The following is a 134743-nucleotide window of genomic DNA, read 5'->3' as shown; positions in this document are numbered from 1 at the left end:
ATTATACTCTCCTCGTCAAATATAAACATTTTAATATTTAATACTGCTTAGCATTAAAAAATGCACAAAAAACTAGAGGATGGAAGAAAAAGAAAAGCATTGGATCACATATTGAATCTCATTTTCAAGCCACGTTACTCTTTAGATATTAGTTGAGAGTAAAAAATATTAAAAAAAAATTACAATCAAGTTTTAGAGAATAAATTTAAATACAATCAGGTCTTATAAAATAGAGAAATTATTCTACGGTCCTTTAGTCCTTTGGTATGAATAATTTTATAAATAAAATTACGCATTTGTCCTGACTAATTCAAAAGAAAAGAATGAAGAAAAACAAGCCATTTTTGCGTAGTAGAGATAACGAGCTGAGCTCTCACAGTCATCTTCAAAAAAAATGTGCTAGATAGGATTATTTTGTAGCTAAAATGCAAATCCATTGTTATCCTCCCGTCCCATATTATTGCATCTTCGATCTTCTAAGTGTGTTTAACTTTTGCGACTATAATGGTTTGTTGAGGAAGAAAAGCCCAACTTTGACCTTCAATTTTAATGCTAGTGTGACCATACCAAACAAAGGAAATGATGAGATCGACTTGCATGTGTTCTTTGCTAGTCATTTAGTTCAGTCTTTTATTATTTGTTGGTCGAATAAAGCCACGTGAGTTGTCTCTTTCTCTCTCTATGAGTATATTAGTTTGGGTGGTCTATCTTTCCCTCTTTATGTGGTATATTTGTGATAAGCAATCATAAGCCTTACATTTATAATAGTGTATTCAAGATTATAGTGATATTTGGTTGAGTTGATAAATTTGTTATCAAATGGCAAGATGTGTTTTTGATAGCTTAAGCGTAGGTTGTCAGTATGTTATAAGTAGGTGTCAATATGTTCTATGTGATTCAGGTTGAGCTGATAAATCTGTTATAAAAAAGCAAGTTGAGCTAATAAGTCTATTATGAAATGGCAAGATGTATTATTAATAGTCTAAACATAAGTTGTTAATATGTTATAAATAATTGTCAATATATTCTATGTGGTTCAGATTGAACTGATAAACCTGTTATGAAATGGCAAGATATGTTATTAATAGCCTAAGTGTAAATTATCAATATATTATAAGTAACTGTTAACATGTTATGCGGTGTAGATTGAGTTGATAAATCTATTGCTTACTCACTTTTTTAAGGCCACAATTTATTTTTTGATTTGTTTATGCAGGATGACCTCAAAAAGAAGAAAGTTGAATGTATGTGGTGGCTTTTCAATCATTGCAACCATGAAAATGAACCCACCATCATGTCTATGTTATCAAGATCGGACCAAAGCAAAAAGATAAGCTAGAAGTGTTATCTAAGTTGTGCATATCATTTTATGATAGAACTTTTTTTCACTTTATGTACTTACCTTGTTACACAGTATTTTGAAATTTTTTATTTTATCTATTTTGCTTTGTAAATGCTTATATCAAGGATGAATATTGGTTTTAATTTCAACCAAAACGGTCATTACATGTTTCTTACCAATATATAATTGTTGAACAGGACAAGTTTCTCACAATTATTGTCAAAAGGTCTTTACATTATTTATTACATAATATACAATTAATCAATATGTTGTAACAACTTTATTACAGACTAACCATTTACAACTAAGATAAGGAAAAAATTGACAAGGCAAGGGAGAATGACAATGGGGAAAAGGGCATTAATAATTGATATATTTTTAAGTGTAACAAGCTAATGATAAAATGCACAAGTATTGCAAGCCAATCATTTACAATTAGGCTAAAGGAAATAACAACAGGGCAGGGAAAAATGACAACAAAGGGCATTGATAACTGATATAATTTTTAAGTGTAACAAGCTCGATAAAATGCACAAGTTTTGCAAACCAACCATTTACAACTAGGCTAAGGAAAATAACAAGAAGGCAAGGAAAAATGACAATAGGGCAAAGGGTATTGATAACTGATATTTTTTTAAATATAACAAATTACTGATAAAATCCACAAGTATTGCAGATCAACCATTTACAATTGCGCATAAAGGAATAACAATAGGGTAAAGGAGAATGACAATGAGGCAAAGGGCATTAAACATTGATATATTTTTAAGTGTAACAAGCTACTGATAAAATGTACAAATATTACAGACCATCATTTACAATGAGGCAAAGAGGAACAACAATAGGGCAAGGAGGAATAATAATTGGGTGAAAGGCATTCACAACTTATCTAGTTTTTAGTGTAACAAGATACTGATAAAATACAAATGAGTGTTATAGACCAACAATTTACAATTAAGGAAAGGGTGATAACAATAAGGCAAGGAAAAATTACTACTTCATGTTCATTTATTGACAAAAAAAAAAGGGAATAAGGCTTACATCATTATTCATAAGTTCATGTACAAGATATAATATAACTCTAAAGGCATTTTCCATATCATTACATAATATTGACAACCCATTCAAAAAAAAAACATAGGTTGCATGGATATTTACTCTCTCTATTTGAATCTATTAACATTTATACAAAATATCATATGCATTTACAAAAAAATAACAGATACATAAACAATCAAATGCATGTCTCTAACATTAATTAGCACAGATTTAGGTTCTCCAAGTCTTGAAAGTATAACCGACCTCATGACATCTTTTACAATGATCAACCTTCTTGTTTTGAAATTGATATTCATGTCCCAAGCCTTCTAGTATTCGGTGGTTGCAAAAATGTTTGGATTAACATATTTGTGACGATAAATGCACCAAGACGTAGATATCAAGTGTGAATACTAGCCTCATGTATTGTCCACTTTATTCACTTGCTTTCATATCTCATAATTAATGATAATATTCTTCTTAACTCTTCATTTGTTATCCATTCCTTTATTATTCTTGTTATTACACTCCTCCTATATATTTCATAATAGATTTATCAGTTTAACCTGCACTACACATTACATATTAGCAACTACTTATAACATATTGACAACTTATGCTAAGGCTATTAACAACATATCTTACCATTTCATAACAGATTTATTAGCTCAATCTGAACATATAACATATTAACAACTACTTATGACATATTGATAATTTACGTTTAAGCTATTAATAACATATCTTGCCAGTTCATAATAGATTTTTCAACATAGTCTATTTCTTATAACAAATTTATTAGCTTAACTTGAATCACACAGAACATATTGACAACTACGCATAATATATTAACAATTTACGCTTAGGCTACTACCAACAAATCTTGCTATTTGATAACAAATTTATCAACTCAACCAAGTAACACTATAATCTCAAATACACCATTACAAATGCGAGGTCTATAACTGCTCATCACAGATATACCACATAAAGAGAGAAAGAGAAACCATCCAAACTAATATACTCATAAATAGAGAAAGAGACAACTCACGTGGTTTTATTCGACCAACAAATAATAAATGACTGAATTAAATTATTAGTAAAGAACACACGCAAGTTGATCTCATCATTTATCTTGTTCGGTGTGGTCACGATAATATTAAAACTAAAGGTTGAAGCTAGGCTTTTCTTCCTCAACGAACTCCCACAGTCACAAACATCAAACGCACTTAGAAGATCGAAGATGTAGCAATATAGGATGGGAGGATAATAGTGGATCTGCAATTTAGCTATAAAAATGATCCTACCTGGCTCACTTTTTCAAAAATGACTGCGACAGCTCATCTCGTTTCCTCTACTATGCAAAAATGGCTTCTCTTTCATTGTTCTTTCCTTTTAATTCAACAAGGGCAAATGAGTAATTTTACTTATAGAATTATGCACACCAAAGGATCAAGGGACTTCCTAATAATCTCTCTATTTCATTAGACTTAATTGTATTTAAGTTTTTTCTGTGGGACTTGATTGTAATTTTTTCAAAATATTATCCGATGAGTATATAAAATAGCTATGCACCTGTTAAAGAGAAGAAACTTAGAAGGTAGTATTTGATTCCCCTACCTCCCTCAAGATCTAGTTTCCTTGCTCATCATGTGATCATCCTATGATAAATTTGGATGGTTTAGATTTAAAGTATTATTATATATTATTTTATATTTATTAAAAAATTTATTTATAAAAAGTATAAAATATTTTTAATAATTTTTTTATTTTTATCTGATATAGCTTTAATTTAGAAGGTTTAATTTAATATTAAAATTTTTATAATTGTTATATATTAACTATTAAGAAGTACTTGCATAGTCCAAATTTAATCTAATGTTAATCTGGGCTATGTAGAGTACATATAAATAATTAATATACATTAATTATCAAAATTTTAATATTAAATCAAACTCTTCAAATTAAATCTAGATCATATTAAAAATAAAAAATTTATTAAAATTATTTCATAATTTTTATAAATTTTTATTTCAATAAACATAATATATAATAATATTTGAATTTGGACTAAAATTTAGATGATCCAGATCTTCTCATTCCTACGATGAGCAGGAAATTAGTTCTCCCCTCTTAGATTGACTGTTTAATGTCGTTAATTAAACTCCCCATCTCATCTTTTTTTTTTTGTTTTAAACTTCCATTGAAATTACTGTTGAAAATACTGTTCTTTCTACGGTAAAAAAATTATTTAATGTTTTGCTATATATTTTTTAATAATTGTGACACAAAAAACTCACAATTGTGTAGATTATGAAATACTCCACCATCCCAATTTATAAAATACATTTCAGTGAGGTTTGACACTTTATAAAATATAAATACTTTAATAAAATAAAGTTTTATTAATAATAGATTTTTAATTTTACTCTTATGATACTTTCTCTCTCTGTTTAATTTTCTCTTATAAATAGAGCATTAAATTAGTAATATTTTTAAAATTTTATATTTTTATCTTAAAAAATAAAATAGTAAAGTATATTTAATAAACTTTATTGATATATAATATTTTATTTAAAAATATCTTATAAATTGAGACCAGAGAGTATTTAGAAAAATTACAAATCCATCTTTTATTTTATTATTTTTTTAATTGTTTAAAGGTATATTTTTTTTAAAGATAATTCTATTCAAAACATAATTAGATATTAAATATAAACAATAATAAAATTCTAATTTTGGCTCGCCATGTAGTCCAAGATATGCTTGACTCAACCTCCTTTGAATTTATCCTATTATTTTAATTATTTACGTGGTTACTGTAGCATTAACAGTAGTTATACTGTAAAATTACAAATATATCCTTTGCCCTTATTTTACTTCTCTCTCTTTTCATATTCATTTTAACTGAAGCTGAGCTATAACTTAACAGTAGTTACACAATAAAATTACATTTCCATCCCTTTTCCCATCGATCTACATTCCTCCATCCATGTTTTGACTCTATCAGCCATAAAGTTTTAAACAGATGAGGAAATTATGAAAAGTTTTATAAAATTTTATACTGTAAAAATACAAATCTATCCTTTGCCCTTATTATACTTTTCTTTCTCTTTTTTCCTATTCACTTTTGCTGAAGCTGAGCTATAACTTAACAGTGGTTACACAATAAAATTACATTTTCATCCTTTTTCCCATCAATCTACATTTCTCTATCCATGTTTTGACTCTATCAGCCATAAAGTTTTACACAGAGGAGGAAATTATGAATTATAATATTTTTGGTAAAGTTTAACATATTATAAACTCTTCAAATCAGTACAATCTATATTTATATTTAATAATAAAAATTTTATAATTTTATAAATTGATTACTCAGATATAATGACAATCCAAATTTAATATTTATTTTTTAAGAAAATTTGTATAAACTTTTATTCCAATAAACATAATTTTAAAAATAGTTAAAATTAATTTATAATAAATGGCACGGATCATTTCAAAATAAAATTGAAAGTTAGCCCCATTGACTTATGATCACCGAATACAAACTCCACAATTTTTGGGGGGGAAAAAAAAGAAAAAGATGAATATGGGAGATTTTCTAGTTATTCATTTATTTGACGAATAAAAAAGTAGTTTCTCGTAGTTATTACACAAGCATGACGTTGGCAACATGTTATTCACGGTACATGGGTACAAGCAAAGGTCGCTCTCTGTATGACGCAAATAACAAAAAATTGCGAAGACATAAACACTTAAAACCCGAGGATTGGCTAAATATTTGTTCCTTCCCACCTGGCTACAACGTTAAAAAGTCAAAAGAACGAATCATTCTATAAGCAAGCAACACGCTGAACGAATCTTGGAGTTTCAAACCAAAACAAAAAAATAAGATGAGTATGACAACTTCTAGCTTGCTCGTAATCAAAAAAGAAATATTCAATTCTGATAATTTACCTATGTTATGGAAAGTTGTTTCGATTTACAGTAGAGATATATCGTCAACAGACTAGTTGTCGGGCTAATTGTATGCCTCTCTTGAAAGGGATTGCTCGAAGGAAAGAGAGCACGTATAACTGATTCTATAATTACAGTTCAGATCTACAGTAAAAAAATAGAAACAAAATCAGTTTATAAAATATTTTTTAAATTACAATTTTGAACTGTTTATGTCAAATTTTAACCGTTTAAAGTTATTTATTTAGTTATTATTTGATATTATAATAGTAATTTTATAATATATTAAATCTTAGCCATTTGAGGAAGCTAAGTCCTGGATGAATAAAAAATAAGGGGAAGGAAAGAAGATTCACCAGGAATCTAGGAACTCCATCCTGTATTAGCAGTAAGCAGGTCCTTTCACATATAAACTTTTCCATCACAAAATTCCCTTTTCCTTTCTCTACGATTACTCAGCACACCGAAATGATCTCCTGGACAACAACAGCTCATGTGCTCAGGCTCTCATTTCTTTCTACATCGAATCCAAGCACCAACACCTATAGTCTGATTTGGACATGGCAAAGAGCTCATCTGCTGTAGAGTTCTCAAGTTCCTTGGATTTCCAATAATCAGAATTGCCAGTGACGTTACTTGAAGTAAATGTTCCGAGGTTTTCCTCGGTATGAACTTGGCTTCGGATTCTCTTGTACAGCCTCATCACGGAAACACAGTCTTCATAGGGGTCATGTGTGCCTGTCTGGATGTCATAACTGTGAAGCCAAAAACACAATCATATCCTTAAAAGTTATACAGACAGGAGTTGCATTTAATAACAATTGTTGGCAATACCATGCCAAGTAATGCCTTTGAGTTGCACAGAGCAGGAGAGAAGGATAATGTAGATTTAATTAAAAATTTTCAAAATTAGAAGCAAGTTTAAGACGGGGAAAAGAGAAGTGGAGAGGCAGGGAGTTGACTTGCCCTAAATACGTTCGAGTAAGGTACTTGAGCGAATGGCTGACCAAGTTTGTTTTCATCAACGGACGATACTTTGCAGTGTCCCTGCATGGCAAAATATAAGCATAGCACAAATAAAATTCCAGTCTTTAGATCCAATCTCGGATCATAAATTTGCCAGTGAAAGCCAACTCGTAATCAACCCAGTGAAACACAATATAAAAGGAACACAATCAATTAAATGGAACGAACCAGGAAATTATCCATATTCAAAGAAAGCCACAAACTATGAAAACAAAGTTATTCAGTGAAAGCAGCCAAAGAGGGAATTTTGGTGAAAGAAGATCAAATTTTATTAAATAGAGCTGGGACATATATCAGCGTTGAGGCAACAGGCCTGCCTCACTCGGCTCGGTATCTAGTGAAAACTAATTAGATGTACCATCTAATCTAATGACAGAATCCTAAAAGCTAAACCTTATTCAGTCAAATCCCTAAAATAAACAAGGTAACTAGATAATAGAACATATTCACATAATATGCCAAAACATTGAAAGAAAAGTGATAAGCACGTGACTTCCAACAATAAGCATAATCAATGAAATATTAAATGTAGGACCAGGAAAGGAAACGCAGAATTTCAGACCCAAAGGCCTCCGAGGCTAACTCAGATGGCAAGGGTGTGGTTGGATGTGGGTAGAGACCCAAATGCTACCTGAATTAAGTATTCCACAATGCCACCCTATAATAACAGACACGCCAGGTTTTTAGCACAAGATTTAAAAACATTAATTTATAAAAGGACTAGAGGAATGTATTATATGGTGAAGGACAAGACAAAGTTGAAAAATAAATCCAATTTCTCCTTACCAGGTACACCGAATGAGGAATTATTGAGTTAATAAACAAGCAGAGCAAGAACAAACACAGCAAACATAACAGAAGCATTTTCTGACCATCATGAATTGTATATTGCATGTTAGGAACAGCATGGCATAACCAGCCTAAATTTTGCGGTAGACTATACTATAGGCACCCCAAGTGATAAGCCCAAGTTAAGAGATGCTGTATCAAATGACCCAAAATTTAACACAAAATAGAGATTCTCAGTTCTTACATGGCAGAAGGCTTTGCTTCTCAATAAGAAAATAAAATATATTGAGATGGTACAGACAGAGGCAAGGTACTGTAATGAGGAAAAAAGAGACATGGTTTTCGTGAAAATCTTTAAAACTATATAATCAATAATATATAGCTCAAGAATGTCCCCTCTACCTCAACATATGATCAGGATAATTCAATTTTAGGCAGTCCAAATCATGTTCTAGGTCATGCCCCACAAGAAGCTTGGCCTTTCCTCCATCCAATCTAACTTTGCCAATTGATTCTCCATTGTACAGAATTTGCAATACCTTGTCTTGAACTTCCTTAAGTGGCATGGCATCTCTAAGATGCTCTTCTGTCAACCCAGTTATATCATATCTGAAAATTTCAAGCACAGCCAACCCCAACAATAGTACTTTTTATTACTTGTTCACTTTGATAATAATAAGACAAAACACACGGCTCAAAAGTACCTATAGTTAGTAACCGGGATTTGAGGCTGTACATAGGTGTGGAAAATTAAATTCTCATCTTCATCAACCATGCATACTCTAGCACAAAGGTCTAATGATCCATCACTTCCACCACCAACCATTTCACAATCAATGGCAATTGCTCCAGGGCGCCTTCCAGTGTGGTTTTCATGAGGAGAATTTGGACGAAGTATTGGGGATCTTATATAGGCCAATGCCTCTGTTCCCTGCATCATTTCCCAGCAAAATTCAAAACTTCCATAAAAAATCAAATATAGAAGACTAGAAAAACTGATTGAATGCAGTTTCTTCAGTTGACCAGATCAAATATATAGAGGTAAATTATGGCCTACATAAAATATAAAATTAAAAAGGGCATATAACCAACTTACGTAGCCACTAATAAAGTAACCAACTTACCAGAGGAGTTGGTGCAGATAGATAACATGTTTCTTTATGCTCGATAAGAGCTGCGGGGCTATCAAATAATTTTAAGCAAAGTTGACAACCATGTTGAGAGAAAAAATTGGAACAATTTCCTTTCGGCAATGGACCTAATAAATGGAGCCAAGGTCATAAGTGAGCATAAAAAGATGATTGCTGAGTTAATCCAAGCAATATTACCAACATCAGATTGAATATGGAATGATAACCCACCAGTAAGGTGTTCCCTCAGAGATTCAAAAGATTTGCAGTGCTTTTGACAGACCCCACATTTAGGCTGATGGACTGAGTGGTATGAGATCTTCATGTGCTCAATAAGATGTTCCTTTTTCTTGTATTGCCTATAGCATGCTGAGCACTTGTGCCTGTAAAGAGTCAACTACCAGGTATTAAAGCACTAGAAACTCTAAGATATGGCTTAGGTGAGAAGTCCTAAAGAGCACACGCCTTAAGCAACCAAGATGTTAAAGTAAGAAAAAATATACTATATAGGGTTAATGAGCGAATAAGACCCTGAACTCTTGCTCGAAAATTGCCCTGAACCCTGAACTCTTAAAATATGTAAAATAAATCCTAAACTTTTAAATTCATAACAAAATAAACGCTGACCGCTAACTTTTTTAATACCGTTACTGTCCACGTGGGTACTAAAACAGTCAGGGTTAAATTCGTAGGAAAAAAAACCCTAAATAGTGCCTACGTGAACAATACCGGTGTTAAAAAGTTAGCGGTCAGTGTTTATTCTGCTACGAATTTAAAAGTTCAAGGTTTATTTTACATATTTTAATAGTTCAGGATTCAGGATAATTTTCAAGCAATAGTTCAAAGACCTATTTGCTCATTAACCCTACATAAACCAGAAAAAATAAAGTAATTGGGAATAATATATAACATAAATTCTGAAAAAAAAATTGACATAAGAGCCAAAAATAGATAAACATTGTGGTCATGACAGTCTAGGCCATTAACCAAATAACAAAACATCGAATGCACTGCTCAAGCAAAGAGGAAAACAAATGCATATTATTTAAAAAAAAAAAACTCCGACGAGGTGAGGCTGCAAGTATTGTTGGGCTACATGGTAAAATGTCTATTACGACGACCACAACAAAAGTCTTTTTCCCAACAAGTAGGGTTCATTACATGGATTGCATGAAGCCATGGTCCAACTCTTCTACTACATTGAGTCTATTTTTATAACCGTCCCTTATAAGTTTATTGGTTTGAGTGACAAAAGATAAAATATTAACAAGATTTCATTTTTATGACTTTCCCTTATTTCCAATACAAATCTGAGCAAGAGAAAATCTATTTGCCGTGGAAATTGCTCATCTAATGAACTCAAACAATCCATAAGAGGTCTTTCTGTAGATGTCCATTGTCCATTTAAGAATAAACTCATTTCCCAGCTCAAACAAACTATAATAGCTGGAATTTTCCTACATTACTTGGCTGGCTAGATTGCAACAGAATTTTCAGAAAGCAAACATGATGATCATCCTGGGAAATAAAATGTAAAAAAGGACATAAAATTGACCTTTTGGCTGGCGTTTCAGGAGGGTCTGCTTGAGTGTCCATCCCGTTCAAAGCAAATGCGTGCAAATAACTCCGACCGAAGTAAACAGACTGTCGAGAAAGTGAAGTATTCTCACTAATCGATGGCTGTACTACAAATAACGGAAGAAAAATAAGCTGAAACGGGAGTGAGTAGACAGGAAAACCAACTGCAACTCTGTGAACCTTAACTTGACCTACCTGATGGGTGAGCAGAGCACAATGATGATGATGATGGAAGAAGACGCACCAGGCTGCATGTTTTGGGTCCAACTTCAAAAGTTAAAAATAAGGGTTTTCTAAGAAAAAATTACCCTGAAATTTTAATTTGAGAATCTTTGATAATTATAAAATTTTAATTTTAGATATATTATGATATCATTACAGTAATTATATTGATTATATTAATACTTGCATGTATTATTAAATTAATTTTTTTTAAAACTTAAAAATTAATTAATATAATAATTTAAGAAATCAAATCCATTAAAATTAAATTTAAAGAATAAAATTGATAATTGAAATAAATTTAATAGATAAAAAATTATATTATTTCAAATATTTAAAATAAATCATAAATTAATTAAAAAAATAAATCCACTGTTTGAGAAGCTCATTGTCTCGATGAAAGATGATTATGAATAAAGCCATAAAGGCCACATTTATGGCATTATGTTTCCAATTGTATTTAAAAAAAAAAAAAAGATGATTGTGGGTAGATGATAATTGATGGGGAAGACTTCTATCATTGTTCCTGTTGGCTGTAAAACAGTCACAAATCCACCATTCCACCGAATAATGCCAAACAGCAAACTTTGATAATTCAATGTTGCTAAAATTAGCGTGTCAATAATGTAAGCCATAGAAATGCTGCAAGTTATCTTATTTTTACAATTTTTTACTCATTTTGTTTAAATCGAATTTTATTCCAATAACATAATTACTTATTTTTAAATTAATCACATCTTTCTATATTTACCTCTATATAATAGAGTATTTTAATTTAAAATAAATATAAAATAATTTATTCAATAAGATACTTTAAAGTAATGATTATATTTTAAAAGATTAAAAATATTTTATATTTTTAAATATTCAATCCTTAAGAAAATGTACTTCATTTTTTGACTGAGAGAATAAATCATATTCCATTCATTTTCCTATTATAACTTATAAAACACCTCTAATTATTTTATGGGAACTAAAAAAATATGATTAAATCATTATTTTTATCTGAAAACAAAATAAATTTTTAATATTATTCAATTTTGAACGAGAAATTTTCAGTCTTGCATTATGTTGAGCCCATTCATTTAAAATTTAAAAAAAATTAAGTGACTTTGAGATAACTTAAAGATTTTATAAAAAGAAAATTTATTTTACAGAGATTTTATAAAAAAAAAAAAGACATTCGCCCATTTGTTTTAACTTATTTTATGAAAAATTATTTTTTTTAAAAAAAGCTATTTTGCAAAATTTTATGATGCTTGTTTAAATTTTAGAAAATAATCTGAATTTTTTTAAAAAATACATTTCTCATTATTTTAATAAGTTATTTTGAATAACTTTTAAAAATAATCTCTACAAAATGAGAAATATGTGATGATATTATAAAATTTTAAAATAATTAAATAATAAATTATTTTATAAAATACAAATTAAAGAAGATATCATAAAATTTTAAAATAATTAATTAATAATAATATTTTATGATTGTAATCAAATATAAAATAATGTTTTTTTTATTAAATCTTCACAAAATAAATCACATATTATTTTATGTTTGATTATAATAATAAAAATGATTATTACTTAGTTATTTTTTAATTTCATGATATATTTCTTTAATTTTTTATAAAAATTCATCATTTAATTATTTTAAAATTTTTTGATATCTTCATGTAGCACTTTTTAAAATAGAGAAAATGTGGTGTATGAGAGAGATAAAAGTAACTTCTTAAAATAATTTAAAAACTGCTTTTTTCAAATTTTAATTATTTTTAAAAATTTATACAAATATCATAAAAAATTATAAAATAATTTTTTAAAAAAGTAATATTTTCATAAAATAAGTTGAAACATATGGGCCAATTTTCTTTCATAATTAATGATTTTAAAATGGAACAATATTAAAAAAATATAATACACATTAAAATGCCCTATATTAAGGATCAAAAAATTCTTCTAGAAGTACTTTATAATAGGGATAGGAGTATATAATATACAAAAGCCAACATCTTTAATATTTAATTAATTATTTCTTGTTCTGTATTTCCTTTTCCTTTTCATATTTCTTCAATTTTCCACACTTTTCAACAAAATTAAAATAATAAAAATATTTACAGTTTATAAAAAAAGTAATTTATATTACCATATTCTTTTTTGAATTTATGATAACTTTTGTTTATAACCCAAAAAAAAAAAAATATTCTTAGAACCCACCTCTAAAATGGAACCATTTTTCCTTGTTTTTAATTCTGGTTACTAGTTCCAGTATGTTTCTTCACGATTTGTGCTATTTTGATGTTTTAAATTTAACTTAACACCAACGACTTTCTTGAGTTTTACTACTAAATTGTTTCGGCTGTTGAAAGCCAACATCTTAGCCTTCACTCGAGCATGATCAAAGCCATTAAGCGTATCTTAAAGAGACTTCCTCACCAGCCTCACGACCTCACTCTCAACGACTTAACCAGCCTCCAACTGGACTCTTTCATTTTCCTGTTTTAGTTTAGGCATCTGTAGTTGCTTCTGAGGTTTTAGTTCTCGTATGTCGAAGCAGTTGTTCTTTGAATTTAATAATGTTAAAAAAAAAAATTCCTGACGATTCTCACAAAAGACACTGATGGTGTTGCCTGCCACGCCCCTGTTTTGGTTATGGGTCTGCCATAACTTGTGTGTGTATTTCCTTTAAAAAAGGATAATGCTGCGAATTGAACTGACTTAAACAACATAGAACTCGACAAGCCCCAACGGTGAGTAAAAGCTGAATGTTAAAAATTCTGTTACAGTAAAATTGAACCGTGCTAAAGAGTCGTATGAATATCTCTCCCTCAGCCAAAAGTCCCCTCACTATTGTGGATTATATCCCAATCATGTAGTCATGAAATATTCATTAGAAGACATTGACTAACTGAATCAGCCACCACGAGCTTCTCTCCTTGTGGCATCATGCAAAAGTTCAACGTCCACTCCTTCCGGAGGTAACTGCACATATCTTACCACCGACCCCCTGATGAAGCAGTTCCTTACAGAAAGCTGCGATCAAACATGATGTTATATGTACACCCAACACAGTCGTATGCATGCCAATCAATGGAATCTGATGCGGAAACATGAAATATTTTCTTAGGAGAATGTAGATAAGGACGGAATAGTTCAAGCTTCCAGATCAAACAAATGTAATCAATCATCCAGATCAAATATCAAATCGAATAACCTCACCAATTATTTGCTCCTATTGTGTCCAGTAAAACACATAATTATTGGTAAATCTCTATTAATAATTCAACCAATTTTTTTCTAGCACTCAACACATGATCATTGAGAGACATGATGTGTAAAAAAAGTTCAATCGTAGAGCAGCAAAGATCAGTTTATCAAAATAAAACACAGACACGCTAAATTGAACATAACTTGCATGAACTTTAGTTATATGCGAATAACCACTTTGACATTCAAAACTTAATAATTAATCTCTCTAAACATTTCAACGCGCAAACACAAACTTACTGCCATTAATAGAACCATTATTTCGCTAAAGAAAAATGTTGGACGGTTTATCTACACCAAACCTATAAAGTATAGTTAGGTTGTCTCAACATAGCCCCAAATTGAAGAGGTTAACTGCATAAAAAATAAAGGGCAATAAAATGAATTGTCAATAACATATCCTGTTTCGTAAGTAATGGACTAATTAGGAATCATCTGCACAAATTTTAAAGGTTCATTATCAAGTTTTAACAATCAAGAAAGTTTAAAGGGGTTCTTAGTTTTTCTCTTTTCTGAGTGAAAACATACTACTCTATTTGTTATAACATAAGCATGATACTGTAGTCCTTTAAAGTCTTAAGTTCAACAAGTAATTAAATAGAACAGAAAGGAAGAAAAATGGCTTAGCAAATGAGAAATGCCTCTAGCACCATTGGATTATTCATAATTTAGGACATGTTTGGTGAAAATGTTTTCTATTTTCACTTCCTAAAATCTAAACTTCAAAAATATGTTTGGTCAAGTATTTTTCTTTTTCAAATTTTATTTTCATTTTTCCAAATAATGGAGGAAAAATAAACATAAAATAACCCATAGAATTCCCAGTGTGGAATAAGAGGCATCATAAATTTGCAACAATCAATGGTAAATCAGAAGCTTTAGTTTATTTGTTTATTCTGACCTCATTTTCTATGAAAAAAGAATTTATTGATGGGAAGTATTACAAGAAAGCACAAAGAAGAACCCAGGCTTGAACTCAAGTGCCCCTCCCAATTGGATACCCCTCAAAAGAAACCATTTGTTAACAACCAGAAAGAAGCCATCGTAAGAATAATTCTCTCCCAAAGAAGTTGCGTAAGGAATTGCTCATTGAACACTAGCACCCCATTTTAACCAAATACACTACAGATCCGCAAAGATTAAAAAATATATTCCAAATATGCCAAGCCATTTCACAATGGAAGTATAAAAGATTATGTGTTTCTGAACTTCTGAAAAATACAACAACAACAACAACAAGCCTTTATCCCACTAAGTAGTGGGGTCGGCTACATGGATTGCAAGACGCCATTGTGCTCTATCATTTATCAAGCTTTTAGAAATATTATTAATTAAGAAATCACGTTCAACAACTTCCAAGAGTGTTCTCTTAGGCCTTCCTCTACCTCTCTTAATCGGACTCAAAGTTATATGTTCACTCTTCTCACTGGTGCCTCCCTTGGTCTTCTTTGTACATGCCCAAACCATCTCAACCGATTTTCTACCATTGTTTCCTCAATAAGTGCCACCCTCACTTTTTCACGTATGTGCTCATTTCGAATTTTATCTTTACGTGTATGTCCGCACATCCATCGTAACATTCTCATCTCTGCTACTCCAACTTTATGCTCTTGCTGTCTCGTTAGAGCCCAGCATTCACTACTATATAACATTGCCGGTCTGATAGCAGTACGATAAAACTTTCCTTTAAGTTTATTAGGCACCTTACAGTCACAAATAACTCCTTTAGCTTTTCTCCAATTAAACCACCCAGCTTGAATTCTATGTGAAATATCTCCACTGATTTCGCCATCATTTTGAATAATGGCTCCCAAATATCTAAACTTTTTCACTTGAGGTATAATTTGATCTCCCAATTTCACTTCCAAATTATTTTCGAATAGTCCTTTACCAAATTTACAATATAAACATTCCGTCTTACTTCTACTCAGACAAAAACCTTTCGACTCCAATGTCCTCCTCCATAACTCAAGTTTGCAATTAACCTCTTCTCTTGTCTCTGCTATAAGAACTATATCATCCGCGAAGAGCATACATTTCAGGATTTCCTCTTGAATATGTTCCGTCAAAACATTTAAAATCAAGTTGAACAAATAAGGACTCAGAGATGATCCCTGATGTAGTCCAATTTTTATAGGAAAATCCTTTGTTTGACCACTAGGCGTTCTTCTACTAGTTTTTATCCCCACATACATATCTTGTATGGCTTTAATATAAGCAATCCGTACTCCCTTTTTTTCCAACGCTTTCCAAAGCACTTCTCTTGGTATATGGTCATAAGCTTTTTCCAAATCAATAAAAACCATGTGTAGATCTTTATCTTTACAACGATACTTTTCCATTAATCCCCTTAATAGATAAATCGCCTCTGTAGTTGATCTACCTGGCATAAAACCAAATTAATTCTCAGAAATACTTGTCTCCAATCTCAACCTGTGCTCAATTACTTTCTCCCACAATTTCATTGTGTGGCTCATGAGTTTAATCCCTCTATAGTTAGTACACATAAATTCACATAAATTCAGTAATAAAGTTATTTATGGAGGACATTAGACATGGAAAGTCACATGGAGAAATTGGATTCAGGGTAGCAAATTAAGTTATGGACATTAGACAAAGAAAGCTGACTTTTAACCTATAAATCATGGATACACTAAAATGGACGCCGTGTCCGTGTAGGATACGTATCCGACACGAACACACGTCCTGGACACGGATGTGGCGTGTCCTTTTTTTTTTTTTGTGAAACAGGCGGACATAGGCTACTGCCGACGGACACAAGCAAGTCGTGAAATACAGCGTTTTGGGCGTTTTTTTCCCCTTAGCACAAATGCTCTACTTCATGAGACGTTGACTGATCCCTCTCACTCCCACGTCCCTCGCCTAACTCACATTGCTTTGCCTTTGACCCAATGATCTTGCATTGTTGCCCACTGCCGTCCTTCCTTCCTCCGCTATCAAGCTTGAGCAAGGTAATATTCTCCTCCATCGCTCCATCTCTTCGAGCCACTGTCGCTTTGTCACTCTCTATGTCCGCCTCTTTGGTCACTATTTCGGTGCCTTCCTTAGTCATTGCATTGGATTCTATCTCCCCTCCTCAGTCACGACTTAGCGAGGTAATACTCTCGAGCTTGGTTGTTGTTCTTTGTTATTATGTGGACAGAGCTGATTGGAGAGCTAATAAAAAAGAGTTTGGTTTCCCCTTTCATCCATTGACTTTAATTTTGCCCTCTATCATGATACTATTTCAAAAAAGTTTGGTTTTCTTATGTTGTACGCATTTTGTAGTTTTTGCTCCAATTTCCCTCTCTTCTATTTCTTGTTTGCTAGTACATTGGTTGATGGATACTGAATAGTCTTTGTAGTTACAATTATGGCAAAGCTTGAATTTAGATAATTTTTATTTGTTTGTTTTAAATTTTTGTTAGCTCTCCTCAGATTAAAGTATGCAGAAAATTGTTTATAATTTTTCATTCTTTATTAATTTAAGTTGATCATTATTTTTTGCCACTTGATAGTACTTAATTATTTAAGTATTTGTACATGTGTATCTAAATATTTAATATTTAATTATTTCTATAGCTGTACCCGTATCCTAAAATTTTTAAAAATTGCCGTATCCATGTATCATGCCGTATCATATCCAATACCCATACCCGTATCAATGTTTCATAGCTTTTAACATAAACTTTCCAAAAATCCAGCTTAAAGTCAATCCCTTTCACTTTCCATGTCTAATGTCCTCCACATCTTCATTTGCTACCAGCACTCCAACAGCATCCAAGATTTGCCTTCTTGCCACAAAAGCACTTTGCTTTACAGAGATATTACCTCTAAGAACCTACCCTAATCTCAAAAAAAGACCTTAGTAATGTCTGTAAAACACTCAATCCCAGGTTTATAGGTCCAAATCCATGCACCTTAATAGGTCAATCCTCCTTATTGACAAGAGTGATGAAAGTAGAATTTATTCCAGTAGTCAACCTTCCACTATAGAAATTAGAAACTCAATAAAAACCTTCATCAGGACATCCATCCTTCATAAAAACCAACAAGCCCGGAAGAAGGCCATATTGAATCTTTCTGGACTAGGAGACTTACCTTATGTTATGAGAAATAAAAAGGAGTATTATTCATTCATTAGACACCTTATACAATACCATATCTCCCTATTTATGAGAGTCATGTAACTAATCTCAGCTTCCCAACTAACTCTTAATCCCACATGACGCCTTATCAATCTTCCAAATCCCACTCCTAACCTCCTCCTCATAAGATCTCTTTCCAAGCAACTGTAAAACCCACTATAGAAGGCCAACATAACCCTCAAGAAAAGGCCTCTCTCTGACCTCTTTAGTATAAGGCTCTTCATAAAATCAAGAGATTCCATGCTTATTGAGACATTATGCCTAACAATTCCCGCTCTATCTGTCTCATACTTCTCCAAACTTCTTCCTCCTCAAAAAGGCCTCCCTAGCCAAGCAATTGTAGAGACTATAGTAGATGACCAATCTAACCCCACAAGCATAAACCTCTTTAAAATCAAGTGACTTCCACTGCTGTTGAGACTTTACCCCTAAAAATTCTCACTCCATCTACCTCATACTTCTGCCACTGTCATTGAAACCTTGTTTATACCTTGAAGGAAGTCCCTCCTTTCAATCCTAGTGTCTCCCCTCCCTATCCCAAATTCTAAATTTCTACTTCACAAACTTCAGCTTCTTTAAAAACTTATACCCTCAGACTGGTGAATGACAAGCCCAGAGATACAATGATTATAGCCAATAACTTTGCCAGGTATTCTTAACATCCACAAAAGCATAATTGCAAGAACTACATCCCTAAGCTAAAGAATGATAAATGCAGCCACTGTGGCAAAGAATAATTGATTTTGGAGTTATCAGCCTTATCTGTAAGGCAACCCATGGGAACTTTAAGTAATAATGATCTCAATGTCATCCTCTTCATCTTCTCATAAGGAGGCAAGTGATAAGTGATAACTGATAAGTGATAAGAGGACCACTCTTTAGTACGATAGATTCCAGTGAATGAGTAGAAAATCAAATTCTCAATCGGAAATAGTAGAGCCCAGAGACAGGGAAAGGCATACAACTGAGCAATTGAACCAACATTGGAACTTACTAGTGAAAATACGATTCACAGCACTGAAACTAACCAGGAAACTAACCAGGAAGATATGCTACTCCACTGATACATTAATCCATAGCAGGGTATACATCAGAAACATGACATAGAGTTGCCCACCTTTTATTACATGTCAATTGCAGTTCAAGATTATTTAACTCTCTTGAAATATTATTTTGATCAAAGGGAAGCGTGCAAATTGATTGGCTAAATCAGCTCATGTAAACTTTTGGTCGTTCATAAACCTCCTATTGAATGTCAGGTTTACGCATCCTATTGAATCCTAAAGCACCATAAGAAACTTCAACACTGTTCATCCACCCAAAAACCTAGTATTAGTCTACAACGGCATTAGCCACCAACACAGGAAAGAGCGAGAAGTAAATCTTAACAAATAAAAACCTTGTAACAGAATTCAAATGTCCGAGAAGACTCCGAAGTTTTGAACCATAAAAATGAATACAACTGTACAGGGCAAAAAAAAGAAAGAAAGAAAGGAATGGCAAAGCATAAATTGACAGCAAATACTTCTTTCTATCTTGATAAAAAAGATTGAACTTAAAAACCTAAAACAGAAAGGCATACCATGTGAGGGTATTTGTCTTGGTCAACGACGCGAGTGTTCTCGAGCTTGATGTTAAGGTATTGGTCCACTGAGTGCAATGTTCCTCTAATAGCCAAATCGTTCTTGAGCTCCACCGTTACTTCTCTGCCCACCAAGTCCTTGAAATAGGAGAAGAACAACTAGACCAAAGCAACGCCTATCACAATCAGAAAGGATGAAGGAATCCCAGAAAAATACAGCACGGAGAAAATTTTAGGGAGGGGGAAAGGGGAAAACCTAGTTAATCTAAAAATTCAGGGTGAAAATTACCATTTTTCAAGAGCTGTAAAACGACGCAGAACAGGGGAACGCGAAGAGGAGAGGTTGAGTTGTTTCTCCACGGATTGAGGGCAAGGCGCTACTTATGACTAGCGATCGTGACTTGACTCCACTGTACGTCTCTAGTCTCTACGGCATACAGCCCTGCATAGTGCATACCTATTCGTAATTTGTTGTCGACTAGATTGCCCTCGAAGTCATATTATTCGGGTATTCGCAATTCTCAATGCCAGCGAAGGGACGATATTTTTTTTTCCCTTTTAATGAAAACTAAAATGCATTACTAAACAACAAAATACAAGCAACGACAAAAAAAAAAAAAAACCAAGGGCAAGACAAATTGATCCATTTTTATCATCTTCACTCGTAAATTCAGATACGAATGATGATTAAGGAGGCAAAAGTTAATATTTAAAGAGTAAAATAAATTTGTTTGGAAATCAACAATTCCATTACAACCTTTGTGCATGCGATTAAATTCAATTTGATTCTTCATGAAGAGGGACCTACTTTGAGCAACAATATCCTTTATAGATATAAAAGAGTGAATTTAAGAATGTAAGAATGACAAATAATTTTTTTAAAATAAAAATAATAATAATTTGATATCACAGAAAGGTTTTAAGGAATTTTTTTATATTAAATTTTTAGATAAAATTATTTTAGCATCCATTTGTAACTAATTTTTTTTTCAAACAAGGAAAGGCAAAACACAAATAAAACAACGCAACAAACTAAAAGCTAAGGAGGTCTAAGATACTCCAAAAAACTGGGCACACCCAATGCAAGATGGTAAATTCCAAGACAGTGGTCCGATTTGAGGGAAAAAAAAAAAAAGGAAGGTTGATGACCTTAGCATTATGGAACTTCCACGAGTGCTTGTCGTTGACCAACACTCAATCCAACCTACTCTGACGATTCTTCCTGCGCCGAGTATAGAAAGGACCCAAACAGCCAAAGTTAGTCAAATTAAACTCATTAACCCAATTTCTAAAATCACTGTCTATGGAGTTGCTAGAACTATGAGAAGACTAGTACTCATGAGCATAAAAGGTACTGTGGACAATGGCGGACCCACGTACATTTGCCACACACCCTCACATGGAGAAAATTGTATATATAGTATGAAAAATTTACAACCTTACACCCTATATTTTTAACTTTTTAAACTCTCCAAACTCAATAAAAAATATTTGGGAATTTAAATTTAAACTCCATATCAACCTTCTCAACATATTTTTGATAAAAAAATCTTAATATATTTTGCTCAAGTAAAAATATGAATAATTTTACTTATAGTATTATATTTTTACCTAATGTAATTAATTTTAAAAATTAAAATATTATTTTTTTTAATTATTTATTTTTAATTTGTATTGTTCTGCATCTCTGACTCAAGGACTTAGCTCCGCCGTTGACTGTGGAACAACCCCACCTCCCCCAACAAAAAGAAATGCAGCAAGGGCCATTAATGGAAAGGCCAAGTCTTTTCAGCTCTTGCTAAACCACTCAACGATTAGCAAGTAGCCAGCTTGCATGAATAGCGGGAATGAAGTAACTCTCTATACCCAAGACAAGTCAGAGATGTATGAACTGATGATGATTCTCAATGACTTCAAGATTCCAAGCTTCCTTGTTCCAAAGCACCCACAACCCTCCCACTGAACCCCCTTGCGTCAACCACATGAAACTTATTAAAACCCATCGATATAGCCAATGTGATAGCTTTTGGTCCATTGACACGTGTTTTTAAGATAGCAACAAAATTCAGCTCATGCTTTTTGGTGAGTTCTCGGAGAAGATTAGGTAAGGATCGAACCATAGTGCCTCTCGTGTTCCGGAAGAGCAAATTCATTAACACAATGTTGGGAATTGGTGGGTTATAAGGCCCTTAACCTTCTCGTTCCCTATCCTTCTACACATCTTGGTTTGCTACCGAGTCATCAAGGCCCATTGTCATATTTTGGTCTTCCAACAATAAATGACAATTTTACATATTAATTTTTTATTTATTATTATATTGTTGTGAGTATAAAAAAAATATAAACATTTAAATAAAACTTGTAAATCATCTATTTTCAATAAAAAATAATTTAATAATTTATATAAATTTATTAATGACAAAAAATTTTTTAAAAATTTTGAAGAAATTATGACATTTTAAAAGATTAAATTATTATTTATACATTTCAAAAAGATTTTATCATCATTTTTTCTAAATTATTCTCATTTAATTATTAAACATGTCAAGTAATTAATATACTTTACACATTAGATTAACTTAAAAGTTATTTTGTATTTTAAAACTTAAAGAATTAGCATAACAATTTTAAAAAAATGTGAGTAATTAAATTAATAAAAATTAAATTTAAGAGACTAAATTCAATAATGAGTTTAATTTAAGAAACTAAAAATTTCTTTACCCCAGTTGTACAAATGAAGACCACAGGTTTTTTCCATCCCTTTCCCAAAAATACGAAAAAATGGAGGAAGCAAGTGTTCAGGAATTTGCCAGTGGATCATAGCAATTAGGTTTGAAAATTGAAAGTTTGACACCCATTCATGAGAGAAAATTGCAAAAAATAATTTTTTTTAAAAAAAATCATTTTGAGCAACTTTTCCTCCTAATTTTCTTTCCCGTTTATTTTCTTCTCACTTTTATCTACATCTAAACCAAACATTAGCAAAAATGTCACCATGTAATCAGTCAGCAATCAATTTAATCTATATTCTTTCTCCAGCATCCATGTGCACGTGTCCGTAATTCCGCATACTTCTTGTTAACCAACGTCTCATAAAATTTAAAAAAGTGCTTTATAAGATATTTTTTAAAAAGACAAGCAAGAAAAACTTGGTTGAACAAACATTGACGACCCAGAGGAAAAGACACAAAGATATAACAGTAATCTAATAACAGAGTTGGCCCCAATAAAAGAAAATAATAACAGACAAATGTTAAGAGTAGAAAGAAAACTACATATTACAAATGAAACATGCCAACCGAAGCACCAAAACAAGCTACATTTACATCTAGACATTAAAAAGCAAAGGGGAAAAAAATAGACCCAGAAAAAAAAATTAAAAATTGCCCCTAATCCTATTATCATATCTCTCTCTCGTTCTCTCTCTTTTATAGGAGGAGAGGGTATACAGATATATATTTAGTGTTCACAGCCCTACTATAGTCTTTGCTTCACCCGTCGACCATTTATGTCACTGCCATCAAGAATTCCTCCACTCCTATGCTTGCACATGAAGTCTGAATGCTCAGTAAATCTAGCCACGTACTCCAATAGCTCGGTCAGAACAGATGGGCAACTTTCCTTCAAGTACTCAAAGCCGTCAGTTTGCATCACAGCTGCGAAACAACAAATGAATATGCTTTAGTTCATTAATCATTAATATGAGGAATGAAGTCACATGAACATATTACTGCAACAATAAACTTGGACTATATCAATCTTATAAACAAAAATCATTGTTGTAATGAATTTAGCAACCAAAACTCCTTTGTGGTTAAGGTGTGAATCGCGTTTATTGTCCAAATGACTGTCGCTGCCGAGGCTATATACAGTTGCGGCCAGATAGGCTACCAAATCAACTCGTGAGTCATGAAGATCACTCAATTATCCTCTCTTGTACCTCCTTAAATAAAACCTTCAAATGTCAAGATTCACATCCCCTGCCACTTCTCTTCGGAGTTAGCAAAATATAAATATTCAGGGGAATTAAAAAGCACCTCTGAGATTTTCAGGCATTGCAATGAATTTGAGACAGACTGCTTTCAGCTGGAAACAATGGTGATGCTCTGCCAAAGCTAGAGTTGTAGCCACAGTGTTTATTGCAACATCTTCACACAGGCTAGCTTCACACATCAGCCTAAGCCTCTCTAAACCATACCGATCAGCGGCTGCAAGCAGATGCTGAGACATCAATGTAGTTGCCCATTTTGAGTTCATGCCAGTAAGCTCTTGCAGGTCAGGCAGCGAGTCCCAGTATATGAAATGAAGTAATGCCTACAAAGGAGTAACATGATAGGATGCAACAGACTAGTTATTTCCACAAAAACTTTCTCCAATTAAATTGCCAAAGCTGATAAATGGCAGTCTTCATTATACAAAAAACTCATGTCATAATTGTACAGATACTGCATCTCTAAGAAAGCATCACTGAAAAACCAAAAACAAAAAACAATGCAAAGCAAAGCAAAACAGTCAAAAACTTGAGCTTGAAAGGGTGCATATCTGCTATGCAATAAAAAATTCAATTCAAAATGTTCACATAAATTCCCTTAATGCATTAAAAATAGCACAAATAGAATGCTTCGTTCTCAGACAAAAATATTAGAATGAAACGCCACTGAAAAACAAAAACGCTCACTTGTTATTTGTTTTCTTTGCATATTTAAGCTGGTCAGTACTGACTAATTCGCCCGAAACATCCTATCATATTTATAGACCTCAACTTAAAAAACAAATTGGCATCACTAAGCACCTAGGAAATGGAATTAATTAACTTCCATGAATTCATAACACCAAATCAAATAACTTCTTCCCATGATTAAAGAGCCTGATGATAAATAAGAGGTGCTCTTACAGAACCTCACTTCATGCTTTCTGCTGATAAAGCAAATAAAATGGCCTTACCGAGCATTATAAGTCTTTAATCGTATTGTGCAAACAATTAATCAGCCAGCCGCTACTTTTCTCCAATAAGACCCTCATATAGTTTAATTTCCTCCCATTAAATACAGTATCATACGGCTACAAAGATGGGTCAGCTAGAAAAACTTATCGAAATAGAACCAATGCACTAAGTAACTAAGCATTAGAATCCTATATCTATGCTCAACTAGCATCATATTCATAACTGATCAAAGTAATATTTTTCTAATCATTTTGTTAAAGAGGCTCGTATGCTCTTGGTGGGTCTGCAATGCAATCTTATAAAATACAACACAATATTGTTTAGTATGAATAAAGGATGTGCCAAAAGTGAAGAAAATAAATGGAAACAGAACTTTGAGCATCAAAATGTCACCCCAAGTGTTCATTATTTTCTGAAGAAAAGTATGTTAATATGAAATCTGTGTTCATTTTTCAAAAGATAAAAGCTCATCAAAGAAAAACGTTCATCAAGAAAAATACAAGCACATCTCCACAAGAATAATAAATAAGGAAATTACATAAATATAAAAAGGAAGCACAAAACCATGGAGCCTATCAACAAAAGTAGCAGGAAAAAAATTACAAATCCCATATTAAGGCAAGCACAAACTGCACTTGTAAGATGTAAATAATTACCCTATTGCAATACCTATAGTAGAAAGTCAGTTTTTCCTCTCAAGTAATTTCATAATATAGAAGTAATGTTACATCTATCAGAGTGAAGTATGCTGAATCCAACCCATGACCCACAAAGTCAAGCAATATGCTCAAGTAATGTTACATCTATAATGTCAAAACAGAGAATTAGGGGCTGTTTGGAGTTGTTTTTATTTTATTATTATGAGAACTAGTGTTCTGTAAAACATGTTCTAAGAACAAAAAAAATAATCAAAATAGGTGTTTTTTTTATTTTCTCTTGTTTTCCAGAACAATAATCACAGAACACTTAAAAGTTATTTTCATTTTTCTGTTCTCCAGAACAATATTTTGTTTTTTTGTTCTCCAAAACACTTTTTGAAAACATGTTACCAAATGGATTTTTTTGTTCTTTTGTTCTGGAGAACAGAAAACTGTTCCCAGAACAGGTTTCCAAACAGGCCCTTAATTTCCACTAAAACTAAAACAAGTACCTCTAGCAGCATTAGACCACTTCATCTCGATATAAGATGACTCTATCTCATTCTGCTTAAAATAGAACACTTAACTAATTTTAGATCCACACGAACACAAAAAATAATTAAAAATAAGTAATCATTAATTAAAATAACGCAGATAAAATAACCAAACAATAACTTAAAACGTCAATAAGTTCTAAACAAAAGGAAACGCACAAGAGCATTTCATCAAACCTTGAAAACTGGAGCCTCCATGTCTTCAACTTTTATACACTGAGTATTTTGATCTTTCATAGGACCAAAAAGCTGGGCTCTGAATACAGGTGACCGAGCTGCTAGTACCAATTTATGAGCAGCAAAAACTTCTCCATTAACTTCAAAACTCACATCACTTCCTTTTCCATGTTCTAGTAGCTGCCCAAATTGCTGTCCAATGTTAGAAGGTGGTATTTCTATGGAGTAGATCTTCGGACCCTCCGTGTGTGACCTCACTACACCAACACTACAGTTAACACAGAGGCAATCATCTTTAAGGTAGTCTGACGTCTCAAGAGCTGTTCTCTTAAAAAACCGCTTGTACCCCCTGAATCACCCAATATCAATAAATTAATATTTACCAACTATTATCTTCCCATAAACTCTCTCTCTCTCTCTCTCTCACAGACACACACATCATCGAGTATTTAGTCAAGTTGAATCAAAATCCAATCATTGACGTATCCTCTCAAATATCCACAAACACATTCAGGAAAGGAAGAGAAATAGTGCAAGCAAGATATTTCAATTCAAAAAATCTGGAGTATAAAAATTTTTCTTCCCACATGAACCGAGGGAAGCAGACTAAAAGCAAACCAACTTACACTTAATCTGGAGGCTTTAAACTAAGTTTCGTCTTAATGGCACATGTGAGAAAACAAAGAGGGGTCTTTCTAAAGTAAAAGACACTTCTCAAACCACATTAAACCCCCTCCCTGCTCTTTCCCAACAATAATAACAGGAAGCCTACAACGCAGTGAAATTATTATCGCTTTTATCGCTGATTTACAGCATTCCAGAAACACAACTACACTTGTCTAGAGTATGGGATAAAACGAGATATCTCCCCTCGGACTTTGCATTATCCCAAAAGTCCTGGTCCATTATCCACGTAACACAACAGAATCATACAGATACTCCATTCTGAATATAAAGTTTTTCATATCAAAAGTTAATTGATGACAAAAACTGAATAGTAACAGCTGCATTCGGGAGGTGAAAGGCGCATGGATAACTCGCATGGGCTTTAAAACGCATTTCCCTTGACACCTAATTATTTATTTCTATAAGTAACCTTGGTTCATGCTTTACAGTCATGGTATGAAGCGAAGAATTCAAAGTATTATCAGTTTAAATGGTATCACGATCTTTTTTTTCCCCTTGTTGGTTTGTTGAGAGGTTGGGGGGAAACACACCGCCGGGGGGATTCCCACTGACATGCTCAGCTTAGTGCCAGTACCTGCTTCATATTAAAGAGACTAAACGTTCACTGTTTAAGATTTTCAACATCATCACTCCAACGGCTCTTCAATTTTCTCTTATAAACAACGCATTCCACAGTCAGAGACAGATCAGAACTCAGTTAATTACTCTCCATGCAGATCAAGAACTTGGCCTATATATAGATATATACTATCTATTGATGGCCTAAATCAAGAAAAGGGGGAACGGTCAAAAATAAAAATCAAGAAATGGGGAAGGGCAGGAGAAAAAAGGAGAACTCACAGGAAGCCAACTTACCACATGCTACCACGGTATTTTAAGGTGTAAGGCCCACTTTCGAGCGTTCTCTCAAAATGACTATGTACCTTATGCCTCTCTTTCCCGCTCTGATCTAAAAGGGTCAACTCAAAAAGAGCCCTAACGTCTGTACCTTCACTAGCAAGCGCGATAAACAGCGATACATAGGTAGCATTGTCTTCCACGCTCTTCCCATCCGGATAAAAGTAGATCGCCCACTCATACCCACCGACCGAAAACGTGTCAGATGCTATGTATTTCCCAATCCCAATTCCTTTTGACAACGAATAGCCCGTGATCTTAAACTGATGAGAACCCCTTACAGTCTCGGTGATCGACGTCGATGAGGTCGTTGCAGGTGGCGAAGACGGAGATGGGGATGATGAATTGGAGGATGGCTTCGAGGTTTCTCGGAGAACCTTACCCATGCGCAAGCCACGATAATTGAAACAACAATGTTTTAATTTCCGAAGGAAAATTCCAGATAAGAAACCCGATCAGAGGTTACGAAAATTAGAGAGGAATTGTGGTCACGATCTAGGATTTATACGCAAAATCGGGTGAGAACTGAACACGAGGACTTAGAAGCTAGAATTGGGGTCAACTTTTTGAGCAACAGACAAGAAAAGTGAGAGCTTCACGAGAAAATCTGGGGTTCCTTTAAGGAAGCTTGAGAATGATAGCGATCAAATTCTAGGGTTTCGAATCAGATCGGAAGGAAGGAAAGATAAAGAACGGAGGTGAGTTGACAGGAGACGACTTTAAATGGGGCTTAAATAACTTTTTTGGGACGAAGGAATTATTGGCGTGCGGGGTTGCCGATGTATCTGCCATTCAAGACACGTGTCAATTTAAGCTATGCTCAAAATTACGTTACTGAAACAGTAACTTCATGAAAAAAAAAAGAAGAAGAAGAAGAAATGAGAAAAACGGCAACTTCATGTCAGCTTTGGCTGCCCTCCGACTTAAAAAATGCAGGGATTTAGTTAACGTTTTGAAATCCAAACCGGAGAGAATAATGGATTGTAATTCTTATACTTCAATCAGTTATATTAATATTTGAATCAGTTTCATAAAGATTAAATAAAATAATATTTATATATATAAATATATAAATAAAATATTAATTTATAAAAAATATAATATACCAAGCAACATCAAAGATTTAGATTTGATGGTACTTAATACAAACACTAACTACCTGAATTATCTAAACTACTAAAAATAATCATGAGCTAGTGAGGCCCAAAAAGCAATGTCTCTCTTAAATTAATTAAATTTGAGCAATGCCAATTATAAACATTCATTAATTAGAGAGAGCTAATGAAAAGTATTTTTTATACCGGTGGCATTCTATTTATATCCTTTCTAGCATCTAAAATTCATGAAAAAACATTTATTTGTATCATGATATTCTCCACAAATATTCTAATGAGTTATAAATTACAGATTGAGAAGAAGTTCAATTTTTGTGATAATTTTCTTTAGCGACAATTATGACAATCATTGAAGTATAAGTTCATATTGACAACATTAAAAGAGGAGCTTTTAATCCAACCAAAAGCATATAACTAACATTTACAGGGTAAAAAGGTCTCTTCTTAGTTCTTATCATCTTGAGTGGATCACTCTATAAAATTAACTATCATAAATACATATATTCTCTCATATGTATTATAAACAAAAAGGCCTATACATAGACCATCATAAAGTGGTCACCCAAAAATCAATTTAACAATTGGAATGCCAAAGTTTAGTTAAAATTCTGACATAATTCAATGTTAACTAGAGAGATAATAAAAAGTGGATTTCACTAGTTACAGTTAACGAATATTTATATTTTTAAATGAAAAGAGCAACATTGTCCATCTAATAACAGTTTAGGGGCAAAAGTATACCTTAACTTATAAAAACTGAGTCCTACTAACTACAATAATAAATGTTTAATTAGTTTAGAGGCAACACTGATACGATGAATAATTTAGAGGCAACATGATTCCTCTGAGAATGGTTTGAAATCAAAATTGCACCTTAACTTCTTCTTGAAAAACAAACATAAAACTAAAAACATTAAATCATCAGTTAAAACATCAATCAAAGATTTACAGCTGTAAGTCATCAATCCATATTTAAAAAAACAAAATCAAAGATAGCTGCTGGCAGTTTTCTTTTCTGGTCGGTCAAGGAAATGAGATCAGACATCAAACATCAAAGAATCAATATAATTATCAGTTTCTTTTGGTGCCGTCGGACACATACCCGCCAAAACCCCATGGGTGGAGATCAAAGGCGGTGGGGCAAAGTCACCGTGGAAATCGAAGCCAGAAGTGGAACCTGTCGCTTACTGCCGTAAGTGCTCAATGCTATGCTTGACCCAGACAAGATCAATCGGTACATTTTCAGATGCTCCGGGTCTGTCACTGTAATCCATTAGATGCTTTGCTCTTCGCTCCCTGATTTTTCATTCTTCCTCGTTCTTTGGAGGACTTTATATGGTTCATGCACAAGTATGTCAAGGATACTGTTGAGAAAGGAGGATTCATTTCGATCAAGTTCTCTTCTCGAATCCAAAGGGCCTTAATTGCTACATTTTTCAAATGCTCCAAGTCTGTCAGTATAAAATATGCATTGCTCAACAGTCAGTGCCTGTCAGCTTCCAGGTCTCTCTTCCTCTCTAACCCTGTAGCCTATGAGTTATTTTCATATTTTATTTCATAATCTTGCCATTTTTCAACTTTTCGAATTGTTTATCTTTTGTTTTTGAATGATTAATGTCTTCCATTATCATTGACGTTACAAGGAACTTAAATACATGTATGTGTTTTCACTATGGAATTTGTTATCAGCTTCGAGTGGCGCTTATAATTATTAATAGGAGTGTTTACATATGATTAAAGCATAATGTTTCCTCCCATGTTCTTGGGTTGATGCTAGGTTTACAATTCAATGTGAAAAAAATGGTAACTCATATCATACGACCTTGCTTCAAAAGGTTGAGGTTGAAGTGGAATTGTCTTCTCTTTGGACATATCCAGCTGGTCTTCTTTTTCTGTAAAGACAATTAATGATTCAATCTGACTTTTGATCTTGGGAGAATGATAAATAAAAATTTTGTAAGAAAATTAATGTTAAATTAAGATTTTTTAATACTGACATTTTTAAATTTCAATATTTCTTCTATCATGTTTCAGTGCTAAAATTTTTAATTTGATATTAATTTTTTACAAAGTCCTTAATTAATATTCTCTTTTTAATCTTTACTCATATGCAATTTCTTAATCTAGTAGTAGTCATTCTCCTCTCCAATGTCCCTCTAATTTGAGTGCCATAGCCCATGATAAATTACACGTGGCATACCTAAGTGATGATTGAAATAAGATTTATGTAAACTTATTTATTTAGTATTTTTTAAAAACTGAGTATATATGTTGGTTAAAAAATATGGATAAAAGAGTAAATTGATTTTTAAATTACAGGTTAAAAGTGTCTAAAATCCTCAATTTATTTTTTTACAGTATTTTTTTAACTTTTGAAAATTATGCAATGATCAACAAGAGTCAACTTTTACAATTAATTGACAAGAAAAAAACCTTAAAAGTTATAAAAAATGATGAAAAAAATTTATTGGTCATTTTCTAAATTTTTTTATCATTATCTATAATTTTTTAATCATTTATTGTAAGTTTTGGTCTTCTCTATAATTTTTATGTCTTTTTTGGTCATTTTCTAATAAATTAATAGTTAAAGTTAATTTTTATTAATTATAGGAGTCAAATCACATATTTTTAAAAGTTGAAGAAAAATATTGTATAAAAAATCAATTAAAAATCTCAAATGCTCCTAATTATATAGTTTAGGGTTTGATTTGCTTTTTACACAAATAATATTTTAAGCATGTGGGTAAAAAAGAACTCAGGAAGAATAACATCTAAGTTCCAAAAGGTTAAATTAATAATAACAATAGGCCTGACAAATTTTTTTAAAAAATAAATTATAAATATCAATTTAAATAATATAAAAAAATTCTTCTTACACATTTAATATTTAAATATTTATTTACAATCAAAACTCTTGAATTTATAATTATTTTGATCGATATTTTCAACTTACTTAAAAGAATTTAAGGATTTAACTGTCATTAATTTAATGGTATGGGACTTAACTATCATTGTTCAAAGAACTTAATGCAATATAAATTTATATAAATGAAATTAAATTAGTCAATATAAGTTATGTCTATTTTATAAAAAAATATAATTTTAATACAATATTTTAAAATTATTTATTTAAATATTGTTATATTTAATTACTTAAAGTTCTTTAATCGGGGAGAGAAAGTAAACAATTAAATTATAAGGGCAAGTTAATTTTTCTAAATTTTTAATATAATTACCAATAAAAAATAAATATTTTAGAATCATTTTTAATGAAATAATTTTAGAATCAGCAACAAATGTTTCTTTAATAAAAATAAAAACCCCAGATTTACAATGCAATTATACAAAAATAAATAAGAAAAAAAAATATCTATATATATATATAAAAGAGGTACTATTAAGGTAACAATATTATAATTTTCATTGTTATCCACTTCCATGAAAATATAATAGAAATGATTAGAGACACAAAAATTATTATTCCGTTTTTTTTTTTTTGGGGGGGGGAATATCCTAGCTAACTTTTCCCTCAAAGGGGGAAGATCCCACATGCATGCATTTCACGCACACCTATGCAACATACACAACACACCGATCCCGCTACACGTGCGCAAGATTTTTGGTCTCCCTCTAACCACATGACAGTTTAATCCTTTAACATCTTGCATTAAGAGATTCTCCCTCCGTCTTTATAAAAATTAATTATTTAATTAAAAATATAGTAATATTTTAAATTTATTCTTAATTATTGTAAATAAAAACTAAATTTATTTTTTTAAAGTAAATTAACAAGAGTATTGATTTTTTATTTTTTTAACTAATAAGAATATGATGGTTCATTTATTAAAAAAATATACTAACACTCTTTTATATTTAAAAATAAAATAATTTTAAAAAATTTTTTATATATAGAAATAAAAAGAATGTGATTATAAGAATCAGTGCCACTGGACCAAAGGGTCATTGGCTTATCATCCATCTCACTTGCTAATCTCCACTAATACAAAATAACTCTTTAACGATACTACTTTGTTCAATAGTAACTATAGTTATAACATCAAAAATAAATATTATAATATTATTATGACAGGTTTTTAATAAAACTGTTATTGTTATTTATATCTTGACAAATAATTAATTATATTATCATTAGTATTATTAATATAAATAAATAATATTAATAAAATAACATTTCAAATTTAAATTTATAACATCTAACGATAGATTAATATCAAAATTAACTTAATATTTTAGCTTTCAAGCATATCAAGCATATAAAATATATATATATAATATTAATTAATATTATAATTTATAATATATTTTGACCTGTCATTAATATTTTGGAAACCCTCAGCTTTTGAGCATATAAAATATTATATTATATATATATATATATAAATATTAAATATTATAATTTTAATTATATTATATGATTTTTTAATATGTAATGACAATTTTAACAGCACATGTCGTGATTATGATCATAGTAATTAATAAATTAAGTTGTCATTGATTTATTGTGTTAATATATTAATCTATTAAAGAAGAATATTAATGGAAAGATCAATTTAATATCATATATTAAATAATATAAATATATTATACATAATATTTTTATTTATTGTAATATAAATAATATTAATAGTAATATCTTATTAGTATTAAAAATATTAACAATAGATATATATTATAATAATTAATTATAATTATATTAATATACACACACATAATTTTATAATAAAAAGACAAATAAAAAAAGAGTATCTATCAAGGCATTAGTTGTCGTGATATATAATAACAAATAGAAAAATAAATCAATACTCATAAATAATAACTAGTATTAATATAAATAATAATTTTATTAATTGTAATATAAATAATAGGATTAATGAGCAAATAGGACCTTGAATTATTGCTCAAAAATCATCCTTAACCCTTAACTCTTAAAATATATAAAATAAATCCTAAACTTTTAAATTCATAACAAAATAAACTTTAACCGCTAACTTTTTAACATCGTTACTATCCACACAGATACTGTTTAGGGTTTTTTTTTCTATGAATTTAACCTTGACTATTACAATACCTGCATGGACAATAACAGTGTTAAAGAAGTTAATGGTCATGGTTTATTTTACTATAAATTTAAAAGTGTATAATTTATTTTGTATATTTTAAGAGTTCAGGGTTCAAGATGATTTTCGAGCAAGAGTTCAAGATCTTATTTACTTATTAACCCTAAATAATATTAATAATATTAACATTAGGTAAATGTTATAATATTTAATGACATATATTATTATAAATTTGTATTTAATAAAATAATATTATTTAAATAATAAATACAAAATGGGAACCCTGTGTTTGTCAACTCGGTCATGGCAAATAATAAATATATACTTAATAATATCACCTAGTTTTGTGAAGTCAAAGGCACGAAAGGCAAGTCTAATGACAGTGCATAATAACTATCATTAGATTAACACATCAATAATATAATGACACTCATTAATTAACCACAATATAACGACACTTATACCTATTAACTATCATTATACGTCCGCTCTTTTTACCCAACTTACCCCATAACCTATTTTCAATTTTCACTATCTTAAACTCAGTATCGTGCCTTCCCTCCAACTCTGCTGTCCTCTCCCTCCACCTTCAACTGCTCCCATTGTCCTATTTTAGCTATTTTCTATCCACCCTCAGCTCCTGCTCTTGCCTTTAGCTTCTCCTCTCCATCGTTAGTTCACCCAACTGTCATTTCTCTTTCTTAGGCCTCCAACTCTACACATTAGTCTAAGTAAGTTCATTCAGCTTTGTCGTGTTTTGATTTTTTTTTAAGTTTTTCTCCAAATGCATGTTAAGCTTTGTTTTCTTATTTTTTTATGAGATTAATTATTTATTTTAATATAATAAAATTTTTAGGAATAATTTTTAACACTTATTATGCATGTTCAGCTCTCTTTGTATCAAATTAATTATTTATTTTAGTATAAATTTGATATAAAATTTTTGTTTATAATTTTTAACACCCATTATGGATATTCAACTTTCTTTTCTTTTTTTTATCAAATTTATTATTTATTTTTAATATAAATTTCATATAAAATTTATGGGCATAATTCATATTTTAATTAATAGCTTCAATTAGTTGCGGTTTCTGTCTATAATTGTCAATTATATACCCATTTAGATTTGTTGAAATTGGACAGATAAGGGTTTAATGCTTAAGGAATGCTAATTTATATAAATAGTTGTTCATATTTTAATTTGACAATTATATGATAGATTGAATGTGTAAAAAAACTTGAATTGGTTGTTGATTAGAGTTATAATTGTTGATTATCTATTGACATTAGTTGAAATTGGTTAAATGAGGGTTTTGTGCTTAGGCAGTGTCAATTTATAAGTCGTTATGTTATCAATTTTTAAGTTTTAAAATATAAAATAGTTTTTATATTTTAATTAAGTAATCATGAACCATAGTTAGATAGATGTTTTATGGACAAGCAATGAATATGAGAGGGGGTAAACTAATTTTTGAAATTTGCAAAAAATAATGTTCCTAATAATAACGAATTATTCTATTACCCTTGTGTTAAATGCTTAAATGGGCTGCAAAGAAATTCTGTGGAAATAAAGGATCACCTAATTTATTTCAATTTTTACAAAGCATGTACACAATAGGTGTTGCATGAAGAATCTAAAAAATGTAGTGTAGTGCCATAGGATGAGGATGATGATGATATGAATTTGTTTGATTGAATAGAGGATATGCTAAGTGATATTAGTGTTGAAGACGTTAAGAAAGTACACAAATATGATAGCTTGTGCAATAATTTGGAAAAGCCTTTTGTATCTAAGGTGCACAAAATATACACAATTAATATCTGTGTTGAATTTGTTTAACTTAAAAGCAAAATATGGGTAGAGTAATAAAAGTTTTATAAGGTTGATTAGACTATTAAAAGAGATGCTTCTAAAGGGTAATAGACTTTCAAGTAGTTATTATGAGGCAAAAGAATATTGTGTCTAATGGGTTTAGGGTATCAAAAGATACATGCTTGTCCCAATAACTGTATATTAAACAAGAATGATTTTGAAGGGTTGAATGTGTGTCCAGTCTGTAGGGCATTATGTTATAAAGTAAAAAAATGAATGGTAATGGTAATGGTAATGATTTGATTACTAAGAGGCCTCCGACAAAGGTGTTGTAGTATTTTTCAACAATGCCAAGATTTAAACATCTATTCTCTAATGAAAATGAGACAAAGAACTTGAGATGGCATGATGATAAGAGAAAAATTGATGGCATGTTACGACATCCAGTAGATTCTCTATAATGAAAAGAAATTGATCAATTATTTCCTGAATTTAGTAATGAGTCTAGAAATCTTAGCCTTGAATTTTGTACATATGAGATGAATCCTTATGGTAATCCTAGCAGTCAATATTACTCACAGCCTATTCTACTAGTGATTTATAATCTCCCTCCTTAGTTGTGCATGAAACGTAAAAGTATTATGTTGTCCTTGATGATTTCAGGCCCCAAACAATCAGGAAATGACATAGATTTCGCTTGGTTCCATTGATTGAAGATTAAAAATGATGTAGAAAGTTGGTGTGGATGTGTTAGATTCATACAAGAATGAGTTTTTTAAATTATGAGCTATAATTTTTTGCATGATAAATGATTTCTCTGTATATGAAAATATGTTTGGATACAGTGTTAAGTGGCATAAAGCATGCCCTATTTGTGAAGAGAACATATCTCATCAACAAAACATGGGAAGAAGAAATATATCTTAGTCACTGAAGATTCTTAATACGAGACCACGCTTATCATAGACAGAAGAAGAAATTCAATGGCTCTCAAGAGTATAATGAACCTTTAAAGCCATTAACTGCAAGCTTGGTATATCAATGAGTGAAAGATATCAATATGGTATTTGTTAAGAGCTAGAAGAAACAATCTCAAAATAATTTATGGAAGAAGAGGTCCATCTTTTTTGATCTCCCCTATTAGAGTAGCCTTGAGATGAGGCACAATTCTAATATGATGCATGTAGAAAAAATGTTTGTGATAGTCTAATTGGAACACTATTAGACATAAAGGGAAATACTAAGGATGGAGTCAAAGCAATATTGAACTTGCTCGACATAAGAATACGAACAAACTTGGATCTAAAAATAAAAGGAAAGAGGACTTACATAAGTGTAGCCCCTCACATTTTGTCTAAAAGAGAGAGAAAAAAGTTTTTGTGAGTATCTACATGGTATTAAGGTGCCATAAAGATATTCTTTAAATGTCAAGGATTTTGTATCGATGAAAGATTTAAAATTATTAGTTATGAAGTCTTATGATTACTATGTAGTAATGCAATAATTGATACAAGTAGCAATTCAAGATATATTGGAGGAAAAGGTGAAAAAGTCAATTATTAGATTATGTGTCTTCTTCAATGCAATTTGTAGCAAAGTTATTGATCCTGAGAAATTAAATAACTTATACAATGATATTGTTATCTCCTTATATCAACTTGAAATGTATTTTGTTCCATCATTTTTTGACATAATGGTATACTTAATTGTACATTCGGTTAGAAAAATAAAGTTATGTGACCCCATCTATATATGTTGGATGTATTTGTTTAAGTGATATATGAAAATTCTTAAAGGATATGTGAAGAATCCTTATAATCCAAAAGCCTCTATTGTTGAAAGATATATTGCTGAAAAGGTTGTTGAGTTTTATATCAATTATTTATCAGAAGTAAAATATGTTGGAGTTCTTAGGTCTCACCACGAGGGTATATGAATTAAAGGGTAAGGGACACGAGAGATGAAAGTAAAGCCTGTGACATATAAGGAAGTGTAACAAGCAAATCTGTACATCTTAAATAACACTAATGAAGTTTGGGATTACTTAATCACACATCAAGAGGAATTAAAGGTTTATAATCCTAAAAAGATCGAGAAATAGTTGCTAAGTGAGCGTAACAAACGTTTCCTACTCTGGTATAGGGCAAAGGTAAAGGAGGATTGTGGAAAGTCTAATGTTTCTAACACATTAAGATGGTTAGCTAGTGGTCATAACTTTAATGTCAAAACTTGAAGTGGATATGATATTAAAAGGTATCATTATATATAAAAGTCAAGATAACAATAACACTATGCAAAATAATGGGGTGACGGTAATAGTTGAAGCAACATATTTTTCTAGTTCGAAAGATAAAATCTAACATTAGCATCTAGGTCATACCTTGGAGTCATTGAAGAAATATAAAAAGTTGACTACTTCAAATTTAAGGTGCCCATTTTCAAGTGTAGGTGAATTGATAGGAAATATGTTCAAACAGACAAATTGAGTTTTACTTTGGTAGACCTTAATAAGGCAAGTTATAATGAGGAACCTTTTATTATGGCTATTCATGTAAGATAAATTTTTTATGTCACTGATCCAATAAATAAAAGGTTGTTGGTGGTTCTATCAAGGAAAAGTCTCCTTACTTATTGTGAGAATGATGAATTAAGTTTTGACATTGATGAAATTTCACCTTTTATGCTGGCCAAGCCTATGTTAGATATTGAAGATAAAGAAAATAATGTATATGATGTGAAAATTGATCATGATGAAGGTTTATGGGAGAATTAAAATATGATTATAATGGTAATTAATTTTATAATATTATAATAGTATTTTCTCTCTTGATGCTTTTATTTTTACAGTAGTTTAATTAAATTTATTATATTATACTAACCTCATTATCTTATTTGTTTCAGGAGTAATGTCAAGAATGTATCTAGTATTTGCATTGACAAAGACAAGCCCAAAAAAGTAGAAGAGGAATCATACGACTTACTAAGTTGGCTTAAATTGATGGAAAGATTCACCTTAATTTAATAAGATAGGCGATCCAATTGATAGAAAAAAGGAAAATATTTTTAAAAGTTATGTCAAACTTGTAGCGCGTCAAAAAATTAGCATCCTAAAAGATGAATGGGATAATGTAAAAGAAAGTGAAAGAGATAAAGTTTGGGACACTATACATGTATATCTCTAATTGTTAGTAAATTCATATCTACTTTTCAAAGTTATTATTTTCATATCATATCTATTTTTTGTTGTATTTAATTATCAATTGTTACTAAATTCATTATTGACATTTATTATTTTACAAATTACTTATGACATACCTAACACTTTTAAGCATAAGTGGCTTTCATATGTTGTGAGTCGATGGAAGGATTTTAAATCCAAACATACTAGAGATTATGTGTTTCCTAAAGTTGACAGTAAAAATAAAGATGGTAATGACAATGATAGCAACAAACAACAATCATGAGATAAGTATTCTCTCATTGATTATAAAACATAGATAAAATTTTTTTGAAAATAGATATGATCCTAAATTTTTGGTAAGTGAAAGAAAAATAAATATTCAATTGTTGTTATTAAATTCTTATTTTTAATAAATATTTTTTATTGTGTTTTTTAATAGGAAAAAAGTAAAAAGGCTTAAGAGCATCGAAAGAAAAACTTATACAATCATACCATATCTCGAGGAGGATATAAACATGTTTATGATATAATGCTTTCAGAGAAGTGGGAAGTTAAAAAACAAGCAACAGAGATTGATGATATTAGAGGCATTTCCTCTCCATCTCCTATTAGTCGTGCTAAAGTGTGGAAGAGAGGGCGAATGAATAAAAGGGAGAGTTTATTACTATTGAGACTAAAGAAGTGGCTGCAAAGATTATAAGTATTTTAATAGTTAAAATTTAAATTATAAAATTTAAATATACTAATTACATTAGTTGCTTGCATGTTCTAGGATTCTTTTATAGAAACAGCCTCTCAAGAGACCTTTACATCTACTAGAAGGAAGGATATATTGACCACAATCTTGGAGAGTGAAGAATATCCTAACCGTGTTAAGGGAGTTTCAAAAGGGGTGGGTATAAAATAATATTTTAGATCACCACTCTCTAACAATGTACTGATACAACAAGTGGAAAATATGATAATGGAATATAAATCAAGCTTGATGATGGAAATGTAATCAATGATCAATTCCATGCATGTGCAATCTTAACAAGCACAAAAATATGGCGGTGTTTCGTAGCCAAAGAATGATCCTAACCTTTAAGATCAAGGATTGCCATGCATAATTTATTTGAAAGATCATGTAAAATGTATAGTTGTATATGAAAAAGTGTATAACTATTAAAATATAGTCTATTGCCAACAGTTAGAATATAATCAAGTAAAGATCATTGTTAAATTGGTCATGGATGCCAATGCTCTTGCGCTATTTTCTATTGAGGAGGTGCAAACAATAGGACAAGCTCAACAGACTTTTATTATTTAGTTAAGAATGCTTGTTCAACAAGTTCTGAAGAAGTATGAAAACTTTATAATTTTGAATATTTCTTAATTAATATGGTAGATATTTCTAATTTTAATTATATATTAATAAGAAACTTCAACAATCAAAAGAATCATTAGGTTTCAATCCTTAACGATGTGAGATGACTTGAAACAATTAGCTTTCGTGATTATTGACTTGAATGAATTTACTGATAAAATACAAGTAAGTGAGAACATTGTTAGAGAGGATATTACTTTTCAAGTCGCCATAAAAGATATTAATGATCTCGTTATTATGAAGTGGTTGGACGTATCAATAATGTAAGTTTTTTATCATGTAAGTGTTTATTTTTATTTCTAATTTAATATTCATTATTTTTATTTATTGTTAATATTTTTTTATTATCAATGGTTCCTCCACAAAATGTGCAACCAACTTGATGTTAGTCATTATTATGGATTCTTATCCCTACTCTTAACATTAGTTAAAAAACCAAATCAAAAAACATTTTACATTGGAAATGCTATGGATAAATTAAAGAAGAGGTGTTTTTTTGCACCAATTGTTGAAAGGTATTAAACATCTAATTCATCTTTCTATTTATAAAATATTTGCATAATTATGTAATATTAATATAACATAATATTTTGTAGTAATAATTGAATGCTTCCTATCATTTATCCATTTGAAAATACTATGTATTGGTTATGTTTATAACAATAGAAAGTAAGTGACGAAATGAAAGCATCGTTTGAATAGTAAGTTTTTTGAATAATTATTTTTTGTAATATTATTAGCATCTTTTAATATATTCTGAGTATGTATATTTGATAAATAGATCTTTACTTAATTATTGGAGGATAAGGGATATAGTTGACAAGAAAAAAAAATCAAGTGGTTGTGTATGCAAGTAAGTATTTTTAAATACTTTCCTAAATCAAAATAAGATTATAATATTGATTTGATTAATTGAATTGGTTTTAATTTTTTCAATAGTGTGCTTGACAACCAGAAAGTGTAGAGTGTGGTTATTATATGATGATTTTCATGTATGAAATCATCACTTGAGGCATTATCCACTCATTTCAGAAGGTAATAATTTGTTTAAAAACAATTTACATTGTAAACTTTGCCCTATACTTGAATTAATATTAATGCATATATTTTTATTAATATGCAGCATTTTAACAATTTAGAGCCATTTTTCAAACAAGAGCTGAGATATATATGGAATATGTGATTTACTTACTTTCTAAAATTGATAAGTTAGAGTATATAATTAGATAGATATTTGTATTAGATATGTAGAAATTTTAATGGATATGTCTGTAATTATCTGTAAAATTGCTATTTGTGTATAAATGCAAGCTTTTGTAAGTAAGGAATTTAAAGCATATGAAATATGCATTCTTTAGAATAAAGACACATACCACGACAACTGTGTATCAAACTGTGGTAAAATATATCTTTTCACAACAATTATAATCAAAATTGTCTTGAAAAGTATCCTTAGAATTGTTGTTTGCAGATCGTTTTTCACAACAGTTGTTATTATAATTGTCACAAAAAGTTAAGGTTACAATGACAATTATATCAATAATTATCATTGTATGTTTTATATTTTCGCCACAGTCCCTCAGGAGATTGTCGCAAAAGGTGTCAACTTACAACTACACATGTTTCTATTACACTACTTCTTGTGTCACGAAAGGTGATTTTCAACTGTCGCGAAATATGCTTTTTGTACTAGTACTCACAAGTTGTAATATTAAAATACTCCCTTTTTTTTAAATATAAGGCAATGTATCACCATAAAAGAAAAGATATTCAAGTCATTTCATAAATCATATAATCTGTGTATTTACTATTTAGATGGTGGCTCCTCAAAAATTATAGTATCAAAACTATCATTGGAAGCTTGTTAGGCAAGCTAATCCACACATCTTTTAGCTTTTTTATACGTATGCTTGAATGTGACCATGCCAATATCCTTGATCTTGTTGACTGTATTAACAACGGGATTGTGTGTGGCAAGGTTACTTTAAATGAGTGCGAGAGCTTCAAGAGAATCCAAGTAGTTTTTGACTTTGGAGAAACCGTACATCCAACATAAGTTGACACTCTTGAGGATATCTAAAAGTTTAGTGTTAATACAAGTATAACAACCAATATATCTAGATTTTTAATCTATGGTTAACTTTACATTTATGTGATCCAAAAAATTATATTGCAAATGTAACAATAAATGAACAAACCTTAACCAGTCGAATGGTCACCTCGAAGAAAAAAGTAATTTGATTCAATCATTTAACCTATTATAGTTGTTGACTTAGGTTAGTTTGTCGTGACTCGTGGAGCCTTTGAAAACTCGATAAAAATCCAAAACTTAGAATTATTAAATCATTTTTCCTTGTTATTATTATTTCAATAATAATTTTTTTATTCAAATTTAAAATATTAATGTCGATTTACTTATGGGTTATTATAGTAAAATCTGGAGTGTATAACTTTTTTATTGACATTATATTAATGAAAGTAGAGAGAAAATTTAAAACTTATTTGCTTTTAAAAGAACAAATAAAGTAAATAAAAAGATACACATATGAAAAATAAAAAATTAAAATTAATATGTTATAACTAAATAACTCTAAATTGAGATTGATATTATCAATATTTTAAATATTTTATCAATAAACATGCACATAAATATTATTTTTTATTTAATTATAATGTTACTGGCTCAATCACAGGTACAATCAATTAAATAATGAAAATTGAGACTCACTAACCATTCTAGTTTGTCATCTAGCTTGATTTTGAAAACATTATTACTAGCTCAAATTATTTTTTTGTCAATTAGTTAAATTTGATATTAATATGAGTATTGAAAATGATACAAAAAATTATTTATTTAAAATTAAAAGGATTAATTTTTAAATAACATAAAAATTTATAAGATGAGATTTTTTTTGAGATTGTATGAATAGGAAAAACTTATATAATTAAGGTGCTTGTTTTTAACTAAATCAAAACATGCAAATTTTTTATATATATTATATTTTATAACAAAATCTTGTCATTAATTCTAAAAACATATTAAAATTTATTTGGTTTGATTCAATTGAATAAAATTATATTAAATATGTAAGGTTAAATACTTAAGTCTTATTTCTATTATTTTTTTGTCGATACTATTTATAAAAATAATTTATTATTTAGTTATTTTATTTTTGTATATCTTTACATTTTAAAAAATATACACAGTATTGAGAATTTTTTAATCCACAGGTTTTGTGGGCCCCGCGGACAGATTTTTGTGGAAGTGGATGGTTCCTGTGGGGCGCAGGGTTAAACTCTTCTGTCCCTGACTATCACAATACCAACGGAGGGTCCACAACTAATAGGATTTTCGGTTTACACGGTTGGAGATGAGCTTGAGAGCCTCAAACAGAAAAGCGGGGCATGGCACACCCTATTAGAACCCGATACCCAGAAAAGTCCAAGAGTGAAGGCTGACTTTTGACTGCGCCAAGCAAGCAGGGATGTTCGTCCTTTCCGGGGCTCCATCCTGGATTTTCAAGTCCGTTTTCATAAATTTTATTTATTCTCAGAACTTTCTGGATTAAACAAATGGATGGCAGAAAATCCGATTTTTCAGATTTTCATTGCCACCCAAAATCCCATTTGCGGAAAATCAAAATGTCGAGGATTTGAGGTCCAGGGAAGGATAAGTCCATGGTGGCGTGACGGAAACACGAAGGGAGGGGAATTTTGGTTTCAGTAACTCCTTCTCCAATACGGGTAGCTCTGAGCCATGGTGCTCAAACTTTGCTTAATGGCCTCTCATGGTTACCCTCCAGGGCTTGTCTTACAGCATGAGCTAGGCTTGGGCTGCACTTTGAAGGTAAAATCTGGTTTATGGGTCGAATCTTTGATAAATTGACTTTTCGTTGGCCTGTTGTCGATGAATTTTAGAGTCAGACAGAGTATAATAATTTTTTCATCTGAATCAACTTAGTTCAGTTGATTTTTCTACTTCTTGTAGGCGGTAAGGCCATCTAACTGAGTAGTTTGGACATTCGCGTATGCGTCATGTTCTGATTAATTTTATTTGGTTTGATGTTGCTTAAAACAGGGTTTTCAGCCATTACTGCCCTCACCCAAGGCAAAACCAGAAATTATCAGATGTCCTTCTCCTGCACTAAAGCCAAATCCATGTGAGGAATCACGGAAATCCCAAAGTGAATGTTTCAATTCCAATCAGTTTGTTAATACTGACTTAGCAGCTCAAAAGCCCATGCTTAACGATGTCCAAGGTGTGCAGATGATTAAGTTGTGTATTTGATCCTACCGTTACATGGCATATATTTACAGAAGATTATTTGATTGCATCCATATCTTGGCCGAGCACTCGGAAAGTATGTGGAATATACCTACACGCGCTTTTTAAATTTGAGCGCTCTTCTCTGTTTCCTTTCGCTTGATGACTTCTAAAATCACCAAGATTCTGTAACTTCTCCCCACTCTTGCGCTGGATGCTGTCTGTGTTTCTCTTTTTTATGGCCTTTTCATCATTCCATCACAAGTTAAATCAATCATGATGTGTCAAAATGTTCCATTCAATTGCTAAAATACGAGAGTAATGTCCCTTCGGGGACATCTGATAAAATTGGAATGATGCGGAGAAGATTGGCGTGGCCCTGCTTAAGGATGACACGCACAAATTGAGAAATACGAGAGTAATCAGCATATGTTGATTTGTTCTAATAGATGTCTTTGGTTTACTGCTATCATGATGCAGAAAACCACAGAATAAGAGATGACAATCTGGTCTATCAATTTTACCATGCTTGCTTCTTGTCGTTGAATAGAATCTTCAGTATGACTCGTACTGTTTAATTCATTTTGCTTTTGCATGTTATGTGTCTTGTTCTGTACAATCTCACTTATCTTTGCTTGCAGCAACCTGCCCAGACGCAGTACTTTTTGGCTTTGGAATCGTTGAAAAATGCACTAAGCATGACAAAATAGTGCAGTTCCTTAAGTCTGGTGCTTCTGAAGCAGAGATAAGAGATGAGTGTATATCTTTGATGTCTGATTCAATGGATTTTCAACTGCTGGGAACTCATGTGCCTCAACAATCATTTTCAACTTCTCTTATCTACCCAAATAGCCAAATCGATATCCGGAGGTTTTTGTTAGATTTTATTGGAGACTCTGCCTTTTTGTCAAACATTTTAATTCATCCTGATGGTCTTGTCTCATTCTTGGGTACTGGGAGTGAGATGAAGGATTTTCTTTCTGTAGTTGCTGAATCATGCCTGTCAAAAAGCTCATGCAGGGGAGAAAAGCATTCTCTGCTTGTTCCACATCTCAGTAGGTATGAATACACAAACCTGTTGAACCTTTGATCAATATGGCATGAATTCCTGTCTGTTCAGGCTTCCAAAGAACTATTTGACTTACTGAGCATTTCTTTTTCTTAGTAACTTCATCATTCTTTGTGCATAATGATGGTTTACTTTTCTTTTTTAACTTCGTAGATCTTTGGATTGGCATAATCTTAATTAGATTTGTCATTATTCATCCCTGAACCAGTTATTTTTTCATGTTAGGATTTTTTATGTGATTAAACTTATAGGACAATTAATTATTTGGTTCTTATAGATTTTCTTAGATTCCAATTTGGTCCTTATATTTTTTGGCCCAAAATCCACCACTACATTTTCTGAACCTCAGGAGTTGGTCCACAAACTTTGATTTGTTGATCACTTTGTTTGGTCCTTGCTAAGGTAGTTGATAGAAAGTAGACATGGCAGATGAAGTGGACATCATTTGCCAATCTGTAGGTTCATGAGTACCCAAGTAGGATAACCTTCTACTAGAAGTTAGCCATTTAAGCGAAAGAACTAATTCACCTGAGCATGCAATAGATGAACTAATGCTATTCAATGTGCAATTAGGCATCCTCTATTATTTTGGTCTCTATCAATTGATTGTCCTTGGAGAGCTGATTTACTGACTGCTGCATTTTATTATACACTTCACTTGACTTCTTTACTAGTGAGAATCCTAAGCAAACAGCCATCCTTGATTCCAAATTTTGGAGCTATTGAGGTGAGAGGACCAATCTACTTAAATACTTAATAGAGCAGCCTATGTTACTACAATTAGGCATCCACATACTATCACTATCACTGATTAACTAAATACGGTAAGAATTAACCTAAGCATGCTCTGTGCAGCCTAGAGCCACCAACAAACAAGGACCATACACGTTTACAAGATGCCCAAACCTGTGAAATTTCAAGATCACCGTTTCAGTCAAATCAGAATCTTTTGCTAGAATTTTGGCAGTGTACCTTTGTGATAAGATTGAAGCTGCTGACAGTCACTGATCCAAAATATGCTAGTAATCCATCTCGACTCCTGAAACTTATCTAAACAGAACGCGGCCAGATTCCAGAATGGTGCCATGATCAGCAACTACCAATAGCTTGAGATCATTATGATAGTTTTGCATTGTCTTTCTGAGCAACCTTTGCCTCATATAAGGGTTAGAATTTCTTTTCCCCATCACCTCAAGAGATCCATTAGTAATTTCCATGCTCTCCATACCACAGACCGTTCTGCTTTAGGAATATCATTGGTCATCTGATCAATTTCTCCAACCTCCATCTGCCCACTTGTATGTAGAGCTAGCAATCCCTAAAGGAATGCATCATGGGCTTTTCTCACTACTAATTTACATTTTTCACATCATGTATGCAGGCAGAATGGCTGCCTCGGAGATAGGGAGATTTTGTCAAGATCTTAATCAACTGCTAGAGTTTTCACTAAGGGACCCCTGTCAAACTGGTATTAACCCTTCTGAGCTAGATGTCTAGTTACATTAGCATAAACGAGTAGGAGAACAAACAATGCTATTTTGGTGGAAGAATAATCCAAGAGCATCCAACATTGCCTAGCAACATCTCCACCAATGTGTCCTCTCACAGGAACGGCTTAGGAAGCTGAAATGCATTTCTCTGTAACTTCATCAGCCCCATGTTTTTCCATGTAGCAGATCTTTAGTCTTTGATTCTTACATGGTGTGTGTCTCGAACTTGGCAAGTGATACTTACCTTTTGTCCCATGTCAACTTTCTATCAACAGCTTCAGCAAGGATCAAGTAAAGTTGTCTCGCAATGAAACGTTAGATACCCTATCTCTTAAGGTTTGGAATATACAGCAACAAATTTGGAAATAGCAATGTAGGGGCCAAATTGAAACTGAATAAACTACATGACCAAATGATTAATGTAGACATTTTCTAATGCAAATTGGTTTAAACAATTGCTCGAGTCTACACATTTACACATTTCTTTAATTTGATTTTTCCTGTAACTTTTCGTTTTAGCATTGAGTAAATTACTAACATATCATTTACATGTTTAAATTCCCAGATAGCGCTCTGTTGTTAGTTTTGAAACAAAAAACTAACTTCAACTGGGATTTCTATATTGACAGGCTGGTTATCAATGAAGCAGAGGTCAGAACTCATTCCTCCCTGTTGAAGACTCAATCTACATTGGCTGCTCCTTTGAAGAGGTATGCAAGATAAACTCCTTAAATAGCTATCCTATTTCCCAAGTTTGGGATATGATATTCTGATTCACAGCGTCATGATTTATCTTATTCTTCATTTATGTTTGCATTAAAGTCCGTTGGCATTAGTCAGGTATGATTAAAAGTTAATTCAGAAAGCCAAACAAATGTACTTATTGCAAAAGGATTTAGGCTATATTTGTTTCAACATTTTGTACCTCCAAAACTTGCGTTTTCCCAAAGGCAATAAATTGTTGCTTTTGGGAAATTATACATTTTGGGGCACCGAAACAGAAAAGCAAACATGCTATTAGACGACATTTGAATGCAACAAGGGAATAGTCGTAGATGATTTTCAAAAAGAAGAGAAAGGCTAACTGATATCTTGTTCTGGTTAACCAAAATTGTAACGGAAAGAAAAAGAAAATCAGTTGCTAAATTTCCATATGTCCTTTTACTGTAATCCAAGCCCCCAAAGTCCAAGCCCCCCCGTCTTCCAAAAGACAAATGCTGTGTTTAGAAGTTGAAAAATCTAAGTTGGTGATATAATTTCTTTTCAATGCCAAGATGTTTGCATAGGTATGGAAAATGAATGGTCTTTCAATATGATGATGTTGAGGTGTCACGGTCAATCACATAATCAGCTGCGCTATTACTTTCATTTGTGTTGAATGTATCTTCTCCTGATAAGAGCAAGTCTCATTTACCGAGTATATCATGTCCATAGTAATTTCTTGTTCAAGAAACATTTTGTATATATAATATAATGCGTTGCCACTTTCATACCAGTCCTGAGAAACTTAAGGTGAGGCCATCACCTAAGAAGAAGAAGAAAGTAGGGAGGGAAAGGGATCTCTACAAAAGAAATTATTTGCATGCATGTGAGAGTCTTCTGTCTTTAATAATGGACACAAAGCACCGCCAAAAAACAGCAATTCATTCGCTGAAGAAATCTGGCCCTGAACTTCCTGAGCTCCTTGCTCAATTTAGTGCGGGCATTGCTGGGACTGGCCTAGCAGTACTCCTATCTGTCGTATGGAAGGTAACGTGTGGAGGGGTACCCTTCTGTGCATCTAAGCTTTTCACCACTGGTTTTGGATTTGGACTTGTGTGGCTTTCATGGGCTGTCAATAAGCTAAGAGACACAATTGCCGGCCTCAGCAAAAACACAGGAAAATTGGGTTTGAAAGAATCATCGAATTCAAAAGATGAGGAGATTATTCGGAAGCTGGATAAGAACATAAGAGACATCTACTTCAGAAGTGCATCATTGCTAGCTGTGGCAGTGCTAAGCCTTGCTTGAGCATCATTTCCATTGGTGAAGTTACAATTTGCTTGAACAGAAGATAGCGCGATGCCATTCACTGGGGAGTGCTTGGAACCACCTTCGGGGTCTGCAACTCTATCTTATCATGATCTTCATATGCATGTTAATTATGTAGTTTTGGTTATTCTAGACCGTAGCATAAGGATTTGGTGTGCTGCTGGTAAGTAACACTGTACAGCGTAATGTAGGCAGTTGCAATGGAATCAAATGACGGATTTGTTGAAAACCTTATGGTTTTTGCCATTCCACATGCCAATTTTTGAGTCTGGATCCCTTGGTTTGAGTGAAAATATAATTTGTTCGGACCTGACACAATCCATAGGGCGTGGTTTAGTTTACCCCACTGCATGATGCAGAAAAATTTTAAACTTGAGTTGAAGTTCTGGAAATAAACAAGCAGGTTGTAGAATCCAGAGGCTGCGTGCAAACATTCCTGGGTTTCTCTTCTAAGAATTTATCTTTGTAATTTTCTTATAGACGTACTCTCGTCTGGGATTGTTGTCTCACCGGCAACTATTTGTCGGCCGTAGTTTTTTAATCAATAATGAAAGACTTAGTGCGTTAGATATGCACTGAGATTTGTTTGTAAAACAGTACATGAAGAGAGCGGGCTTGTGAACATATGCAATGATGAAGACGACAAATTCTGCCCTACAAAAATGACAATGTAGACTCAATGTCATCCGTCGCAGCCGCTAAGCATTTAAATTTAATTATCAAACTGTTTGCACCTTTGCATCTAAAAGGTATTTCCTTCCTTAAAAATATAAAATATTTTTAATTAAATTTTATCTTTTAATAAATTATTTATTTCTCTTTAAATTAATTATATCTTTTATATTTATTTGTATTTAATAAAGTGTTTTACACTCTAAAATAAACAAAAAATAATTTAATCAATAGAGATATTTGAAAAAATAATAATAAATTACACATTGAAAGATATATTTTTTAATATTTAATCTTTAAAAAAATATCTTATGGGAGTAATAGTTGGATGTCAACTCTCAAGCCTCCAATTCCTTTCCAGATGTGTTGACTAAAGCTGAATAAAACGTTACCATCTCAGCTTCGGCACTTTTGACACCACACCTCCACCAACAGTTTTCTGCCTCCTTCTCTCAAGGCTAACCTTTATCCTGTAAAATTAAACGGCAAACAGAAAAGCATTTGGGATATTCAAAGCAGCAATAACATTACGTTACAAGACTAGACCAGTAATGTACCGTGAGGAATTAGCAGAAATTATTCTAGCTGTTTTGTTAAGCAAAACAAGATCAAACATAATGACCAAGAGGTGAAATCAGTTCAAGTTCAAATTCTGTAGTAACGTTGTCCTGGGCATAATCATCTCAACATTATCTGGCAATACAACTTTGCCGGTGGTATCACCAAAAAGCGGTGTGTCGCCCATCTCCATCTTTTAGACATAAATTTCTGCCCCCCATTTCTTGCAAGTTTTCCAAGAACCATGCCTAAGACTAAATGATGATCATAATCCCAATGAATTTAGAAGCAAAACATACTATTTGGTAGACTAAACAAGAAAGTAAATTGGTTAGTCTTTCTATACATGAAAATAACAGCTATGTCAAGACAAAGCATCCTAGCTTCCTTTGTTATATCTTGAGAAGGGTGACATCTGTTATCACTCCTTTTGACTAAGTTTATGGCCACCGTACAGTAGGGGAAAACTTATATTCTCTTCATCCTTTGCCTCAGAGCTTGAGTCCTTAAATGATTCCCTTGATTTCTGTGATGGCTGGTGGAAGGGCGTCTAATTTAGCATTGAAACCCACAATCCAATCTGTTTCATTATCCCTTGCCACTCCTCCACGCGTACAAGAAATCAAAAAACGAATCGCAGTTCCTTACAAAAAAAGAAAAAGAAGGAGAAGAAGAAAAAGAATTTAAGTTGTAAATGTAACTTTTTCCAGATAATTATTATATACGACATTGTTATATGTTTATGAGAATGAAAAAAAAAAATGACATGTTCAAATCTGAAAATGTTTGAGCTCTCATGGCAAATTTTTGCAATTTACATTTCTAATGACCACTAATTTTAGTTGTAGTTTTATGTTTAAGAAGCAATGGAAGCTATGCACATGGCTAATATATGCATGTAAGATGCTTTCAATCAAAAATATTCTGAAATCTTTTCTTATGAAATTCTGGATAGCATACAATGGTACCGTTTAGTCCATGTAGACAACTCAATCTAGTGAAATAAGGTTTATTATTACTTTCTTAAGTATAAGAAGTGATACTTGGAGGGCTATGAACATGGCTGATGCATGTAAAATGGTTTTAATTAATCTGAATTGCTTTCCTTGTGGCTTGTACACATGTTCTCTTGGACTTTCATGTTGGAATGAAGCTTCAGGTTGGCAGCAGGATTTTTGTGGATAATAGTAAGCCAGCTCTCGAACTTAAATTTCAAGGCCTTACACTTACCTGCCTCTAGAATGCAGTATTTAATATTCTCGCTTGTCTTTTAGGGTGTGTTTGGTTCCTCCCCTCCCCTTCTTTGGTTAGGAGGAGGGAAGGGGAAATTTTTAAAATTTTTCCTCCCCTCCCCTCCAAATTGGGGGGAGCTCCCCTTCCTCTCCTTCCCCTCCCCCCCTCCCCTTCCCTCCCCTCCTTTTCCCTTAAATCAAACACATTCTTATTTTTTGGTTTACTGTATACGGTAAACATTGATATTTGAATATCTTGGAAAGCCAATTAATTCCATACATAGGGCTCGAATTTGCTTGAGAGAAAACAACTATTAAGTAAACATTGGAGAGGAATACAATGGGTAAGGAACATGATTCTTGTAATCTTGTGGATGGCTGACTAATATTGCTATTGCCATTTTTTGAATTGAATGGGCTAGCTAGCTGTTTTTCTGAAGATGAAAATTGAGACCATCCACATGTACACATGTAATGAAGCTTTCATATTCACGTTTCATGCTGCCAATTCTCACCATTCTGTCATATTCTCATGATCTCATCTCCACATCCTTTCCTTACGCATAGTGTCACTACGTAAGCATGGATTTGTTGGTGTTCACGTATAGGACCATATATCACTGGTGTGTGAAGCTTAATTACTCCAAATTTGAATATGATCGTGAAAATAATGTAGAAGTTTGAAGCGAACACGATGAAAAGATTAAAAACACTAACAGTAAAAAGGCCTGAGAATTCACAGGTTGTAAGTGTGAACGTGAGGAAAATGAATTAGAAGAACAGCTGGAGTCAACAGACGCTGCATACAAGTGATTGGAATATATTCCTCTTGTCTTGTCCCCTAGGGATGTTACCGAAAAACATTGATTTAGATTTTATATATACATATATCTATATATATATATATATGTATATGTTCATTACACAATATAATGGTTGGTCAGGTGAAAATGACTAGATGGTTGCCTCTTTCTGAACACGATGGTTAAGTGGAAGCACCTCTCTCTGTGAGAGAGAGAGAGAGAGAGAGAGAGAGAGATGCTACAGTAAAATTCCGATGCTAACGAGTAGGAATACTGTTGAATTCATTGGAATATTGTTATTATATATCGAATGCAAAGTGGAAAGAATTCGAAACGTGATTCTTAGGAATTAAACAGCAGATTATGGACCAATTCTACTATCATAAGCTTGTTCACATTCTTCCCGAACAGAAAATGGCCAATGGGGCACAAATAACACTACTAATTACAATATGAGTTCAGCATCATTGTATTCCACCACCCCATCCAGAAAGCTATTATATATATATATATATATTATTCTCATGTGAGGTTTTTTTTTGGTCAGTTCTCATGTGAGGTTTGATTATTCATACACCTGTGCTGTGGGAATTCAACTAAGTAAGGTTGCTGAATCTGATACCACCTACTTGAAGAAATACATGAGCACCTCGTGGCTATAATTCTCAGTGGACGACACAGTTTACTTACCCAGGGCTGCTATGTACAGTTAAATCCTCATTATGTGATAGTTTTGATTATTGTAAGCAATTTTTTAATGAAAATTAAATGAGAACTAAAATGGGGGACAGCAAGCAACGATGGAATCGATGCCCTTCCAATCAGTCCCATCGCATCTTATAGCAGAAAGAAAAGGTGCCAAAGGTTCTATATCTCCGTGTATCATCCTCGTTCCTTGCCCTGGTTGTTAAGAATCTTATCTTGGTAGTGATTATTTCTACAATCACAATCCATTCCCACAAGGATCATATTTCAAGGAAAGGTGGATTTATATATATGTATGTATGTATGTAAGTATGTATGTGTGATTATTCTCTTCTATAGTATAGGGTTTTGTCCTAAAACCAACGAATATTGGAGTGTTGAGTAAAGCTGTCCATCCATAACGTTGAAAAAATATAACGTATTTAGCAAGTTCAAGCCAACCCATGCGGGACCTATAACACTTTCCTAAATGTACAGAAGAAACTAGCAATGTGTAAAAAAGATATCGATATATAGCAAATAATAAAATTAAAGTGATTCCATGCTTTTGTGCAGAGCTCAAAATATTTACCCTATTTCTCAAGAACGTGGACTAAATCAACACATGAATCTTCTCTATATCTTTCCTTTTTCATACCGAGATGGTGAAGGCAATTGAGGTCTATAAAACTCTCAGGTGTGACACGCTGCTTGTATACTTGAAGTTGGCCCCTTAATTAATAGTGCTGTGAAGGATCTCAGCATCAGAAGAAGAAGCTCTACTTCATCTCTTCCATGGAAAGAAACAACGGCTCTTCCTCAAAGTATTTCACGTGCAAGAAAATGCGACAAGCACTCTCAACATTTCCTTCTTTTCGAGGCATCAACAATCGCCTCTCGCAGCATCGCCAGCACTCCAAAACTGTGGCCATTGATTCAAACTCTCCACCATCTTCCCCTGTGAGAACGATTCATATTCAAACCAAACCCACCACCTCATCAAAGCTTCATCAACCTCCCAGACTACTTAACCCAGAAGAATCATCAGAAGCTATACCTATCAAGTTCGATTACTCAACCCAGCAACAGTTGAAAAGAAGGACATGAATAAATTGTTCGAAGACTTCATACAAAGAACGAAAGACAACTTCAAGACGGTGTCGAATGCTGGTAGGGGTCAGGGCGAAGCCGTAGCAGATGACAAGGATAATAAGGATCATGGTGTCAAGAAGAAGGACAACCACAGAGAGCATTTCTCCAATTTCATACATGTTGCTAGGAATAAGCTCAGAACTACTTCAGGTATCAGAAGAGAGTGATTCCGACGTGAACTAGAAGATCTATTTGATTAATAAAGTTGCTGCATCTGTCTACGTTGTTAGGTCTAGTGCATGACGAGTTGTCGAGTTCGTTTTCTGGGTTTTGATTATAGTTTCTTTCGAACTGGTTGTTTAAAGCATCATATGTAAGAGTTTAATTTACGAATGAAGGCAAATAAAATAGGATGATGATTTCCAAAGGATGTTTGTGCGGAATGTTTCTAGGTCCCTCTTCATATTTTAGTTTGGTTCCCCGCCTGTGGTTTCTCTTGAATTTAGCCTAATAATACATCATAAAGATCATTCCATTAATCTATTTTGCTGTGGCAAGTTGAAAATTAGATGAAGAGTAACAACCCTAATGGTGAACTGCTGAAGCAACTTCATCTCTTCGATCGATCTTATAAATTATTGTGATGAGTAATGAGTTTTATTCATAGTATCTAAATTGATAATATTATAGAATATTATGGGTATTTATAATATATATTATCTTTTTAAAATATTTTTGTTTTTATGATTATTTAATACTATTTAGTATTGCTTTTATTTTTGTTTTATTATATCTAGAGGAATAACCAAAATTTAGACGTGATAGGATGAGATTTTAAAACATGTATAGTACAAAGTTTTGTATAAATTTTGAAAGGTGTTGGATATATATATATATATATATATAAAAGCTATATAAAACAAAAATAAAAGCTCGAGGGGAGCAACCATGCCCCCCGGCCAATCCTCCCTCACTCCACCACTGATAACATCAAACACATACACGTATATAATCTATTAAAAGTTGCAATATTTGATAAATATGAGTAATATAATTTATCTTAAACTTCATAAGGTACATGGATCAAATAAAATAATATGTGTGAAGTTTCAATCAAATATTTATATATTTTTCTATAACTATAATTTAATTCACAGCCATGTCAATAAGAGCTGTCACAAGTGGTTAAAAGGCCATAGGCATGAATTTAAATTATGTTGACACCGTCCAAAATCCTTTAATTTTTTATGCGCATGAGTCTTGAAGGAAATCCTTCAGTGCCCAGTACAAGTAAAATAGTTGCAATTTGCATAAATTATTTGTGATTTAAAAAGAGAGAAAAGGAAAAGGTTATTTGTGATTTGAGCTAGTACAATAATCACTTTGGGGGTAATTTGCTAGTCTTGCCATGATGTTATTGGTCACTTTCTAAATTGAGCCATGTTGAGGATGGTTGCATTTTGATTGAAACAAGAAAGGAAAGAAAAAGTTGTATGTCCAGATGAAACAAAAGCAAATGACCATGAAAGTGGAAGCTTGACTCACGTTCCAAAGTTGTTGCTGTCAAATTCTAAATCTCCACTTATTACCTAACTTTCTAGATCTCACCAAAGAGGGAGGAGATCCAACAACACTTCAATTTCATTTTCCAGCTTTATTTATTTGTAATTATAAAAAGAAGCGTTAAGTCCTAAATAATAATGGGAAAATTACTCTAAAATCTCACATAAGTGATCTTAATATAAAAAAGTTCCATAAAATTATAAAATTACTTTAAAATCTCATTCTCTTTATTGAAAATGCTTTCCAACATTGACTATTAAAGAATTTAACAATAAAAAAAGTTTTATTTTAATTATTTTAAGAGCAAAATTATTTTGATCAATAGTTTAAAATGTTGGGTGTTATTCAGAGAATATTTCACAAATAAAAATGTATATTTACCCTTTAATATATCAAAGCTGTCAATTCTTACCAGAGATTTATTAATAGAATTTTTATTGACAACTAAAGAGTGATTATTGATGACTTCAGTAAAAGATATAACATTTCAAAATAATTCCGTAATTTCATAAAAAGCTTTTTGTATTTAAATTTCGTATGTAGAGTTTTAGTGGAGATATGTTTTGGGCCATTTCAATGAATTGAAAACTGATGTTGTCGCTGACGGATGGGCCTTGACTCCTCCTAATTCCTACATGGGCCAGACTTGGGTTGGTAGTCTCTGTTTTCTCTCACCTAATGTCACTTTTCCTTGTCGGGCCCCAAAAGAAACATCAAGTACTCACCAACCCTAGTACACCAACCCCTCACCCCCAAACCAAAGGGTGAATACCTTCAGGCGTCGAGTCATTTTTTACAAGCTTACAATTAATTATTTTAAATTTTATTTTATATGCACATATTTTTTTTATTTGAAATTTTAAGTTATGTATGTATGTCATGTTTGTGTAAACAGTCTCTTCCCCCCCCCCCCGGTCAGATACAATCCCTTCATGCGTCAGTAACACTGTTCTCTTTCATGACAAAAATCTCTTGTACTTGGTCTCAGATTAGACTACGTATTGCCAGGTCGATCGAGAGAGAGAGAGAGAGAGGAGAGATTTGACTAGCAATTGTCAAATTTTAAATATCATTTTGATGCATAATTCATAGCAGTTTTGAAAAAATTGCAAAATCTTCCAATTTTTTAAAATAGAATATGTATGTATGTATGTATATATCATCAATACATACAATAAAGTTTTGAAGCCCGAGTGATTAGATAGATATTAAATAATCAACTGCATAGCATGAGCTTAAGATTTAATTATGGCTAGAATCCACGATCGAATCGTGTAAAACTCGGGATCTATACCAGTGTTGAGTTAATATTATTATTATATTAATTAACATGTGACTACAATCAGGATCATTATGAGTATCAAATGGAACTTTATTTATTTTAAATTTAAATTGCAGCAGCCACTAATCCAGACAATTCACCTCATAAACAAGAGTTCCAAGCTTTGAGCGAGCAATGAGAAGCTTAAAAGTTGCAAATTTAAAACAATTCATAGCTTTATTGTTCGTTTGTTTGAAAATAAAATAACATATAGCTCATTTGGCAAGAGATCGTGCTAGTTTAACTAATGATTATAAATTTAATTTGAACTTTAGAACAATTGTATTAAATACTCGTTGAAACGAATGTTGTTATGTTTAAAGTAAAGTTTGGCTTAATTTTGCTATCTTTATTTTAAATTTTGGGTATATGAGATGCGGAGAGGGTGTGTGTTTATATTATGATAAGTAAAGTCAACATTAGGCGGCGTCGTTCGTAATAAATACGAAAAGACACATGGGCGAAGCCGGAGGAGCCATTATTGAACTTCCAAGAGTTGGAAGTGTACGTTATAATACATTAATATTAATAAAGCAGACAAAACAAAGCTTGCTTAATGTTTTTTTTTAATCATTAAAAATTTAGATAAATTAGGTTCTGAAAATTTAAATATGTTTTTAAATTCAAATAATACTTATAAAAATATTTACAGTTCATCTACAATAATATTCTTACATTAATAATAATATTTAATCTCATGTTGTGAATTATAAATCAAATTTTTATATATTTTATTGAATCTCTAGACTCTGGTTTTTTCCCCTTTCCTTCCCCATAAAAAAGAGCCACAGAAGTAGATTTGCTTCCCTGTCCACCAAACGAATATTCCCCGCCAGGTGACGGATGATATAAAAAAAAATACACATTTGATATCAAAACATAAAAAGGTTAAACTATACATTATAATAATAATAATAAAAGAAACTCTGCACCAGCCCCACTTGATCAGGTCATATCTTTCTTTTGAATATTAGTTTAGTCGCGATTATTAGTTTAGTCGCGATGCGAAAGAAATGATGCATCAACCATGTCAGCACCGAACAAATTCATGAGAAAAGCGATTAAAATTCTCTTCTCAAACGACGGGGAAAAACATGGCTCCATGAAATACAGTTCTGACCGGAAAATATTTTTTTAATACAAAAATTCAAGTGACTTAAATCCCTTAAAATTAAAATATATCTTCGAGTTCAAAAAATATTTATAACTTAACTATTAACAAAATATTTACATTGACAACAACAATTGATCTTGCAACTCCAGTTATCAATCAAATCATTATCAATTAGATTAACATTCATTAGTTTTAACTGGAAAATACTTACCAAATATTGACTGAAGTTTTGGTAAATAATGTCAACAAAGGCAGGTATAGTTAATAAGGACTTAACTTATAATCCTTAAGCTCATACGTTTATATACCACACCTTATTAATATGTAATATTTAATAAATATTCTCGTGAGTTCTTTTTGAACCCATGGAGACATACCATAATTAACCCTAACAATATAGACTTTTTTTGATATAACAATATGGGTAAATAAAGAACTTTTGTCAATTAAATAAATAGCGTGGGAATCAATTACCAGTCTGAGTATTGAACTAATCTAATTGATACAACTGTACTATTTATCTAGACACGTTGAACATATTATTATTCTTTTGTTGTCGACGGGTGATGCTTTTATAACTATTTTTGTTTCTGGAAGCATGTTTTGATGTAGCATGAATAATTAGAAGAAAATAGGAAGGAAGAGAGAGAAGGGTGGCTTTTGATGAATGGAGGGGAAGGATAATGAATGCAAATGGGATGAATGGTTGTCAAGAAAGAGGGGCACGTTCACAAAAAAAATGGAAGACAAGTGTGTGGTCATGTACCTATCTTGTTTGGAGGGCCCATCCATGATTGCGCACAATACAGGGTTTCCTCAACCTCTCTTCTTGAAACCAATAATACAAGTTAATTTAATTCATAAAACTTGTGTAAGTTTCAATTTTGCTCTCAACATGGGAATCTTATTGATAAATAATTTATAAATATTTTTTAACTTTAGAAATATATAATCTTCACGAGTTTTGAAACTCAACTCATATATAAACTTTTTTTGCTTGATTCTTCTTCTTCATGACATACTTAAAGAGCAAAAGAAGATGTAAATATTTTTATAAATACATTTTGACTCTAAAAATATATAATCTTAATGAGTTTGAAACCCAACTCATATATAAACCTTTTTGCTTGATTCTTCTTCTTCATGACATACTTCCTGAAGAGCAAAAGAAGATGGTGGCCCAGATGAGCACTTTTAAAAAAGTGATGACTCATTCGTGTCTTTTATTGTGGCCCACCACCATAGTTTCGCAAAGTTTATAGTGCCTTTTTAGTCTTAGTGGAGTAAGGTTGACATTGAAACACCCTCATGGCTTCACCTTTTGTCATTCCTGATTCGTAATTGTCCATTCGTTTTATGCATTGATCGTATTTTATGTTACTACGTAAGCCTCTTCCGTTTGATAAATTACATAAGCTGAAACTCAGAAACTTAACATGTGTCCATCAATCAATAAGATTCTCGCATGAGTAACAAGATTTAAATCCATGTTTTTAATGTATAAATCACATTCTTACTAATTTGTAATTTCGCTTACATTTGTTACCGCTCATGTAACTTTTATTGCATAGATTTTCCTATTTTGGTTATAAAAAAAAACAAACAAAGAAAGAAAGATTTCGTCTTGTATTTTTTTTAAGACTAAAAAATTGAAATCGAAATCATTATATATAGACATATTCAAATCAACAGAGGATGTCGCTCTGCGGAGCGGATCTTATGGGGTCATGAAGCAGCACCGCAGTGATGATACTATTTTCATTAGATTTCCATATTCTTTTTTGGGCAAAGTGGTAATTCACTGACTCATTCAAAAAACTCAAAACAGAACCAACATACATTAATTATAGTGAAAATGGTTATCACCCTTTAAGCATAAGGCTTGGAATTTGAATTTATGTAAATGTAAAAAAAGGTTTTAAAAAAAGTTACTTTTAATTAGACGGATAATGCTTGAATATAACACACTCGAATAGTCATATACAAAAACTCAACAGGAAAGACACGAGAGGCAATGCAAAAATAAAGCCATGAGCCAATCAATCTAAATTTTTACTCTTCCATTAATTTTCAAACGCCATACTGCATTGTGTTTAAATCTAATCAAGCATGCATGCACTTTTTTTTTTTAATTAGACGTAAAACTTGTTTGAAAATTGAAATCCAAGATGCAATTAAAAAAACAAATGGGAAAAATATAAATTCAGAGACTGAAGAATACAGGTAGAAAATAAATTGGTAAACAAATTAGTTATGATAATGTTAAGATCTCGAACAGAGACAGATGAGGAAGTGACCCGCAATATAATGGAAGAGACTTGGGAAGATGGAGAGAGTACAAAGGAACCCTGAAAGGTATATGGTTGGTGATCATAATGAGAGGGGACACAAACGTCAAATAAAAATTAATAACTGGGGAAAAAGCACCATAAAATTTTGCTTCTTTAAATGTCAAAATTGACTTTTGATGAAATTGGTATGTGATGTGGGTCTTCTGTTTGCACGTCTTGTGGTTGCGCTCATTATATTGCAACGAAAACGATGGGCATGCCTCTTTATAAAGCTGGAACACTCATCACCCTCTCATGACTAATGTTTCGCAGGTGCCTTTCAATTTATCTTGTTGGGGAATAGTGGGTCCACACTTTAATTTAAGCCTTTTTATCTCATTGGGATGTTTAATATCCATCAAAATTAATCTAATCGAATCGAAAATAACTTTAAAAATAACAAATCATATCTGTTCGGCTGGGAGAAGAGTCAGAATGGTTGAAATTCTGGGTTTGAATTAACGTTCTTCCTATCGTTAATCAGCAGCAAGTTTTTTTTTTTTTAAAGAAAAAAGAAAGTTCTTAATTTTTGGACCGTCAATTTAGATTTTAGAGGCTTCGAGAGTTTTGATGCAACATTCGCGTAAGACCTTACATAATACATAGGCATGCTTTGTCAGCTTCTTCGTGGACATTCACGCAGCTTTGCATCCCATCCAATTTGGCTGTCCCGTGAGTCTGGTCTCACTTTTTTCATGAGCGTCGAGTTTGTCCTCCCTTTTTCATCGATGTGGATTCAAAAATAGATAATTAAAATCTTTTTTTATCATTCCGATGATAATCAAATGAATAGTAGTTTATATGTTGCAATTAAAAAACTCTAAATAATAATCATTGAATGCTTAGTTCAATTCTAAAAGAATATACTAATGTAGCCTGATGATAGATATCTCAATTTCAAATATTGAAAATATATATATAATATATATATTTATGTTTTGATTCATTTGATTTGAATTAACCTGACTCTTGTTGAGCCTTCTAAGCGTTGTGTGGAGTATGTCTAAGATACTAGATACTCATCAAAAGAAATGAAACAAAATTAATTACAAGGATTGAGAGAGAGGCTATTCATATAATGAGGTCTGTGTTTGGGTTGTGTGTGTACATTTGAAATAATGCTGGATTAATCTCCTAGGGATAAAATAATCTACGGTTGTGCTTGAATAGGTGAATTTGAGTTGGTAATTTAGATTTAAAATCTCACATTGAAAATTTATAGATTCTAAATTTTTTATTTAGATAATATAAAAAATTATAAATTATAATATTAAAATTCTTTATTTAAATCTCAAATAAAATTTCAAAATTTAAATTCTATGTTTAAATTTAAAAGTAACTCAGACAATGTTGGTGGTCTGGACGACCAACTTTCATTGAGACCGAACTGCCAGTGTCTACTAGGATCGAATGGCAACCTTCCACTAAAACCATACTACTGACAACAATTGGGATCAGACGGCCGACTTTCACAAGATAGGACCGTCAACATTGACTAAGGCTTGATTACTAGCACCAACTGGGACAGGACTACCGACGCTGATAAGGATTATAGTGTAGGCAATGATTGAGACTGGACGGTCAACTTTAATTGGGATCGAATCATAGGTATTGATTGAGACAAGACCGCTAGCGCTGACCAAGATAGGATCGTCAGTGCCAACCTGAAAAGATTGGTCAATACTAGTTTTGATGGAAGTCGATGCCAGAGGTCAAGTTTGGTCCTGGCTAAGGTCACTAGTGTGATCTTGGTCGACACTGGTGGTTAGGTCTTAGTGGAAGTCAGCTGTTCAATTCCGATCATCACCTACACTCCAATTTGGTAGGATCCTGGTCGAGGTCACTGGTCTTGTCTTGGTTGAAGTCATCAGTCTTTGTTGGTATGATCTCATTTAGGTAGCATGTGGCTATCTAGTCCAGGTTGGTGTTGGCAATCCCATCTTGATTGGTGCCAATGGTCTTGTCTTGGTCGGTACTGGTAGTCCGATATTAATGGAAGTCAGCTATGCGGTCCCAATCATCATCTGCACTCTGGTCTTGGTTGGCGTTGGCGGTTTAGTTTTGGTAGGCCGTTCAATCCTAGTTTATGTGATGGTTCGGTCTCACATTTCAAAAAAACTAGGTAGGATTTGAACTGATAAGGTTTTAAAAAGGATTTTAAATTATAAAAAGATCAATGTAGAACTTGGATTTGAATTTAAGTCAAATCCAAATTCATACATTTTTTATTACTCAAACAATAAATTTGACTCAAATTTAAAATCCTTATACATCCTAAGTATAGCATAGCAAATTATTTTAAAGAGTAAAATTATCCTTTCATTGAAAACCCGTCATCTTCTTTATTATCTGATGATGTGGAATAGTTGTAGAACCCATGTTCAGTGATAGCAAAGCATTCTGACCCATTTTGTAGTTGTTTCATTGTTAAAATTAGACTCAATTCATGCCACTATCACTATACTTCTAACTCCTATTGCTTATGTCAGATAGTTAAAATGGGTCTAAATACTTTGTTGTCACTGTGGGTGAGTCTCACAATTATTTCACACATAAGATAATTAAAAAGATGATAGTTCTTCGATAGAAGGGCAATCTTGCTCATAAAAAAATTGTTTAGGAGAGATAGTACCTTACTTTTTAATATAAGGTACCTAACATTTTTAAAAATATTAGATAAAAAAAAGATCTTTAATCCTAAATTTAAAATTTGGCTATTTTTTAGTATTAAATTGAAAATTTCTTAACAGTCGGTCACTTGTATTAAATAATTATGATCATATTACATGATATTTTTATGGAATAAAAGAATATAGGTCACTCATTTCATCCAAATTCAAGAAAGAAGGCTTAAAGAGAGAAAGAAAAGTTGGGTTTGAATTAGGATTCGCCCAAAAGAGCAAGGGTCCCACCAACTTCCAGGCTTTAGTGAATCAATTGATAACACGGGAGTATACACTCTTTTGCTTTCAAGAAAATGCCATATTGCCATCCCAAACCCAGCCTCGATCATCTCATCCTATGGTTCCTTCCACTCAAAGGCTACAAAAATGACAGTCGTTGCCAACTTGCCATATGTCTGGTGGGACCCGGCAGTAAAACATGAATAGGCACACGTGGGCATGCGATTAGGTCAGGGGTCAAATTATTGGCCGCCAGCTGCGATTTTCTCAACCCTACCCTATTTTCTAGAAATTCATAAAAAGTTCATTGACATAAATTTTTACATTCACTCTCATCCACTTGTTCCGAAACACAAATATAAGCTTACTCAAGATTGTTTGAAAATCTATTTTGAGTATAATTTTTTATTTTTAAAATAAGAAATAAAAAAATATGTTTGATAATATATTTTTAAAAATATTTTAAAAATAAAAAATAATTTATTGTTCTGAAAAATGAAAAAAATGAAAATAACTTTTAGGATTCTGTGATTGTTGTGAAAAATAAGTAAGAATGAAAAAATATCTATTTTTATTATTTTTTATTTTTAAAACATGTTTTACAAAACACCAGTTTTTTTAAGAATAAAATAAAAAAAGTTTCAAACAATTCCTTAATTTTTTTATTTTATTATTTTAAGAACTAATATTTTATAAAATATGTTTTGAAAATAAAAATAAAAATATGTATTTTTTATTTTCAAAAAACAACCCAAAATATTTTTAAAACATTTTTATTTTTTTATTTTTTAAAATAATTTTTTTTTTTAAAAATACGTTGTGAAATACTTTTTTTATTTTTATTTTAAAAAATAAAAAATTTTTTTAAAATAAGTTGCCTGCCCATAATCAAACAATGTTGCCGTGCAGTATCACGGTTATGAACTTACGGTTACAACATGTCCACCACATGATGTATGGTTTTTTGTGAAAGTGTTTTTAAATAAGAGAGAGAACTAACATGATAAATTTAACACGTCCATCATTCACATTTCCTTGCTAAAAGTCTTATAAATGGGTTCTTTTTGCCCATATATATAACATTGACTAAATGTGGATTTTTGTTATTGAAATATTTTTAAGAGTATTAATATTTTAAATTATTTATTATTAATTTTGTCATAAGTAATTAAAATAGAACATTTTTATATTTTTCAATAAATTTTCTAATAGGTAATGTTAGAGTTCTAGTTAATATTTCTAACTATTAATATTGAAAATTTGATGGAAAGAAAAAAATGTTCCGTATTAATTACTTAAATGTAAAATTATTTTGACTAATATTTTTTTTGACTAATAGTTTAAGATGTTAAGTGCTTTTTAAATAATATTTCAAAAGCAAAAATGTAATTTTGCTCTATTATGATTTTTAACTGCTATGTAGACAGGTGCTGTATAATTTAGGAGCAACTATATAGTATTTTTCAATCTCAATATATGTAACATCATGAATTTTAATAAGAAACTAGTTGCTAATTAAGGAATAAATTAGTAATTAGTAGATTGAGTATGGTTAAGATGTTGGATTGATATTTTGTGTGATTGGTTGATATGTTAATAGAAATGGTGGAATAGCAAGTCAGGATGAAATGCGAGAGCATAAGTGAGATTAACTTTACTATGCCAGGTGCAGCTGCAGATGCTGTATGCACATAGCGCATTGCACGAAAATTATTTAAAGCTAACGTGAACAATTTGTGAAATCAAAAGGGAGAAGTGAGAAAAACACATCAGGAGAGGTGAAGAAGCTTGACTCTGTTAGGGCTTGCATAATTTGGCTATTGGGAGTTTGCTTCAGTTAGTGACTTGTTGGGTAAGTATCATATAGCCACATTTCTACCCAAATTTTTTTTTAGGTTTAATCAATAGAGAAATTGAATTATGTAGTTTTAAGCAATTAGAATTTAAAAGAAAGGTTTAAAAGGGGCTTTCTAATGTGAAACTATAGTTTTGTAATTGTTCTTGAGTTAAATGGTTGAATCTTAAGAGTTTAGCTCAAATTAGCTTAAAGAATTAGTTAAAATGGAGAACTTGGTTGGTTAAATGAGTTAAGAGAGTGTTATGATCATTTAAATAGCTTATAGGGCTAATGACTATAAAGTAAGGATTATATAAACTCAAAGAGCCTTAATTGAGTTGTTATGTGTATTGAGAAATTTCGCTTAGCCAAATTAGTGCACATGCTATATGTTGAAAATTGACTAAAGGACATTGCATTGTGTAAATTGAACATTTGTGATGTTGTTTGTGAGAATTTATACTCTTGAGAGCTTAATATGATTGGTATCCTTAGTAAGACGGGTAAAAAGGTAACTGGAGTAACCTTGTACTTGTTTGTTTATGAAATTATTTACAAGTATGTTATATAACTATGTGCATTGTGATTTATGAACTGATAGATAGCAATATTGTTAAAGGAATACACATGTGGGTGTGTGAGTAATGCATGGAATGTATGAAATGAGACATGTGCATTTGCATCAGCGAGTATACCTCAGAATAGGGCAAAGGGTCATGGCCTGCTTTATGTAAAGCTAGGAAATCTTAAAAGTCTTGAGTGTAAAGCTTGACTCCACCAAGAAGGACTTAGGAGATCTTAATATTCTTAAGTATAGAGTTTGACTCTGTTAGGAAGGACATAGGAGAATGATCCATAAGTATACCCTTGATTAGGATAGGGAGTAGTGGTCTTACTCTGTATAAGGCTAAGAAGTCCTCACAGTCCAAGTGTTAAGAATACTCCGCTAGGTGGGACTCAAAAGACTACCATACTAATGATTTGCAGATTGAGATAGTAGTTTAGTAAGCCCTGTTTCATATAAGGTTAGAAATCCTAGTTCAAGCATAGAGCTTGCTTTGCTAGGGGGAATAGGGAGTGTATATGTAACATCCTGAATTTCAATCCAAACAAACTAGTTGCTAATCAGGGGTAAATTAATAATTAGTGAATTGATTAAGGTTTTGAAAGATGGACTAATGTATAATGTTAGTCAGTTGGTATGGTTATAGGATCAGATGGTATAGTGGCGACTTGAAACATAATACACGAGTAGCAGTAAGAGTTGTCTCATTGTGCCACGAGTTACAGCTTATGCTACATGCACTGCAAATGCATGGCACAAAATTAACTTAAACCAGATGTCTTCAACTTGTGAAATTAGAAGAGGAAAGAAGGAAAGATGCATATGAGGGGAGAGAAGGAGGTTTTTGTGCTAAGGCATCGATTATTCTAGGTTTAGTTGGTAAAGAAACTGAATCAATAAATTTTAAAGAATTAAAATCTAAATAAAAGGTTTAAAAGGGGCTTTTGAATGTGAAATGAAGATTTTATAATTACTCTGGAGTTAAATGGTTGAACCTTAAGGATTTAGGCTCTAATTAGCCTAAAGAACTAGGTTAAAAAGGGGTAAATTGTTAAATGAATGAGTTAGGAGGTTGTTTTAGGTTATTTGAATAACCTATAGGATTGATGACTAGAGTAAGGACTGTATGAACTCAAAGAATGTTGATTGAGTTATTTTGCGCATTAAGAGATTTGGCTTAGCTAAATTAACAATTATGTAATTGTTGGAAATTGATTAAGAAATGTTTCTCATATGGAGTTAGTATTGAGCAATTGCTTGTGGGAATCTACACCTCTGACAGTAGACTATGAGAACGGTAACCCTTATTAAGAAAGGTAAAAAGGCAACTGAAGTAACCTTTTTACTTATTCGTTTATGAAATTATTTATAAGTATTTTATAAAACTGTATACATCGTGATTTGTGAATTGATAAAGTAGCAATATTGTGAAAGGAATATGCATTCAGGTGTGTGAGTTATGTATGAAACGAATGTGAAGAGATATATGCATAGACATGTGCATTGCATCTATGAGTATATCCTAGACTAAGGTAGGGGGTCATGACCCTACTCTATGCAAGATTAGGAAGTCCTGAAGGTCTTGAGCATAAAGCTTGACTCCGTCAGGAAGGATATAAGAGATCCTGAAGGTCTTAAGTGTGGAGCTTGACTCTACCAGAAAGGACATAGGATAATAATCCATGAATGTATCCTAAATTAAGGTAAGGGATTGTGGTCATACTCTGCATAAGGCTAGGAAGTCCTAATAGTTCAAGTGTTGAGAATGCTCTGTTAGGCAAAACTTAAGAGACCACCCATATGCGAAGAGGATACCTACTTTGAGATAGAGGTTTAGTGGGCCTTGTTTCATGTAAGACTAAAAGTCCTAGTTTGAATGTAAAGCTTACTCCGTTAAGGAGAACCAGGAGTACATGAGCATGAGCATGATGGATGATGTGTATGGATTTATATATATGCATATTATATTATTTTTATTAAAATACATGCTACTTTACCTCTTGTTATGATTTTACTTACTAATCAATATTTGGGTTATATCCGAGTTACTGGGACATATATCTTACTCCATTACTTTTGCACATAGGCGAAGAGAGCACGAGAAGGTCGAAAAAAGAAGCAAGAAAAGAGTAGCTTCATTTGATAGTGGTATAACTACTATTGTAAATAATGAATGTATAATACGTTGTTAGAGTTTGAATTGCCAACTAAAATGTATAAGTGTATGTAAATATGAATATGTGAATGTGTGTATGTTTTGTGGTTAAAAACTTTCTTGTGTACTTTAAATTGCACCTCGTCGAGGGTACCACAGCAGTAGGTATGTGGGTAGGCTTATATGTCAATCAAGTAAGCGTATATTATTGTGTAACTTGTTTCACTTGTATTGAATGTGATATTGTTATATGACATTATGTGTGTATGTGAGAACTTCACCTAAATGGTGATGCTTGACCACATTTACAGGAGTCAAGTATATTTGTGATTCTCAACCATATGGTAAGGCTTAGTCCCATATGAGAAAGTTGAATGATTGAAGTAGAACAAATATATATGTGTGTGTAGTTATATGTATGATGTCTCATATAAGCCCACAAGTGTGTAATGTGACATTGAAAAGTCAAAATGAGTAATTGATATGATATATGTGATTTGATGTGTTAAGCAAGTGTATGTGATCCTTTTTGACTTAGTTTAAGGCCTAAAGCGGTCTGATGGGACAAGAAATAAGAATTGAACACTTAAGATACAAGTTTTGAAAAAAAAAGTATCTTTTTACACTGAAGTGTCCAATTTTAAATTGGACGATTGGATCATGTCTAAATTTGTCTTGTTAGATAAAATATGTTGAAAGCTTCGTGTAGGAGCTTGAATTACTCCAATCGGACGTCAGATGTGGAATAGGCACGTGGTAAAAGTTTGCATTGCAAACGTCATGTGACAATAGAGTTTGTTGTCATATGCTTCGCAGTGCATGGCACAGAGAGAAATAGGGCACATTACTCTGTACCATATGCCATTATGCATGGTGGTACGAGCCATGATGCATGACACATTTTCCAAAAAATAGTTGTGCCTTCCTGAGTCTTAAGGTTTATGTTTACATTTCCATTAACCCTTTTATTTGAACATGCTTTTGACAAAGTTGGAATCTCGCATTTTAAAAATAAATTGAGGACTATTACTCTGATATTGTATTGTATTGTGTGTGAATATGATGGTAAAGTCTAGACTAAGTAAGAGACTTTACAATATAGTTAAGCTCTATATAACGGTTATTTATACAAAAAACACTTAATAGATTTTTCTAGTTTTGATTTCAATGAACTATTTAAGTAAACTATACAGCTGTTACTTTAAAATAACAATTAAATAGTTGTACAATATTTAACAGTTATTTCTAAAAAAATCATTAAATAGTTTGTCAAGTTTTAGTTATTTTTCACTTGGTTGCTTAAAATTACTTAATGGTTATTTCAAAATAACCATTAAATAGTTTGGCTATATAGTATTTATTATAAATAATCATTAGATATATTAAACTATATAGCAATTATTTTATATAGTTCATCTTTTTTTTTAAATAAAGGGTTAGATTTTGAGCAACCCCCTCAAAACAAATTACACAAACATGCCAAAAATGCAACAATAATAAAATTATCTACTTTAAACCAAAATTTGCAATTATATTGAATCCACAATTATTCAAACATATAGTAACTTCTAAAATTTATTTAAAAGTACTTCAAATTTCTTAAAAAATGTCTATACACTAAAGTAATTACAAGGAAAAAATTGCCAATTAAAACCTATTGCAAGTTTAAAGGTCAAAGTTAACCAAAAAAACTAAAATTAGCCAAAGCAAGCTTATTTAGCCTAAGTATAAAAATCTATAATACTAAAACAAAATTGAGCAAGTTAAAATGGTTGTGACTGTTTGTTTTGTACCTATTACTTAAGTAAACTCTCTACCAACTCTTTGAAGACCTTTTCAATTCAAGTTGAACTATATTCCTTTAACATAAATCATGGAAGTATTGTTAAGCTGCAAACAACATAAATCAAGTTTAAGTATGTGATATGTGTAATATAATGTAAATTATTAAAATTAAGGAAGTACAATGATGAGAACTGTTCAATAAATTTACCTTTTTTTTTATTCTAGAACTCATAGTAGATTAGCAGGTTAGGCCACAAAACTACCAATGCTTCTTGTATAATTTTTGCATCTAGTGTAGATATAAGCAGGGCATAATTGGGTTCATAAGCAACCAACAACTAGCGCTCTACATGATCAATAGGGAGGGACACATTGTGAATCACAATGCTCCTTACAATAATGTGCATTAGTCCAATTGCAACCACAAACAAGTGTGAGACTTCAGCCAAGCATTCCATCTTAACCTCTCCCCAAGCAAAAGAAGGAAAACATTATACCACTTGAGAGAAAAGTAAGAAATAAATAAAATGAGCAAGAGTAAGGCATTTAATAACATTACCTTAAGGTAATTTTAGAGAGGCAATACTAGGGCAGCTTTCTTTCACATCACGGGGCTAAACTTTATTGTAAGATTCATCAACACACGCCAGTTAAGCAACATTTTGATGTACTTATTTTATTGCTCAATGACTACTTGGGTCTTCTGAAGCCCTTGCCACAATAATCCCACCTCTGCAATATTGGCAATCTTCTTAGGTTTCCTAGAGCCTGCTCTAAAACATCCTCACTAGGAGATAGAGTGCTTAATTTTACCTATTAAGACAGGGCCACCTGTGAATTACACAAGAAAAGAAAGCAAACAAGAATGAATAAAGAACATATTACGCAGCAGAAGAAAGTAAATGCTATTTACAATTTTGTCGATAAGCTCCCTCATATAAGTGCCTTAAATGTTTTCCTGAATATCTGTTTAGGCTAAAGCCCAAAACTTGCCATGGGATATAGAACCCTCTGTTCCTTGCTACTTCAAATAGTTTTTCTCAACTGTAGCATAATTCTTGTGTCCTTTTGATGTAAAGGTATTCGTTCTTCTTTGCCCTTGCCTTGTTTATAGCACTGAATTCTTATAAAAATAAAAAAAATATTTGATTTAATGTGCATATATAAGCAATAAAAAACTAACATTGAGAAAGAAATATTACTTTGAACTCTTTATGGTGATGGGAGTCAATAAAATTAGCCAACAGACTTCTATACCCATCTTCTAAAGTAACTTCAAATCTTCAATCAATGGAGCCAAGCACATGTCTATGTCATTTCTAAGTTACTTGGGCCCTAATATTAATATTGTCAACATCATGTACTTATGCTTCATATTTAAGGTATTTATAATCAATTTTTTTCTACTCAGAAGCATCAATAAGATGCCAAAACAAGCTATTGTTGATTTGCTCATCTACATATCATGTTAAATTTTTCACCTATTTCAGTATGCTATACAAGAGTATGAATCTTGCTATGATGGAAAAATACCAAATTGCTTTCCTTGGACTCTCCCCATTTTTCTTATAAAGTGGTGCCATACACTTAAGGCAATGGGTTAACGATTCATGTTCTTTTTTAAACAAAATGCAATTATTGATGCAAGCATGTGTCTTCTCAGAGCTTAGGCCAACAGAGCACAATGCCTATTTTGCATTACATGATTGACTTTGAAACTTGTTGAGCTTTACTATTATTCCTTTTATGATAGAGAGATTTTTTGTAAAGCTTGTATCACTTCGCCCATATTTTGCTTTTAAATTGTAGAATCTCAATATTATAGATAATATTACAATTCTCATACAAAGGCATATCTACATTACTCTTTAATCTCTCTAACATTTGTGAAAAATCCTTGAGTACCTCTTCTATGGCATCTTCCAACTTTTCAAGATTATTGGCCACATATCCATTTGTGCTAGAATTAAGGGAATGTCAACTTTCACTGTGCCACCGGCTATAATTAATCTTATCTAATATCTTCATATGTAGTATCCAATACTCATGACTCTAATCGATTCCAAATTTCACTGCAAACAAGGATAAATAATTCTTTTTTAGAGAAGCATGCCTCACAGACTTACACTTCAAATGGGGACAAATAATTCTTTTGGAATCTTTAGCATGCTTTCTTGAAAACTCAGTGAACTCTTGAACTCTATCCCAGTATTCTTGAGATGTACGTCTAGTAGACATCCATATTTTGTTCATAATATCAATCTAGTATTAGTCATGCGGAAAGAAAATGTGATTAGCAACTCAACGCTAATCAGGATAGTTAAAGCAAGAAAAAATTAATGCTAGAGTCATGTGCTTTCACATATTATCCTTGTTTAGTTATAGAATCAACACTAATACATTAAACATGATTTTAATCTTGTCCCATTACACTTGAAATTTTTTTTGCAACATGAGGACTTAAAATCATCATATCTTAAGCCTTATGCCTTCTCTTCGTACTATTAAAAAAGCCAAACACTTCAAACCTATGCAGGGCCAATAATTTTAACAAAAATTTGGTAATATAATAGCATAAAGATGAATTTTTTCAAGCATAATAAAGCCATGTTTTTCAAAACAAATACAGAGTAATATCACAATACCATTTTCAAATTAGTTTGTTCTATCATATATGTTAATACTTTCACATCATATGTATTTAGCCAAGCATTGTGAAAAGCAAATAAATTCAACGTATAAATAGAGAAAATTTAATAAAACTAACGTTAAAATTATTAAATATATCGTTTATATACAAAAAATGAACAAAGAAATAGAGCAACACAATGGAGGAAGACAATCACATATACACTATATATATAAATATATATATTTTCAAACAACAAATCAAAACGAAGTAAAAGTGATAATAGATGGATATTAAGGATTAAAAATTACTACCCTTAGTCTCAAGGATTGAAGAACAAAGAGAAGACGATGGAGGAAGGCATGAAAACACTAGAAAATTGATTCAAAAACCCACGAAGGAGTATGGCAACATAAATTAATTTTTGAGGGTAATATGAGTGGTTTATTGGGGAACAAGAGGGGTTAAATAGAGGAAGAGATAGTTTTATGATTCTAAAACGTTAACGCCTGCAAAAATTTGGAAAACTAAAAAGATTGTAAATAAAACTATTTAGCAATTATTTAAAAATAACCACTAAATAGTCTCTAGGTTAAAAAAGTTAAAAAAGATTATGTAATGGTTACTGGAATAAAGTTTCAAAAATTATTTAAAGAACTGTTAAACAGTTTCACAGGTGGGAAAAAAAAACATAGAGATCTATCATGAGTTTTTATTTTAACCACCGTATAGATTCAAAAATTATTTAGTGGTTACTCTATACAACCGTTAATCTGTTATGTTATATAATCCCTAAAATCAAATCCTACCTCATTTATATTATGATTATTGAAATAATCGCTATGTAGAGGACGCTATATATATTTCTATATCTCAATAGTGTATATTCCAATTAGTTGGATGATGGCCGCCCAAAAAAAAAAATTCAATTTATTATGGGTGAGTTAAAATAGTTTCTCTCATGTAATATTTTAAAACATTTTCAAAATTTAAATATCTCTAATAAAAAAATTAATTCAAGATTATCAAGTGTGGCTTTTGCACAATATTTTTTAGAAGGTTGATTTGATTTCTTTTTTGGCCACCAAAGTTGATTTGATTAAGGGAGAATATTAATGAAGGACCTAGCAAATAATTTTATATCAATTTCTAACAAATATATATTAGGTTAAAATGTACAAAATTTTTTAAATTTTGAGACACTTGTATATGACCCCTTCATCTTTAAATGTTTAAAATTAACTCTCATAATTTTTAATTTTATTTTTCAAAGTACCTCCTGTTAATTAACTCTATTATGTTATTAATAAAGTTTATTATGTCATATTAGTGAAATACACATGGCATATGATATGAAAAAAAAATATTTTTATTTATTTTTAAAACAATTTAAGGAGGGAGCAAAACTATAAGTTTTACTATTAACACGCATTATGATTCTATCATTTTTCCAGTTGAGTAACATTATTCTCATTATTCACTATTAACATAATTTAAAAAAAAATTATAATTTATTATCTTTCATCAATTAAAATAGTATTTTATATTAAACAAATGAAAAAAAATCTCAAAGTTGTTGTTGATAAAAATTATATAAATAAAAATTTATCCTTTAAAATTCACAAAAAAAATCCTTTAATAGAAAAACTATGCACAATTGATAACAAAAAATAAATAAATAATATAATTTTTATATATTTATTATTTTCTTAAATAAAATACCATGTAAGCTTTTATGTAGCTTTTTTTTTTAATTTGACAACACAAATTCTATTAATAACTTTACAGAGTAATTAATGATGGGGGCTTTAAAAAATAAAATTAAAAGTGATGTGATTAATTTTAAATGTTTAAATGTAAAGGAGGTTATATGTAACTACCTCAAAATTTAAAAAATTTTATATATTTTAACCTAAATATTAACAATTAACAAGTGAAGTTTACATTTTAATAAATATCTAATCTATCTAAATCCTTATCTAATATTAAATGATTTCAGTGGTCTTTGATATTCTACCTTTGATGAATATAAATTCAACAATAGAAAATGTAATAAAAAGCATATGAAGAAGAATGCTGGCTCAAAGCAAGCCAGTTTAGACTAAAACAGTTTTATTAATTAATAAAATATACTCCATCTGTTTTTATATAAAAAATTTATATCACATAATTTAAAAAAATTAATTAATCATAATAATTATATTTAAAAATAAAAAAATTAGACTAAAACATCTTCTATTAATTAATATAAGTATGTATTAATTATTTTTTATTAATATAAATTATAAGAAATGATTTAAAAATTATATAATAAATATTTATTAAAATATATGATTTTATTTATATAAAAAATGAGTAAAAAATAATAGGTTTTTTTTATAAATAAATAAAAAGAGAATAATACTTACAACCAGCAGCTGTTAATCCTGTGGAACCCACAGTCACCTTCCTTTCTCGTCCTTGGTTCGTGGGGGGCGTGAGTGCTCGCGCTGTACTCACCGGCAGTACAGCCTCCCCAGTGGGACCCGCCCAACTCCGGCCATTGCTCTTGAATCGTCTCTTTCCCCGCTGGACCCCACATTGGGCTTACCAACTTTCCTGCTGCCTACAAAATCCCAATATTGCCATCATCCTGTAATTTTATTCCCCAAGGATATTGAGCTTTAATTTTTTTTATATTGCAAATTCAACATTATTTGAAGTTTGCTTTCGTAAACTATGGCGTTAATAAAACCCTTCATTTATCTTCTTTTGTTTGGTGGATCCTCCTTCGTTTCTTTGAGACGAGGGACAATCCAATGAACAAACGGCATCTCTTTTCTGAATTGTTCGCGATAATGTTTTTCCAACCATTGCTGCTTATGCATGTTCAAGGTAGAATTTTTAAAACAACGAGGGCATATAATTGAATATAATTATTTATTTTTATTATGCAATGGCCAGGAAAATACAGTTTTTTTGCGTTAAGTAAAAGGCATGGCTACCGCCAAAAGAAGAACAAAACAACCTACAAACTCTTATTACGGGCTTGACCTAATCGGTTCTGATTTGTGATCTGTCAATTCAATTATTGACATCATGCCAAGGTTTGAATTTCTGTCAAAGAGGAGTGTCTACATTTCTTACTTTATAATATTCTGAATAAAATTGTCTTTAATAAAAATAAAGAAAAAAAAATCAATTATTAACAATTTTAATATTATTTTTCAAATAGATTATATTACCGATCGCTGTTTCATATTACCAAGAAAAATTGGATATTAACACAATCACAGGAACTTTTTTCCTCTTATGTTTGACTCAAGATCACATGTACTGGCATTTTTCAATAATTTATTAAGCCCTTTAGCACGGTTTTTCAAAATTGGATAAATTATTGACAATTTTAATATTGTTTTTCAAATAGACCCTGTTACAGATCGCTATTTCATATTACCAAGAAATATTGGATATCAACATAATCACAGTAATTTTTTTCCTCTTATGTTTGACCCAAGATCACGTGTACTGGCATTTTTCAATATTGTATTAAGCCCTTTTATCTAATAAGTAAACTGTACTCATTAAGTAACATAATCATGCAATTAATAGCCAGAAGTTTTCATTCTACTAGCACGCTGCATTAATAGTAGAGCAATAAAATCAGAGACATTCATCGTGTTAATTTTAAAATGTTGGAAGTTTAAATTTACAACTGACTGACTGACTGTCACTAATGACTATTCTGTCTTGACTATAGTTATAATATAGAGCATTTTTTAAGAGTTTTATTTGATTCAAAATGTAGAGAATTTGGTAACTTTTATGATTGGTAAATTTTAATTATTATCATTATGAAAGCACTTTTATAGAGTATTTAATGAAGATAAATTAAGAAGATATATATTATTTTAAGGCTAAACTGTATAAAAAACTCTTGAATTTTGAAATAGTCGTATATAACTTCTCTTGCTTTTAAAAATTTAAAATTAACTTCTCTAACTGTTAATTTTATTTTTCAAAACCTCTTATTATTAAGTATGTTATTTTTTTATGAGAATTAAATTATTATTCAACTAAAAAATGTTATTAAATAAAATATCATATTGTAAAATTATGGCTAATTAATTTTTTATATTTTTTAAATAATTGAGGCATTGATAATAGTCAAAACAAATGTTATCATCATCATATAAAATTTTAAATATTTACTTTTGTATTAGTTTTATCTTTTTTTATTATCAATGGTGCATAATTTTTTAGTATTAAAAAATAAATTAATCTAACATGATAATATTTAAAATTTTAAATATTTTAGCCACGTGCATTATATTAATCTAGGATGAAAATATAAATAAAAATTTATATTTTAAAATAATAAAATCATACACCGTTAATAACAAAAAATAGACAAAACTAATATAAATATAAATATTTAAAATTTTATATAGTGATAATAATATTTTTTTTATTATCAATACCTCAACTATCCAAAAAATATGAGAAATTTATTATAAATAGTTATACAATATCATATTTTTATTTAATAATATTTTTTAATTGAATGACATTTTAACCCTAATAAAAAATAATATAATTAATAATATGGGGGTTTTGAAAACAAAATTAAAGGTTATGAGGGTTAATTTTAAACTTTTAAAAGAGATGAAGGTTATATGCAACTATGTCAAAATTCAAAAATTTTTATACATTTAGCCTTATTTTAAAAAATTAAATTTTCGATTGGTATTTTTTAAAAGCAGTAAATTAATTACCAATACTCTATGTTTTGGTCTGAAGGGAGTAATTATTATTAGAACCAAAACCTCAAGTGAGAAAAATGTAAGTTACTCCCTCTATTCAATATTATATATCACTTTTAATTAAATTGCACATCAAATAAGTTAGTTTTTAAAAGTAAACACTATTTTCTTATTGACTTTTATTTAATAGAGTTTTTTAATTATAAAATATTATTGATTATATCTCTAATTAAAAATATTTTATATTTTAATACTCAAGACTCAAAAGAGTTAAGTTTTATTAATTAAAATAAAAGGCATGATTCCAATAGATATAGTTTTTAAGCTATTCTAATTTTATATTTTATGCATAGTTCATCATTAGTATTTAATTTTAATGATTTTAATATTTAATATAATTCAATAAAAATTTATAATTAATTTATTAACCATGTTAATATATCATATGCACAAATTTTGCCTCCACTAACTAAATTTTTTAAGTCTGTGATTGTTGATGATAACAATCGTCTTTTGATAGTTGTAGTCAAAGTTATCAACAATGGCAACCAGTGATGATGATGATTGATAATATCAACAAAAGCAATGGCAGTTGATCAGTGGCGGCGATGATCGATGGTTAATTGCAGCTAGTGGTTGTGGCAAAAAGCAATGATAGACGATGGTGGTTGATTGAGATTGACAATGATTGTGTAATTGAGAATAGAAGTTAACTGAATGGTGATGTCAAGCCAAATAAATTCTAACTATTAAAAGTTAAAGTACAAAAAATCTCTTCAAATTATGAGGCAAATGTATATAACTCTTTTTATCTTTTAATGTTTAAAATTAAACCCCCTAACTTTTAATCTTCTTTTCCAAAAGCCCCTACCTTTAATTAATTATTATTTTATTAATACAGTTATTGCTATGCCATACTAATGTAATACAAATGTCATGTGACATAGAAAAAATATTTTTTATTATTTTTTAGCACAATTTAAGAAGGGGTAAATGATGCTATTATTTTTTTAGTTGAGTAACATTATTCTTATTATTTATGGGCAATTCAATTTTGAGAAAAAATATAAATTTATTATTCTTTATTAATTAAAATAGCTTTTTATATTAAACAAATTAAAAAAATATCTAAAAACTGTTATCGATAAAAGTCATATAGATTTCATTATTTTATTCATTTATATTTTTTAAAATATTATTTGTTTGCAGCTATTATTTTCTTATTTGAATAAAGGTTTTTTATTATTTAAATAAAAATATATATTACTAGTATATTGCAAATGAAATGTGTATTGCTTTAGAATAAGATATTTTTTTCTATTGGTAATTTGTATCGATTTTGTAAAAATAACTTATAAAATGTGATAATTTTATTATATTAAAGGATACATTTTTATTTATAAAATTCTTATCAAGAAGAGTTTTTAAATTTTTTTATTTAATATAAAAGACTGTTTTAATTGATAGAAAATAATAAAATTATAATTTTTTATTAAATTATGTTACCCATAAATAGTGAGACCAATGTTACTTAACTAAAAAAAATGAGAACATCATCATGTGTATTAAAAGTAAAAATTATAATTTTACTGCTCTTTAAATTACATTAAAAATAATAAAAATATTTTTTCATGTTATATGCCACGCGTGTTGCATTGATCTGATATAGCAATAATTATATTAATAAAATAATAGTTAATGAATAGTAGGGGTTTTGACTTTTGAAAAACAAAATCAATAATTAGGAGGTTAATTTTAAATGTTTAAATGTGAGAGAGTCATATGTAATTATTTCAAAATTTAGATAAATTTTATACATTTTAACCATAATTAAATATATTATATTTTAAAAATAAGAAAAATTAAAAAAACAATTTTAGAAAACGTTCAAATTCATAACAATTACTTGAGAAATTTATCATTTTTAAAAATTGAAATCAAATTTCTAGTTTTTTAAGTAAATTTTTTTGTTTCATTTTATATTTTCTTTTATAAGTTCAAAACAAAATCATTTATTAAATTTTTAGATAAGTTTAGCAATATAATCAAAATTTCTACGCGTTAATTACATGTCTTAATCTGTTTGTGGACACCTTAGAAAACCTATCTCTATATTTTAAAATGAAGGGAGGATTTTTTTTCCCTTTAAGTGGTGTTATTTATCATAATGATAATAAAACTTCAAAATATAGTTTGTCTGAGATTTTTATAATAAAATATTTTTTAAAGTTACAATATGCATTTTCATACAACATATCATTCTATCAAGGAGACATATATATAAAATATGCTCCTTTCATCATAAATTAAAAGATACTTTAAGAGAGATTTGGAGTTTCAAAATATAAAATATCTTTATAAAAATAAAATTTTATTAATGATATGATTTCAGTTATATCATTTTCATTATATTCTCTTTCTTTACTATTCTTTTATAAATGGAGTATTAAATATAAGGTATTTTAAAAATTTATATTTTTATTTAAAAAATTAATTTATAAAGTGCATTTAATAAATTTTATTGACACCATAATTTTCACTAAAAAAATTTTACTCCCTTCGTTCAAAAATATATTCACCCATATAAAGTAGTTACTTACTTTTAAATTAATTATATTTTTTTATATTTATTACTATTAAATAATTTATAATAAATATAAATTCATTATCAATGGGGGCACTTAAAAAAAAAAGACAATGATTATATCTTAAAATAATTATATTTTTAAACACCCAACTTTTAAAAAATATTTTATATTTTTAAACTGAACGAGTATAATTTAAGATAAATAATAATCTATAGACTCTATACTTTATAAAATGGGTAATGGGATCACGGGAATATATAATACAAAAATTATATTAATTAAAATGTGTGCGTTTGTGCGTATAATATTCCACTTGAAATTTTTCTTGAGAAACAAAACTAACCGCATCGGAAGCCTTTGGTCCTAACCATCCTTGGGTTGCGAGATGACAAACTTTGACAATCACGGGTCCTTAGATAGAGCCACGTCATCTGCAGATGGAATTGTTACCGCACCGTAGCATCTCCCCTCGTATTCGTATATTTCTCTCCTTGGATCTCTCCTTAAACCCTCTCCATATGAAAGCCATCACCAAACCTCTCTCTGTTCTTTCTGTTCCAATTCCATCTAGTTTTACGGGCCCCTTCTCTGCAAATTAAGCTAATTAACCTGTCTATTACCTTTTCATTCATAGTCATCGTTATCATCACCATCAACCTGTGCTGTTCTAGCTGTAATTGCTTTGATTGATGCCGATTGCTAGCGCCCCTGTATCGCCGCCGATCGATCACGTTCTTTCGGCGGGGTCGACAATGCTGCCGATGCAACCACCGCCTATATGTGTTTCTGACTCCTTCGCCAAAGACGCATTCATTTCTTGGATTCGGACCGAGTTTGCGGCTGCAAACGCCATCATCGACACTCTATGTAGTCATCTAGCTCTGCTAGCTAAGCTAGCGGACGCTTCTTCTGACTATGACTCCGTGTTCGATGCAATTCATCGTCGTCGTCATACCTGGGTCCCAATACTGCAGATGCAGAAATATGACTCCATTGCTGACGTGACGTGGGAGCTCCGCAAAGTGGCAGGGAAGAAAACTGGGACTAAGGAAATCGGAGAAGGTGAAAGGAGGAATGAGGATTTAGGGAATCAATTGGATGAAAAAACGAAAATCGAAGAGAAAGGAATGGGAACTAGTGTAAATTCTGAAGGCGACGAATGTCCCGAAGAGTATGATTCGCCTAACAGCGAAATTACTGATTCAGGTAATTTCCTTAGCTTTCTTGAAGCTTCCGTGCATTCTGATATTTCACCGGTAGCTTGAGATGATTCATATTCATAGTAAAGCTTATTTCAAGAATTTTGTCAAATTTTATTTTTTTCCGGATTCAAGAGTACAGTAAACCTTGGGGAATTATGATCTTAACTTTTTCGGTGGAATAAAAATGTATGGATGGACCATACAAATACAAAGAGGAGGCACAGAGGGATTTAAATTTGTTTTTCAATGGCTGATTTCTGCTATTTTTGTAGCGCTTCTCCCTCAAAACGCGATGCAGCATTTTTCAAAAATAGAAAAAAAAATAAAAGAGCGATGCGGTAGGATTTTTCAGTCCTTCCCCGAAGAAAGAAACTGTCGCAAATCGGAGCGAAGTTGCTTTTCGTTGCTTTTTTATTTATAAAAAAATTATTGAACGAACAGATCTTTTTGTTTGCCCCTACAAAGAATTTTAACGAAATGCATTTTTGCTTCAGTTCGAGTTCGATGACATAATATCTGGCTATCTGCCAACTAATTAAATCAGTTTGTTTCTAGAGTTCTCTGTTTTGCGAACGTTCTGTTGCGCAGTGATAGATGCTGTTATTATAGAGTGATCCATCTAATTTTTTCAGACATTTTATAATCCATATACAATCCCTATTTTTCAGTTTCTTTTTGTTACTGTATGCATTACTATAATTTATGAGCAGCAACATTCCTCCATGTCTGTACAGTGGCACATAGACATTGTCATAGAGCGATGATTTTTTGACTGAAAAAAAGAGCGATGATTTTGAAGTGGACAAAAATGTAAGTAGAAAAAAGCAGAGGCTGTGAAATGATAATTTTCCAAGATTTTCGGGTAGTTGGTTTGAGAATACGAGGCGAGCAAAAGTTTGGCCGCATTCGGTGGTACGGTTTGTTGGGGAGGGGCGAATTGAGTAACGTCGATGTAGGCACCTAGAGATGTGTGCAAATAATTCTTCTGATGGTCACAGGCGGCGGAGGTGGTCGTGTGCTCGTCACGTGCGTTTCACTTTCCCACCACTTCTGGGTTTTGGGTTTTGTTTAGCAAAGAGTGATCCTTATCCCATATTTTTGTTAATGAAAACTTTAGGTTGGTTCCATTTTCGGATGTTCATTTAGTTTATGACAAGTCTCGCGGCGTCATAGAAGTGTCTATATATTAATATTAATAGTACTTTCTAACAAAGCTTCCATAATGAGGTGATTTAGCGGGTCAACTTTGGTGTTCTAGGTGGTCAAGGGGTCCAATTTCAACCGAGCTACTGTAGTTCCCTAAAGAGGGTTGGGCAAAAAAAATTTATTGAAGGATATTTTCTCTGATGGAAAAAATTGAGACACCGGTGTGCATTTGCTTGTTGAACATGTAAGTTAGGCATAGGAGTAACTGTTCTGCATTATTTGGCATGCAGGATGCCAGGAAGTGCAAGGAAGTTTGACAAACATCAACATATGTTCAAAGCATGAAGAATGCCAAGGACGTTCTTCACAGATGACGTTGAGGAAAGGTTTTCAAGCGAAGGAGACAGTGAGGGGCCATATGGCAAGTCCTTTCGTGAATTCAAGTACATTGTTTATAACAAGAAGCAAAGTGGGTATCGCTTGCTGATTGAAAGATGACTACAATTGGCAGGTAAATGTTGTGAAGGGATTGAAGCTATACGAGGACATTTTCACCGAACACGAACTCAGCAAGCTCACTGATTTTGTCAATGAGCTTCATGCTGCTGGCAAGAATGGAAAACTCTCTGGTAAACCACTGTTAACTTTTCTTCCTTTTTTGTTCATTCTCTTTACAGTCTCAGTCTAAGCATTTGGATTTTGGAATCAAAGACGACAAATTTTCAATCTAGTTCGCTGAATCAAACGGATTAAAGTTCCAGCAGAATCTTGATGTATTATGCTTTATCATTGTCGTGACTCTAATGGTTTGACTTCCTCAACTTCATCTGCATGACAGGTTTAAGCACAAAAAGGCAACAAATGATGCAAGCTATTGATCGTCAAGTATCAAAAACACTAATAGAAACTTCTGGATGAATGCAGGGGAAACTTTTATATTATTTAACAAGCAGATGAAGGGGAACAAACGAGAGCTGATTCAGCTGGGAGTGCCAATTTTTGGACAGATAAAGGAGGATGCGAACAGTAAGGACAACACAATTGAAAATCATTTCAATAGTCTAACAGTTTTTTCGCTAACATGAAACTGTTGTTTACTTCTTCTGTAACCACTACCTATTCATTACGCACACGGCTCTAAATTTATGGTTAACCTGTAATTCTGTTTCTTCTTTTTGCTAAGGCAATATAGAGCCAATTCCATCTCTCCTCCAAAGTGTCATTGATCACCTTATCCAATGGCGTCTACTTCCCGAATACAGAAGGCCAGATGGTTGTATCATCAACTTTTTTGAAGAGGTAAATATGGCAGCCTTTCTGGCTTTCTCTTCTTACTGTCCAACCTGTATTAGTCTAATAGAAATTTGAACTATTTCTCACCTACGTAACTATTTAGCAATGACGTTACAATGTATTTCTTTAGGGGGAATATTCTCAGCCATTCCTGAAACCACCACACCTGGATCAACCTCTGTCCACTCTTCTTCTTTCTGAATCGACTATGGCTTTTGGGCGTACCCTTACGAGCGAAAATGATGGGAACTACAAAGGGCCACTCATGCTCTCACTGAAGAAGGGGTATATATATATATATATATATTAAAGAACTGATAAATACTCTTTGAGGTCACAATTTTTCCATTTATACTAATTAAGATTCCATTTACAATACTAAATACAAAGTCCCTTTAATGTTAAAGTGATAAGATAACACAATTACAAAACGCAAATGAAATGTTTTTCAGAGAATGAAATTATGTGTTGCCATTTATGCGTATCACTTGGTTAGATGGTCTCTCTCCTTTTTCCTTATCCTGTTGAATAACAGAGAAACTTGCACGTAGGCAGGGGATAAAAAACAGTTGCTTCCAGCGATTTCAATTTCTAGATTTGAGGTAGGAGAACCAATTACTAGTCTTGCCTAGGGTTGCTTTTGTCATCAGTTGGAGCCCGGGAAGCCACTTTTTTGTCCACACATACCTGTTATATCATTCAAGTAAATTTGCTAATTGTGTTGCAAATGGACAACTTGCATCATGCACCAAATATATAACTTCATAAACACAGTATACCCATTCCTTCTCAGTTGTTTTCTTCGTTGAATAAGCATTTAGTGCTTATGCAGTAAATGCCAGAAAAGCTTTTGAAACATTGTCGGGGAATATAGGGTGTGGCACTATCTGCATTTGGGTAGTTGTGTGGAGAATTTGGTGCTAACTTCCTATGACGGACAATATCCAAATAAGCCCGCAAGAAATGGAACCTTGACAGGGAAGTGACGTGTCTTCTTTGACTGAAGTAGATGTGGATCCCATGTAATACTTGAAAAAATAACATGCACATGCATATGTAATTTGTTATAGGTTTTATACTTTGAAGTTCAATGTGTTGAATCTTTCTCATGTGTCTTCTAGTAATACAACCATAAGTACTAGTTGATACATTCTATTCATAGCTATCCTTTTTATAGTTGGAGTTTGAACACGTGCTTCAATGAAGGAGGAATACCTAACCTTTTTGCAGGTCTCTTCTAGTGATGAGAGGCAACAGTGCTGACATGGCGAGGCACGTCATGTGTCCATCCCCAAACAGAAGGGTCAGCATCACCTTCTTCAGAACGAGGTCAAACTCCAATCAATGTCAATCACCAACTCCTTCAATGGTGATGAGTGCCATGACTTTCTGGAAACCCGGAATTTCTGGTCCATATGCGTTGCCAAGTGTACCTCCCAGTGGACCCGAGGCAATGGGAATGATGCCCCAATGGGGAATCCTGCGAGCTCCACTGGTGATGTTAGCCCCTGTAAGCACTCGAGAATTAGCTGGTGGAGGAGGAACTGGGGTGTTCTTGCCCTGGAATGTGCCATCCAGAAAACCTGCAAAGCATCTTCCACCACGAGCTCAACGAGCTCGACTTCTAGCTTTACCTTCCTCAGTTGAATCACACATCTCAGACTCTTCTTCTGAACCCAGCGTTAGTGCTTAAGGGAAGCCTTGGTTCAGGAAGGGTATATCATGCCTGAGTTATTTCCTTCAACAAACAAGGTCCAGCTGTCACTGGAGGAGTTTGGTTCTCAACCCTTTTTTTTTTTTTGGTATTTTCCCCCCTCACTTTTTCTTCATTACCTTCAGAGTAGATCTAGTGGTGTTCACAGTAGTTCTTTCATGGATGCCAATCACAGTATAGAGCAGCCAAGCAAGTTAAAATTATATGAAGATCTAGCCCTTGTTATTATGTGATGATCATCCCTAGTTCAACTTGTCAAATTTGCTATAAACGTGTAGAGAAGAAGCTAGCATGGTTATTTGATCATTTGTTAATACAAATCTCACCAAAGAAAAGGCATGCAACAATTGCTCTAAGTATGGTTGAAGCCCTGCATTTGCATGAAAATTAAGATAAACCACACGACTTATAAATATTAACACTATCTACGCTTTTTTTATTTTATATTGATCATGATTATACCAATGAAATTTCATTTACTTGTTTGATCTCGTTTTATTATTATGACAACTCCCCTTTTGAAGCAATTTTTTTTTTTGGGCCTTTGAAACATTTTAATTCACAATAGGAAATACACTCAGGAAGAAACAGCAACACAAATGTGTTTATTATTATGACCCCACATCTCTTAACCTTTGTTTCACTCTCTCTCTCTCTCTCTCTCTCTCTCTATATATATATATATATATATAGTTTTTGTATTCATTTTGCAAACTTGAAGGATCTAAGTCAATTTTTTTGGGCCAATCTTTCACAGTAAAAACTGAACAAAATAGCCCCTGGGAAATAAGAGAATATACAAAGTATCCGAACTTTCATAAGAGACCAACAAAAGGAAACTTACCAAAATATGGTCACATTGCTTTCCCTCCCTTTTGGGTCTACTATTGTCACATTTGCTTGATGTGTGTTTGACTATTTGTGTCAATAATAACACTTTCCCAATTCCCATGATGATTACAAAGACGAGCTCATTTTAAAATTTGAGCCATTCATTGAAAAAGAAAAGAAAAGAGACGGGCGGTTTCGGTTTTATTTATATTAAAATTTCAATATTTTTTTAAATAAAAAATGCTCTAAAATTAAAGCTTTTTAACTAACAATTTTTATTTTGCCTTGGATGCATCGACATCACTCGGGTGTCCATGAGAGAAGCAACCAATCCAGACCCATACCCGCCGCCATTGCATAAAGTGATAAAACCAAATGGAAGCATCATTGAACGGATGAAAAGAAAAAAGAAAATAAACCACTCATAAAGAGATTAGCCAATTTTGGGACTGAGAAAAAACTTATCTGTAACTTTTCTCATCTCTTGACTGTTAAATAAAATCTATGCTGGTTAAAAAAAAGTTAAAATAAAAATCTATGTATAATATATATCTCTTTACAATTAATAACTTACAAAGTTTCATGCAAAACATGAAACCTATTGTCCAGATTTTAGTTAAAAACAAAAAGCGCATGATTTTTTAAGATGAATATATAACTACTTAATTAAACTAGACATGTTTCACCTTGAAGGGAACCAGAATGCTTCTCACAAAATAAAATGCAACTTATGGCAGTTGTTATGTATGTCGCATTTCTATGCTACCTGTAATGATCCCATTTCATCTTTCATGCGCCATGTGCCAATACCCAATAATTCATTCAAAGTGGAAGCCAGCAAAACCAAAACTATCAGAATCCGGACTAATAAACAGTATAAGAACGAAAGCTGACCTCATCAACCAATCGTTTGTCATGTTCAAAAACTTCAACCCGCGTTCCAGGTAGAAAGCGTTTATTAAGCATCGGATGGAAGAACCCCCTCCCCCTCCTCAAACATCATTTTCCTGCACTATGTTTATGCCACAGCCACAAGAAAAAAGAGAATTTCGTCCCTTTTTTCATATCAGAAGACTAAGAAAACATACATATAATTCCATGGAGTCCAATTACAATACGGGAAACCCACAAAGGTCGCCAGAGCAGTGCAAAATATTTGCAACTATATATTGGTTAAACTTTCCTCACAAATAACAAGCCAATCCTCATAGAAGTCTAAACAAATCGAATCATTAATCGCTCATTGGTTTTAGACCAAGCTTGTACCAGGGCAGGACATACCTTGAGAATTATGCTACCTGGAGAAAATTATAAACACAAGAAGAATAGCTTCAATCACCACTGCTTAATTCCTGCAAAGATTGAGGAGCTCATAGAGCCGTGTCTGGCAGCTATAATTAAAAATGCACCGAAAGTTGATCCTCCCACATCTAGTATCAGAGATCAGGCTTGAAAATCAGCAGGTGCAAGCCTCATTAAGTTCCTTCCTTGTGCATACAAATGGCAATGAGCTCTATCATTTGATGCATCAACAAGCATCCCTTTGATGTCGTTATCATAGAAAATTTGTCAAAAACGATATAAACAGCAAGCTCATCTAGAACAGAACTTCATTTATGAAGTTATCATCACTTGGATTCAAAAAAGATGAATTTATTGGTCACTTACTGATGCTAATCAAATAGAAGAAGGGCAACTGTGGAAGGCAAAAGCTTCCTATCAATTGAGAAGAGAAAACAAGACAGCAAATATATAAGTTAGCAGGGACAATATTCTGATGCGTTAAAATTACTGGCGAAAAATGAACAAAACCACAAGCAATAGTATCAGAGAAACAGTTGCTTTTAATACATTCATAGAAAAAAGACAACATTACTACAGTATTAATTTTTACAAACATAAACAAAAGAAATGGCAAATTTCCCTAACAAAGGCAAACTAGCATATATATCTTTCGAAGAAGTCAAAAGGCAAATGCATCAAATATATCAAGCCTTGGCGGGCTTCTCATCATCATCATCTTCAATGTCCCAACTCAAGTCTTCATCATCTTCTGCAGCACTCAGGCGCTTCCGCAAATCAACTTTGTTTGGGCTACCACTCTGAGTCGTTTTCTTTTCTTCGATAGAACTAAGATCCTCAATCTCATCCCACCCAAGGTCTTCCTCCTCCGGTGCCGAGTGCTGGCTTGAAACTAGTGAAGAATCATTATCTTTAATGGAAGATTTGCCATCATCAGCCTTTCTTTCTGCCACCAATTTTGAGTCAGACTCTGTTGCCGAGTAATTCTTGTTGACCACAGCCTTCCCTTCAGATATTGATTCACCACCTGCTTCCTTAATATTAATATTGCTTCCATCATCCGCTTGATGAACAACTTCTACTTTCTCAGCTTTAGATTCCTCAACATACTTATCCCCCTTGTTCCCAATCTGCTTATCATGCAATGAGTCGTCTCTCCTTTCTATTGTAGATTCCTCCCCCAAACGATGCTCCTGTTCCACATTAGAAATATTTGTTCCCACCTTGCTAGTAGAAGAGCTTCCAACTTGCAGCTCTGTATCCACACTTTTTTCCAAAACTTCACCACCTACGTTTTTCTTGTTGAGGTCCGGCTTAGCTTGAACTTCAAACCCCTTGTCACCATCATCATCTTCGAAATCCCAGCTCAAATCCTCATCTTCAAATGACGCTCTCCCTACAAGCCTAGCCCTCAATTCCTCGGCTTTCTTAAGCCTAGAAACTTTATAATAATACCTATACCAGAAAGTTTTATGATCAACGCTATTTGGGACAACCCTTCTGTAGATACTCTCCATTTCACCATTTTCTCTGAGATAATTCTCAAATTCTTCTTGTTTTCCCTCCAACGAAAACTCCGATTTCCACTTACTATAGTCATTTAAATCATCGGGCTCCTCACAATAAGTACTAGCATCGCCCTGAATACCATGGACCTGAGCATCAAATCTACTATAGGCTTTCAAATTTACGCTCTTATCGCCACTGAATTTCTGATTATTGACGTTGTTATTATCTGAATCAGATTCAAGTGCGAGATTGCATCCTTACCTTGAGAGATGATCTGAGCCGTGTTTTTCACTAAAGAGTTACCAAACTCATCAAAGGCATGACCGACCGTTTCCAGAGAATCCTGAGCAACCTCAATCTCCTTTTTCAACCCCGTTCCAAATTCCTGCAGGTCACGACGATAAGTCTCGATGATTGATTCAGATTTAACGGTCAAGGTTCTAATCAGACCCCCAAAGTTCCACCCGGCAGCATCAGAATCATTAGTGCTTGAGCTGATCACCGATCCATGTTCAATTGGCGAGGAATCGCGATGAGGGCCATCTCGCCCTTCGTTTTGCAGTGCATTATTGGGGATCTGAGATGTGGATTCGGATGGAGGAGGATCTGGTTCGTCGGAGAAAACTGATTTGAAGAAATTCATGATGAATCGCGAAATAAAGAATCACGGAGATTGGAATGCTGAATTAAAATAAGTGAGAACTGAGAATAGAAGATTTATGTATAAATCATGGATGTAGATTAAAAACAGATGAATTCGTCGCCGTTACTGCAATGCGTATGGTGCGGACACGGCCGTTGGATGGTCGACGTCCGGTGAAAGGAAAGAGAAGACGAGAGAGTCCGTACCAGACTGGTTTTCATCCAGAATATGCCCTAGCCGCAACGTTGAGCCGAAGTTAGTTATATCTAATCTGAATAAGAAAATTTAGATAAAAAATCATTAGTTGTTGTATTGATGTGAATTGATTTGGCATCCGTTATGATTAATTCGATATGATTTTAAGATGTGCGATTACAAATTTAAATTTTTGGCCAAAAAAAAAGATTACAAATATAAATTAGAGTAGATAATTGTTTCATATTATAACAGGATCATGATACCGTGATTTAGGGTCTGTTTAGCAATTTTACTTTTTCATATTTAAAAAGCAAATTTTATTTTAGAATATCGGAAGTTATTTGGATAAAAAACACATCTAAACTGTAACTAAAAATAAATTTAAAAAATATAATTATTTAAATTTTTTAAAAAATAAATTTAAAAAGTGAGATATTATTTGATCATAATACTTAAATTTAATCTCTCCTTCTTTTATTTAAAAAAATAATTAATTCATTAAAAATATAATTATGATCTTAATAATAATAATTAGGTATTAAATTTTTAGCATTATAAATTAAATAATTAATCATATTAATTTTTAGCATTAATCAATAATAAAAATGACAAATTAAAAAGTAAAAATAACTAAAGACCAAGTTTTTAGCACTATATCAAAATTTATGTTATTTAAAATCTTTATCACATTTTTTAAGTGTTTCAAATATATTAAATTTGTATAATAAAAATTAAAAATTATTATAAATTAATGTTCCTTCAATAATTATATATCCAAAAGCACATTTTACTATCATAATTCAAATAACTTTCAGTATATTAAACCGACTTTAAAAAAATGCATTCAAACACAAATTTCATCATAACAACTGACTTACGCTAAACTCGTTTTTGTCAAACAAGTGTGTGTTTGGTTTTTAGTTTGTCAAAAGTCAATTTGATAAAAGTTCATTTGATAAAAATTAATTTAGTAAAAGTTAGTTATTGTAACGAAGTTTGTGTTTGAATATATTTTTTTTAAAAGTCAGTTTGATAAACTGAAAATTGTTTGGATTAATAAAAATTTGTGCTTTTAAAATATACTTTTTTAATATGCAATGACAAAAAATGACATTGATTTATGATAAATTGTAATTTCTATTATACAAATATAATATATTAAAAATGATTAAAAAATGTGAAACAAATTTAAAATAATATAAAATTTAAAATGTTAAACAATAAGAATAAAAAACATAAAATTTAATATTGAAAAAAATTATATAACAAATAGTTAAACATTCATTAATATTGACCAGTTATATGATTAACAATTCGATATGTAATATACAATTTGATTTCTAATAAAATTTCAAACTCTATTTATCTCTCTATCTAGTGGGGTACTATTTCAATATTTTTTTCCAACAAACTTTGGGCTTTATTTGGTAATTTTTTCAAAGAGATTATTATATCATTCTCTCCCTTCTTCCTTGTCATTGATACACATAACAAAATAAGCGATGACTTGTGCTGTTTCTTTGCTTTTCTTCTCCTCCCCATTGCATTAGTTTCGGTTCTATTATTAGCATGCATGTCTCCTTAGCATCAGAAAGTTGTCCACTCCCCTTCCTTTTGTTGTTTGTTCATTTCTGTCTAGTATTGTAGCTAAATTTTTTTTGTATTCTTCACTATTGTGTGGCTGAAAGAGAAACAAAGTGTCTTTCTTTGGTGATACACACATAGAAGAGAGAATGGGAGATTAGTTCTGAAACACATGTTGACTCCTGAGCCCGAGCACGAGAAAGACAAAACTCAGAAGGGGGTATCATGGTCATTTTAATGCTTACATGCTCAAAGTCCATTTCAAAAGTTACAAAACAAAGCTTTTGAATTTTTCCATTTTGTCTCATTTTCAAAATCCTTTTTAAAAGTCAGTTTTATATGATAAATGGACGCCAAGCAACATTTGACTTCCTAAAAGTAAAAAGTAGTATTATGAATGTCAAACGTAGAGAAACCAAACGCACCCTAAACTTTTACCAAATAAATTTTTGATAAACTAAAAATTAAACATAAATTTATTTTGTTATATTGATGTGAATTGAATTGGCATAGAATAACATAGATGTTTAGATGTTTTTAGCAAAGAAAAAAAAAAGGAAAACATATGTGTGTTCTTATAGTTTACTCCCTTCATTCAAAAATATAAAGCATTTTTTGAGGAGTTGAATATTCAAAAATGTAAGGTATTTTTAATCTTTCGAGGTGTAATTATTGCTTTTTTTTTAAAAAAAGTCCCTATTGATAAATGACTTTATATTTATTATAGAGTATTTAATAGAAATAAATATAAAAAGATAGAGTTAGTTTAAAAGTAGATAACTACTTTATTGAGAATAAAATTTAATTAAAAATATTTTATATTTTTAAATAGAGAAAGTATATCAATTTTTAATTAAGTTCATTTAATTTTATTTGTTGAAATTGAGCCTTTGTATTTTTATACATTAAACAAAGGCCTGTGCAAAGAACCCAAGAATTCGATCTATTCGGTTCTGCTAGGTGACATTGGACTGGGTTTCAACCCGGTGAAATTCAGCCTGACCAAGTGGGAGACTAAGACCGAGTTGTACACTAGGTTAGATTGGGTACTGGGTTAAAGGTCTTGATTGATTGGCCTGGTCTGACCCGGGGTATATTTTATTTTTCCTTGAACAAAGTTGATCTTGTGCATTTGCTTTCGGGAGATAATAGAAGTTTCTTGAAGCGCTAAAATTAGATAAACATTTTCACTATCTCTTAGATATTTCTACTTTCTTTTTTATCGTCAAGTTTCATCTCCCTCCTTTCTCTTCGACGATGCGGCTATTCACATAATCTAATCTCTACCGTACTTTCATTGTGAAGACTACCTAGACCACCATTTCTATTCAGGTTAATCTTCCTCTCCATATCACTTGATGCATGCTTCAAACTCCATTTGCTCTATATAACTCTTTATTTGTCATTTTCACCAGCCCCCTACTTCGCATCTCTTTTTTTGTTCATTATTGTGTGAAGAAAGGACAATGCTGCATAAAGATGAGATCTTTTTTATATAATCAGTGTGTCTTGGTAGAGAAATAGGGTAAAGGTGGTTCTTTTTATTTTAAAATATTTTTTATGATCCTTCATTTGACTATCAGAGCAATAGCTTAACTTGATCTACAACTTTGGCTTCGTTTTGTGTAGTGTTTGTCCCAATAACGGGAACCATAGGGTTTGGGCTTCTCTTTAATGGCTGACAAACTATGAAAAGGTTAAATAAAGTATATATGTTACTAATGGTAGGGATCATGTTATTGTTACCTTCACATGTTTGCCACGAGAAGGGGGTGTGTGTGTGTGTGTTTCAAAGCATTCATTGAAAGGATAGAGCTTTTGAATGTTTGGTAATTATTTACTAAAAAGGACTTTCAATTTTCAATGCTCAAAAAGGACCAAAATGAATATGTAAATGTTAAAGTTTCGAACAAATAAATGTTCTAATGGTTTTCAATGTGTTTGTATGGTTCCAACATGAGCTTCTATTGTCGAAAGTTTATGAATTATGGTGTTTGCTTTAACGGGTTCTACCGCTGTTAGAATCAATATATTAGTGCCCGTTTGGTTTGCGTCAAGAATCGATTTTTTGGGGTTTAATCGATTTTCAAAACAAAATTTGCCAAACAGTAGAAAAATGCAATAATCGATTAGGGAGGTTAAACGCGCGTTAATTCTTAATCTACCAAAACCAGCTTCAGCTTTAAGCTTTTTACCGTTATTCACGTGCTCTTTATCTGTGCCCTTCACGTGATTGAGTTCTCTTCTTTCTGATCCTCGTTTGTCTTCTATCAGTCGCAGCTTTCTTTCTGTGATCTCCTCTTTCGTTCAGCTCACCAGTCGGTCCTCACGGTGGTGCCGCCGCTCTGTCGTCGTCCAGCCATCCCCAACTTAGTCACCGTCCACCATCTCCCGTCGTGCCGTTTTTGCCGTCGTCCACCCACCTCCAACAGGTGTGCCGTCTCACAGTCGGTTCTCACAGTCTTTCGACCATCTTCCAACTCTGTGCAGATCTATGGTCCTTGTGGCGTCACCTCCTCCGTCCACCGTCTCTGAGTTGCTTCCAGTGGTGGTGATCTCTTGCTATAGTCGAGGAAGGCAGTAAGCTTTATCTATACTCTGTTTCCTCGATCTGCTCATGGTCCTCCGTCCGTCGTTGATCTGCTGGTGGTCCTCCGTCAGTCGCTGATCTGCTCGTGGTCCTCCGTCCGTCGCTGATCTGCTCGTGGTCTTCTTCAGTCGGTCTAACTCAGAGGTAAGTGATCTTCGCTTTTTGGACGATCTTGTTCAGGTTTGATCTTGGTCAAATTTTGTTTTCCTCTCCACTCTGATCTATGCATGGATAGATTTGTTCTCGGGATTGCTGGCTTAGTTTTGTGTGGCTTGAACCATTTACAACTCTTGAACATTTGCAAATAATAAGATGGGTGAAAGTTGATTTTTTTATGCTATTTCTGTGTTAGTTTTGTGCCTAGTTGAACTCTGTGCTGAACATGGGAGACCTGTTAAAAGTTAATTTTGTAGCTATTGAAACTTGATTTTAGTCAAAATCTATGCATTTGCAAATTGTGGGAAAGCTGGTGAAAGTTAATTTTGTGCCAAGTCGAACTCTTTGCTGTTTTTGGTTTGTGATCACTGATTACTGGAGCTTTATTCTCAAACATTATGTTTTGCATATATAGGGGTCATTTAGTCAAATTTTTTGCTGTGTGAGTCTCTGTTGAATTTGGCTCCTCTAAAAATTGCCAAGTTTTTATCATGTAATATTTTAATTATAATTCCTATAATTAATATGTTAGTTTTTTTACATAGTATTATGAGTAACAATAAGTCAAAAGCTTCATGGGATCGAAGAAATACTAGAATCTTTATTGACATTTGTTTGGACCAAGCTCGAAAATCGCAAAGAAATGGTGGTAGTTTTATCAAAGCAGGATGGCTCAGCATAATTTCTACCTTCAATGAGAAGACTGGACAGAAATATGACAGACAACAATTCAAGAATAAGTGGGATAATATGAGAAAAGAGTGGGTACTGTGGAATAAGTTAGTTTCAAGTGAGACAGGATTGGGTTGGGATTATGCAAACAATACTGTGGATGCTTCAGACGATTGGTGGGAGAAGAAGATATTGGTATGATCTTATTATATGAGGCTTTATATTTATTTTATTTATTTATGTATTCTGTAATATTATTGATAATTTATGTGCAGGAAAATCCATTATATGAGAAATTCAGACATAAAGGATTACCATTTGCCAATGAATTAACCGAGTTGTTCCAAGGTACTATCGCCAATGGACCTAGAGCATGGGCACCTTCAAGTGGAGTTTTGCCTAACATTTACAATAGGAATGAAGGTGAGGATGAAGAGGTGTATCAGCCTGATATGGCAAATGAGGGTATTGATTTGGAGGAAAGTTCAGGAGATAGTGATGAGATCTTAGGAACTACTGGAGTAAGCGGTGAATTTAATAGAGTAGTTTTAAATGCTTCTCAAGGAACCTTAAGTGGAAGCAGTGGTAAAAGGAAGAGGGGCGAAAGCAGTAACGGTAGAAAGAAGAACAAGTTATCTAGTACAAGTCAAATAGCAGATGCAATGAGTGTGATAGCTTAGACAACAAAGGAAGAATCTCAACAGGCCAAGGAAACATCAATTTCCGAAGTCATGTCTATGTTAAACAATGGGAAGAAGTTGCAACTAATAAACATTGGGTTTCACGATGCATGTCACTCTTCATGTCCCGAGAGGTTAGGGTGATGTTTTTGACGATGAAGGATGATAAAGAAAGCGTTTTGGAGTGGTTGAGATATGAATGTTACAAAAATGGTTGATTATTGGAGTTTTAAAACTTATTATGAGTATATGATCTTACTTAAAAAGTAATCTAACATGTTTGTATTATATTGTAGAATTTAACTTATGTAGCCTCTTGAACTACTTATGTACTTTTTATATATGGTAATCGAGTATTACAATGTTGTGGAAAAGTCATTGGTATTTCTATAGATGACTTATTTAGATGTATCTATAATTGAAATTAAGTGCACATATTATTTATGTGTTTGGCTACAGATAGCAAGACATATGGAAGAGTCATCTAAAAAAAGGCTAAATAGAGCCCAAAAAGTTAGTGCTCTCATTGGGTTGTATGCAACAAGATATTTGTGCAAAGAGCCACGAAGAAATAGTGAATATACAGGTCATTTATGGGTGAATGAAATTTTAGAAAGACACCCAGTTCGTTGCTATAAAATATTTAGAATGGAACCACATGTGTTCCATCAATTATGTAGTGAATTGACACGGCATGGATTGAAGGATACTAGGCGAATGAGAGTACAGGAGATGGTGGCAATTTTTTTAAATACAATTGGATATGGGTTGGGAAATAGGATGGCACAAGAAAGATTTCAACATTCAGGAGAGACTATTCATAGACATTTTCATAAAGTTTTAATGGCTTTCTCGAAACTTGCAATGGAATATATTAAACCACAAGACAAGTCCTTTCGTCATGTATCAAATAAAATAGAAAATGATAAGCGATATTGGCCATTCTTTAAAAATGCCATTGGAGCAATTGATGGCACACATATTCCATGTGTAGTCCCTGCTAGTGAAAAATCAAAATATATTGAAAGAAAAGGAATCCCTACGCAAAATGTAATGGCTGTGTGTGATTGGGACATGTGCTTTACTTTTGTCTTGGCCGGATGGGAGGGCACTGCACATGATGCTCGCATTTTTCAACATGCCCTGACAGCTCGATCCATGAACTTTCAACACCCGCCTTCAGGTATTTTTGTTTGTTCAATTTATTTGTGTTAGACTTTCCAGCTTACAGGCATTGATAGTAATTTTTTTAACAAGGTAAATATTATTTGGTGGATGCTGGTTATCCAACACCAAATAGATATCTTAGTCCGTATAGACGGGAACGCTACCATCTTCCTGATTTTAGAAGATCAACTGGATTTGCAAATAATAACGAGGTCTTTAATTATTTTCATTCAAGTTTACGATGCACAATAGAAAGAACATTTGGAGTTTGGAAGAAGAGGTTTGCAATTTTACGCAACATGCCTAGCTATGACTACGATATACAAGTTCAAATCGTTGTTGCATCAATGGCGATACATAATTTTATTAGAAGACACTCTAACTCTGACGCTGATTTTATGCATCATGAGATGGAAGATCAGGAAGACTATGAGGACCAAGAAGACCATGGCGTTGATGGATATTCATCCATGACATCCTCTTCATCAGCTATGACTAGTATTCGTGATATTATTAGGGACCAACTTGTATATTATCATCTTCATTAGTTGTTGTAAAATTACTGTTTTATATTTAAGAATTTAATTTTCTTGTCTTTTATTGAATTTATTTTAAGCAAGATATATTTAGTTATTTATTTACATAAATTTAAATGTTAATATTAATATAATTTAAATTTTTAATTAATTATATATGTAGTTTAAATAATATATTTTGCTTTTTAAATAAAATGTAACAACTTTAATACTATTACATACAAATCTATCATTAATTTAAATTTAAAAAACAATGTCCTTTATGGTAATTTAAACAGCTAAAATTGATTCTAAAAAAATTATCCAAACATCTTCAGTTCTGTTAAAATTAATTTTAGAAAAACAGCATCCAAACATATTGCGTTCTAATATAATCAATTATGATTAAAATCTACCACTTAATCAATTATTTTCATAATCTATTATGTCCAACTGAAATCCAAACGGAGCCTTAATGAAATGTACTTTTAATGTTATTAGCTTTAGGACATCTAGATTATGCAGAAACTATAGCTAACTATACATGCCACTGATTTAGCATAATCTTTATTCTTTTAAACTTTTTTTGAATTTCTCATTCCTTCCTTCACTTGTTTTTTTTTTCAATTGCAGCATTATGTATTTATTTAAAATGACAGATTAAGTGTCTAAAGCAGAAGCAGATCCACCTATCACCAATTTGAATGCTAATAGTGATAATGGAGTACCCATTCCTACACAGCCTTGTGCTCCTATTCCATCCGCAAAAGCTGTAGCTAAAGGGGATAGGGGAAAAAAGAGAAAAGAAATGGGGAACAAACCACCAAAACCTTATGAAGTTTGGGTTTATTTTGTCAAACACCCCATAGATGAAACATGTAACATCTGAAAAAAATTTATCACGATTAATTATCCTAATGAGTGTAATTATTGAGTTGATGAGGTGTGTGATCAGAGAGACCTAATTGATGTGAATTATTATAATTTTAATCTTAAAAGTGAGTCCGAATTGATGGCGGGCTACCTGAGTAAGAGAAGAGGAAGAAAAGTAAAAGTTTGTTCTCTGTGTCACATGTTGCAATTGTGGCTCTAAATATTTTGAATGACTTTTTTTAGTTGTTGCTAGCTGGCTTAAATAGTTCTCTTTTGTTTTTTATTTTTTGTGATTGGCTAGCTAGGATACCTTTTTTTGTGATTATGGACTAACCCTTGACTCTTTTGTTGTAAATGATAAGAATTAGGATAGATTGACTTGTTATTATGATTATGGATAAGCTCTTTTGTTATAAATGATCAAGCATGCCTAGAATGAAAACAGCATCCTCTATTATATTTAATGTTTACTTTTGCTATTAGATTATGGAGCATTCCTTCACGGTTTGTGTTGCATTTGTTTATAAGAAATAGCTATTAGACTTCATTTCAATTATGAGCTCGCGTAATATGTTGGGCTTTATTATTCTTGAAAATTGGTTTGATTTTATTATGATCCGATAGGTTCAATTCTTGAGCAGGGAGGTCTTGTAACCTAGGCTTAGTCTTGTGACCAAACCTGGTCCTGTCTTGGTCTCAGGTCAATCCGAGCAGGACCAGACCTCAGGTCAAAAATTAGTAACCCGACTTCATCAAGACTGGGCATCGAGTGGACTGTAAACCCGGTCTTACCCAATCTTTCAACACTCCTAGTTAAACACATTAATCCTTCCCATAATTAAACCGTGTAAATGCTTTTATACAGTCAAGTAAGGATTTGACACATCAACGTCTCTGGGAGCAGCTCCAGCAAGAACCCCCATCCGCGTCTTCGCCAACTATCTGTGGGGAATTCCCTTTCTTCTCTTGGCCGTTGTATAATTCATCGAAGTCAGAGGCGCTGTTGACGAAGTGAAGCTTTGAAGTTGAAGACTTGCCAGACTTCTATCGGCCATGGCTACTGTTGCTGCGATATGAATGCTCCGAGTTTGACGCCATTGCCGCTGATTGCCTCTTCTTCTTTTTCAGGAAATCCCTCGACATCCTGACGATTTGTTAAAAAGAGCTCATGTTCAGATCCAATAATTTTTTTTTAAAAGCTTTTTCATTGTTTCTTTCTCAAATTGTTCAACGATAGCTTGACCAGAGAAAGACATTGTTCACTTTTCTTGTTTCGTGATTGCAACTTTAAAGGCATTGTGCAAATTAGGCGCCTTGTTAGAATTCTAGTTGTAAGTAAATTGTAAAGAACATCCCATAGAAATTTGAAAGAAATGAGAATAAAATATGAAATAAAGTGAAAGTGAAGACGCTTGCTTAGTAATTTTCTCGCTACACGAAGCCTAAGGTGATGGTGCCATATTGGGGTTGGAAGAAATTTCAGAAAGCAAACCAGCAAGATCATTTCACAGGCGAAGATGTAGATGGGGTTGTTGCCGGAGCTGCTACCAATAAAGATGTTGATGGGTCAGATTCAAAACCTTGACTTGACCGTGTTAAAGCATTTTAATGGTTTAATGATAAGAAGGATTTATGTGTTTAATGGATAAAAAATAAGGAGAATGACAATTAAGAACCTTCTAAGAATATTAATTTTAATTACAGACCATGAAATTTTAAAATCTTAATCCTTAATTATGATAAAAAAAATGCAGTTTGTTAGGTGGAATTTACTATTGTCACTTGAGAATTCATTAATTCAACTTGAGAAAATTTGTAATATGTATTGTGAAAATATAAAACTTCACTTGAAAATTAATTATTTAACAAAAACACTACTTAAGAATTTACTAACTCGACTTGAAAAAATTTTTAACATATATTGTGAAAATATGAAACTCCACTTGAGAATTGATTGTTTAATAAAAAAACATCAATTTGGACAAGTCATTTTTATTAAACAATTAATTCTTAAGTGGGGTTTTATTTTTTCATTATATGCGTTAGAAATTTTTTCAAGTCTAATCAGTAAATTCTCAAGTGATGCTTTTTGTTAAATAATCTATTCCTAAGTAACATTTCATGTTTTTACAATATATGTTAGTAATTTTTTCAAGTTGGGTTAGTGAATTTTCAAGTCGCGTTAGTGAATCCCACCTCACAAATTATATTTTTTTATCACAATCAAGGACCATGGTCTTTAACTGAGATTTTAAAATTTTACGGTTCATAATTAGGATTAATGTTTTTAGAAGATCGTTAATTGTCATTCTCCCTAAAAAATAAAAAATATAAGGATTTACTTCTAACAAATAAACTATGGGAACCTGATTAAAAATTGATATAAACTATAAGAACTCATAGATATATTTTCCCAAAAATATAACATAGATGTTTAGCGGGCCTGGTTCAGCTTATTGTATAAAAAATATTAATTTTTTTAAAAATCTATTTTATAAATTTTTACTATATTTGTTAAATTTTAAAAATAATTAGAATTAAAAAATAAATTTATAATTATTTTAAGAAGCTACTTCACCTAGTTTTTGAAAATGATCCAATGTAGTAAATGAAAAGGAGTATTTAAAGAGGTGAAATGCGTGAAGATTTTACAAAATTTTAAAATAAGATCATAATAAATTATTTTTATAAAACAAAAATTGAGGAAGATATTATAAAATTAGAAAATAACTAATTAATAATTAATTATTTATTATAATAACCAAACATAAAATAATACCTACTTTTTTTTATAAAATCTCTATAAAATAAATCTTTAAATTATCTAAAAATTATTTATTTTTTAATCTTAAAAAAAATGGGCCAAGATTTTCTAATAGTAATTTTTTAATTATCATGTCCTCATTTTATTTATTACAGGATTTCGCATGCAAAGTTTGCCAGGTGAAAATTAGAAGGAAGTGTAAATTGTTTTGACACACAAATCATTATAAAATATGAAAATTATAATATATTATACTATTTATAGATTGTCGGGGAAAAATACTAGTTATAAGTTATAATTAACATATAACATACGTCAGCCCACCAAAAAAAAAAAAACCATATAATATACAACGCTGTGAAAGATGGCAAAAAAAAAAAAAACAAAACAAAAACAAAAACAAAAACAAATTGCGGTGAAATTAAACGGATTCGTGAGATTGACCATTTAGCATGTCAATTGGGCAAGTGTGGATGTGCAAAATGTAGCTCTTTTGAAGTTTTTATTTTATTTATTTTGATAATAACTCTTTTATTTATTTTTTTTCTTTAAAGAATGTGGCTAAATAGTTTTTCAAAGTGAAAATGTTATGCTTGAGCGGTAGTGAATACGAATGCTTATTCAGACATGGAAAGCTATATTCATTTTTCACAATCACATGATATTTTGATGACAGGTTTCAAGATGGACCAAAAATGCAAGTCTCAATTAAAAAATAATTAAATTTAACAATGATACATATCATACTGATATGAGTTGAAAACCTCCTTCGATAGATTGGGTCAAATTTAATTCCGATGGTGCCGTACTGCTGTTCACTCTAATTTGAACAAAGTTGGTTGTGGGGGAGTTCTTAGAGGCAATGAAGGCTTATGGATATAGGCTATTGAGTGGGCTGTTTTACGAAGCCTTCGCTTGGCTTGTGGTATGGTTTCAATTCAACAAGGTAATAATTATTGAGTCCGATTGCTAGATCTTAGCAGATTTACTCAATGGGAGGTATGATCGCCTATACAGTGCAGGCTTAGTACTCTTGGAAATTCAGAGTTTACTCCAGTACATGTGGAGCGTGCAGATAAATTTTGTTCCAAGGGAATAAAATATGGTTGCAGATTCATTGGAAAAAGAAGGAATATCAAGCTCTTCCCTTTTTGATTCGGCTCCCCCATTTTTGGGAGACTTAGTGCTGCAGGAATGTTTGGGATTTTAATCCTTGTCTCCATTTAAATTTTCTAACGAAATTTGGGCTTAGCCTTAAAATAACAATATAATGTATATATGCATTTATTAATTCTGTTACAAATATACAAAATTTTACATAGCCAACAGTTAGATAGCACTATAAATTCGAGCTGGGGAAAAATACTGTGCATCAACATGGAAAGGATATTCAAAGGGGATTTCATCAATTCTCATTCATGTACGTCTCAAGCCAAGTGGATAATTTCACCCAGTTCACATGATAAAAATCGAGTCATATATTTAGTAAGAACCCCAGCTCCATCAAACTGCAAAAAGCTTCACCTTGCCTCTTGATTTGCAGAAGTCAATATTCTTCCAAAGAATGAGCATATGAACGATAGAGATCATAAGGAGCCCAAAGATGATCAACAGGGCAAGGCTTCCTTGCGTCCAATCTCAGCCATGGCTTCCCTTTTCCACTCCAATGCAACAAGCTTATAGGCCCAGGATGCAAGCTCCTGCACTTGCCTTCAACATTGTCCCCTCCCAACCCATGCTGGTTCCACCTATGATCAATCCCTGTTATATTCCCAGCCAACGCCAGCAAAAATGGAGGCAGAGATCCCAAATGATAGATCCTCTTCTGCTTCTGCACTCTCATCCACTCCTCCATCTTCTGCGTGTACCTCCCTTCCCTCCATTTCTCCACGTCCACCACCATCACCCCCGTGTTAAAGTAACAGGGACGACGACCCTCGAATGTCCTCGCCAGTTCTCGCTCCACCCAGAACACGTCCGTGAAGTATCTCGTGAAATTCGCGCCGCAGTATTCCGGTGCTGCAACAACCTTGCCTTCTAAACTTACGTTCCAGAGCTTGGCTATGTCATCTACCACGACGAGATCGGAGTCGAGGTAGATGACCCTCTTGACGCAGCCCGGGATAATGTCGGAAAGGTAGATTCTGGCGTAGTTGAGAGGCTGGTCCAAGGCTTGGCGGATGGACTGGGAGATTTTGGCGCGTACCCGGTTGGATTCGAAGCGGTAAATCTTGAACTTGAGGTAAGGGAAGGTGGATTTGATGGTGAAGAAGACCAGAGGCTGGAACCTAGCCCAGAGGAAATGGAACTCCATGTTTTCGGGACACGTAGAGTGTTTTAACATGGAGAGCACGGCGGCCATGGTGCCTCTGAGGTAATTGGAGTCCAGTGTCATGGCAATGTGGATCCTCTGGGGCTTACACGCCTCTCCATTGCGAAACGCCGGAGCTTCTTGAAAGGCCGCGATTTCGGCGGCGGGGGCCTTGCGGTGAGGATGAGGAGCAAGGACACGAGGCCGACGAGGGGCGGTGGCGCCTGGCTGCAAGGGACCATCATGTCCTGTCCAATAATAGGGGGAAGAGGGAGGGATGGTTAGGGTCTAGGGAGCCATATGGTGAGTAGGATTTAGGAAGAGTGGTTAATTTGAGGGAGTTTTTGGAGTTGTTGAAAGGAGAGAATGATGGATCGTTAATCAGCTATGTAGTTGGTAATAGATTGTGAGGAAGAGAATAAACCTCGGAGAAATTTTAGCCTTTCTGGTACCAGACAAGGTTTCAGTAATTTCAATTTGTTGTCATCCTCGCTATATCTTTGTTCAAACAGTGTCCATTTCCTTGCTATATGCTTTCCAGTGGAAGATTCAGTTTTTATTTTACATTTCTTGCCTGGATTGTGCGTTTAACTGTATACAATGAACTCCCTAAATTTGTAGGCTTTTTTTGTTTAAGAAAAAACGCATATAGCTATAGTCTTGGTTTTTTTTTTTTTTAATGGCCGTTTGATGTTAAGAAAGAAACTGCACCAAGAGACATTACAAGTCATACATTATTGGTTATAGCCTGGTCGGGTATAAGAAAATCAACCAAAATGGCATTCACGTATTTTATTGCGATAAACACTCGAATCTGAAGTTAAATGACCTACTAACGGACCCTTTCTTAAACCATACGTTTTAAGCTTCAATCAAGTCTTCGGTATCAGATTGACCTGTAAATTTTTTCCCAGCATTTTCATCAGATCTACATATACTAGCTTTCTTCCATTTAAGACGTTACCGCGCAATCCAGCAGGAAGTAAAAGAACGTACCCATCCATTCCTTTCTATCTTTCTTTCTTTCTTTCTGGCCAATATCTATCCATTCCTTTCAAAAATTACTTAATAATGGAATATTTGCGGATTACATAGAGTAACAAATTCCAACATTGTTTCTAGGAAGTTTCCAAATTGCATATAATTCAGACACAAGATAAACATGATTTCTGGCATCTTTGTCTAATGGGGGTACTAATATCAACCTATGTAATGCCTGGTCATCCTAAAAATGAGTAAACTCGGTCAGAAAAACAATTTGAAGCGGGATTCACGAACACAAGGTAAACAGGGATTGGGCGGTAAAACTTCGCATATTCAAGAATATTTCAGAATAAAACCGACAGAAAATGACTTTCACTTACTGCCTCTAACTGATTCGTCCCAGAAAAAACATACCAATCAAAAAGACCATCATCCACTGCTCACGATGATGCTTCAACCCGATTATCATCATTTGACATCTTGATCTTTTTTTTAGCAGAATCCTTCTTCCCAACAATCTCAGGAATAGTGTCATGCATTATCTTCGGGGCTGAAAAATCAAAGTCAGAAGCGGATACGTCTTTAATTTCGGGATGCTCTTTTAGATATGACGCTATCTCATTGCGGGTTCTGAGCTTTTTGCCAGTGGGGGTTATGTAATAAGGATCCAGTTTAGAGTAATCTTTTCTCAGCACCAAACTTCTCTTGAAGCCTTCTGGACTCTTTGGGAGGTTAGGCTTGTCGATGACCCATGTTCGAGTGGCATCATACTCGATATCAGCAGGGTCATCACACGATGTATTTGGCTTTCTGTTGCAGTAAAAAGGTTCGTCAACGACATTTTGTCTAATGTCTTCAAACTCCTCTTGTGTATGAATCACCCTCCATTTCAAGCATTCTTGGCACTGTGCAGCAAATATATCAACTGAACCCTGACTCGGCTTTCTCTGAAAGGAATAGCCACCAATTCAGAGAGCAGCAAGATTTTATTAAGAAGGATTGAATTCATTCATCAGAACCAGTAATGAATTTGGGTCTCAAACTTTGCAACCGTAGAATATGCAAAAATGCAAAGCCATCAATAACTCTGTTTCTTGCCTCATTTCTATTTGCAAGAGCCGGAAATTAACCAAGTCATAACAGGAAAACAATTTAACCAGTACTAATGGCTTAGAAAAAATGCAGTCTATGTAAAGTTCATTAAGGAAAACATGACACATGGCATGGAGAATTCAGTTCACCACCAAGGGCACGCAATATGCAATTTGGAGGATAGTCAACCAGTAAGTATTTTGTGAACCCATAAAAACCATTAGCCCAATGGTTAGCAACATCTGTAATAGGTTTTTGCCTATTTCCAATCCATGGGTCGATGTTATGAGAATGAAACCTTGCGCACAATTTTAAGAGTTTTGAAACCATATTCAAATATAAATGCAACATAGCCATGTTCAATTCATTTTAGGAGAGACTTAGACAGTCAACATCACTGAATATCCCCCATGTTATTTAACAAATTTTCCATCCATTATGAATTTAATGCCACGTTAGCATGAGGTTTACAACAAATAGCTGCTTTACTCATCTTGACCGTTTACCCTTTCTTCTTAGTGTAGTTAATGCCACGATGGGCATTTTCATTTCATGTCTTGTATTTGCTTAACTCGCATCTGATGACCATTTGATACATCCCCATTCCCAAACCCTGCTAAAGTTTGTTCCCGTTACAGCCGTGAAGCTAGAAAATTTAGAAGTGCAAGAAACGGAAAAATCTAATGAAAGAACTGAACAAGTGAAGAAACCATCAAAGCCAAGGGGGAAACCAAGTCATATTTTAATTAACACACAGATGCCTTTTGGGGCCAGAAAAAGGAAAAACTCAAATCAAATAGCTCGATGCAAAACTTATCTAGCGCAACGACAGCTCAAAATAACACAACAATCTAATAATTTCATTCTCTTTATTTTCAAATTGCTCCTCTGTTTGATTCCCTAAGGTGAAAAAGCCCTAAGACCAAAATCACACGCCTCATATTTGCTTTCAATTCTGATTCCGGAAAACAAACTATGATGTAAAACCACCATTATCAGGTTATGCCAGTATATATGTCATATTTGAGGTGAGAAAAAAATCACGAAACAAGACCTTTAAAATTTAAGATTCTCAGAAACCTTAGAACCGGATCAAGATGACGATACTCCTTAAATTGATGAATTAAAAGTGACGAACGAGGAGGCGAGTCTCGTACCTTGTTAGGGGACTTCTTAGAATTAGCTTGACCGCCCTTCCCAGAGGCTTTCTCAGACGGCTTCTTCATCTCTCCCCTGTTTCCTTTCCCACCAAATCTCCCCCTCGCTGATAGATGCTGATGCCTCAACAGTAAATTCTCGTGCGAGGGCAACCGGATCGCGCCCTCTTCCAATGCGGCAAGGTAGAAGAGAGTCAAGGCATAGATTCAGCAGACTAGAACAATCTGATCTATTTAAAAGGGCCCGATAATCAACAAGTCGATATGTCCGAGTGGTTAAGGAGACAGACTTGAAATCTGTTGGGCTTCGCCCGCGCAGGTTCGAACCCTGCTGTCGACGATTCTTTTATGTGAGGAGGATTTATTTCTCAAGAGTTCTTTTTTTTTTTTTTTTTGGTTTGGGGCACGGAAAAGGCAAGTTACATGACTTGAAAATAAATCTAGTGAACCAAATTTGATATTGACGTTTGTCTAGTGCTCGAATGAGTTCACAATATTAACCAAGCAAGTAATGATATGTATGGATTAATAATAATTTAGTTTTGGATTTGAACTTAAATTATTATTTGTATGTATAAAAATTTATGTAAAATACATAAAATTTTCTTGAATTTTGAGATAGTTCATATGACTCCCTCAAATTTAAACATTTAAAATTAATTTCTATAATCATTAATTTTATTTTTTAAAATCCCCTACTGTTAATTAATTATTATTTTATTAATATAATTATTATCATGTCAAATTAATGTAATACCCGTGGCATATGACATGAAATTTTTTTTTATTTTTTTAACATTGTTCAATGAGAGAAAAATTATAATTTTTACTTTTAATACAAATGATGATGCTCTTTTTTTTAGTTGAATGATATTATTTTCATTGTTCATGGGTAATATAACTTTTAAAAAATTATAATGTTATTATTTTCTTATCAACTAAAGCAAGCTTTTACATTAAAAAATATATATAAAAGCTGTCATTAATAAGAATCATATAAAAGGCTGTTTAATTGATAAAGAATAATAAGAATCATATAAAAATATCTAAAACAGACTTCTATCAATGGTTAGAGGTTGTTTAGATTAGTAAAAATTTGAATTTAGATTTGAATTAAATTTTTTATTTGTATATAAAAATTTATGAACTTAGATTTCGTTGTCAAATTATAATTATTTTATAATTTCAAATTCTTTTCTCTACATTGTAGTCATTAAAAATTTTAATCACTTCAAACATTTTATTCTTTTCGTATTTTCATTATGTATACTTTTGTAACTATAATATCTTTTTGTCTGTGTGCGAACAACAAATAACAGGCATGCTAAAAATGTTGAGTTTCAATTGATAACAAAAGGATCCCGAGTTTCCTTACCACAATTCACTCGAATATAAAAGATACGCAAGACTTTGAAGAATAAGTGTTTTTTATTTTTATTGAAATGTGAAGGATTATAAGTCTAAATTAAAAGTAAAAGCTAAGAGTGTAGAATATGAGTCTTTATTGTGAGTTGACTGCCTTTCTTTTATATTTTCATATCTTATTTATAGTGTCAGAGTGATGATAGTCTTTTTCTTAAAACCTAGAACATTTTGTCAAATAATCAGAGATCTCACGAGACTCATGGCATGATCTTTACTCAGTGTTTTTCATTTTTGACAATTAGCTCGTCTCATCGAGATACTGGAGCACAATTTCCGTAGATTCCAGAATCACTAGGAATCATGTCTTTATGTGCCAACAATATTTCAGCATGTTCATCCTATTATGACCTTCTATTGAGCTCGGGGCCAGCTCCTTTTTTCAAATTGAATCTAATTTTTCAGTCACTCAGCCCAAATAGCTTTGTGACCTATTGAGCGACGTTTTATATTTTAGCCCAAATAATTTTATTATTTATTATCAATTAAAAAATAAAAATAAACTCATCATTTTTAATTTTTACTATCATTTCAAATCATAGTTCATCCTTTTCTTTATTTAAAACTTTTAAAATTTTTCAGACAAAAGATTTTAAATATATGAATTTCAAATGTCAAATTTAAAATGCAAGATTTTAAATTTAAAATACAAATTCAAATATAACAATCCAAACAATACCTAACATTATTCAAATCATATATCATGCTATAAATGCATAATACGATAAAAGTATATCAAAGTAGCTGCGAAATGAATAAAGGAATTGAGCTCTGTGAAGCCAAATTGAAAATCCTCCGTCTGAAGAGTTCTGTAATTGAATGGAGTTGCGTGCCTCACTGCATGAATGAACTGAAAATAACATTAAACATGACAACTACATGCAGTCGGACAATGCTCCTATCACGGGACAGTGTAAGGAGAGTTCGGCTAAATTATTTTTTAAAAAATAATTTGTACTAAAAAATAACTTAATATTATCAATTAATATTAATATCAAAAGAATCCCCTGCATAGCAGTACTTAAACACAAAAAATAAATTATATTATATGATTTTTGACTTGTGAGCAGCTCTTTGTACTGCTTATATTGTATATTAATTATATTTATATATTAACGTTAATTGACATGGTGATATCAATACGTCACTACTTAACGTTTCAATATCACATGAAATTCGGGGTCGGAAAGTTTGTGAGGGTTTTTTATTTTTTTCTATTGTATTGAAGTTGTTCTTATTTTTTTAAAAAAAAATTAGAGTATTCAATACATTTTACTTCACCTATCTTCAACTCCAGTCCTCTGGCCAAAAAAAAAAAAAAAAATTCAGTCCCGGTGGTTTAAAAAAAACAAAAAAACAAAAACTCCCATGATGCTGGACCAGTGGTCCTGATGTGCATCAAAAGAAGGCTCTATCTCGAAACAGAAACAATAAATATCTATCAGCTATCGCCTCATTTCGTTGCCCTGATCAATGCTGTCCCTCTCAACCTCAGCTGCTTGACATTACCTGTCGTTCACTTTCCTTTTCTTCTTCTTCTTGTTTTTTTTTTTTTAAAAAATCAAGTTAGCTAACCCCTGTATCTCAGAGAATTTGAGTTTTATATGTTTTATATGTGTTTAGTATATAGCTTTTGATAAATTTAATCTTTTATTTGATAGAGGTACGTTTAATTTAATTATGAATAAATTTATATGTCATTCGAGATGCATGTATTTATGCGGGATTAGGCATCAGTGCAACTTGCAGATATAATTCATCGGCAATTAATTTTAAATATTTATTTTTCTAAATGAGAAGATATGCACAGACTTTTTATGCGAAGTAGGATTAAACCCCATTGTAAAGAATTATGAATATTACCGACTTCTGGTGGATTTTTTGTTGTGAACAACCACTAGTACAAAATAAGGAGTTTAAGGGACACTCTCTATATCGATTGAAAACAAATGATACAAAAAGTGAAAATAATGATATTTTTATAATTATGTTGGGAGGTTGATGACTTTTTACAGTAGGTGCTTACTAAACCAATGTAGATAACTTATTTTTCACATTGGTTCATCAAAACTCAAGGTAAAAAGTGGAATAACTTTTTTTTTTCTTTAAAAAAAAGATTTTCAACATCGGGTGGCCTCCCCTCAGTGTGTAAAGGCCACCCAATGTAGAAACTCATGTTTCTACATCAGGTTCTATCTACATGATATTGAAAAGGAGTTTTTACATCGAGTGTCTTATACCTGATTTAGAAGCTCCTTTAAATTACTCCCTCTTTCAGCACTTCCTCATTCATTTCACACCAACCCCTCCCTCCCTTCCTTTTTCCTGATGTCGCCAGCCCTTCCCCTCCTCTTGGTGCTGTATGACCCCCTCCCCTTATCGTTCTGTATGTGCACAACCCCACTCCTCCCCACCACACAACCTCACTCCTCCCCCTTGTCGTTCTGTGTGCAACCATCGACCACCACTCCTCCCCTACCTTTCATGACCCCATTCCCCTTTCTTTCTACTGTGCATTACCCTACTCCTCGGCTCCTCCATGTGAGACCCCTTTCTCCTACCACGCAACCCCAATCGTCTTTCCTACCACGTAAGGCCCTTGCCCTCGTCTTCCTCTTCCCCCATTCCTCCTCCTCTGAAGTTTCTTCAAGAATGCCTTGTATTTTTTTAATTATGATTGTTAATATATATTTATATAATTATTTAATTTAATTTAAATTTAATTATAATGTATGTTTTTATTAATTCTTTTAATTATTTAGGCTGTTTATATATATATATATATATGATGATATATAATTATTGCTTAGGAAGTGCTGTTAGTAGCTATCTAATGCCCTAAGTTGATGCATGTGATGAAGTTTTTGTTGAAATTTGTGCCCTATAGTCAATCATTGTATTATACACATTGTTATTTAATAAATTTTTATTATTATTATATCAATTGCATGTTCACCATGATAACTGTATTATTAGATAAATTATAGTGATTGTCCTGAATGTCCTTGATCAATCATCTATAAGGGATCATAGATAAAACAAGACTAGTATGACTTTGATTAATTATAGAGATATAAATCAAAGTCATAGGCACTTGAAAGAGTATAAGGTGTTGGACCGATTTGCTATAAGAAAGTTGCATAGTACAAGTCATAAGCTTATATCATATGTAACCATATCACTAAGCCCTTTGACTTGATATCATCATGGATTCCTACATGATGACTACTGAACTTTGACCTAGTCAAAAGTCACCTATGACTGGGTGATCATAAAGGCTATGATTGAGTTTAGTGATATTTAAGCAGAGGAATATGAGTGGTCAAGATGAAATTTATCTCTCACATTAAATGAGAGATATTACTGGGCCCCTCGATGAGTAAAACTGAAAAAATGTATGCCCATACTATAATAGAAAGAGTTTTTTCATTGTTATAATCAATTCACTTAGAGATCAAGAAAGTAATGGAAGTAAAGGAGAATGATAATTTCATGTCTCATACTTGACCAAAATATTGCGTGACAAAATAAATGTGATATGGTTATATGATAGGTTACGTCAGATCATCAATCCCCATATGAATTAGATAGTTGCAACATTTTGCTAGAGGTCACTGGTTACTTGTGGGCTAATAGCGTAATTAGCCTATTATCAACTTTATATGGACTTATAGAGTCGCACACAAGAACAACCCAACTCAAGCTTTAATGTCCAAGTTCAATGAATCTGAAATATGTTTAAATTTAATGAATGTAATATATGATGAATGAATTATATATATATATATATTTGAATATTTATTTGATAAATATTTATATATTTATTTATATGAAATATAAAATTCAAAATGTAATTTTATATTTTTATATATTTTTTCAAAATATATATATTCATGTGTGTGTGTATTGTAACGGGCATCCTAAATTAGAACTTAATCATCATACTAACCATGGTTAATCAAGGATTAACCCAAATGGATTATACAATACGAGATTAACCTAAATGAATTCTTAATATGTATTTATTTTTTTACAAACTATTTAATATAAAGGAATCCCAAGTCTTTAAAATATTTTAAGAATTCATATCATTCAATTAAACATATGCGGAAGCATGATAATAACTATTTTTACTTGCACAAATATTTTGACCCATTAATATAATACAAGCATCAAAACACAATCTCAAGAGCCCAAAATACCTTTCCATCCTACACAAAACCCATAGTGCAAATGGATCAAGAATATATTAACCTAATTGGCAATATCATAAACTAAATACACATATCAACATAAAAGGAGAGAGGCCTACAGAAGTGATTATTATCACTTGGCCTAATGCTCCTTTCCTCTGTTCTTCTCAGATGAGCTAGTTCCTGTAATATGTTAAAAGAGAGGGGTGAGTACAACCACTCAATAACCAAGGTATATCTAAGTTATATAAATGCATGATAATTAATCATGAATGCAAGTGACCAATAAATTTATCAAGGTGACCATTCAAACAATCACATTAATAACATGTTAATCACATTACCATTTAACTCATGTGAATAATTTCAAGAATAAAGTCAAGTATAAAATTTGCACAAATAGCCACATATACATTATTCGCATAATTACTACATGTTCTCATTTCTACAATTATAATCATATTCTCAATATAGCCATCAATCACTCAAATGGCATGATAATAATAATATGCATGATCAATCTCTTCCTTATATCCCCCTTTATTTCCTCTGACATGAAATTCGTGGGCTAACAACCGGAAGGGATCATCCATGTGGTGAGACTACCCAAAGCCTTAATCATATCATGAGGGGCTACCGGGCCAGGGTTACCTTACTCACTTATGAACACGGTTTCCCCCAAATCACACACTATGGGGTGTCATACCCAAAACTAGCTCTACCCAAAACTCCAGGTAGGCCAGTAGGGTTAAGTCCCTTAATAGGAACAATGCTACAGTACCTTACAAGGTAAGTAGCGGCTATAACCCCTAGGATTATTGGTTAATAGCCAAATACCATATAGATTTTGTGTAATTGCTAACTCCTTCACTAAGGCGAACTCCCGCCATATGATCATACTAATAAAAAAATACATTTTAAAAACTCATATATATAATTCATAATTTATAGTCAAGATTGTGCACATCATTATCAACATCAATCTCATTACTTATACCAAGTCACAATTAATTTGGTTATAAATCATAAGGTCTCAACAAAACCACATGCATTACAAACAACTATTTTAAATTTAAATATATATATATATATATATATTCTTTTGTTTCACCAACATAATTAATTAATTAACATACAAATGCATAAAATAGATTTCCCCTGGTTACCTCAACCTTTGAGAGGTCAAAGGTTACCCCTCAAGTTACAACACTTCTAAAGCTTTCCAAAGCTTGAATGGTGTCAAAAGAAAATTAATCTACAATTGATCATATCCCAATGTGTCAATAATATTATTAACACAATTTTCACTCATACTCTAACACCTAAGTATTTATTTTATTTTATTTTATATTTATTTATTTATTTATTTATTTTTTAAGAAATTAGTCTTAGTCTCTTGAATTCTAAAATTTAATTTCATGCATTTGAACGTATCTACTTGGTTTAATAGTCTCCTTCACAATAATTTCATTCAAATATTTTTCTAATATCAAAATTTCTCTTTTTATTCCAAAAATTCGCACATAAAAATATCTCAAAATTGCAAACTTGATTTCAAGCCTAGAATCATTATTCTATAGCCATAATAATTTATTTCTCATCTCACATAATCATCTAAATATCAACAAATCAATTTATATTTTCAGATTTAACTAAAAATCTACCCATAGAAATCTAGGGATAAACTCAAATGCCTCAAATTCCAATTCTATCAATAAAATAATACTCTAGAATATTTATTACACTACTAACAACCTCAAAACCACATTTATTCAACATAAATTTATCCCTCTTCCAAATCCTAAATTTTCTACCACCACAAAATCAGAAACCAAAGAGAAAATATGATTAAGAAAAATATTTAGAATACTTACCTAGTTTTAAAATACTTAAAATCTCATATGAAGTATCCTATTATGGAGCTTCACCTTCTAAATCAGTCAACCTCTCCATCAATGTCGCTCGCTCTCTCGCTCGCTCTCTGCCTCAGCTCGCGTACAGGGATGAAATGAAGAAATGAAGGAAGGAGGGTGATTTTATAAAAAAAAATATCGCGGGTCCCACATGTTTTTTTTCTCCTCTTTCCTCTCTCTTCTTTTTTTTATTATTATATATATATGTGTCATGATTGCCGTGGGAGAGCACCGAAAGCAATTTCTTCTTCTCCTTCTCCTTCTTTCTTTCTTTAGACATTTTCTCTTTTTTTAATAATAATAATAATAATAATAATTTAATATTTTTTTAATTAATTAATTAATTATTTTTTTTTAAATTTTAATTTAGAATTATATCCTGATTAGATTTAACAATCATCTCCTTCTAATTCGCTTACCTCTAAATATTTTTTTTTAAAAAATTTTTATTAATCCAAATTAACTATTAAAATTTAAATTGGGATGTTACATGTATCTGTATATATATATATATATGTATATGTATATGATATATAAAATTAAATATATATATATATATATATAACATATATATATATATATATATAACATATATATATATATATATATATATTTTGAAATATATATGTGTGTGTGTATTCGTGTATATATATAATATAATATGTATATGTGATATATATATATATATATATTATATTATATTGTGTTAGTTTTAAATTTAATTTTATATGATAGATTAAATTTAATAACTAACATGATATGAGAGAATATCATATTAGTTCTATAGTTTAAATTTATAAGATAAATTCAAATTAGATATGATATTATAGATTTTATTTATGAGATAAATTTAATCCAATATTTTCGTTGGCTCATTAAAGGAAAGCAAAATCCTAGTCTATAAATAAGATAGAAAAGGGACATGCTCTAGGATTTTAAGAGAATTAGAAAAGTTTTGATAGCCAAATATTTTGAGAGCCACGAAATATCCTAGAAAAAAAAGTAAATTGACATTCAAAGATGAACAGATATTAGGAGCGCTAGCTCGTTGTTAGAGTTAGAGAGTTATTCATGTGGATACTGTTAAAGGGAGTAAATCTATATTGTTATTTTCTTAGATCTAAATTTTTAAAGACAACACATGTGAAGCAGAAAAAAAAGTAACTTTTTTTCCCACCTTGACTTAAATGATTTCGTTCAGTCCACATCAAGATAAGAAATTTAAAATTTTAATATTTCCCTGCACCTCCTTATCTATCAGTTGTTGTTATTGTTAACATTGATTAGATATAAAATTATATATTTTTTACTTATAAATTTTTGTTGGAGGCTTAATTTTTAGAGGAGACTCTGTTAAAATTTTTTTAAATTTATTCTTTCCACTAAGTTGCTTAAAATTTAATTATTATTAATATTGATTGTTACTAAAAGTGCTATTAATGGCTTCATAAGGCTTAAGGTTGTTGCATGTGATTATTTACTTTGTTTAAAATTGTCAATTTTTCCTTACAAATTTTTTTAAAAAGTATTGGGAAGTCCTATTTTTATGGAAAATTCTATTAAAATTTTTTTAACTTTATTCTTTTCACTAAGTTACTTCAAATCTTAGGTTAATTAAGAATTTAGATTTTTGAAATAGTGATATATTCTTTTTTAAGAGGTGAAATATGGATCATAATTGGATAAATGCTGAACAAATGAGTGATGAGTATGATAATGGGGTGACATAGTTTTTAGAATTTACTAAGAAATGCCATTGACAATAGTGGGAGGTTTTATTATTCTTGTGTTAATTGCTTGAATGAGAGGAGACTAGGTATTACTAAAATAAAAGAGCACTTAATTTATGATAGAATTTGCAGTAATTATATGGTATGGATTTGGCATGGTGAATGATTAAAAAATTATAGTAGTAGGTCTCAATATGTAAAGGTTAATAATGTTGATGATGAAGTAAATATGAATAAAGATTGGTTAGAGGACATGATTTATAATGTTGGGAAAGAGGTCTTTGAACAAGCAAATGTGTATAATAACTTGTGCACTAATGCAAAGAAGTCTCTATACCCAGGATGCACTGATTTTAGTTTGTTATCTGAGATGTTAAAACTAGTTACCTTGAATGCAAGAGCTAGGTGGAGTGATCAAAGTTTTACATAGTTCCTAAAGTTATTTTAAATAATGTTTCCGAAAGGTAATGCACTACTGAGTCGTTACTATGATGCTAAGAAGATCTTGTGCCTAATGGGTATGAAGTATAAAAAAATACATGCATGCCCTAATAATTGCGTGCTGTATAGAAAAGAGCTTGAAGGATAGGAGAAGTATCTAAAACATAAGGCATCACGATACAAAGAGAAAGGGGCTCCTATAAAAGTCTTGTGATATCTTCCAATTATACTAAGCTTTGTGTGCTTATTTTCAAATACTAATGATGTGAAGAATTTGATGTGGCATGCAAAAGAGAGGATAGTCGATGGAAAAATTCGACATCCAACTGACTCTCAGTGGAAGAAAATTAATCAATTGGTTCCTGAATTTGGCAATGAGCTCAGGAACCTGAGGCTTAGACTTTTTATTAATGGAATGAACTCTTATGGTAGTCTTAATAGTGTACATAGTTCATGACCTATTTTTTTGATGATTTACAACTTATCACCTTGGCTGTGCATGAAACGAAAGTACATGATATTATTCATGTTAATTTCAAGACCAAAACAACATAGAAATGACATTAATAATTAATAGTTTTTTTAATGTGGATTTACTTTAATTCATATCATATTTTACAGGGACTATTTACAGTTGTTTATTTTTTTACTGAAGAGAAACACTATCATCTTCTTATATTCCCTCCATTACAAACTTGGGATGCAAATGAAAAAGATGATAGTCTAGTATTATATTTGTGCAAAAATATTCAATTTAATTTTTACTAAATATATTTGTTACTAACTTGGTGATCTTAATCATCGAGCAATAAAGATATATCAAAATGTGGTCTTGCAAAAGGATGAACATGAGCTCAAGGATCTTACGTGAATTGAGCCAAAAGTAATGCTATACTTTATAAATATGATCAATTACTAAAAATTTTTATTGATTCCTTATGATTTGTTCTTCTACAGAGTCATAGACAACTTGTGAAAATGAACTTCTATGGCCTATATGTGATGAGACGTATGTTTAATATCATCACATTGGGCATGACTGAATTTACAAAAGAGGTAAATATATTTTTTAAATTTTTATTTTATTATGTTATTTGAGATTAGTTAATAAGCCTCTTTTACAAAATTAGATGTTTGACAATTTAGATCCATTTCTCGAAATTAAAATTGAAAACATCTGCATATGTTGGATAACTTATTTTAGGGATAGTTTGTGAGTTTTATAAAAAATTTCATCTAATTTAAGAAGTTTGTTAATTGTAGACAAGTTTTGAAAACTTTTATTAACACAAGTATTACTCTTATATAACTCAATAGTTTTTAGATAGTTGATAGACAATTAGTAGTTTTGGATAGTTGTTAATTTAATTTTGTATTGAAAATTATAAATAAATTATTCCATTTGGTTTGGCTATGACAATTTTGTGTATAAAGATGGGTAAATTTGAAAAAAAGGATTCATTATTAAAAAAAACATGCACTTTTTACATTGATTATTACCATAACTGATGTAGAAAATGTACATCGATTAATGTAATAGCCACTGTAGAATAGTAAACTTAGACTTTCTAACTGTTTTAGAAAGTGTTGCAATCTTTCTTTGTTTTTTTTGTATGTGGATTCATTTTCTATATCAACTATAGTTAACCAATGTAGAAAATACTGTTTTTACATCGGTCTATAACCGGTGTAAAAAGTTAAGAACATTCTACATCTCCTAGAATAACATTACCTATTTAACAGCTATAAAAAGTTATTTTTATATTAGTGGACTTTTGATTTAACTTTAAATATTCTAACATTGCTTTGTTTTGAAAAGCATACATGTTAATATACTGTAATGTTGTTAATTATGTTCTATGAGAATATTCTTATTAGAAGTATACTTTTCTATTGATTGATATCTAAATCATGACAATGACTCCATGAGCAAGAGATAAAGAAAAGATACTAATTTAGTGTTAAGAATAAAGGAAAAACATGAGTGATTACCCAAAAAATAAAAGAGAAAACACATTTGCATTAATTGATAGCACCAAAAATGTTATATATTACCTGTCGAACTCATTTAAAGCTCTTGCATACCAAAACATATATCTTATTTTGCAAGATTATGGTGCAAGATGTGTTATAGTCGGGCAGTCGGGCTCACATTGCTTAGCCAGTGTTTATGTGTAAACAATAAATACCAAGTGTGCCAGAAATGCTAAGTCTCAATTGATAACAAAAAGGATCCCGAGCTTCTTACCATACTTTACTTGGATATAAAAAGATACGAGGCTTTAGTAGAACAAGTGTTTGATTTTGTTAAAATGCAAGAAGTTACAAGTCTAAATTGAAAGTAAACTAACTGATAAAACTAAAGACTATAAAGTGTAAAAATGCAAGTCTTTGATTGAGTGTTGATTGTCTCTCTTATGTATCTTTGTCTTCTATTTATAGCGTCAAAGTAGTGGTAGCCTCTCCCTTAATACCTAACACATTTTGTCGAGGAATCAGGGCTCGCAAAACTTATGGCACGATTTTTACTTTGAGTTCCTCATTTTTAGTAATTAGCTCGTCTCACTAAGATACTTGAGTATGATGTCTGTGGATTCAGGAATTACTTGACATTGTGTCTTTTGTGCCAACAGTTTAATGTTTGTAACTGGTAAGATTTCAACATGTTTACTTTATTGTGGCCTTTATTGAGCTTCGAGGTTGGCCCTTTTATTTTATATTGGGCCTAACTCTTCAGTTACTCAGTCCAACTAGCCTTGTGACCTATCTAAGCGATATTTCATATTTTAGCCTAAACAATGTCCCTCGCATGCCAATGGCTGATAACATAAGCTACGTGGCATGTTTGAAAAATTGAAACATCGTTTTGTCTTTGAGTGCTCTTTGTTAATATAAAGTAATTTATTTTTCTGATCACTTCTCTTGCCTTTTTTACTGTTTCTTGACATTCAAGCATTTGATCCCTTGCTCCCATCTTACTTTCACTCTCAAATGGCTTCTTCCACTTTTGTTGCTGCCTTTACTGTTGCTTTAACTTCCACATCCATCGAAAGTTTGCCTGATTCTCTAGCAACTACCCGAAATCCTATTTCATCACTCGATGAGTTTGTAATGGTACGTATTTGATTATTAAAACCCTTATTTCTCTTGGATTGGTTCCTTATTCTGATATTTCTTTATTTTCTTTACAGAAGGATTCTTCATTCTATGATTCTGTTGCCTTTTAGTAAGTTTTTTACTTCTCTTGTTTAGCCCTTCTATTTTATTAGGGAACTACGTTAACTGTTCATTGCTTTTTCAACACTTCTCCCTAGAATTTCCAAATCTCTAACAAAAGCAACGTTGGGTACCTAACTATTTCTCTCGACCTGTCTGCAATTTGGTCTTAGCCCAAATGACCTTGCCTTTTCTTGAGTCGTCTTGCCAAAAGTTGAGAAACTGGCCTCAGTCTCCTCACAATTGGGTTAATTAGGTAAAATGCTTGAAGGAGACGCATGTACCCCAGTGGAAGAAAATGGGTCTTTACGACCTGATTCAATTGCCTTTGGCCGATACCGATATCCCAATCGACCTTCTAATGACCCTTTTGAGTTTTTTAGCTCTGGGCTGCAATGCCTTCATTTTTTAGCTCAACCCCATGTCCATCACGTTATGAGACGTCTTTCATATACCTAGGGCTGCCCATCAATAGGGAGGAGAACTTTTACACAATCCTCAAGAAGCATGACTCCTACACCACTTTCTCAGCCAAACTGGAGAGCAAGATTAAGAGCACGGGCTTCTATATGAAGATCATGGAGCTGTTCTCCAAGAATCTGATTGACGAGCTTGTTACCTTCAAGAAGCACCTGGTCTTCGTTTGGATCCTGGCCTCGGGGGGTAAGCAGCCTGTGCAACTGTACCTGAGAATTGCCTAGTCCCTACACTGTGGCAATCAAATAGCCTTAGGGATGATATTTTTGCGCCGCCTCTATGACGTCATGAGGGAGTCGCTGATGAAGAAGCCTTTCAGCAAGTTCGATGAGCCCATCAGGTTCTTGAAGCTGTAGACAAATACCTACTTTTCCCTTTTCTATCGGGAACCCTTCCTTGAAGATTCCTACACCAACCACCCCTTTACCTACCTTCTGGGTGGTCATCCACTGACTGACTCGAAGAACTTCTTTAAATTCTTTAGTCCGCAAAGTTGGTTTGTACAGAGGACCTTGAAAGCTTTTAACATTTTAGACTGCTGCCTTCCCACTTGGCATAGATATCTAGTAGACCAAAAGAATAAGCCCACCCCATTGCTAAGGGATGAGGTCTTTCTTTCGCCACTACTCTTAGAAAGATGTGGCTACTATACATTAACTCTTCTTTCAAGTCTTTGAAGGTCTACTTGGAGTCGTATCATCCTTAACTGGTAGTAGGCTAGTTCGAACTGAGCCAGTACATCCCTCAGGGGTTGTGCCCCTAACTTACTATAGAGCTGCTAGACTAGGAGGCTATTGACCAAATAGCCATCCCACACACTGCCCAAAGATAATATAAGGTGGAGCTTGTAGATAGAGACGCCTGTCTTTGCTTCAATAAATGGTGGCCCCAGTGCTTTAAATGCATAATAAAAAGCTATTCCAGTAAGTATTATTTCTTGTGTTTAATCTACCTTTCCTTCTTTTCCTTTATAACAAAGTCTAGCCTATTTTAACTTTTTATAGGCTATTATTGGTCACAATTACATGTGTTGATGATATTTTTGAGGGAAAAATCGATGTCCCTACTGCTTCAAATATCCAGACAGCCCCTTCACTGAGGACCGTTGTCCAAGGGATGGATTAAGATGACACATCCTCTCAAATCTCGATCCTAAAAAAGCTTAGGGTTAAGAAGACCCACTCTTTAAGCCGCCTAGACAAAGGAGATAGACCTAACAAGAGGAAGCGAGCTTTATCTCCTTCACCTGACTTTAAAGGAAGAAGACAACGCCTCTTCCCATCAGTCATCCTTCCTTCATACCTCTTCTAACCGAACCTACCCCTTAGAAGGGATAGCACATGCACAAGCACCAATGGATGATGATCTAGTCAACAGAATCTAATGACGACAGGGTGAGTCCCCTTCAAGGTGGAAGGATGGAGACCTAGCTCCCGAACCCTCTAGTGGTCACCTCCACTGCCATACCAGAGCCCATATTGGACCCTCAGGTAGTCACCTCCTCTGCCTCTACCATCCTTTCAACAACTATGGATTCCTAAGGGGTTGCATCTATAGTAATCCTCGAGCCAATCCTCATAGATCCACTAGAAGTTGCTCGAGACGTGACCCTGGAGGTGATAGGGCATACAGAAGATCAAGGAGCCACGATTGAGATTTAGGGAGTCATGTCTGCCACGACCCTAGATGGTATTGTCGGTCCAGAAGACCTTGGGGCTACTATTGGCTAGGAACAAGTTTTCACTGTAGCCCCGAGTGGTGAGCTGGAGCTTGGGGCAATAAAATTTAAGGTCCTACCTCTACTGAGGTCCCAAGGATGGTTCCTCCCATTAGTTTGTTCTCGCTTACCAGCTCGGCAAGCGCCCTAGAGGTCAGGGGCTTTGAAAGGCCCTTGGAAGGATTTCAGGTGGTGATTGTGGAGAATGCAATAGTCGCTCTGGCCTCCACCTAAGGTGTCTTAGTGTGGGGTTAAACTATCTCTTTCACACTTGCGGGCCATGTGGAGAAGGCCATGCGATCAGCTGTACTGTCCGCATGTACCCCTCTCCATTCTACCAGCAAAGACAAAGCACTCGTGGACCCAATTTAGGTATTAGCTTGTTCTGCTCTTTCCTTTTAGTCCTTCTAGTCCATTTCTTTTTTTCTCTCATTACTAATCTTGCTTGTTTTTCTTCAGCTTGCTTCGTCGGAGGCAGTTCCTGCTGACAGCCTTTTAGCCCATAGCCGTCTTTGAAGTGGATGTAGTATTAGATGCTTAAAGGGTCGTGTAGTTTCAACTTAGCCAAGACCCATACCTTATCCTCAAGCAAAATTATGAGGAGATGATTCGGGTTCTCAAGATTGTGGAGAAGGTGGTCTCCATGCTTGAGTTTGTACTTCTTCATACTCAAGTCCCGACGTGCTATAGTATTATCAACTGTTGCCGTAAAGAACTCTCCCTTCTTTCAAATTGTTTAAAAAATAATTAGTCTGTAAGGGATAAGTATCTTGTTGTCAAGACTCGAACGACTATTGCCACTAATCGGGTCTAGGAGATCGCTCCTTGAGTGGATCATCTCTAGTAGCTATAGGCTAAGGTGGCGAACTTGAGGTGCCAGCTAGCAGCTGTTGAAGAGGAGTTGGCACGGGCTGAAGCTAAAGATGGTCTAGCTGAGTCTGAACTGAAAGTTGCAACTAAAACTCTGGACAATGCACTAGCCATTTTGGATGAAAAACTTCATCCCATGTTTGAATTTGAGATGGCCCTTAGTCATCATCAGAGCTTATCTGATGAGTTGGACTCCATTTTGGCGACATGAGAGACCCTATGTACTTTTTATAAATAGTGGACATATGTACTTTTACTTTTCATTTTTTATTCTTTATTCTTTAATTTGTACTATCCTTTGTAATATAATTCCTGTGAAATAAAGAGTAAAATTATTTTATTATTATATGCCCTTTGTATGCCTTAAGGCATTTTAGGTCTCATGCCAAAAATTGTTCGTGGTGAACAATAAATACCAGGCGTGTCAAAATGCTGAGTCTCAATTGATAACAAAAAAGGTCCCGAGCTCCTTACTACAATTCACTCGGATGTAAAAAGATATAAGATTTTGGTAAAATAAGTGTTTAATTTTATTAAAATGCGAGAAGTTACAAGTTTAAATTGAAAGTAAAACTAGCTGATAAAACTAAAGACTATAAAGTACAAAAATGTGAGTCTTTGATTGAGTATTGACTGTCTTTTTTCTGTGTCTTCATCTTTTATTCATAATATCATAGTAGTGGTAGCCTCTCCATTAATACCTAACACGTTTTGCCAAGAAATTAGGGATCTCGCAAAACTCATGACACAATCTTTACTCTGAATTTTTCATTTTTGGTAATTAGCTTGTCTCATCGAGATACTTGGGCATGATGTTTGTGGATTCAGGAATTATTCAAGATTGTGTCTTCTTGTGCCAACAGTCCAATGTTTGTAATTGGCTGGATTTCAACATGTTTATTTTATCATGGCTTTTATTGAGCTTCAAAGCCGACCCTTTTGTTTATATTGGGCTGATCTTTAGTTATTCAGTCCAACTAGCCTCGTGACTTATCTGAGCGATGTTTTATATTTTAACCTAAATAGCCAGTTAATAAAGTCACAAGAAATAATTTCTTACGTGATTTGTGGGGCCCACCTGCCAAACACCGTGCTCAAATAATTTTGCAAGATTCACTATTAAAAAAATTATTTTTATTAATATTTAGCAATTATAGATTATTCCATAATTAAGCTAAATATTCTTAGAGCCTTTTATTCAGCAGTTTTTAATTGTTAAATATTCTTGGTTTATTAAATATTTTTTAACTCAAAATCTTTTGACATTAAGGAGTTTTGGCCTGTTTGTGTTGTTGGAAACACATGATTATAATATAGTTAATTGATAGAAAATGAAAAGAACTAAATTGACATAGTAACCAACTAACCATAAATATTTTTGGCAAAAAAAAAAACATAAATATTTTTTTCTCCTAAAAGGAGGGTAACGGAGTAATTAATAGAAACATAAACCAGGGTTGATGTGTATAGGATTGTGAATTTAGATTTTTAATTTATAATGAGTGATCGTTACCACGGGGGAGATTATTTCCATGATTATGGTCAACCAAACAGGATCGCATCGAATACAATTATAAATAATATTCATATCCAAATATATGATGATTCCTATATGTGACAAGTGTTCTTTTCAGTAAATCATGGGTAGTTGAAGCAAACAAGACCTTTGTCTTCAAAGATTATTTCACCATACCAAATGATGCATATTGTAGCATCTCCCATTATTAAACCTACTATTCTTTAAATCACTTATCGTTTGTTTATATGGGAATGAAGGAAAACTAGGAAATAAAACTCTTAAAAGTAATTAATTAAAATATTACTATTTTTAAAAATTTCTCCTCTTAATTTTTTCCCTTCCCATTTTCTTCTCATTTTTTCATTTAATTTCATCGAAACCAATAAGCCACTATGACTGCATAAATAAAAATTATATATGGCGACTCGGGAAATAAGGTAGTGGAAAGAGGGATTTTTTTTTTTTTTTGGCTAATTGGAGGAGCGGATCGTCTCTGGTATATACCAACCAATGTACTGACCATCATGACACCGCAAAACTTAGTCATGCACTATAAACCACGTACGTTTTGAAACAATAATATAAGAATATGTACCCCTTATTGCTGCCTTTGATCAAGGCCAAGAATACACATATAATTATAACTAAAACTGTACATAAGAATCATAAGGGATGACTGAGACTTTGAAGAATCCAGGCGCGACCAAAAAGGAAGAAGAAAGAGTTTGTGAATTTGCCAGAGAAATTTGAGGTTCAGATATAAATTGAACCAAAACAAGGACAGCTAGACCCACATATTAATAAATATTAACAAGGTTCAGATCTTGTGTTTTGTATTGAAACAAAAATTCAAGTGGATCCCATTTTTGTCACCACTCAGACGCCCGTTTATCTTTGGATCATTTTCATTTCGTTAGTATTATGTCATAATTAAAATTAAACTCGTACGTGGGGCCCACCATTGGCTCTTCCTCCTCGATCGCTTTCTCTTTTTCTGCAGAGAGCGACAAACAATTTACCTGCCCCGGACCATGTAATTCAAGGTTAAAAAGACTTTCCGACAGAAAAAAAAAAGGTTAAAAAGATTTTTTTTTATTCATTTCATTAACATTGAAAAATAATAATATTAAGAAAATAATAAAAAGGTTCTAAAAAATTAATTAATTCAAGTTAATTTTAAATATTAAATTTTAAAAATTTATAACTCAATTTTTTAATTTTATAATTATATTGTGATAAATTTTTAATTTATATTTTAAATTTTAATAAAAAAATAATTTTTTCATTCTTCCACATTAAGATTTTAAAAATAAATTATAAATTTTTAAAATTTAATATTTAAGACTTAATTTAAATTAATTATTTTTTTTAAATTTTTTTATTATTTTTTTTAATAATATTAATATGATTGAGTACGCAACGAGTAAGAGGACAAAAAAGGGGAGGGGCATTAATTAATGGAAGAAAAATGGGACCAAATCCCAACTATAAGATTCATGGATTATGGAGTGCGAGATGCGAGGCATGATATTGTGCGTTAAATAGTACAGTAATAGATTATTGCTTATCGTGCTCAGCGAAGTCAAAAACGTCTCACAGTGTCCACATAGAGCAGCCGATTTGACGAAGTAAAGCTTGTGAAGCAGCAAGGGGTGAAGGTGGAAAACAATTACCTAATGATTGTATTTCAGTGCAAGTTTTGTATCTACGAGGTTTGAAAAGACCGCGCGTTGCCAACAAACGGGAAAAAAGGAATAACCACATGGTATTCTTTTTTATATAGATATTAAATTTAAAAACATATAAATTTAATATAAATTGTATGGATTTCTTAAGGAGAACAAAGTGGACTGAAAAATCATGCATCCCGAGATGAGGAAGAGATGATAATAAATTTAAAACAGTTTATTTTAATTCTATTAAAATAAAAACAGTGTTAAGTTATGGTCTGAACACCCTGAATTATCCCAAATCTTTTCTAAAATTAAGGGTTATTTTTATCTTTAAATTATACATGTAAGGTCATAAATGATCTTAAATTTAATTATTGGTTAATCTTATCTCTCAATTTTAAATATTCTTTTCCTCACCACCTTGCAATTTTCTCACTGTTAGTGAACATTGTGTTATTTTTTTATTATATAATATTTAAGTTGAGGGGTAAAAATAATCATTTTAATAAAAGTTAAGAGATAAAAATAATCTTTAACCTAATAAAAGATATTAAAAAATAGCAGAACTTGCTAATAACTAACAGATATTAAATGTTTGTAATATTGAGGTGATAACGAAGGAAATTTTTAAAATTAAAAAATAAAATTCACCTATATTTAAATTTAGAATTATTTATGACTTTTTATATGCAATTTAGACGAAAATGATATTTAACTCTTTTCTTCTAGTTAATTACATTATGTTTGTAATTTTTTCAAAGGTATATAGAGCCCGTTATTATTTCAGCATATTATAAGACGCATGGAAGAAAGTAAAAACTTGTACGATTTATGTTTTCTGTAACACAGGATTGTAAATTTATTCCCAGTATGATGACGACAAGAGTAGTTAGGATGAAATTGGATTATAATATATAAATAAAGAATTATTTTAGAACAAACCCTAAAGCTAAAATTAAGTAACACATATTTCAAAAGTTTTATTCTGAGGACTTGTGGTTTATTCTGAGCACAGATGAGAGGGTAAAACGGTGGATTTGTGGGAGAAGGGGACGGCGGGTTTTGAGTGACGTGGCGTCCCAAACAGGATCGGATGTGGCTGACATTGTCATTGTGTTGTGTTACTTTCATTATCACTTTATTATTTATTATGACTAGCAAGTACTGCTCGTACTCAGCCCTCTTCTGAAAACAGTTTGAGTGAATAACATTTTTAGTCTTTATGTTCTTAAAAACTTACAAGACTTTCACCAGCCAGCCCTCTCACGCCTCGCATAACAAACCCTTCCTACGAAATATATATATCACCAAGACTCTTATTTGTTTCCTTCATGATTTTCTTCCATTTTTTACTCATTGTCTGTAATTAAGACACTACTATGATGCAATAATTCAATGTAATCAACAACACAATGATAGAAAGCATTAAACTTTTTTCAACAAATTTAATGTTTTAACTTTGTTTTAACTCCCTTTCTTAATAGATACGATGTCCTTCAAATTTAAGAATTTATTCCCTGGTAGTACTAACTATTAGTAATTCATTGGCTTTATTATTATTTTTTAAACAAAAGAAAAGCAAATTTTGAGGGACTGCCAACCCTCCCTTATACCATAAAATCAAGCAATTTCTCTATTATTTTGATCTATTTGTCATATATATACTCCCTTTATTTAAAAATATAAGGTAATTGAATTTTATTTTTCAATAAAATATTTACCTATTTTTAAAATGATCCTATCTTTTTATATTTATCTCTATTAAATATTATGTAATAAATATAAAATTATTGGCACTTAAAAAAAAAGATGGTGATTACACTTTAAAAAATTAAAAATATTTTATACTTTTGAATACCTAACTCTTTAAAAAATATCTTATATTTTTTAACAAAGAGAGTATATAGTTAGTTATTAATTATAATTATTTTTATTTAAAGATGTGAAGAATGTCTTTTTAGTTGCTTAATTTTGAAATACAAAATTCGTGTAACATCGTTTTAGTCGCTAATCTAACCTTCTGTTCTTTCCCTGGGAAAAAAAAAAAAAAAATCCTGCATTTTCATATATTTCCTTGGAAGCCACCATTTTGGTGTTTTATTCAACTAAACTTCATGCCAGACAGAAATACAAGGCAGAGTTGAAAACAACTCTGCAACTTCAACTCACAGACCATACCCCTCTGTCCCGTGCTCTTCTCTCGCCTCGCCGCGATCCAATTCGATCACATACCCACTTCACCACCATGATCAAACTCTTCAACAAGACCCTCCGTCGCTTCTGCTCCAATCTCCGTTGGCCACTTCGCCGACGTTCCTCCTCCAAAATCGTCATCAGGAGGTTCGGCAAATCCCACCCAACACCACCTTCATGCCACGCTAAACGTGAATCCGCCACCAATGGGCTTGCCGTTGTTCATCCCAATGGCCAATTGGGCAGTCCAGAATCGCAGAAACCAGTACGGATTGCGACATTCAACGCTGCCCTGTTCTCCATGGCACCTGCTCTTCCCAAGTCAGAAAAAGGAGCCACCTTTGACGATGAGAACGGCGGTGCCGTCAAAACCAGAAGACCCTTGGACGTGAAATTACGAGCAAAGTCAGCGAATGATCGCCCGAAAAGCATACTAAAGCAGTCCCCTCTGCATCCAAATTCCATGAATAGTCCCGACAATCTCAGCAATCAACAGAAGTTCGCGAAATCAAGGCTGAGAGTTTCCATCAATTTACCTGACAACGAGATTTCTCTGCTGCGAAACCGGCAGTCGAGTTTCTCGGATTGCGAGAGGGAGGGCTCTTCGAATGTTTCGAAAGGGAAGGTTCCCATGAAAGCCTCAGCGAGTTTTTCGGCATATACGTCGAACAGAAATAGTAGAACAGTGCTGGATGTTCTGAGAGAATTGGACGCTGATATTTTGGCGCTTCAAGATGTGAAGGCAGAGGAAGAGAATGGAATGAAGCCTTTGTCTGATTTGGCTTCCTCACTGGGAATGAATTATGTGTTTGCTGAAAGCTGGGCTCCCGAGTACGGCAACGCTATCTTGTCCAAGTGGCCGATTAAACGCTGGAAAGTCCAGAAAATCTTCGACGACACCGATTTCAGGTGACTATTTTCGATTGGGAATTTCCATTTAACACAATCATTTGAGTAAATTTTTGAGTTCATTACACTATTCTTCCCTTTCTTCCAATCATTTCTCCTTTTTTTCAATATTACCATAAATTCAGAATTACATTCTCTTTCACTGTTCAACTGTGTTTCGTAGAAACTTCATCGTAAAGTAGATAGATAGATACCAGTCACTTTTCTCGTAAAGTCACCAATTATTCCAAAGCTTTTTCTATATACAAAACTGTTAATCTAGCTTTCTCGAAGTGTGATAATCCTCATATTGCTATTCTATCCTCTACTTTCTTTTCTCTGTTTGTATTTTTTCTCTCACGCGCTATTTTTGCAGTGGGCAATGATCTTGCCAACTGTAATAGCTGTATGCACTGAGGCAGGGCAGGATACATCCTACCTACTTCTGAAGTATTCTGCGTTGTCAACATTGTTCTCTTGAGAGAGATATTCTTTTAGTATTTTATACCAGAACCTTAGTGAAGATATTTTTTTTTATGGCCGATTCTTTCATTTCATCAATTACTCTTAACTAGTTGCATCTAAAAATGTTAACTAAAATTTTTTCTTTCTGATACCGTGCTCCGTCATTCATGACTGAATTTTATGGGATTTTGCAATATCTCATTGAATATTGGCTTACTTCTCTTGGTCGATTACAGCATTTAATGTTCTCTTTCTTTTAAGTATACCTTCAGATCCTAAGAAACTAATGGTTTTCTATTTCCTTAGAAGTTAGAAGTAGTATAATGATTTTGCTTGTATTTATGGATAATATAATTAATATTAGCAAAAAGGAGTATGAAAAAAAAATGATGTTTGGTGTGGAGGAAACTTGTAATGCAATGTAGGTATTGTATGTTATCACCTGTTAATATTTATTGCAAATAAATAATTAATGCGGCTATTTTAAGAAATACCATGAAGCTCAACTTGTCTGATATTGAATACGGAGAATGTCAGAATTGTATAAATTTCTGATTTTTCTCGGGTTCATAATCTGTATAAGAAATTTATCTTGATTTAGTCTAAAGCTATCTCCCGGTTATGACCATCAACTAAAGTAATTGTGGAACTCGCATTAGTGGAAATCCAACCTGTACTAGCATAATCAGATGAGAAGAGAAATAATAAAAATGTAGCTAGCTTTGAAATTCTGTGGTCAGAGAATGACTGAACAACAAGGCTGAATGTGACAAACAACAAATTGAAATCTGTTGGCCTCAGGAATGTTTTGAAGGCCACCATTGAGGTACCACAAGCTGGAGAAGTCAACTTCTACTGTACTCACCTTGATCATCTGGATGAGAATTGGAGAATGAAGCAGATAAACGCAATAATCCAATGTAATGATGAGCCTCACGTCTTGGCCGGCGGTCTTAATTCACTTGACGAAACTGATTATTCCCAAGAAAGATGGACAGACATTGTAAAGGTGTGTGTGTGTGTGTGTGTGTGGACATAGAAGCATTCTCATTCTTCAGTGAGGCTTGCCTCTGATATGAATTGTTTCGTGCCCAGTACTATGAAGAGATGGGGAAGCCAACACCAAAATCTGATGTGATGAGATATCTGAAGAATAGACAGTATACAGATGCAAAGGAGTTTGCTGGGGAATGCGAGTCAGTTGTCATGATTGCCAAAGGCCAAAGTACGAATAATACAACAATGTCTTGAGCCTTTGTCTTAGTCGAGCTTCTGGTTTTTTGAAAGCTGATAACTTTGTGTCTTGTGCTAAGCTAAATGTCTCTAACACTGCATGCAGGTGTGCAAGGAACTTGTAAGTATGGAACCCGGGTTGATTACATATTATCATCCCCAAATTCTCCGTACAAGCTCGTTCCAGGGTCCTATCTGGTCCTGTCTTCCAAAGGCACATCAGATCATCACATAGTGAAAGTTGATCTTGTAAAAGTAAATGGTTATCCTGAAGAAAATGTGACGAAGAAGCAGCGAAAACGGACGCAAAAAGTCGTGAGAATAACACAGTCAAATCCATCAAAAGGTATATGGTCCACAAATTAACACTGAACAGAAAGATTGAGTTCCTTTTTGTTAAAAATATTTGGTATATGGGGTCTTTTGATCCGATTCCTTCCCGATCCTGTGATGTATACAATTTCTTTCTTTCTTTCTTTTTCTTTTGGTTCTGAAAAGAAAAATAGGTTTAGAAGAAAACGAAAGGAAGGCGAGATGAGGCTGTGTCATGCATTTTTCGTTTTTTCTTTTGTATAGCTTTTGATTGAATGTTTTTCAAGGCGATTATTGCTTCTTATTCTTTGACAATATTCATAGACGACTCTTATGAGTTGAATATGAATTCATGTATCAAGAGCTGTGTGGAATATATTTGTATTTTTTCCCCCTCCCCTTAAATGATTCATTGCACATGTTAATAAACACTAACTACTCCGAATTTTGGGTGTTAAATTAATCAAGCAGGACTATCCAACGTTATGCTTGGGAGGGATACGTGCACGTAGTATCAAAGACTAAATAGTACTCCCCTCATTCTTATATATAAAAAAAATTATTACTTTTTGCTTATTTTTTATAAAAACAAAATCATATTTTTTAATAAATATTTATTACAAACTTCTTAAATTATCTTTCATAATTTTATCATTCATAGTTATATATAATAATTAATGAAAACTTGATTAATATAATTAATAAAAAAATTTTAATTTAATTATTTTATTTTTAAATATAATTAATATATAATTGATATAATTAATTAATTTTTTTAAATTGTGTGATATAATTTTTTTTTTAATAAATACAAACAGAGAGAGTCAATTGGAGGAAACAAGTTTGGTAACTGACAACGAATTCTCAGGCTATGTTTATGGAGAATATGCGTGATAAAGGCGACATAAAAAAATGGAGTAGGCTACCATTTAATTTCCATCAATTTTTAAGCTTACCTCTCAAGAGAGAGAGACTTGAGTAGGATATCATTTAATGCCCATCAATTTTTTAAGCTTACTGTGAGAGAGAGAGAGAGAGAGAGAGAGAGAGAGAGAGAGAGAGACCCATCAATTTTTAAGCTTACCCAAAGAGAGACCCTATTAAAACTGGGAAACGGGCAGACATAATTCACAAAGGTTGGCTTCTCTGGAAACAATTTTTTTAGTTTTTTGATTGAGAAGGTCTGTAGAAACATTTTCATTAAAAACTGAGGGTAGCTTCTCATTTTTAATAGGTAGCTCCTCACGTTAAATTTAATAGCTACCATTAGTTCAAACAGAGTGATAGGATCAGAGACTATTGGTGCTTAATTATGCTCTGCAGACTACAGGCAGCAAGGCACTGATCACTATACTCCAAAAGAATCAATTTAAATACATTCCTTTTGCCTTTACAACAGAAAATGCTTCCCAGAAAACTCGCAATCTAAAATCTAAATCTACAAACAAGTCATGCCTATACTAAGTAGTGGAAAACGATCCAACAACTCAAATACTATGTACTCAGTATTCTAGAGTCCGAACTTCCTTCTTCCTCCTTTGAATTAGAAGAGTGGCATTCACTTTCAAATGCAAATGTTCGATAACCTGTCGGACTAGAGAGCTGACCAGAGCCAAAGCTACCAGCAGATCTCTCAATATCAAGCCTTCCAGAAACGAGTGGAATTGGTCGTTCTGGTATGGAGGGTACTGATTGCTCAGTCTCCAACATCTTCACCACCTGATCCATGGTTGGCCTGGCATATAGCTGAGGGTGAGAGCAAAGCACGGCTATTAACACATACTTCTCAAGCACTTCTGGCGAACCCGGTTCTGGCATACCATCTTCAATAACATCCAAAGTTCTACCTGCCCTGACCAATGACCAGGCCAAGTCACTCAAAGATGAGGGCTGGCCATCCTCGTTCATCTGAAGAGCCTTCTTCCCGCTCAAAAGCTCAAGAAGCACAACACCATAACTGAAGACATCACTTCTCTCTGTCAATTGTCCATACAATGCATACTCTGGTGCTACATACCCCATTGTTCCAGCTACACGCGTGCTCATATGCGTCATTCCCTCAGGGTTGAACTTTGCAAGTCCGAAGTCTGCTACTTTAGCTTCAAACTTCTCATCCAGAAGGATATTACTGGCTTTAATATCCCTATGGATAATGGAAGGTTGAGCTCCGTAGTGCAGATAAGCCAGCCCCCTTGCAGTGCCCAGTGCAATCTGTTGACGGACTGGCCAGCTGAGTTTCTTTCCTGTAGAACCAAATAAATGATCATGAAGACTCCCATTCTTCACCAAATCACAAACGATAATCCTCTGGTGACCCTCTAAATTAGTTGTGGCTGTACAATAACCTCTCAGAGCAACTAAATTTACATGCCTGACGCTTGCAATAACCTCAACTTCATGGGTGAAACTTGCATCTCCTGAAGCAGAACAATTCTTGAACCTTTTCAATGCAACTTCGGTTCCGTCCAGGAGCAACCCTTTATACACATTTCCATATCCTCCTCTCCCTATTATGCTATCCCTAGAGAAGTTCCTGGTTGCCTTCTTGATGTCATCAAATGTAAACCTAATCAAAGTGGTGCTCTCCTTTATAGAATCCAACCCCGACACGACCGCCATCTCAGTTTTACTAATACCCTTCATGCCCTTCCCCTTGGATCTCCGGTGAAGCCAAAGCCCCGCAACCACCAGAAACAAAGCCAACACACAAACAATCACGACCGCCACAATAATAATCGTTCGTTTATTACCGTTGGAACCTGGCGAGTTGAAACTCAGAAGGAACACGCACTGGGCAGTGCCTCTGTCGGCGGGTCCAGCCTGGTTGACATAGGCGGCGGCGTAAATTGGGGGATAGGCCGTACAATCGGAGACGTTCCCAACCGAGGTTCCTTTCACGAAGGGTTGCATGCCCGATAAGCTCGTGGTGCAGAGGGCGCAGGGGGAGTTATTCTCGAGCGACTGATTGCATTTCTGCCGGACATCCTGAATAACCGAGTCGGGAATCTGGGAGATGAATTCATCTTTAGTGGTGATGTTCTGACAGCCCTGGGAGATCCAGGTTGTCTGGAAGCCACAAGCGGAGCGAACGTCTAGGTTGGGAAGGTATTGATTGATGAACTTCTGGAAATCATCCCAGCAAGTCTCGGAAGAGTTGAGAGGCGGAAGGAAGGAGCCGGTGCGACGGAGGTAATCGGATTGAACGAGACGGATGGCGGAGCGGGAGAACTCGCAGACAGTGCCGGAGTCGACAGAGGGCCGGTCACCGCCGGCGACAGCGTTGAGGACGGTGAAGTTGAGAGGGCACGGGGCATTGAGACCGGTGTCGTTAGCGGAGAGGGAAGAAAGGGGGAAAGCGAGGAAAACAGAGAAGAAGAAGAGGGGAAAGAGGGACATTGACGAGGAGGGAGGAGATTGGCGAGAGTGTGAGCGAAGAGGAAGAAGGTGAGATTGGAGGTGGAGGGGCGAGCGAGAGAGGAAAAGAAGATGGGTTTGACTTGAGGTGATAAAGAGAGAAGAAGATGGTCATGGTGGCTTAGGTTGGGCAAATGGGGCAGCCAGCCAGCTATTTTGACGATGCTTTGACTTACAGCCAAGAAGCTTACAAGAATCTCCCCCGGCCATCACTGTTTCAGTTTCATCTAGAACGCCCAATGTACCACTTCAAGTTTCCCTCCGTTGTTAATTTTATCTAACACGTGCGCCATTCATATTCAATCCAAAATAATAATTATTCATGCAAGTTGGACGGTTGTTGGCAAAATTTGGAAACAAAATACTCACACCCGATCCTTTTCTAGGCACAGTTAACAGAGGTACGGCTGGCCAAAAGAAAAAAAAAAACAAAGGTACGAAAATTAATGTTTTTAAATTTTATATTTTAATAAAATAATTACTTATAATAAAATTAATTTTATCTTTTTATATTTATTTTTATTAAATATTTTACGAATAATATTATTAAATATAAAATTATTTATTAATAAAAATATTTTTTAAAAAAGATAATAATTACATTTTAAAAAATTAAAAATATTTTACATTTTTAAACATTTAATTTTTTAAAAAAATATTTTATATTTTTAAATAAAAAAAGTACTCATTGCCATTTGGATTCTAACCAAGTATCCTAATTTACTAG

At 32.5% G+C, this 134743-nt stretch overlaps 11 protein-coding genes and 2 non-coding genes across 15 annotated transcripts; 6 read left to right on the top strand and 7 right to left on the bottom strand.

The window, feature by feature from the left end:
• Positions 1–6190: 6190 nt before the first annotated feature.
• LOC129322787 (uncharacterized) lies at positions 6191–11150 on the bottom strand. Of its 3 annotated transcripts, none has more exons than XM_054969172.1 (9): positions 11059–11150; positions 10841–10965; positions 9517–9668; positions 9280–9413; positions 8860–9086; positions 8558–8764; positions 7307–7387; positions 6697–7095; positions 6191–6484 (listed from the first exon to the last, which is right to left on the bottom strand). In XM_054969172.1, the coding sequence occupies exons 2-8, from the start codon at positions 10879–10881 to the stop codon at positions 6858–6860; spliced, it is 1080 nt and encodes a 359-aa protein (XP_054825147.1). In that variant the 5' UTR covers positions 10882–10965; positions 11059–11150; the 3' UTR covers positions 6191–6484; positions 6697–6857. The 3 variants fall into 3 exon arrangements, with proteins under 3 accessions (XP_054825147.1, XP_054825164.1, XP_054825156.1); XM_054969189.1 differs by having other exon boundaries at positions 10841–10970; positions 11059–11122; XM_054969181.1 differs by lacking the exon at positions 6191–6484 and having other exon boundaries at positions 6692–7095.
• Positions 11151–13800: 2650 nt separating this feature from the next.
• LOC129303433 (sm-like protein LSM2) lies at positions 13801–20553 on the bottom strand. The gene is made up of 3 exons (XM_054942744.1): positions 20369–20553; positions 20080–20238; positions 13801–14115 (listed from the first exon to the last, which is right to left on the bottom strand). Exons 1-3 carry the CDS (start codon positions 20369–20371, stop codon positions 13996–13998), a joined length of 282 nt encoding a protein of 93 aa, XP_054798719.1. The 5' UTR covers positions 20372–20553; the 3' UTR covers positions 13801–13995.
• A 2721-nt stretch (positions 20554–23274) lies between these two features.
• On the bottom strand, positions 23275–28692 carry LOC129303429 (BTB/POZ and MATH domain-containing protein 2-like). The gene is made up of 4 exons (XM_054942733.1): positions 27936–28692; positions 26394–26742; positions 24117–24393; positions 23275–23735 (listed from the first exon to the last, which is right to left on the bottom strand). Exons 1-4 carry the CDS (start codon positions 28361–28363, stop codon positions 23557–23559), a joined length of 1233 nt encoding a protein of 410 aa, XP_054798708.1. The 5' UTR covers positions 28364–28692; the 3' UTR covers positions 23275–23556.
• A 15376-nt stretch (positions 28693–44068) lies between these two features.
• Positions 44069–49613, top strand: LOC129317123 (uncharacterized). Its single transcript, XM_054961483.1, has 5 exons — positions 44069–44377; positions 44609–44789; positions 45436–45853; positions 47983–48063; positions 48850–49613. Exons 1-5 carry the CDS (start codon positions 44288–44290, stop codon positions 49361–49363), a joined length of 1284 nt encoding a protein of 427 aa, XP_054817458.1. The 5' UTR covers positions 44069–44287; the 3' UTR covers positions 49364–49613.
• On the top strand, positions 45118–45219 carry LOC129296594 (U6 spliceosomal RNA). Its single transcript, XR_008589843.1, has one exon. It is a non-coding gene; the product is annotated as a U6 spliceosomal RNA (small nuclear RNA).
• Positions 49614–80404: 30791 nt separating the features above from the next.
• LOC129288665 (RNA demethylase ALKBH10B-like) lies at positions 80405–85727 on the top strand. The gene is made up of 7 exons (XM_054925368.1): positions 80405–81163; positions 82596–82726; positions 82817–82934; positions 83230–83331; positions 83489–83604; positions 83729–83883; positions 84829–85727. The coding sequence occupies exons 1-7, from the start codon at positions 80647–80649 to the stop codon at positions 85289–85291; spliced, it is 1602 nt and encodes a 533-aa protein (XP_054781343.1). The 5' UTR covers positions 80405–80646; the 3' UTR covers positions 85292–85727.
• Positions 85728–87969: 2242 nt separating this feature from the next.
• LOC129306235 (uncharacterized) lies at positions 87970–89845 on the bottom strand. The gene is given in 2 exon segments (XM_054946712.1): positions 87970–89201; positions 89204–89845. Coding segments are annotated over 2 exon segments (1464 nt in total). The 5' UTR covers positions 89598–89845; the 3' UTR covers positions 87970–88131.
• Positions 89846–94674: 4829 nt separating this feature from the next.
• LOC129301876 (L10-interacting MYB domain-containing protein-like) lies at positions 94675–95477 on the top strand. Its single transcript, XM_054940497.1, has 2 exons — positions 94675–94992; positions 95073–95477. The coding sequence occupies exons 1-2, from the start codon at positions 94675–94677 to the stop codon at positions 95475–95477; spliced, it is 723 nt and encodes a 240-aa protein (XP_054796472.1).
• A 6573-nt stretch (positions 95478–102050) lies between these two features.
• On the bottom strand, positions 102051–104109 carry LOC129306664 (probable galacturonosyltransferase-like 4). Its single transcript, XM_054947368.1, has one exon. The coding sequence runs from the start codon at positions 103189–103191 to the stop codon at positions 102343–102345; it is 849 nt and encodes a 282-aa protein (XP_054803343.1). The 5' UTR covers positions 103192–104109; the 3' UTR covers positions 102051–102342.
• Positions 104110–104382: 273 nt separating this feature from the next.
• LOC129306672 (methyl-CpG-binding domain-containing protein 4) lies at positions 104383–106551 on the bottom strand. The gene is made up of 2 exons (XM_054947380.1): positions 106341–106551; positions 104383–105038 (listed from the first exon to the last, which is right to left on the bottom strand). The coding sequence occupies exons 1-2, from the start codon at positions 106407–106409 to the stop codon at positions 104532–104534; spliced, it is 576 nt and encodes a 191-aa protein (XP_054803355.1). The 5' UTR covers positions 106410–106551; the 3' UTR covers positions 104383–104531.
• Positions 106552–106598: 47 nt separating this feature from the next.
• On the top strand, positions 106599–106680 carry TRNAS-UGA (transfer RNA serine (anticodon UGA)). The gene has a single exon. It is a non-coding gene; the product is annotated as a tRNA-Ser (tRNA).
• A 20881-nt stretch (positions 106681–127561) lies between these two features.
• On the top strand, positions 127562–131014 carry LOC129301869 (uncharacterized; the record flags this gene model as incomplete). Its single annotated transcript, XM_054940484.1, has 4 exons — positions 127562–128613; positions 129859–130066; positions 130153–130282; positions 130397–131014. Coding segments are annotated over 4 exons (1650 nt in total), but the record flags the coding sequence as incomplete, so codon positions are not given.
• An 894-nt stretch (positions 131015–131908) lies between these two features.
• On the bottom strand, positions 131909–134166 carry LOC129323198 (probable LRR receptor-like serine/threonine-protein kinase RKF3). The gene has a single exon (XM_054969802.1). It carries the CDS (start codon positions 133996–133998, stop codon positions 132097–132099), a length of 1902 nt encoding a protein of 633 aa, XP_054825777.1. The 5' UTR covers positions 133999–134166; the 3' UTR covers positions 131909–132096.
• Between the last annotated feature and the right edge of the window lie 577 nt (positions 134167–134743).

Source organism: Prosopis cineraria, unplaced genomic scaffold, assembly GCF_029017545.1.
Source record: "Prosopis cineraria cultivar Desert tree isolate PC_DT_omini unplaced genomic scaffold, ASM2901754v1 PC1, whole genome shotgun sequence".
Classification (NCBI taxonomy): Eukaryota; Viridiplantae; Streptophyta; class Magnoliopsida; order Fabales; family Fabaceae; genus Prosopis; species Prosopis cineraria.
Note: the sequence above shows the minus strand (reverse complement) of the source record. Positions and strands in the feature narration are given on the sequence as shown.

Excerpts from the sequence above, each read along its gene's own strand:
- LOC129322787 (XM_054969172.1), bottom strand. The coding sequence starts at position 10,881 with ATGGACACTCAAGCAGACCCTCCTGAAACGCCAGCCAAAAG. Across the intron at positions 8,765-8,859 it reads ATCCCGGTTACTAACTATAG|ATATGATATAACTGGGTTGA; the intron begins GTACTTTTGAGC and ends TGAAATTTTCAG. Across the intron at positions 7,388-8,557 it reads TATCCTGATCATATGTTGAG|GGACACTGCAAAGTATCGTC; the intron begins GTAGAGGGGACA and ends TTTGCCATGCAG.
- LOC129303433 (XM_054942744.1), bottom strand. Across the intron at positions 14,116-20,079 it reads AAGACAAATACCCTCACATG|CTTTCTGTAAGGAACTGCTT; the intron begins GTATGCCTTTCT and ends GTTTGATCGCAG.
- LOC129303429 (XM_054942733.1), bottom strand. The coding sequence starts at position 28,363 with ATGGGTAAGGTTCTCCGAGAAACCTCGAAGCCATCCTCCAATTCATCA. Across the intron at positions 26,743-27,935 it reads AAATACCGTGGTAGCATGTG|GGGGTACAAGCGGTTTTTTA; the intron begins GTAAGTTGGCTT and ends TGGGTGATTCAG. Across the intron at positions 23,736-24,116 it reads AATGCCTGAAAATCTCAGAG|CTGTGATGCAAACTGACGGC; the intron begins GTGCTTTTTAAT and ends GTTGTTTCGCAG.
- LOC129317123 (XM_054961483.1), top strand. The coding sequence starts at position 44,288 with ATGGTGCTCAAACTTTGCTTAATGGCCTCTCATGGTTACCCTCCAGGG. Across the intron at positions 44,378-44,608 it reads GCTTGGGCTGCACTTTGAAG|GGTTTTCAGCCATTACTGCC; the intron begins GTAAAATCTGGT and ends TGCTTAAAACAG. Across the intron at positions 48,064-48,849 it reads TTGGCTGCTCCTTTGAAGAG|TCCTGAGAAACTTAAGGTGA; the intron begins GTATGCAAGATA and ends CTTTCATACCAG.
- LOC129288665 (XM_054925368.1), top strand. The coding sequence starts at position 80,647 with ATGCCGATTGCTAGCGCCCCTGTATCGCCGCCGATCGATCACGTTCTT. Across the intron at positions 82,935-83,229 it reads CAAGAATGGAAAACTCTCTG|GGGAAACTTTTATATTATTT; the intron begins GTAAACCACTGT and ends GGATGAATGCAG. Across the intron at positions 83,605-83,728 it reads TCATCAACTTTTTTGAAGAG|GGGGAATATTCTCAGCCATT; the intron begins GTAAATATGGCA and ends GTATTTCTTTAG.
- LOC129301876 (XM_054940497.1), top strand. The coding sequence starts at position 94,675 with ATGAGTAACAATAAGTCAAAAGCTTCATGGGATCGAAGAAATACTAGA. Across the intron at positions 94,993-95,072 it reads GGTGGGAGAAGAAGATATTG|GAAAATCCATTATATGAGAA; the intron begins GTATGATCTTAT and ends ATTTATGTGCAG.
- LOC129306664 (XM_054947368.1), bottom strand. The coding sequence starts at position 103,191 with ATGACACTGGACTCCAATTACCTCAGAGGCACCATGGCCGCCGTGCTC.
- LOC129306672 (XM_054947380.1), bottom strand. The coding sequence starts at position 106,409 with ATGAAGAAGCCGTCTGAGAAAGCCTCTGGGAAGGGCGGTCAAGCTAAT. Across the intron at positions 105,039-106,340 it reads CTAAGAAGTCCCCTAACAAG|AGAAAGCCGAGTCAGGGTTC; the intron begins GTACGAGACTCG and ends TATTCCTTTCAG.
- LOC129323198 (XM_054969802.1), bottom strand. The coding sequence starts at position 133,998 with ATGTCCCTCTTTCCCCTCTTCTTCTTCTCTGTTTTCCTCGCTTTCCCC.